Source organism: Microtus oregoni, unplaced genomic scaffold (genome assembly GCF_018167655.1).
Source record: "Microtus oregoni isolate MIOR12 unplaced genomic scaffold, Mior012 000020F_ref0000438, whole genome shotgun sequence".
Taxonomy (NCBI): domain Eukaryota; kingdom Metazoa; phylum Chordata; class Mammalia; order Rodentia; family Cricetidae; genus Microtus; species Microtus oregoni.
In genome coordinates this window covers 2,574,332-2,716,172 of record NW_024543079.1, presented here as the reverse complement: position 1 = coordinate 2,716,172, position 141,841 = coordinate 2,574,332, and the positions used below count along the sequence as shown (strand labels likewise).

The following is a 141,841-nucleotide window of genomic DNA, read 5'->3' as shown; positions in this document are numbered from 1 at the left end:
GATTGACCTGGCATTCCTTGATTAGGCTAAGCTGACTGGGCGGTGAGCTCTCAGGATCTCCTGTCTTTAACTCCCCAGTTCTAGGATGGCAGGTACACACCCAGGCCATGTCTCTTGTGACATTGGTGGTTTTTGAAAAGCACAGACCTGTTACTTCACGCACTGTCTTAGTCAGGGTTTCTTGTTGTTGTTGTTTTTATTGAGCTCTACATTTTTCTCCGTCCCCCTCTCTTCCTTTAGTCAGGGTTGCTATGGATGTGATGAAACACTGTGACTAAAACACCTTGGGGAGGAAAGGGTTAATTTGGGTTACACTTCCAGATCATTGTTTCTCATCAAAGGAAATCAGGACAAGAACTGGAACAGGGCAGGAACCTGGAGGCAGGAACCTGGAGGCGGGAACCTGGAGGCAGGAACCTGGAGGCAGGAGCTGAAGCAGAGGCCATGGATGGTGTTATTTACCGGCCTGCTCCCCATGGCTCGCTCAGCCTGCTTCCTTATAGACCCCAGGATCACCAGCCCAGGGATGGCACCATATTAAACACTAATTAAGAAAATGCCTACAGCCTGATTTTATGGAGGCATTTTCTTAACTGAGGTTTCCTCCTCTCAGGTGACTCTATCTCTTGTCAAGATGACATAAAACTAGCCAGCACATAGACTGTACCTTCTTTGGATTAGTCTAACAGTAACTGTAACTGTAACAACTGCAGTAGAAGATCCTCATCCCCGCAGGACCTGAGTTCAGAGACAGCCTGCCTTGGGAGACAGATGCTCTGAGACTCCTGGCCTGCGTAGACACACTCAAGTTTGATAGAGTCAAACTTCATTCCTTTGGCTGGCAGCAGATGCCAGTTGCTTACAAGGGCCAAGCCAGGTGCCATCTTTGCTCAAGAGCAGCTGCCGTGTCCTTGAGTGTGTGTCAAATTATTTAATGGACAGCCCCTTCTCTGTCTTTGCTCGTGTGCTGGAATAGTTCCCTCCCTCGTCTTCTTCAGCTCTTTAATTTTATGTTACCTGCCCAGGGAAATTTTAACACTAAGATTGGATGTGTAACGGGGATGGTGCACACACCTTTAATCCTAGCATTCAGAAGGCAGAGGCCGCTGGATCTCTGAGTTCAAAGCCAGCTAGTGCAGGTCTCCATAGCAAAATTCAGTCCAGCTAGAGCAATGTAAGAGACCCTGTCTCAAAAAAGAACAAAACTGCAAGCAGGGGTGGGAGCGGTGTAGCCAGTGCAACCACAAGGACCTTGGTTTCACTGAAGAACTTTGCATAAAAAGCCAGACATGGTGGCACTTGCTTGTAAGCCTAGTACTGGGGAGATCAGCATGTCTCTGGGGCTCACTAGCCGGCCTGTGAGTTCCTGATTAGTGAGACACCTTGTCTCAAAAATTAAAAGAAAAATAAGAACTAAAGGTAAATGATGCCTGAGGAATGGCATTCGATATCCTCTGGCTTCTCACGCATGTGCATTAGCGCACACTCTTGATCTAGATGGGCGCAGCTGCTCATCTATGTCAAAATAATCCCGAAACTGAGCTGAGGCAGGGGGATCAATACAGTTCAAGGCCAGTGTAGTCCAGACTGAGACCCTGTCAAAGAGAGAGAGAGAGAGAGAGAGAGAGAGAGAGAGAGAGAGAGAGAGAGAACTGGGCTGGAGAGATATCAGCAGCTAAGAGGGCTTTCTCTCTTCTAGAGGACCCAAGCTCAATTCCCAACACCCACGTAGCAGTTCACAGCTGTCTATAACTCCAGTTCCAGAAGGTCAAATGCTCTTTTCTGACCTCTGAGGGCACCAGGTACACACAGGCACAGACACACCTGCAACAAAAATACCCATGCACAGAAAATAATGCCTTCTTTTTTTTTTTATTTTCAAGACAGGGTTTCTTTGTGTAACTCTGACTGTCCTGGAAGTCAGTCTGTAGTTCATTCTGGCCTTGAACAGAGATCCATCTGCCTCTGCCTCCTGAGTGCTGGGATTAAAAACATACCACCACAGCTCAAACTGATTTTTGTTTGTTTGTTTGTTTTTCATTTTGTTTTTTAATTGGAAGACTCCTAAGCATGGGTCAGGCCCTGTGTCCTTCCCTGGCTCTGCTTTGTTTTTCTTGGTGACAGTCAAACCATCTAACCTGCCTTCCTATTTCTCTCTGTTTTCCACCAGAAGCAAGCCAGAACCAGGAGCGCACACAGACATATCTGGCCCCTGGCACTGTGCACAATGGACGCTCATTAAATACTCCCAGTGCTAAGTGTGGTAGTAAATGCCTACAATCCCAGCACTTGGGATGGGAGGTAAGAGATCAGAAGTTCAATGTCATACTTGGCTAAAAAATGAGGTTGAGGCTAGCCTGAGATAAATGAGAACCTGTCTCCAAAAAGAAAAAGTAAATAAAACAAAATGAATACTCTTAAGGTTAGGGGGGTGTGTTACTAAAAGAGTATTTCTCAGATATATGGGAGACTCTAGATCTGTCAGATAGATAGAAGATAGATAGATAGATAGATAGATAGAGAGATAGAGAGATAGATAGATAACAAATGTTTATTACAAAATGAAAGACTGAGTGAGAGCACCATGGATGCTATGAATGGAGTCTTCCCCACAGCTCTGTCCATGTTAGATGCCCAAAAGTCTGCTGGCACCAGATTGAACCTGGATGTGGTCATCAGGTCACATTAAAGGGGCAGTGGGGAAGCTGTGGCCAGAGACAAGGAAAGCTGGCACCTGTGCTCTGGGAAGGATGTTCCCATTTTGGCCCTCAGTCCCGGCCATAACCAGCTTCAAAGAGACTACAAGTACGTGGTAGGGGAAGCTGAGGCATAAAATGCATTCAGGAAGCACTGGGTTTCAGTGTCCGGGTTCATGAGAAAAAGTACACTCATGACTACTGCCGTGCCACCCTGGGCATGCCTGATCTGGCCAGATCAGTGCACACATGACTTCAGCCACACCACCCCGACCTAGCCCATCATGTCAGAAGAGTTCATACATGAGTGACGCCTCGGTGAACTTTGGCAAGGACAACACCCCTGTATCCAGGAAGAGGGGCCTGCCCACATCCTTATAGTTACTCTGGGTTGTTGTGGAATGTTATTTTAAGATAAGTTACATTTATTTATGCTGTGGAACATTTGTCCTTTCTGCTTCATTTCCTGGCTTCACAAGGAGACACTTTGCGTTCCACGTGCTCCACACCATCTGGGACCCCCGTAGAGACACAGCTCCAAGAGTGTTACTGTCTCCTCTCTGTGAAGTCACTCCGTCATGTGTTTCAGTATAGTGACAGAAAGCTGTTCGAAGTCCACAGAGAAACCCTGTCTGGATAAACATCATATTTATGTGTGTCCCTGGTGCCCTCAGAGGTCACAAGAGGGCATCAGGACTGGGCTGGAATTACAGACAGCTGTGAGCCACTGTGTGGGTGCTGGGAGTTGAGCCCAGGTGTTCTACAAGAGCAACAATTGGGTTTTTTTGTTTTGTTTTGGTTTTTGTTTTTTAGTGTTTTTTTGAGACAGTGTTTCTCTGTGGCTTTGGAGCCTGTCCTGGAACTAGCTCTTGTAGACCAGGCTGGTCTCGAACTCACAGAGATCTGCCTGCCTCTGCCTCCCCAGTGCTGGGATTAAAGGCGTGCACCATCACTGCCCGGACTCAACAGTTGTTCTTAATCACTGAGCCAACCCTCAAAATCTCAACACATGCATATCCTTACATTCATCTACTGAGTGTGTTTGCGTGGTTGTGCATGGTGGCAATGAGCTCAGGCTGTTAGGCTATAAGACGAACGCTCTAACCCCTGAGCAATCTCACTCGCTTTCATTTCTTTTCAAGACAACTCTTACCTAAGTTGCCCATAGTAGTCTTGAACTCTGTGGCCCAGGAAGGCCTTAAATTCACAGTGGTCCTCCTGCCTTAGCCTCCTCGGCTGGCTGATTTTAAGTCAACTTGACACAAGCTATAGAGTTCTCTGAAAGGAAGGAGCCTCAATTGAGAGAACACTTCCATAAGATCCAGCTCTAAGGCCTTTTTAGTTGTGGATGATGTACTCCAGGTGGTCTGGTTCTATGAGAAGAGCAGGCTGAGCAAGTCGTGGGGTACAGCAAGCCAGGAAGCAGCACCCCTCCATGGTCTCTGCTCCTACCTCCAGGTGCCTGCCCTGTTTGAGTTCCTGTCCTGACTTCCCTCAGTGATGGGGTGTGATGTGGAAGTGCAGGTCAAATGAACCCTTTCCTCCTCAGGTTGTTTTGGCCATGGTGTTTTATCAGAGCAGTAGGAACCCTGACCAGGACACCTGAGGGCTGGGATTGCAATGAGCACCAAGCCCTGCTAGTACTAGGTTTGACCAGTCAGTATCAGCTCCCCATCCCCTCACCACAACACCCTGTCACCTGTGAGGTTCCTTTTGACTCCATGCCCACGTGAGGCCTGTGGAGTTTGCTTGAGCCACGGCTCCAAGGAAGACTGAATGCACGGAGCTGGTCAGTCAGCAAATCTCATTGCTCCACCCATAGAATGGATCTAGGGGTGCTCATGTATCCCAAAAGGCCCATCAATCAGACTTTGGAATTTGGGAGGCAGGGGAGTAGTTTGTTTTTCTGGAAACAGGACTCACTTTGTAGTCCAGGCTGGCCTTGAGCTTGTGACCCTTCTGATTCATCTTTCCGGGTGCTGGGATGGTCTGTGTGTACTAACACATCTGCTTCAATCCTTGGGATTTTGCTAGAATTATTGGGTAGGCATTGATTTCTTTCTTCTTCTTCTTCTTCTTCTTCTTCTTCTTCTTCTTCTTCTTCTTCTTCTTCTTCTCTCTCTTTCTCTCTCTCTCTCTCTCTCTCTCTCTCTCTCTCTCTCTTTTGTTTGTTTATTTTTCAAGACATGGTTCCTCTGTATAGCCCTGGCTGTCCTGGAACTAGCTCTGTAGACTGGCGGTGAACTCACAGAGATCCACCTGCCTCTACCTCCCGAGGGCTGGGACTAAAGGCGTGCGCCACCACCACCCGGCTGACTACTTATTTTTTAAATTACATTTAGTTTACTCCTTTTGTGTGTGGCATGGGAGGAGTACATATGCACCTTAGCACGTATGTGAAAGTCGAACGACTACTTGTTGGAAACAGTTCTTGCCTCCCCCTTGGTGGGCCCCAGGGGCCAAACTCAGGTTCTCAGGCTCTGTACCAATCGCTTCTACTCACTGAGCTGTCTCACGAGCTCAGGAAGGCTTTTATTTCTGCTGAGGTGAGCCAGTGAGGCTTAAAGCGCAAAGGTGGCCATGATTGGGTCTCCAGTCACAAAACTCTGAGTCCTGAGAACACGAGGCAGAATCTAGCTGCGCCTGAAGCACAATCATGTCATCTCCACATACCAACCTCTTTCCCCCTTCAGCTGAAGACATTGTAGCGGGTGATGCTGGTTTTCCGCCTCCGCCCCCACTCTCACCACAGATGTGGGATATTTTGATTCCACTCTGACACTCCCCAGATGGACAATAAAGATTACTTTGAGTCAGAGGGCAGAGCTAGCCGACCAGAATTAACCATAGAAGTTTTGAAAGACTAAGGACATAGAGAGGGACTTAAAGAGATGCTCAGTCCTGTTGGACTGAAGAAGGAGAAAAGGAGGTCACTGGTCACTTCACCACTTCTCGGGTCAATCAGGTTCTTACCCTGATATCTGACTCCTGAGATTTTATTGATAAAGAATAGTTAGTTAAAGGCTTCATCTGGTATCCAACTTGGGGCATGAGATCACAAGGCAGCAGCCTACTTTGGAGCCACGAGCGTCACCACCATGGCTGCTCCCCCATCAGTCTTTCTATAGCAGCCTCCAGCTGCCACCTGTGCTCAGCCCCAAATGCCACAAACACCACAGGCAGATGGGCCCCAAACACCTCTATAGTTAGCTGCCCACTGCAGGCCTACTCTGTAATTTCGGTGGCCCCTGTACCCGTGCTTCCTGCCATGCGAGCAGGCAAACGCCCTGTATCTGCTTTACCAGGGGCTTTCTCTCTCTCCCTGTGGGTTGTGGGCTTCTCCTGGACCCCCACCTCTGTGCACTGCCACACCAGTTCGGCTGCCTTGCCACCTGCTTCGGTTCTTACTGCTGCTGCACTCACAGCGACAGGCAAGCAGCTGCAGCTGTCCTTGAGTTCGGGAAATTAAAGTATGTGCACCATACCGTAAATACATACTCAGGATTTCAATGGGCAGCTGCTTAGAGTTCTGAAAATGTTGATTTTGATTATGTAATTATACATTTATTAAAAGTTATGGCCATTGTGGGAATACCTGACAAGGCTCCAGCATATGTCTCTAGAAAAATTAAACCGTCGTTTGCATATTACAACATAAAGCATATTACGGGGATACCACACAATCCTACAGGACAAACAGTTGTAGAAAGATCTAATTACACTTTAAAATAAATGCTTAATAAACAAAAAGAGGTAATAAGGACCCCCTGAGATAGATTGCATAATGCTTTATTAGCTTTAAATCTTTTAAATGTTAATGAGAAAGGAATGCCATGCAGAGAGACATTGGATAATAGAATAAATTGCTGAACTAAATCAGTCTGTATACTTTAAAGAGAAGTGTTGACGTCAGAATGGAAACCAGATATGTGCTACACTGGGGAAGAAGTTTTGCTTTTGTTTCCACAGGAAAAGAAGAGCCATGGATACCATCAAGATTGATAAAGATCTGATTGAACAAGCAAGACCTCTTGATCAGGAGAGGAGACAGCTCATCAAACAGTGTGGTCATTCAGTCCAAACTAACTTAGAAGACTCACAAACATCTTTCATTTGATTAGATACTACCTGTCAAAAAGGGAAACTCCCCAAAGTTAGAGCTGGGGAAGGGTTTTATTTTTGTCTTTCCAGGAGAATACAAACATCCTACTAAGTAAATTAAAGACCACTGGACAAATGAGACTTGAAGAAGAAGGAGAAATCATCCAGAGAAAAGTTCTAGAAAAAAGGAACGAATTTGTCCAGTGGTTTAGCACACCCCAACAAGATAACGTTTCATACATCTTCCCAGTTGTTTGTTTCTGCTCCTCTCTACAAGCACATAAAGCAAGTGGGTTTTTTTGTTTTGTTTTGTTTTTTGTTTTTTGTAGTCCCAATCCAATTAAAAACTAAAGCTGGGTTTGGAGTTGGAGTGTGGTTATCTCCTTCTCTAAACCCAAGCGTGCTTTTTAAAGGAAAATCTAAAATCTCTATCTCATGTCAGAAGAGTCACCTGGCATGGGACAGGAGAAAAGCCAAAATTAGGAATGTATTTGCCTCACGGAGCTAGTAAGATGACTCAGTGAGTAAGAGCCTATACTGCTCTTGCAGAAAACCCAAATTCAGTTCCCAGCACCCACACCACATCGTGGTAGCTCTCAACCATCTGCAACTCCAGCTCCAGGGGAATCTGACATCCTCTGGCATCCTCCAGTACCCACACTCACATGCAAATGCTCACATCTGGACATACACAAAATTAAAAATAAAATAATAGCCAGGTGTGGTGGTATATGCCTTTAGTCCCAGCACTGGGGAAGAAGAGGTAAACGGATCTCTGTGAATTTGAGGCTAGCCTGGTTTACATATTGTGAGCTCCAGAAGAGTCAGGACTACATAGACCCTCTCCCAAAATAATAATAATCATAATCATAAATCTTTAAAAGTATTTGCCTCATAGCTGTATTTTCCCAGCCTGCTTTACACCTGAAGCAGGGCATGTGCTATATTCTATAAGGTAATTTATGGTGTGTGAAGCAGAAAGGCCAGGCAAGAAGGATCCCCCCCACTTCCCAACCCACCCCCACCTCCACCCTCACCTCCCACCCCTGGCTGTTCCTGGGCAGGATCCAGATGCCGCGACCACCCTCCCACTCCTACCTCCTCCCAGTCCATTCATCACCAAGCTTGGACAGCTAGCTCCCGCTCAGCTGGCCCCAAAGAAGTACTTAGTCCTTCCTCCACCCTTTCATCTGCAAGGCCTCCAGGTGATAAGAACTCTGCGTCATCTTCCTGTCCCTGACCTTTGAAAACATCCTGTCCACCAGCGATCTGTGACAAAGACTGTGATGTTCTTTCTTGGGATAGAGACAATGGGAAGAGAGGAGTTCCCAAAATGTATCATTCATTCATTTGTTCATCTGTTCATTCATTCACACAGTCAAGAAATACTGAATGAGCATGTGGGCAGGGGTTCTACGCTGCAGACAACAGAGTCAGCTAGAGGACTAAGGATGTAGCTCAGGTAGTTGAGCACTTGCCCAGCAAGCATGAAACCCTAGGTTCGATTCCCAGCATCACATAAGCTAAGCATGGTGGCACACACCTGTGACCCTAACATTGAGGAGGTGGAGGTAGAGAAGAATCAAGTTCAAGGCCATCCTCAGCTAGTAGGGACTTAGAGGCCAGCTTGGGCTACATGAAACTGCCTTTAAAACTAAGAATCAACTAAAGGAGCTGAGCAGAAACGAATTGATTAAAAGCAGTAGAGGGTCTAGAAAATGACTCAGATTAAGGCCACTGGCTGATCTTGCCAAAGGTTTGATTCCAGCACTCATATGGCGGCTCACACTGTAACCTCAGCCCCAGGGGCTCCAATGCCCTCTTCTGGCCTTTGCAGGCACCAGGCGTGTAAGTGGTGCACAAGCATGCATGCAGGCAAATGCGCCATATACAAAAAATACAATGCAATTTTAAGTTAAAAGCACTGGAGCTGGAAGAGGTGGCACACACCTGTGATCCCAGCACTCTGGAGGCTGTAGATGGAAGTTTCTGTCCCGCCTGGTCCTGCAGCCATTCAGTTGCAACAAAATTATATTAATTATAAACTGGTTGGCCTATTAGTTCAGGCTTATTATTAACTACTCTTACTACTTAAATTAACCCATCATTCTTATCTTTGTTTAGCCACATGGCTTGGTACCTTACTCAGTGAGACATTCTCATTTTGCTTCCTCTACATCTGACTGGTGAATACAGACTGAGCCTTTCCTCTTCCCAGAATTTTCCTATTCTGGTTGCCCTGCCTATACTTCCTGCCTGGTTACTGGCCAATAAGCACTTTGTTAAAACAATACAAGTGACAGATTTTTACAGGGTATGAAAGTACTATCCCACAGCACTTCCCCTTTCTCCTTTAAAAAAAAAAAAAAAACTCTGAATGTAATCTCTTTTGTTTAGCTTTTCTTCCCGACCATTATTCATAACAACTTGTAACCGACACTCTAAACAAAGACAAACATCCATAACCCATTTTTTTTAAGAAGGTGGGCATAGTTTTCTAGGCTACTTCCTATTGATTGAGGGCACTGATAATCTTACGGGGACCCAAAGAAAATTTAGGATTATGGTCAAGTCCTGACTGGAGTATTCTTTGAGGCTGGATCATCTCAGCCAGCCGACTTGAAGCTGTTCTGGATGTAGAACTCAGAGGAAACTGCAGCAGAGGTGCTCTGAAACATTGGCTCATTTGGGTCATCCGATTCTATCAAAGATTTTTCAGGGAGTTCTTCTCAATAAAACCTGATTTTTCATCTGGGCGATGGTGGCGCACACCTTTAATCCCAGCACTCGGGAGGCAGAGGCAGGCGGATCTCTGTGAGTTCAAGACCAGCCTGATCTACAGAGCTAGTTCCAGGACAGGCTCCAAAGCCACAGAGAAACCCTGTCTCGAAAAACCAAAAAAAAAAAAAAAAAAACCTGATTTTTCTTAACCCAGGATGAATCCACAGCCTTTCACTTCCTGAGGAAACAAAAGCAAAAGCTCTCTCCAAAGTGGCATATCTTTTGACTTAAATTTTGAAGTCAAGGCATTTCAAAATATATAGGGTGGGTTAATCCAGCAGCATTTATAATTAAATGTCTTTTAGAAGCACCATGTCTGCCTGCATACCACTGTGTCCCACCATGATGATAATGGACTGAATCTCTGAACTGTGATCAAACCATCCCAATTAAACATTTTCCTTCATAAGAGTTAACAGGGCGTGGTGTCTCTTCACAGAAATAGAAACCTAAGTCATTACTCTTGCAAAGAATTGAGTTCTGTTCCCAGCACCCATGCCAGGATGCTCATGATCTCCTGTAGCTCCAGCTCCAGGGGACCCGATATCTCTGACCTCCAAGGGCACCTGTCCTCATGCATGTACACACAAGCATCCAGGCACACATTCACCCAGAGAACAGGGAGTCAGGACTCAGTCATTGTAAATAAACTTTATAGTCTTGTGTGGGAGAGTCCCGGAAAGTATTTGGGAGAGTGAGACCCCACCACATACATTCAGACCTTAAGCCTGGTTCATTGCTATTTTAACACGAAACAGCCATATGTTAAAGAAAATTTCACTGTGCTAAATCCTTGTTCCTCTGCTAGTGAGGGTTTTTAAACTGCACTCTGGAGGCCCCCACAATCTTACCTCTCTTTCTAACTGGCTTCAGGGATATTTTATTTACTTTTGAGACGTGGTATTAGAATGTAGCCCTGACTGACCTGGAACTCACCACGTAAACCAGGCTGAGCTCAAATTCACAGAGACCTGCCTGCCTCTTCTTTCTGAATGTGGGGTTAAAGGTGTGCCTCACCCTACCTGGCTTTTTAAAAATAACATGAAAATTGCGTTTATGCTGTGTGTGTGTTTGTGTCTTGCGCTGGGGATTGAACCCGAGGTTTCACATATTCAAGACAAGCCCTCTACTACTGACCTATGACCTAAGACTTATTTTTTTTTAATGGGATCTCTCTATATGGCTCTGACTGGCCTCAAGCTCACTGGGTAGAGCAGGATGGTCTCACAAAGATCCGCCTACCTCTGCCTTCCAAATGCTGGGATTATAGGCTGCCAGCTCAAAAGTGCTTTAAATATCACTGTTGTGTTGTTGCTGCTGCTGCTGCTGCTGTTGTTTGGTTTTTATACATTTTTACTTGTATCAGCATGTCACCTCTGTGAGGACACAATTTTTGGTTTTGGTTGATTGTCATCACTAGGTCCATAGGTCCTGGAGCAGCCTGGCTACGTATTCGGTACACATTTGTTGGATGGATACTGCTCTGTATTCATGGACTCAGCAGGCTTGTCTGAGCTGAATGGTGCTGTGGCAGATTCTTTCCAGGATGGCGTGTGAATCCGCCTCAGTTGTTGAGATGGAACAGAACACCCACCACGGAAGCCGTGAAGTCGTCAAGTGGGCACATGAGGCTGAAAGCACTGGAGCTGGTGGGCCAACCCGTGGTCATCATCGTTGGGCAGTGGAGGACGGAGGAGCTGTGGACCAACCCGTGGTCATCATCGTTGGGAAATGGAGGACGGAGGAGCTGTGGGCCAACCCATGGTCATCATCGTTGGGAAGTGGAGGACGGAGGATCAGAGTCCTTGATCTCCTCAGCTACATACGAGTCCCTGTCTCCAAACAAAACAAAATGAAAGTCCCACACCAAACCAAACTGAAAGGACATTAAACAAAGCAGGAGTTGAGTGAGTCAGGACCCTTCCCCCGCTCCACTCACAAATACAAATACAGGATGGGACAGAGGAGGGGACCCAGGGGACCCACCCAGTCTTTAACAGGTTCCTTGTGTTTCAGAGAGCAAGGACTTGAACAAACAAGGGTGACTTCATGTCCAGGCAAGAGCTACCCAGGCGACATAGTCCCCAAACACAAGGACAAAGGCTCACAGGCCACTCGATACTGCCACAACGCTGCAGGGAGGCGGGGTTGGCTCGGCGCCCACTCCCGAGTGCAGCCGACTTGCCTTTCTGAGTCTGAAAATAACACTGGCTCGTAATTATAATAGATGCTTCCTTTTAAATTTTTATTTTATTTATGAATGTGCTGTGTGTCTGTGTATGCTACATGTGGGTGCCTCGGGAGGCCAGAAAAGGGCACTCCATCCCTTTGAGCTTGAGTTAGAGGTGGTTATGATTCACCCATCTGGGAGCTGGGACCCAAAATGGGTCTGCAAGAATAGAAAGTGTTCTAAACCACTGAGCCATCCCTCCAGCCCCTAAAGGTATTTTCAAGGCAGACATGCTCATATACACCTGTAATCCCAGCATCGGAGAGGCAGAAGCGGGATTAATTCTGAATTCTGTGAGTCTGAGGCCAGTCCAGGCTGCATGTTAAGAGCCTGTCTCAAAAAATAACAATAACAAAAAACAGGGGCTGGACTCTGCCTTGGTAGAGTGCTTGCCCAGCATACATGAAGCCCTGGGTTAGGTCCCTAGCCCTGCATAAAACCAGGCTTGTTGGCACATGCCCATAATCCCAATGCTTGAGAGGTAAAGAGGCAGAGGAAAGAGGGTCCCACGGAATTCCAGGCCAGCCTGGGCTGCCCAAAACTCTGTCTCAAAAAACAACAGCAAAAGTAGAGCAACTAAGGAAACTTTTAGACAACATGGGGAATGCTAGGAGGTGAAAGACATGAGTTCAGAGCAGTTTTCAAATCATCCTGGGTATTGTTCAGTGCACAAATGGAATTCAAGCCCTGAGGTGAGTCTGTGCTTTCATTCCATGCTGCCGCTGGTGGTGTCCTGAGCCCTAGCATGTGTTCCTCATTCTCTGTGTATCGTTGGTCCACCTGCAAGTCATGTAGCCCTGTGTGCTGTGATTGGGGAAACCGTGGCACGTAGCCATTGAGTGAGTTGCCCATTGACACAGGTGCAGATGACCATACAGGGGATTCAGGGGTAGATGTTCTGGTCTGTGGTCCCCCGACTCTCATTGCTCCCCCATACCATGCTCTTTCCTGCTCCTCTCCATGGGCAGAAGGCTGCGTTGACTCTGCTATTGATGGGAATTAGGGTTTTCTACTCTTCTCCTGATATGGAAATAGAGAGAAACTTCCTCCTGGGTCTTCAGTGAGGTAAGAAAACTATGGTTAAATGTCACCATAATCTGTGTTTCTAACCAGGAGGGGGCAGTGCCGGGGGCTCAGCCCACCTTGATCAGTTGCCCACCAGACTCACATGCTCACTCACTCCAAAAACAGTATTCTGAACTGCAAATGGGGTAAGTTAAGGCACACAGACATTGACTGTCCCAGGTGGCAGGTACCGGTGGTAGTGCCGGGATACAACCCATCACCTGGTTCTGGCCTCCCATCCTGATTGACAGCTCTGGGATCCAAGGTGGAGTCAAACTTACTGTGTAGCTGACTGTGACCTTGAATTTCTGATCCTCCTGCCTCTACCTCCAAATGCTGGGGTTGCAGATGTGGCCATCACGGCCAGCTTCTTTGGTGCTGGGGGCCGAACCTAGAGCTTCACACCTGCTAGGCAAACTCTTTACTGACAGAGCTACATACATGCCCAGCCTACGTTTTGTTTATTGAGACGGGGTCTCATGTAGCTCAGCTTGGCTTTGAATCTGATCCTATTGCTTTCGCCTCCTAAGTGCAGGAGCTACATATGTGTCCCCAGCTGTTTACACGGGTGCTGGGGATGGGTGGGGCACCGGTCCTCATGCTTGAGAAATCATCTCCCCATCCCCTATGTCCACAGTCACTGCTCGGCCCCCAATTCTGCAGACCAAGGTCATTGAGGCCTGTGTCTTCTATGCTCAGGACACCAAAGGTGGAAACAGACATGGCTGCCTGAGCTGTCCTCTGCAAGAGCCAGCCTGCTTGCTCTCTCAGATGGCTGTTGGGATTCAGTTCTTGTGGCTGTAATTCCTGTTTCCTTATTTGGGGACACGAGGCAATTCTCTCCGTAGTCAGAAATGAGAAGGCACTGAACTGGGCATCTGGAAAATGGTATCTGAAGCTGTGACCGGAGTCTGGATGAGGACTGGGCAGACACGGGAGTGTGTGGATGAGAGGTCCCAGAGAAAATGTTCACTTTGCACTAACCCTTCTGAAAAGCTGATCAACTGACTGGGACTTCAGTGGTGGAGGAAAAGTTGGAATGGTGCAAATTCAGAGTCAAACTATCCTTAGCCACCCTTAGCACCCCAAAACCCATCTGTTGCTTTGGTTCTTGTACTGGGTAAATCTCTAAAATGTACAGGCATCATGTGCACACCAACCAAGAGGTTTGGAGTGTCACCAGATAGCACCTGAGGCCGGGAGCACAGATTACCCATTGGGCTGTGACCTGTCCACCTAACATTGCCACCAATGCATTCCAGAACTGTCTTGATTTGTGGCTTCCTTTGTTCGGTTTCCATAACAACCCCTAATATTGCTCCCACGTTGCAACTGGAATGTGAGGTGATGTAAATATGCGTTTCCAGACCAAAGTTTCTGGTATTTGGCTCCAGGAAGCATTCTGAATGCCTTTGAGGAGAGATCTGTTTTGCACGGACCATGCTCTTTGGTCCAGGAAGAAGAAAGAAGGAAGAAGGCTCTATGACTCACAGGGTAGGGAGGACAGGACCATGAGAAATGTCAACACATGATCCGGGCTTCCTGTGACTAAGCGGGCAAGGCAGGCTAGTGCCTTGTTAGTTTGGGAAAGAAGATGGGCAGTTGGGGAGTGTGCCAGGCATGGGCAAGGGCTTTGCTGACCTCCTCTGTCCCCAACAGGCAACAAAGCAGCCTGGGGATCCTTTTAAAATTAATTAGATAATTGACTTCATTATAGCCCAGGTCAGATATAGACCAGGCTAGCCTCAACTCTCTGTGCACCTGAGAATATCTTACGGTCTCTATTCTCCGAGTGTGGAACACCCCTACTCCCAGCTTCCTACAGTCTCTACTTTCCAAGTGTGGGGCACCCCCACTCCTAGCTCCCTTATAAAATTAAACATTTTTTCACAGTTCAAATCATGTGGTGTTTGCATTAAAAGAAGTCAAATAGAAATAAACAAAAGGAGAGAAATGGAGGAAACCTTCACTGGTCCCCTTAGAGCAGTGGTTCTCAACCTGTGGGTCACAAACCCTTTCGGATCAGGTTTCAGATATTTACACTATGATTCAGAAAAGTAGCAAAACTACAGTTATGAAGTAGCAATGAAATAATTTTATGGTTGGGGGTCACCACCACATGAGGAACTGTATTAAAGGGTTGCAGCATTAGGAAGACTGAGAACCACTGGAACACAGGACTCAAAGGGTTAAAAGGAGGCATTGACTAAGACCTTGGAGAGAGGAGAGCACCCTGGGACTACACTGAGGATGTGGCAGGGACACAGGGTGTGCAAAGGCAGGGACACAGAGTGTGCAATGGCAGGGACACGGAGTGTGCAATGGCAGGGACACGGAGTGTGCAAAGGCAGGGACACGGAGTGTGCAAAGGCAGGGACACGGAGTGTGCAAAGGCAGGGACACAGAGTGTGCAAAGGCAGGGACACAGAGTGTGCAATGGCAGGGACACGAAGTGTGCAATGGCAGGGACACAGAGTGTGCAATGGCAGGGACTTTGCAATGCAAGTGTGCAAAGGCAGGGACACAGAGTGTGCAATGACAGGGACTTTGCAATGCAAGTGTGCAATGGCAGGGACACAGAGTGTGCAATGACAGGGACTTTGCAATGCAAGTGTGCAAAGGCCCTGAGACAGATTGGACCCTCAGTTCACACAGAGCAATAAGGGGACCATGGAGGGGTTGGTGGTGACCACAACCACCAGGGAAAGGGGGGGCTGAAGGCCAGAGTGTGGTGGCAACTGTGAAAGTGGGGGCACAGATGAGTCCTGGATGAATCTGAAGGGTCTCAAATGGCAAGCATCAGACACAGGGCAAGTGAGAATGGGGGCCTTTAACCACAAGGGAGACATGGAGGTTGGGAACTGCCTCCAGGCCGCCCCAGTGGTGGGAAGGACTGTGTTTGGGTGGAAAGAAGCACTAGGAACTCACCTATTTGGATGAGGATAAAAACTACAGCCCCTGCTCAGTCTAGTGCCAGCCCGTGTCACCATGTGACTCCACAGCACCAGTGTTGGTCCCTGAGGCCAGCACCACAGCAGGCCCCTTCTGCAGAGCCTAGGGACAGCCCCCAGGGCCACCTAACAGCAGGAGACATTAAGAAAGCACAGAGTTCTTGGACTAGCCCAGTTGTGCCCCCATAGTAGAGCCCAGGCTTCAAAGTTGCTGCTTCCCAGAGAGCTGCATGGATGGGTCCCAGGCCCCTAGGAAAGGGCCGCTAGTGACAGATAAGAAGCCCTAGTCAGAGGGAGAGAGACTGGGGAGGCTGGCGAGGAATTCTCATTCTCTCTCTCTCTCTCTCTCTCTCTCACACACACACACACACACACACACACACACACATGAAGTCACCCCATCACTCAGGGACAAATACCCAAGGTCCCTAGGATGGGGCAGTAGCAAAGCTACAATTTGAACCTGGGCCTTTGAGACCAAGTCTGGGCCACTAAGCTGTGCTGGGGTACCAGGCTGTTCCTGGGGTGTGGAGGCTGAAGGGGTTCCTGAGCTTCAGGGTCAGTCAGATTCTTGGTCCAACCCCAGAGGGGGACCCCACCAGCCCAGAAGTCCCCAGCCAGGTCTGTGCCTGGTCCCTGTGCATTAGGACAACTACCCAGGAAAGGAAACTGGGGCTGAACTGGGACCAAGGTGCCCCAGGCTCTGACTCCCCACTGTCTCCCAGTCCCCCTCTTCTGGAGGAACTGGATACCCTAGGCTCCAGCTCCCAGCAGATCATTGGTCACCATTAACCCCCTCTCTTGAAATGAATGCACTGTGCTCTCCCATCCCGCCCCATTCCCTGGCCAGCTGGACCCACTCGGATGCAGAGTGCTGTGTGACATCAGAAAGGTGACATTCCCTTTCTGGACCTGGGGCGATATCAGCCTGTGCAGCTATATGAAGCTTGGGTCTGGGCCACCGTCCCTGGGCTGGGAGGGGAGGTCACACTCTGCTCGCAGGCTCACCACCCAGGAGTCGCTCCTTGTTCTTCAGACATTTACAGAGTGCCTGCTGTGCGCAGGTACTGCAGTCAGCTCAGGGGACATTGCAGGGAACAGAGCCAATGAAAGACCAGGCAGCCAGTAAGCAGGTGAGCCACGAAGGAGCAGAAGGGGTGGCCATCGGTCACCGGTACAGACAGGGCAGGTGGCAGAGAAGACGCAGAGGTGAGGCACTTCCTCATGTTGTCACCACCCTTGAAGGCCATGACAGTTCTACCTCAGCCTGCTGATGACGGCGCTCTCGTCACCAGATTTCTCCTGATCTCATTGTTGGGTCTGGGGCCTCTCAAATTATCACACAGAGTCTGCCACAATCTCAGGAGATGGGGCTCCTCCTGTCCCCCAGACAAGGACAGAGAGGCCCAGAGAGATGAGATGAACAGCCAATGGTCACACAGCCAGGAAGTAGCAGTCAGGAATTGGGTGGGAGAAGAAGGGTGACCAATGCCAGGTGGGTGTCCCGAAGCCACTCCTGGAAGGCACCAGGTAGGCACCAGGCAGGGCTTGGATGGGGTCAGCTGGACAGAGCTGGGTGGAGAGCCAACTGGAACCAAAGCCTTAGCAGCCACAGGTTATGGCCCTTGGGCCCCAGATAGGGTGACAGCCACACCCAGGTTCAGAACTGGCCATGCCTCCTGCTGGAATATGAAATACTCAGATTAGAGACTCAAAATAGAACGCACCAAGCCTGGGGTGCCTGGGCTAAGGGAAGGGCCAAGTCAAGTCCTACGAGCCTGGGGCTATGGGCTAGAGGTTCTGGGGTACCCTGAGTCAGAACTGGGTCTCCCTGGTGCCATTCTTCTGATAAGACTCCCAAGATGTCAGCGCCTTTCATGATGAAACCAGCTCCTCAGACATTTATGTGGCCTCTGGTACAACCTCTACGAGACTCAAGAGCCATTATCTGCCATGGTCTTGTCCAGTCCCTCAGTCATCTTACAAGCTTGTCTGGGAGCTGACTAGGAACCTGGACTCATTAGAGAGCAAAACAGACCCCAGACTGTGCCCTGGCAGAGAGGTCAAACCTACAGAGAGGGTACCAGGGATACCGAGCACCTGTGGTGGAGGGGACCAACCAGGAAACAGAACACAGAGACAGCTCCAAAGGGGTTCAGGGAAAGTTTTACCCACAGAGACCAAGACAAGGAGAGGAGAGTGCACCCGAGGGAAGACTGTTCTGTGTGACTGCATCAGCCTTGACTGGAAGTTTTGAAGGACACTGGAGGGGGAAGCACAGGGATGACAGGAGAGGGCTAAGGAAAGATCTAGAGTCATGCATGGTTCAGGGATCTCTAAGATATTGGGAAACGCAGATATTTACATTCTAATTCGTAACAGCAGCAAAATTACGATTATGAAATAGCAACGAAAATAATATTATGGTTGGCGGTCACCACAGCATGAGGAACTGTGTTAAAGGGTCGCAGCACTAGGAAGGTTGAGAACCACTGGCTCATGGCAAGGGTGTCTGTGGGTTGGCAGGGCTCCCTCCCACCCTCAGCTTCCTGGAACTCACAGGAGATCAAGTTAGCAATCCAGACTGGAACCCACAATCCCCCGCCCAGCCAAGAAACCCTTCTGGGAAAGTTGCTACAGGTGTTAGGAAACCATGAGGAATGTAAGCCTCCAGGCCGGGATGGACAGCGCCCAAGGACTCAGGGGGCCAGCACCAGACCACTGCCTGCCCACATGTGGAATCTCTCAACCTGTTGACCAGGGTAAACAGTGTTCCTAGCCCATGGAGTGGGGAGGGGGGACTTCCCGTGCCCCACCCCAGTTCACACTCTTTACGGAGCAGCTACCCTGTGTGCATTGCCAGCACCTCCCCGGGGCCACAGGTACCACACAGCCCCCCACACACATTGCACAAGAGGGGGCTGACTTGTCCCATAGCACATACACACCAGGGGAGGGGAGATGCGCCTGCAAGAGCAGCAGAGAGTGGGCAGACAGCGTGCAGGACTGGCTCAGGGACAAGCAGGCATCCCTCATTCCCATTACTTACAGGGCAACCGGGCCTGTGCTGGGAGGTGGGTGTGCAACCTAGAGCAAAACAGCCAGATCCCCCACCTGTGCCACAGCTGCATTCCAGAGGAGGGAGATGGAGGAGGAACTGGATAAACAAGAGGGTAACTTCTAGAAAGTTCTAGGTAGGAGGCAAGAGGGGTTGGCCAGGAAGGGCCTCTGTGAACTGTGACCTGGAACAGAGAAGACTGTGGATCGAGATGGGGGGAGCAGCACGTGCAAAGGTCCTGGGGTGTTGCAGGGGTGAGGCTAGTGTGATTGTGAGAGGAAAGATAGATGCGAGAGGGGTTGGGGACAGAGCCGGGGTGCACAGCCTTACAGCCTCTGAAGTCGTTCTGCTGAGAGAGTTGGAGCCCTGCAGGGTTCTGTGGAAACCCTGTCCTGGAAGAACAAGAGCAAAGGCAGAAGGACCTGCCGCAGACAGCAGGGGTGGACAGTGTGGACCCAGAGACCCAGGCACTTGGATGAGCCTAGTGGCGGGGCCTGTGGGGAGAAGGAATGGAAACCCAGGTGTGAGGTCCCAGTCCTCCTGTGGCAGGCTGACTCTGTCCCCAGGCGCCTCTGGAAACAGGTCTCAGATGAGGAAGTAGGGTCTTTGCCAAGAACCCCGCTTTTGCCAGTAGGGAGTCTCACAGCCCACACCCTCAGGCAGAAGTATTTGGGACAGAGGCAAACACTGCCCATTGGGCACCCCACCATCCCTGGCTTCTTGGTTTCTAGGGTGCCTTCTGCCTCTCTTCTCCACACTGCTATGTCATCGCCTTGGACCCTCTGACCCCAAAACACAAGCTCCTGCTGGAAACGGAGCAGATGGGGAAACTGAGGCCTTGAGAGGACACTGTACCCCGTGATGGCCCCAGAAAGCATTGAGTCTTCCCTCTGACTTTCCTGATGTCTAGGACAGTGTTCACCCAGAAACACAGTAACTTTCAAGGGGTACAGCCCAACTGTGATTGGTTCACCCTTGGGCAGATTGCTCTACCCTGGGGCCTCAGTTTTCTCATCTGAGAAAAGGGGTCGTGTTGAATGATGCTCCACAGGGCATTTGCAGAGATGGGACACTGGGATTTGTGGTGAGGTTTGACCTGGAACCCAGGAGCTCTTCACTCACGCCATCCGTAAGGCTGCCGTGTGGTTAAGGCTCCCTTGTGGCTGCCTAGCCTTAGACTTCATTTGGGACAGTCTGTGGCAGGAAAGACCCCCCAGACTCTTGTTCACAGCTGCCTAAACCTCAGGGCCATAGAGGAGTAAAAGAAGGGGGAGGTGGCCAAGGCCAGGCCTGTGAGATAACTCCGAGCCTTGAATGTACCCATCCTCCGAGGCCACTGCCTGTCCACAAAAGGGATGCCACATCTTGCACAACACAGGAAGTGGGGCCTGGACCCCATGTCCACCCGGCTGCAGACAGGACAGTCAAGGGAGGCCCCCACCAGGCTTCCTGTGTGCTGAGCACATTGGAGAGAAAGCAGAAGTGGGTCGTAAGGTCACAGGGCAATCCCGGCAGCACCTTCCCCTCCCTGACCAACCGCTCCATCTGCCTGTTCTTGACTCAGGGGTCCTGGGTTCAAATACCAGCTCTGTCACTTACCAGCAGCATGATTCTAAATGCCACAGCTCATACACACACTGTGGCTATAGTCTTCCTTTCAAAGCCTCAGATAATTGTTACCTGTTATGCTTGAAGATGTTAAAGTACCTTAGGAGAGGGTAAACTGAGGCCCTACTGGATGAGTGGACATAAACAGGAGACCCTTGAGACCCCATCCTTGCTCCCAGGCCCACATCAGGCCTTACTAATCAATGAGGATCCAATTTCCCAGGAGTCCTGATGCAGACTCAGTAAGGCTTAACACCACACTCCAGTGCTACCAGCAGGGACAGCATAGCATCTGTAAACCGGATCTGCTTTCTCCAGTGGTGACAAAGTGGATGGAGCCGGACACCGGGCCTCGAGACCCTGGTACAAGCAGCTGCCCGACCCCTTCTGCCTTCACATCTCCCTGGGACCAGGATCCTCAGGGTCACTTCCTTAGGGCAGAAGTGGTTCAGTGGCAGGCAGGGGTTCAGGCCATAGTGGGCTTGGGGTGGGGAGGCAGCAGCTGCTCCAGGGATGGGGTCCAGGGCTGACCCTAGAGATGCTGCAGGCCCCTTGGCAGTGCCAGGGAAAGTCCGCTGACCCACAGCCTCAGCCAGTGGTGCGAGGGGAAAGCAGAGAGGAAGACAGAGCATGGCCCCTCGCCAGCTCTGGCCCTGTGTCTGTGTTGATGGCTGTCTCCCGAGTCCACGCCTGGACATCTGTGCTTATCTCCAGTCTGCCTCCCTGCTGTCCCCTGTCCACACACACTGTCAGGGGGCCATGGGTACAAACTCCTTAACTGCTCCTCCAACCCTCCCCAAGTCTCCTAAGTGTCCCTTCCATGTCCACCGGCTCTCTGCACTGTACCCTTGCTGGTCCCTATCCCTGCAGCACACTGCTTCCTCAGAGTCTCTCCTGAGACACTGGCCGCCACCCTCCCCATGAGCCTCCGTGTCTGAAGTTATCATTGTGTGATGTGGGCCCACTGCAGACAGCAGAGAGCACGGTGTTCAGGTGGTGTGTGGAACAACAGTCCTTAGAAACCATGACTCCATGGTCCCCAAGCCACCCCTGAGGAGGGGACTCAGCATGTTCAGCAGGTGGTGGTGCCAGGTAAAGAAATGCTGTGCCTTCTGGGGAGGGAAGAACACACACACATGCACATGCACACACATGCACACACATGCACACAGCACGCACACACACATGCACACACACTCAAAGCTTCTGTTTGTCTTGTTTGTCTTTTAAATCACAGTTTTATTTATTAGGCGGAGGGTGCATGCACACCACAGCAGGCATGTGGAGTCAGAGGACAACCTGCAAGAGTTGGTTCTCTCCTCCCACCACTTGGGTCCCGGGGATTGAACTCAGGTCCTGAGGTTTGGCAGCTGGCACCTTCCATCCACTGAGTCTTTTTGAGGACTTTGGGTTGGGTTAGTTAGGTCTCAGCCAGGCTGACCTCAAACTCATAATCCTCCTGCCTCAGTCTTTCCAGTATTGGGATTACAGGTCTGTGCTACTACACCTGACTAGACACAATTTATTTTATTTTATTGCTTTATTTTGAGACAGAATCTGACAAGATAGCTGAGACTAAGTTCCAGACACAACTGTGCCAAACCAATTCAAATTTGACCAGATCCAGATGCAATTAAAATATATAAGTAATAATTATTCTTTTATTATACATTATTTATTTTATATAATTTATATATAGTATATACTATATATATAAATATATACACACACACATATATATGACAAGGTCAGCCGACCTTGTCAGATGGAGAAACTGAGTCTGGGATCTTCCCAAGGTACCACCCATTTCCTCGCACCCAGAGAAAAAGGGAAGGAGGCATTGGTCAGCCAGGAAGAGTCTGGGCTGGGAATGGACAGGGTGGGGATGGATAGAGGCCCTGTTTCCATTTAACCACAGCCCTGGGACTGTCCCAAAAGGGAAGCAAAAGCTACTTGTCCTCATGTCCTGAGCTCCGAGTGGGAGGGCTGGGTACCTGGGGTCTGGGGAGGCTGCAGTCACAGGACCTCCTAGCGGCTTTTCCTCTGCTGCGTCCACCACAGAACTCTTGCTATGCTGAGGGCCCTTGTTCCCTCTTTCCCGTCCATCTAGCTCTGCTCACTGATCTGCTCTCAGCTCAGCCCTTTCCTGGCCTCCCTAAACTCCCAGCCTCCTCCCCATCCCTGTGCACCTGTCATCCTGAACTGACCCCCCCCCCCCGGGAAGGAATCATCAGCTGACCAGACTACGTCATGAACACTGGCTGAGTGAGTGAGTGAGTGAGTGAGTGAGTGGAGGAGGAATAGAATGTACAAGTCACCCCACCCTGCCCTGCCCCATAGCCCATTCTGTCCTTCATCTCTGCCCCGCCACCCTGGTGGGTGCCCTGTTTCTACAAGACCACCTCTGTCACTCACTCCTGGTTTCAAATGCCTCCCCCCTCACCTCTCAGCCCATCCTGTTTGGATAGATAGAAGGACAGGTTCCAGTCAGGTATCTGGGAGGTTCCAGGCGTTATTGCCTTTGCAGATTTGGGATTCCCCTGCAACCCACTCGGGACACTCCACCACCCTCAGACAGTGTTCTGATCCCCTGACCCACACATTTGCATTCTGGCAGAAAGCAACACCCAGATCTCTGTAGGAGTTCACTCAGGGTAGACAGGGCCAGGAGCCCACAGGAGCCAACACCTAGATCCTCAGGTCCCAGCACAGCAGTGGTCTTCAGATTCCTTAGCTGGATGCTTTTATTCTCCTGGAAAGAAAAACAACAACAACAAAAACAAAAACAAAAACCCTGCACCAACCTCAGTTTGGGGGAGTTTTCCTTTTCAGCAGGTTATATCTGATCAAATGAAAGTCATTTGTTAGAAAAAAAGTCATCTGATGGAAGAAAAAAGAGAAGGGAGAGGGAGAAAGGAGAGGGAAGAGGGGAGGTGTTCTAACATTATAGAAATAAGGAACTCACTCCCTCAGGTCACTGACCTGCTCACTCTCCCCAAACACTCCAACCTCAGCCTTCCCACCCCACCTTCTCTATATAGCCATGGGATCATTTTGAAGAGATCAGTATTTGCTGCTGACTTTTATTGTGTTGGAGGAGGCCACTTGTTGGTTCCTGGCTGCTCAGCCCCAAAATAATGGCACAGTAACCATATTATTTAAATCACTGCTTTGCCCATCATCTATAGCTTCTTATTGGCTAACTCTCTTTTTTTTAAACATATATTATTTATTTAACTTTATTTTATGTGCATTGGTACAAAGGTGTCAGATCCCCTGGAACTGGAGTTACAGACAGTTGTGAGCTGCCATGTGGGTGCTGGGAATTGAACCTGGGTCCTCTGAAAGAAGCAGTCAGTGCTTTTAACCACTGAGCCATCTCTCCAGCCCCTTGGCTAACTCTTAAATCTTAGTTTAAACCATCTCCACTAATCTGTGCATCACCACGAGGTTGTGGCCTACCAGCAAAGTTTCAGCATGTCTGTCTCCGGCGGCTCCATGGCTTCTCTCTGATTCTGCCCTTCTTCCTCCCAGCATTCAGTTTTCCCTGCCTAGCTCTGATTACCCTATCAGGTCAAGCCAGTTTCTTTATTCATTAACCAATAAAAGCAACACATAGACAGAAGGACCTCCCACACCATTATTGTGACTGTAGAAATGACCACCTCAGCTGAGTCCCAGGGCAAGCCTCTGCTGCATATGCAATTCTGCATATTTCTCTCTGGTCCTTAGTTAACAACTGTTTTACTCCCCTCTAACTTCTCTGCCTTAATCTGCAGTGTTGGTTACCAGTTCAATTCCATACTGTATCAATATCATGCCCTTTAACTGATTTCCAAGGAATTCTCCCATCCGCCATTCTGGGATCTCCCCACACTATCACCTAGGGTCCTGTCAACTTCTCTCTAGTGCTGGCTTTTGTTGCAGAATATTATTTTAACTGTGTAAAGGTGTGTTACATTTGCTTATGGTACATTTGTTTAATTATGTAAAGGTGTGTTGCATTTGTTCCACCTTGCCTGCCTAAGGCACCTGATTGGTCTAATAAAAAGCTGAATGGTCACTAGCTAGGCAATAGAAGGATAGCTGGGCAGACGGCAGAGAGAAGTAGGAGTAGGAGACATCTAGGCTGGGATAATAAGAGAAGAGAGAATGAGGAAGAAAGAGAGGGACACGCCCAGGGCCAGAAGCCAAGCAGCTGCCAGGAAGACATGAGGAAATAGGAAAGTAAGATACACAGAATTGTTGGGCAGTGGTGGCACAGGCCTTTAATCCCAGCACCCGGGAGACAGAGGCAGGGGGATCTCTGTGAGTTAGAGGCCAACAGGGTCTACAGAGCGAGTTCCAGGACAGGCTCCAAAGCTGCAAATAAGCCCTGTCTCAAGGGCTAAATGTAGACAGATAAGAAGAAACAGATTAAAACAAGAGTTAAGAAAGGCTGAATCCATAACTAATAAGTCTCCATGTCATGATTTGGGAGCTGGTTTGGAGACCTAAAAGAAAGCCTACTCCAAGCTTTCCTTTGCATGGTCACGTGTCTCATTCTTCCTTGCTTGATACACCCCCTCTCATGGTAGCACAGCCTCTACCACCCTGAGAAAGAATGTGAATAAGGTAGGCAGTCTGAGATTTTCAGATCTGAGAATGGTTTTAAATTACATCTATTTGTTTATGGATGGGGTTCATGTGTCATGGCACAAGCATGAGGTCAGGGGACAACTGGGTAGAGTGTTCTCTCCTTTCTTTACATGGGTTCAGAATCTGACTCAGGCCTCCAGGCTCCTGCATGAGTCATTTTGGGTCTGGCCTGTGTTTCTCTGCCTCCTGAGTGCTGGCTTCCAGGACTCACCCATCTCTCTCAGTGTGGAGCCTCTATTCTCTGTTCCCTCTAGAAGACCACGGGGTCTTTGTTCTGAGCTCAAGTTTCACAGTGATGCATCTTGGCTAGACCAGAAAACCAGCTTCTTAAATAGACTTATTTCTTTGTTTTATACTTTGTCCCCATAGATCTCCACCCCTCAGCTTTACTCCCAGAGGCCCCTGGTGCATCTCTAAGTCTTTTTAGAACTTTGAGGATTTATGGGCGCTGTTTGTTTTGTTTCATTTGATTTTATTTTTCTGAGACGAGGTTTGTTCGTGCACTAGTCCTGGCTGTCCTGGAACTCACTCTGTAGACAAGGCTGACCTTGAATACACAGACCCACCTGTCTCTGCCTCTCAAGTGCTGAGATTAAAGGCGTGCGTGACCACCACCCAGCTTGTCTGAAATTTTTTTTTAAAGATCTGGGGGACTGAAAGATGGTTCAGTGGTTAAAAGCCCTGGATATTCTTGCAGAGGACCCAGGTTCAATTCCCATGACCTCCATGGGCACCAGATATACAGGTGAAGCATTCATGTACACAAAACAAATAACAACCTTATATTCAGACATTTTTTATAAAAATTATTGACTTGGGGCTGGAGAGATGGCTCAGTGGTTAAGAGCATTGCCTGCTCTTCCAAAGGTCCTGAGTTCAATTCCCAGCAACCACATGGTGGCTCACAACCATCTGTAATGAGGTCTGGTGCCCTCTTCTGGCCTGCAGACATACACACAGACAGAATATTGTATACATAATAAATAAATAAATATTTAAAAAAATTATTGACTTGTGTGGGTGTAATTTACGTGTGTGTGTGTGTGTGTGTGTGTGTGTGTGTGTGAACTATAGCTCATATGTGGATGGTCATGTGTGGATGTCGGAGGACAACTTGAGAGAGTAGGTTCTTGCTTTTCACCATGTGAGTCTCTGGGATTGAATTCAGGTCCTCAGACTTGCTGACAAGCACCTTGACCAACTTATATTATAGTAATGGCACAGTTTAAGTTTTAGACTAGGCAGGCAAGCAGGAAGTACCGTATATACCATAGTAATGGTGCAGCTCAAGTTTTAAGAAGCATTTAGCATTTTAAAAAGCACTCCTGGACAGTAAATAATTACAGATATGCAATAAAGACAAGTTCAGATGAGTCATAGTGATGGATAAGTCTTTAAAGAGAGAGAGAGTACAGATAGTCATAGATTAAAAGAAGTAAAGAAAAATAAGCCATGCAAAAAATGGAAAATTCACAGAGTCTGAATTATGTGTATTGTGTTATCTTTGAATTTTTTGACTGTGAAGGAGCTAAATACAGAGAGACATCATTGTACAGACTGTTAAACTAAACCAGCATATATACTTTAAAGGTATTTTGTCTTCAAAATATGGATCTAAGTATATGTTGCTTTGGAAAAGAGGTTTTTCTTTTGTTTCCACAAAACAAAAGGATGAGACCCTGTGGAATGCTTCCAGATTAATATTGTTTGATGGATCAAGATCCCCTTAAAGGGTGCCCTGAACACCCCTCAAAAAATTACTTCGCCCAATAAACAGCAGGAAGTAGTTTGGACAGAACTACGCCCTTATCCCAAATATTGTCTATAAATGTTTCTTTACATTTAAAGGGGGATATACTATAGAGATTTGAATTGGTATGTATCTTGGTTTATTGATAAAAATTTAAGGTCAATTTTGTTGCATGTATATTTCTGCTTTTGATTAAGGTATCATGTCTATGTAGCTCGTTTAAAAATGTAACATATAATTAAGAAATATAGACTAATAGATAATCATCTATAATAGCCAAAGCTTGTAGTCATATTAATTAAATTTTCTAGATGTACAGAGATGTATTTCAGATAGATAGGTATTCTTCAAACCTTTCAAAGACTACAGAATATGGCATTTAAAATGTTTTAAGAATTTAGGATTTATCATGACAATGAGATACATATGCTCCTGGCAGCACCAATTACTTCAAGAGGAAGATGGGCATCGAAGAGGCTCTTTAAGGTGCTGGTTAACCATTTGGACAAGAAACTGCTCTTGCCTGGATGGCGTGATGAACTAGACATGCAGGACCTGCAGAGAAATGACTGCTGAACTTGCCGAAAAGTGAGGTGATCCTTTGGGGTTCCTGCTTCATAAAAGACTCTGCAAGACATTCTGCAGAACAAGAAGAAAGTGATTGACAAACAGGTGGACCTGTCTTTAAAATTTCCTGCTTCTTGGAAAAGTCTGCTAGATACTATGGGCCTGTAGGCTGAATATGGGTGCCCCAATGGTACAGAAGAACTCTGGGTGACTGTCTAGGTAACAAGATGTCTCTGCCTAGAGTTTTGGAGTTGCTTACAATGTACTTTCTGTTTACTTAGGTAATATAACTTTTTAGAGTCTTTGATGGAGTTGGAGAATTTATGATTATAGTTATAGTTTTCCTTAGTTATGATAAAAGATAAAGTAGATATAAATATTGTAAGTGTAATTCTTGTTTGATACATGTTTAGTTTTGTGTAATTTTATTATGTTAAAGTTAAAACCTTCCTTTTTATTTAAACAGAAAAGAGGAGGTGATGTGGGGGTTCCCTCTGTGTGCTGTGATTACCATTAATGAATAAAGAAACTGCTATGGACCTATAGCAAGGCAGAACTTAGGTAGGTAGGGAAAGCTAGGCTGAATGCTGAAAGAAGAGCAGGGTTAGTGAGAAGCCATGGAGCCGCTGCCAGAGTCAGACATGCCGAAACTTTGCCTGTAAGCCACTGCCACCTGGCCATACACAGATTAATAGAAATGGGTTAAATTAATATGTAAGAATTAGCCAATAAGAACCTAGAGCTAATGGGTCAAGCAGTGATTTAATTAATACAGTTTCTGTGTGATTATTTTGGGGGTCTGTGCAGCTAGGAAACAAACAAGTGGCCAAGTGACCTCCTCCTACACCTACTGAATCATCTAACCAGCCCAAAATACTGGCAGTGCATATATATTTTTGATACCATGTAGCCCTGTTGGGCTTGGCATTTGCTACATAGACTAGGCTGGCCTGGAACACACAAAGATCTGCCTGTGTCTGGTCTCCTAGTGCTGGAGTGGAACATGTGTGCCATCATTTCTTGTGCTGGACTTTCCCCCCTGCTACTAGTGGACTGAGCCTAAGACCTCCTGAGTGCTAGGCAAGAGCTCTACTACAGAGCTATATCCTCCAGTTCAAGCCTTTCAGTGCTTAAAGGTTTTAGCAGAAGCCAGCTGATCCATTGGCATTTGCATATTGTGAAGTTGAGGCTATGTCCCACAGGGTGCCAGGCCCCAAATCCCACAGTACTTCCTGCTAGCTCTTTAGAGACAAGTCTCAGCATGAACAATCAGGGAGGGCTTTCCAGAGGTGGCAACCTTTCAACTGAGACAACAAAGGCTTAATGACAAGGAGGGGAACATTAAAGGCCACGCAGAGAACACGGGCAGGAGCTTGCCTTGTAACCATACAGCACAGACAGCAGCCTTCCAGGGAGGGATGTCAGGGCCGCAGGCTAGTGCTCTGTGGTTGTGCTGTGGCCTCTGCAGCTGAGAAACAGGACCTGGTGCCAGGACTGGCTGTGCTCCTTTTTGGTTTTTCAAGACAGGGTTTCTCTGTGTAACAGTTCTAGCTGTCCTGGAACTAGCATTGTAGACTAGGTTGACTTCGAACTCACAGGGATCCACCTGCCTCTGCCTCCCAAGTGCTGGGATTAAAGACATGCACCACCACTGCACCCGCCCGGCTCCAGCTGTGCTCTTTAACACTAACCTCTCCTTCATCGCTTGCAGTTTGGATGCTCACCTTACTAGACCTGGATGGAGGTGGGGGTTCCTTGGACTGTCCACAGGACAGGGAACCCCGATTGCTTTGCTTTTCGGGCTGGGGGGGGGGACTTAATTGGGGGAGGGAATTGGGAGGCGGTGGCGGGGAAGAGACAGAAATCTTTAATAAATAAATAAATTAAAAAAAAAAACACTAACCTTTCCGCCTGGCACAGCACACGCTCAAGTTCAAAGACTCTATTTGCCTCCCTGGGGCAATAACCCAGGAATAGGTGACAAGAGCCTTGGCATTTACACATGAGCCAGAGGGCAGGTACAGAGCAGCCCCAGGGTTGGCTGAGGTTGGTGTTAGGCCCAGCAGAGGCGTGGCTGGGTGGCCTCTGGCTGCAGGCTCTGTAAGGGCAGTGAGTGGGTAAGGAGGGTAGTGGGTGGGGAGGGAAGGCAGCCCGCAGGGAATTACAGCTAGGTCTCTGCCACTAGAAGAATGACAGCCTCGTGCCCACAGTTGACAAGTGTGACCTGTCAGAGACCCAGTCTCCACCCAGGCAAACTAAGGCAGTCTGGAGCAGCAAAATTCTGTCAAAACCAGACTGTACCAGAATCCCAATCACAACAGTAGCTCGCTGTGTGACAGCAGGTTTGGCTTCTTTGTGACTTTTGGATATTTTACTATCTGCTGGGATGACGCATAAGGAATTAAGGAAACCATAAAGAAGACCACACCTACAGGAAGGACTAGGTGTCAAACTGGCCCATCTTAACCACTGTGTCAGTGTGTTTTTGACCACAGTCCTAAGAGGCCTTGGCGGTTGGAGGGCTGCCTCAGCCACTAGGCCCAAACTAGACTTTAGTATGCACTAGGAGGCCACTCGTTCCTGTCACCTCCACCCTGTCACCCTGCCATCACTAGTTCTGTGTGGGTCACTGCACAAGGCTCCTGGTTCAGGGCTGCCACCCTAAGTCCCACCAACCCCAGTCAACTCTCCCCAAGCAGCTAACATTTTTCTTCTCTTTCAAAGGAAACCCTCTGAGTTCAAGACCAGCCTGGCCTACAAGAGCTAGTTCCAGGACAGGCTCCAAAACCACAGAGAAACTCTGTCTCGAAAAAAAACAAAAACAAAAAAAACCCTCTATGACTTTTTTTTTTTTTTTTGAGACTGAGTCTCTGTCCTGGAACTCACTAGGTAGACCAGGCTGGCCTTGAACTCACAAAGATCTGCTTGCTTCTGCCTTGAAAGCGCTGGGACTAAAAAGCATGTGCCATCACACCTGGCTGACTTATTTTAAATTTTTTATTTACAGTATGCATGTGCATGGGTGCGGGGGTCAGAGGACAACTCTGTGGAGCTGGCTCCCCTTCCACCTTTTCGCTATTGACAATCAAATGCAGGCTGCCATCTTGCTGGGAAGCACCTTTTGCTGCCGAGCCTTCTCCCAGGCAGGCCCCTTGCTTCACTTCCTAACACACTGAGGATGAACTTACTTGCCTTTATTCTGTGGGGCTGGAAAGAAGGCTCAGCAGTTAAGAGCACTTGTTGCTTTCTCAGAGGACCTGGGTTCAATTCCCAGCACCCGAATAGTGGATCACAACCGTCCATTGCTCCAGTTTCAGGGAACCTGAAGTCCTGACTTCTGGAGGGAACAGATTTGGCTACGTAAGCTTGGCTGGCCTGGGACTGGATACTTACGGCAGGTAGACCTTGAATTTATATTGATCTGCCTTCTGAGTAGTAGATCCAGGGCCCAACACCCATGCCCTCCCCCCTTTCTAGACAGGGTCTTGCTATACTGGCCAGATTGGCCTCAAAGTTCAGAGTGCTGGGATTAGAGAGGTAGAGGCTGTCTTACTACTGGTGGCTTTACAGTATACCCGGAGACACAGGCAGTTCTATACTGCCTCCTGCAGTTCTTTCTAGAGATTTCTTATCAGGTAAATCTAGGAAGAATTCCTTTTCTCTTTTGGAGACAGGGTCTCACACAGCCCAGACTGGCCTCCAGCTCACTAACAGTCAGGGAAAGACCTTTGACCCTCTGACCTTTCTGCCTCAGTCTCCCCAGGGCGAGGCCTTGATCAAACCCAGGGTTTCACACACTTCGGCAAACATTCTACCAACTGACCTATAATCTCAGTCCCAAGATTCAGAAGAAAAAAGCAAAACAAAACCACATTTATCTATCTGTCAGAGGTATACAGGCACACACAGCACACGTACAGAGGTTAAAGAACAAATGTTTCTTTCCGTCCACCATGTGGGTCCCAGGGAAGAAACTCAGGTCCTCGGGCTTGGTAGCAGGTGCATTCAACCCACTGAGTCATCCTGCCAGCCTGGCCCCAGGATTTTTGACTCAGCCCCAGAATTTCAAGATGAGTATGATGATGTTTCTTTTGACATTTCTGTGTGTGCACTCTCCCATGTGTAGGTCAGAGGTCAGCTTTCAGGAATCAGTTCTCCTCTGAAGGGCCTGGCATCCAACACTTACCTGCTAAGTCATTTCATTGTCCCCTTAGAGGTTTTTCTTCACACACACACACACACACACACACACACACACACACACACGGGTTTAAGAAAGACATCCAGGAACAAGCAATGTTGGCACATACTTGGGAGGCAGAGGCAAGCAGATATCTGAGCTTGAGGCCAACCTGTTCTACAGAGAAAGTTCCAGAACAGCCAGAACTACACAGAGAAATCATGCTTTGAAAAACCAAAACTAAAAAAAAAAAAAAAAAAATCAAAAAAGAGAAAAGAGCCGGGCGGTGATGGTGCATGCCTTTAATCCCAGCACTCGGGAGGCAGAGGCAGTCGGATCTCTGGGAGTTCGAGGCCAGCCTGGTCTATAAGAGCTAGTTCCAGGACAGGCACCAAAGCTACAGAGAAACCCTGTTTCGAAAAACCAAAAAAAAAAAAAAAAAGGAGAGAGAGAAAAGAGAAAAGAAAGTAAAGTGTCTAGGAAGGGGTAAGGCCCACCTGCAAGTATGTGAAAAGTATGGGTTTGGGCTTCTCCAGAGAGCTGGCTGTCTTTACAAAACGTAGCTACCTGGCTTTGGTGGCTTCTAAAGTCAGGGCTCACAGGGAGGCTAAGGAATTTCTTGGGTGGAGAACATCAATCATAGGGTGGTTGGTTCCTGACGTGCCAAGGATGGGATTGTAGCTGATTAGGTATAACCCTCCTTCCCAAGGGCTGCACAGGAAATTCAAGTGCTTTCAAGGTACTTTTGGGAGAGTCCCAGAAAATGAGTAGGAAGTGAGGCCATGGTTACTGTAGTCTATGCTCAAGCCTTAAGAACGCTTTGCTGCCGTGGGCTGCAGAGGGCTCATGGCTTTAGCTAGCAAGCTAGAACCACTACTGTGCATGCCAAACCTGAAGACTTGAGTTCAGTACCTCGAATCCACATAAAGGTGGGGGAGGAGAGGCTCCATGAAGGTGTCCTCTGCTGGGAATGGAACCTAGGTTCAAGGTGTCCTCTGCTGGGAATGGAACCTAGGTTCTCTGGAACAGGAGTCAATGTTCTCGACCACTGAGCCAACTCTCCAGCCTCCATTATTTATAAATTTTTCTATTTATGTGTATGGGTGTTTTGCCTGCATATATACCTGTACGTTATGTACATGCAGGGCCTGCAGAGGCCAGAAGGCAATGCTGAATCTCCCAGAACTAGAGTTACAGCTCTAAGTGGTGCTAGGATTGGAAGCCAGGTCCTCTGGAAGAGCAGCCAGTGCTCTTATCCACTGAGTAACCTCGAAGCCCTTATTTATTATTATTACTTTTTTCTTTCTTTCTTTCCTTCTTTCTTTCTTTCTTCTTCTTCTCTTTTGGTTTTTCTTTTCTTTTTTTTTAATATTTATTTATTTATTATGTATACAATATTCTTTCTGCGTGTATGCCTGAAGGCCAGAAGAGGGCACCAGACCTCATTTCAGATGATTGTGAGCCACCATGTGGTTGCTGGGAATTGAACTCAGGACCTTTGGAAGAGCAGGCAATGCTCTTAACCGCTGAGCCATCTCTCCAGCCCCGTTTTTTGGTTTTTCAAGACAGGGTTTATCTGTGTAACAGTCCTTGCTGTCCTGGAACTCACTCTGTAGACCAGGCTGGCCTCAAACTCAAAGATCTGCCTGCCACTGTCTCCCAAATGCTGGGATTAACAATGCGTACCAAGCGCAGCTGGCTTACTGTCTTTTTAAATTCCTTGTAAAAATTACATATATTCTTTCTTTTTTCTTTTTAAGATTTATTATGTATAGTGTTCTGCCTGCATGTATGTCTGCGGGCCAGAAGAGGGCACCAAATCTCATGATGGATGGTTGTGAGATACCACGTGGTTGCTGGGAATTGAACTCAGGACCTCTGGAAAAGAAACCAATGCCTTTAACCACTGAGTCATCTCTCCAGCCCTAGTCAGGGTTTCTTTTGTTGGGATGAAACACTATGATCAAAGCAACTTAGGGAGGAAAGGGTTAATTTGGCTTACACTTCCACATTACTGTTCATCATCCAAGGAAGTCAGGGCAGGAGGTGATGTAGAGGCCATGGATGGGTGCTGCTTACCGGCTTGCTGGGCCATCTTACAGAACTCAGGACCACCAGCACAGGGATGGCGTCACCTACAGTGATTTGAAAAACGCCCTACAGCTGGATCTTACTGAGGCATTTTCTCAAATGAGCTTCCCTCCTCTCAGATGCCTCTAGCTTATTTGGTGTAAGACTAGCCAGCCCAGTGTGAGTGCGGACATGTGTCATACCACGCGTGTGGAGGGCAGAGGACAGTTTGCAGGGGTCAGCTCTCTCCTTTACCATGAGTGTCACAGGAACTGAGTTAAGGTCACGAGGCAGTCCTATTTTTAACATTTACCTTTGAAAATGTCTTATGTGGGAGGCCTTCTTGGCAAACATTAATTGTGCTAGAATTCTTAGCATCGGTGGGAGGCTTCAATTACACTCTGCATGGCCTTCCCGGGCCCATTTAATTTTCTTTATTTTGCCTAATATCTGTGTATCTTGATCCTTGAGCCTCGATTTCAGAACACCTAAGGATACAGCAGGTCTCTTCTCAGAACTCAGGCATGTTAGCTCAGCAGAGACCACCTACCCACCTTGCCTTAGGCTCCATCCCTGCACCACAATAGACAGACAGCTGCCTGAGTTGGATGGGGCTCTCACACTCAAATCCCAACTGCTCAGAGGCTGAGGAAGAAGGATCATTTTTGGAGGAGGGGGACAGAGCAATTATTTATTATGGTTCATTAAACTTTATTAAGGGGGAAAGGACTACTACTCAGGGTGGGAGAGGCTCTGGAGACCCAATACTGAGAAGGTCCCTTAAAGACCTCGGCAGTGCCAGGTCAGCTTGGGCAATATAAACGTTGCAGCTCAGATGGAAAGGGATCCTGGCAGTCAGGAGCCAAGGAATACTCAGTGCTATAGCTCAGATGGACAAGTATTCTGGCAGTAGGGGGCCAGGGAATACTGAGTGTTACAGCTTGGGTGGAAGAGTATTCTGGCAGTCAGGGCTCAGTAAGCATAGCCGGTTACAGCCCTGCTCTAGGTAGGGAAAGGCTTCCTCGGTGTAACAGCTCTGCTCTGGCAGGACAGGGGTTCCCCAATGAAGTTGTTACAGCTCGGCTCTGTAGCAACACTGCTCTGCTAGGAGAAGGTCCCCCAGTGAAAGTGTGCAAGAGATTTATTGGGAGGGAAGAACCAGGAGACTGGCTGCCTTTTCCAAGGTAGAAGAGCCGCTGCAAACTGAACAGGCACAGGGCTTATATAGGGCTTCTTAGGAGGAGAGTTTTCCCAGGGAGAAGAGGAATTGGTTAGTTTAGTTGGTCGAGGCAGAGATGGCTGATTTCAGAGCCAAACTGTGTTTCTTTCACCAGACTTTTAAAGCTTTTCGGCTCCAGTTTTGGGGCCAGGGCATATTTCCTTCACTGACTCTGTTTCTAGGGCCAACGTATGTTTCTTTGGCACAGGTTTCAGGGTCAGGGCGTGTTTCTTTGGTTCTGGGTTCAGGACTAAAGCATTTCTTTCACTGGCTTGGGTCTCAGAGCCAGGGTGTGTTTCTTTTACTGGTTCTGGTTTCAGGGCCAGGGTGGGTTTCTTTGGCTAGCCCTTTTCCCCTACAGTCAACAGAGTAAGGCTGTCACAGAAATTAAAGTTACCCCGTGTTTAAAGCCCAGTGGGTAAAGCATTTACTGGGAAAGCATAAACACTGGAGTTCATATCCCAAACGCCCACATAAAAGCCAAGCAGAGCTGCTGTCAATTGTAACCCTAGGGCTAGAGAGACCCAGAATGGAGGGAGGATCAGTAAGTTGCTGACCAGCCAGTATATCAGATCTCCAGCTTCAGTGCAGGTGGAGACTCTGTCTCATAAATTAAGACGGAGCACGAGCAAGGAAGACGTCTGACAACAATCTGGGGCCTCCTAATGCACCCACACACCTCACACACAGGTTAGTAAGAAATATTGGGTGGTGAGATAGATCAATGAGTAAAGGTGCTTGCTGCTAAGCCTCACTACCAGAGTTCATTATCAAGGACCCACATGGTGGAAGGCGAGAATCAAAGCCCTCAAGATGTCCTGGATCTCCCCATTTACACAAAAACCACACAAACCAATGAACCAACGTAGGGGTTGGTGAATGCCCAGCCCGTACATCCCCTGCACTCACTTTTACACTAGGGATGTTCCAAAAGCCCTCTGCTTGTTACTCCCACAGTTGGGGAAACTGAAGTTGACTCAGGACGCGCCCCTTGGCACAGGCTGCCCGGATGCCTACAAAGTCCGTCCCCCTCTATTCTTAGCCCTGTGAATTCCAAGCGGGGAGGACGGTTTTGCTCACAGCTGAGTCACCGGGATCTCAGAAGAGTTTCCCCCACGTCCTTCCCGCCCGGTGACCGGAAAAAGTCGAACAGTTCAGGGGCCAGATCGTCACGTGGCTCGGAAGGAACGGGCGTAGAGAAAACTCCCGAGATCGTCCCACTCTTGGGTCACCGAGACGACGGGGCAGAGGGTCTCCCTGGGCGGCTAAGCCCCGCCTCCGCCCGCAGCGGAAGCCGGAAGCAGCCGCAGGCCCCGCTAGCCCCGCGGCGTGCAACTCGGTAGTCTCGGAGGCTCGCAGGATGGGGGAGAAGATGGCGGAGGAGGAGTGAGTTCGCTGCTCCGGGTGGCGGAGGCGGCAGGGCCGGGCCGGCGGGCGACAACGGGCCTCGGGCGCCCGGGTAGAGTGGCTCTGGCCCAGCCGGCCGGGGTCGGCGGGGGGCGGGATGAGGACTCGGGCCCTGCGGCCTCCCCGAGGTCATACATCGGCCTCCGCGCGCAGGCCTGTAGCGTAGCCGGGCGGAAGCGCGAACACAGATCCCGCTCCCAGTTTCCGGTTATCTGAGGTGCCCCAGGCGCTCCTCCTCCAGGAAGTCCTCCCCCGCCACACAAGCGTCTCGCGTTCTCCTTAACCATCCGCAGGCTCAGTGTTGATGTCTGTCCCCAGACTGTTTCATTCATTCATTAGCTGCTGGTTGTCCGCTCCGCTCGCCTTTGGGCGCCAGGAGCTGCCCGCAGGGAGCGGCCGTTCTGCTGTCGTGGGAGGCTTTGTGTAGGCAGGGTGTGTTCCGACCGTGCCAAATGTTTGGAAGGAAAATGTGTAGTGTGAGGGGCGGGGAGTCTACCCTGGAAGAAAAATATCTTGTGACCCAAACCTTGAGTCCCCAGGAGAGATAGGGAGGGTGACAAGTTCCCAAGCCTGAACCAAGAAAGGGCTGTCGTTCCGTGAGTCCCCAGTCCTCATCCCAGGCAGGAAAGAAAAGGGAGAGGGTGAGTACTTTGGAGTGAGGCGCTGGCCGTTGGTTGACAGTGTAGAGAGCATCTTTCATAACTAGGTGAGCTTCCCCTCTCTGGGCATGTGCCGCTGTTAGTCTGTCTTCCTGCTTGGCAGGCTCTTGCGGTATGTTACAAATTCCGTCTTTGAAATGAGCTCCTGAAAATGAACAAGGAATTCCTCTAATGATACTGAACTTGTACTGGGATCATTAATTTCAGGTATCTCTTGGCCAGTCAGGTACCAAGTCATAAACTCACTTACTGTGTATGCGTGCTGTCCCAGATGCTAAAGTAGGCCTTGGCCGTTCAAGACTAAAGAGATAATGTGGGGTCGAATGGTTCAAAGTGTGTGTTTGAAGTTTGGTCAGTTATGGAGTCTCTAGAGATCTGCTGTGTGACTGGATGCTGGACTGAAGCCATGCTCGGTGGATACCACCTGTTACACTCCCAACTGGGCCACTACTGCTTTCCAAGGAGAGCAAGGACCGAAGCCTTGGGTAGCGTGCAGTGTGCCAGAGCTGGCAACCCGAGCCTTCTGACATTTGAGAAGGGTTTGGCAGGGTAGGTTAGGGCACTCTGAGCACAACAGCTGGGCAAACTCAGGTGACTTTTTCAGTTTATGGACATAATCCCAGAAGGACTGGGATCTAAATTGTAGAGCCTTGCCGGCCACACACAAGGTCCTGGGTTCAAGCCCGAGTGACATACAGAATCCAAGCAGAAATGTGACTAGCACAGGAAAGGTTCCCAGTAAATAGTGTAGAACCTGGGGTGTGGGAGACCCCAGTCCCACTCTGGGAAACTTTTGTTTTTCCTTTTTGAGACTGTCTCATGTAGCCCATAGGGCTGATCCTCAGCTCACTGTGTGTATCATCACTATGTAGCCCAAGGGGCCCTTGGCCTTGAACTCCTAACTTTCCCGCCTGTCTCCCAAGTGCAGGGATTGCAAGCATTGGGTTGCCATACCCTGCTACCCTCACTAAGTTCAAAGGACAGACAGCATTTCTTCTTTTGTGTTGTTATTTTTATTGGAAAGAAAGGGGCCTACTGAGGATTGACCTGTAGGGCCTTGTGCATGCTGAGCGAGCCCTCTACGGCCAAGCTGTTCTTAGTCATGTACTTGAGACGGTTTCGGTACGCAGCAAACTTGTTATCCTCTGCTGGTATTACAGGCGGGTGCCACTGTGCCATTTCCTCCTTTACTTATTTTGAGAAAGGGTCTCACCAAGTTTCTTAGGCTGACATTGAACTCACTACCCCCTGCAGATTTTTAACTTGTGGTCCTCCTGCCTAACTGACTGTTTGGTAACCTTAGGCTCAGCATTTTTGATTTGTTAGACAGGGTTTCATGTTGCCCAAGCTGGTCTTTTAGCTGAAAATGACCTCAAACTCTTGATCTTTCTCCTCTTCCTACTGAGTCTTATTCCTAAAATGATCCCCAGGCGGGCTGGCGGAGCCCGCGCTGCATGGACACATAGACACAAAAATAGGCATAAAGGTAAAATATTTATTACAGAAAGGGAGAGAGGAAGAGAGAGAGAGAGAAAGAGAAAGGGAGAGAAGGAGGGAGAGAGAGAGGAGGAGAGAGGCAAAGCCCCGTGTGTACACCGGGAGAGAACACAGGGAGAGAGAGCAATGGCGGGCAGGTCAGAGGTTAAAAGGAGTGGGCGTGGCCAGGGCAGGGACCAAAAGAATAACACTGAGTACTGGGATTATAGGCCTGTGCCATACACACCTGGTTTGTACAGTACTGGGGATCAAACCCAGGGCCTCATTGCCAGCCCTACCAGCTGATCTTCATCCCTGGCCTTTGCATTTCTTTCTCCACAGGCCTGACCCCCTTCTTCCTGACCTCTGGATGACCAAGGTCAAAGATGCTGGAGGTCACTGGCTGGGGTTTGTAGGCAGGGCATCACTCCCTCTTGAAGACCTGCCTGTTGTTTGTACCCTCAGGGCTTTGCTCTGTCCTCAGTCAGTCAAGGTGTGTTTTGATCCCTTGACCCTCTTCTACCTGACTCCCACTTGTGTGCTTCCAACAGGTTCTCCAACACAACCCATGAAAACTTCAGCTTCACCCTTCACACCACCCTGGGTGTCACCACGAGGCTGGTGCTCCCGACACCTGCCAAACCCATCCTTCCGGTGCAGACAGGGGAGCAGGCCCAACAGGAGGAACAGTCGAGTGGCATGACCATTTTCTTCAGCCTTCTCGTCCTAGGTGAGCATGCCCAGGGCTCTTAGTTACCTGCCACATCAGAGGTCTAGCAGTTCTGAAAACCTTTAGTGCAATGGCTTAGCTTTTGAGAAAAAGAAAAATTTAAGACAGGATCTCTCTATGTAAAGCCCTTGTTGTCCTAGAACTTTCTTTGTAGACCAGGCAAGCCTCAAACTCACAGAGATCCTCCTGCTTCTGCCTCCAGTGTGTTGGGATTACAGGTGTGCGCCACCATCCTGGCCATGAAAGAGCTTTTGATCTGGACAGGGGTGGTGGCTTGCATTTGTAATCCCTTGCTGGGATGGCAAAGACAGGAAGATTCCTTAGGGTTGTTGGCTAGTCAGTCTACTTGAATCAGTAAACGCCAGGCTGGTTGGAGACCCTGTTTCAAAGAAGGTGGGAAGCATTTCTGAAGATAATCCCCAACATCTCTTCTAGCTTCTACCAGAAAAATTTACATTGTGAATCAGAATGTCATGCCCAAGTTTCTGGTTCCCAAATAAATTCACGGAGCCTGATTTCCGATGCAAATTACATGAGGGTTTTTAATAATATTCAAACTTAAATTTGGACCAGTACCTTTCTAGCACCCCAGCGTGGTGGGTGCAGAAAGTGTGGCAGGGAGCCCTGGGAGGGTAGAACTTTTAAAGGGGAAATGTCATAATCAGGGGAGTTCATGTCTTGTTGTCTTGGGACTGGGTAAGGAGTACATAGAATAAGGTAGTTAGTTTCTGAACCCATTGTAGACCAAGGTATCTTCAAGGACAGGATGCCTCCCAAGAACATCTGAACTTTATTAAATTTTATGGCCTGCTCCCTATCTTCTTAATTGGCCATTTTTAGGGTATCTGTTCAAATTTCTGATATGGCAGCACATTTCTGGAACAGATCACCCACCCCCCAGCTCATTATATGGCTTAAGATGAAGCCCCTTCTTTAAAATGGACTTTGCAAACTCAGGTCCTCACAAGAACAGTAACAAAATTACAGTTATGAAATAGCAATGAAAATAATTTTATGGTTGGGGTCAGCACATGAGAAACTGTATTGAAAAGGTCCCAGCGTTAGGAAGGTTGAGAAGCACTGCTTAGATTATCTCAGGGATAAGGAAAAGGCTTAGGAAATGTGACACAAGCCTGTGCTCTGCCAGGCAGTGATGCTGCCGCATTTCCTGCTCTGCCTTTCTTTTTTTCCACATTTTTGGAGACGGTCTCAGGATGCTCAGGCTAGTCAGTCTTTACCTCCCAGTGCTACAATTATGGAGGTGTACCACCACCCCGGCCTTATTTACCATCTGCTCTTTTTTGGTAATACCAGAGTCATCTTTTGGGTTATACATTTCCAGGAGAGCAGAAGGCAGAACTGGGTTTTTAGTATTTCCTGAGACAGGATCTCTGCCAGTTCAGGCTGGCCTCAAACTTTGTACCTTAGAGTAACTGACCTTGAGCTTCTGATCCTCCTGCTTCTGCCTTCCTGTTGCTGGGATCACAGGTTACCATCATACCCCATTTGAGCATTTCTCTGATGCTTGCTAGGACTAGGTCTTGAAGACAAATGCATTTTTTTCTGTATTTACATTCATACTGTAGTAAATAGTCAACTGAACACCATAGTAATGACCGACTGGTCAGTTGACTGATGTTTTGTTTTTGTGAGGCTTAGGCTGGCCTCAAACTCCCCACTGTCCACCTGCCTTTTCCTTCCCAGGGTTGGCTCACAGGTGGGCAGACGCCACCACACCCTGGCTTTTGTGACACTCCTGGAACAGCAAACTTTTTATCAGATTAAGAAATCTTTAATGTCTGAAATTTTCTTTGCAGGTGTTGATCAATGGTCGCAGTTAGAGGCTTTGAGAGACCTGCCAGAAAGGACTTTTGCAGCCCCTTTGTTGTGGAGGGTGCTGCACAGGGATGATGAAGGTCACTTTCAAGGTGTGGAACACTTAAGCTTAGTTTGACTGGAGACCACCTTAGCTTGTAGCTGCTAATCCCCCTGGGGGCAGAAAGGACTGCAAGGTACTCAGAGGCTCCAGGTTCTCTTGGCTTCTTGTTTGTTTGTTTGTTTGAGACTGGGTCTCACTGTATAGCTTTACCTGGCCTGGAACTCCTAGACGTAGCTACCTCTGCCTTCCCAGGTGCTAGGATTAAGTGTCTGCCACCTTGCCAGGCTCCGAGGATGGTTTTGAACTCCTGCTCCTCTTTGCCTTCACCTGTCTGGACCACTGCAGTGTGGCACTGCACCTCACTCAAAGGTATGGGTTTTCCTGTGCCCTGTGTTATCGCCAGCCATTCCTGATTAGCTGTCCGGACAAACAAAGTCGACCCGATAAGGGGAAACTATTAATTAGTGACTGAAGAACTTGCTGACCCTCCTGTAACTGCTGTGCCTAGTGTCCTAGTGTTTTCTAGACCTTGGGAACCCCGTTCTGGCCACACAGCCCCCACTTTTGTTTCTATTTGAGAGAAGTCATTAGAATTGTAACCTGGTGTTCTTTAAGCTTGTCACAGCAGTCCACCATGGCCCCTGAGCTGAGAAGGAAGGCTTTACCTTGAATTTAACCCTGCCTGAGCTTTGGCGACAGGGAACAGTGACTCAGTTAACATTTAACTCTGGCTGGCACAAGTGGTCTAGTTAGTGAGTCCTCAACAAGTATTCTGGGCAGGAAGGTGCAGGAGCTGGTTAGCACCAAATAGATGTGACTGAACACCAATCCCTGAGCTGCCTCAGAATCTTGTCAATCCCAGAACTTGATCAAGATCAGACCACAAAAAGCATACCTGAGTAAATCATTATAACTTTAGGAATTTAGAAACCGTAACGATCAAATAACATGTTAAGTCCTACTTCCCCTAACTTTGTTCATGACTTTATCCTTATCAGTTATTTTTCACTCTCATGGCAAAAATCGTACAAAAATTTATCCTGATCCAAAATATCTTGAAGGTCTGCTGTTGCCTCGTTAATGTAGGGAGAATAAAATTAAATAAATCATCTTGGAGGTCTGATGTTGCTTCCTTAGTCTGAAAAAGGAGACGCAGTGATATCCAGAGGGCTTTATTGGTGTTGCTTTAGTTGGTGTATACCATGCGGTCACCTTAACCAAGATAATAGTGAAGTCCCATAGCATGCCCTCTCTTTAACCTTAGTGATGACAGCTGCTGCACACATGGGTGCTTCCTTCCTGGTGAGGTCATCAGTCAGGATGGCGGTAGGCCATGGTGCTGTTTACTCCATGGTGAGCCCATCAGGAACTGCCTCTTTTTCTTTTTTAAAAACATCTATTTTCCTAAACAAGAATTGAATCCAAGTTCCATAGAAGCATGCTGTAGCAAATTAAGATTACCTATGTATAGTTTTTTTCTTTTAACCATCAACTGTTTCTTTTACAAGTTTGAAGCTAACTTAGTTAAAGAGTTTAGAGATCTTTTAAACCACACCCCAGTGAATTACAAATCCTGGGATATAGAAGTTTATACTTTAGCAAAAGTTTTAGAGATATTGGGAGTGTATTCAGAGTTAAACATCATGATTATACTTTGTCGTTTTTAGAGCTAGGAAACAGAAATGAGAAAAGGGCTGAAACGAGCAGCAGCAGCTCCTGCTGGGAATAGACTACTTCTTACTGTTTCAACATAGGGTGTTTGCCTGTGCTGCTCTGTTTGGCTCTCCTCCCTGTCACAGAGTTAGATGGCCAGCCTGACCAGGACAGAGACTTTGTGTTGGGTCCATGGGAGTTGTGGAAAGATGGGACAGACCACCAAAGTCTAATAATCTATCTGTGTGTATGCCTGCAGGCCAGAAGAGGGCACCAGACCCCATTACAGATGGTTGTGAGCCACCATGTGGTTGCTGGGAATTGAACTCAAGACCTTTGGAAGAGCAGGCAATGTTCTTAACCTCTGAGCCATCTCTCCAGCCCAGTCTAATAATCTAGAAGCAAACTTTATTCCAGGAAAAAAATAATTAAAAAATAAATCTCCATGGGACACAAAAAGCTTATCAGCTAGCTGAGACCACAGCCAGAGATGGACTTGTAAGGCTGTGGCAAGACCAGTTTCTGAACTCCTTTTATAGCAAGCATTAGGCAATAACAAAAGAATTTTTACAATCTCAAGGTAAAACTCAGTTACAAATTGCCCTTCTTTGCATTTTCCATTAACAGAGCTTTTCAGTTAAACTAGTATTTGTACTTAATCTATTATCTTCCCTGGCATTCCTTGATAGTGTTTACCAAGGCTCTACACCTCCCCTGACACTGCCAGTTTCGCAAAGCAGGGAAGGGTATGGGACGATATAAAACCAAAAAGTCAAAAGTCATGTACATCCCATCATTTAAAAGTTAACTCAGCTCACATCAATTTATGGTCATGAGTGGCTGGGGGGCGGGGTATCTAAGGCTGATCCTCAGGTTGCAGAACCAACCTAAGTTTGCAGAGGGCTGCTTCAGCCTTACAAATAGAGCTATGGGTTGTAAAGCAGAGTAATCCACTATTAATAGTTAATCCTTAAGCTGCTGAGAAGGCTGCTGATGCTCTTATTCTCCTAGCTTACAACTTAAGACTTATTTATTTCTACTTATTTTGGGGATCTACATTTTTATATTCTTATTCTTGGACTCTTCACTTTGGAAGAAACTCAAACAAGCATGCTTGGGTCTGGAGAGGGGGGCCAAATCTGAGCTCCAGAGTCAGCCTTTTTAATAAAGTAGAACAGCACGTGGCAATTGTTAATATCATCCATATCCAAAGACATTTGAATCCCTACAAACAGAATTCAGTGATGAGGTAGAGACTAGATCAGAGAGCAGAGAAGGGATTCTTTCTTGTGTGTGGCAGAAGTTGTGAGAATCTGAAATTGAGCGTGCCATATTTTGGCCATTGAGATTGATTATTTAGTTTACACTGAGGCCAGCCTTTCACAATACAACAGCAGGCTGAATTCAAGGAGGGATAGAGAATAGAGGTGGTGAGGAGTCATGAGGCTACTTCTTTTTTTTTTTTTTTTTTTTTTTTTAAGTTTTTCGAGACAGGGTTTCTCTGTGGTTTTGGAGCCTGTCCTGGAACTAGCTCTGTAGACCAGGCTGGTCTCGAACTCACAAAGATCCACCTAACTCTGCCTCCCAAGTGCTGGGATTAAAGGCGTTCGCCACCACTGCCCGGCTTATGAGGCTACTTCTGAATGGGAAGAGCTTGTGGTTAGAGGCAGGAGCAAGCTGAAAAAAAGAGAAGACATCCTTTGGAAGCAGAGTGAGGAGGAGGTGGGAGAGAGTTAGGGGAAGGGTCACAAGCAGGAACTCTGCCAGAGTGGGGAATCCAATATTGTACGGCCCCGGGATGGCAGAGAGAAGCTGCCTGATTACCTGCACAGCTCTATGGGGTAGGCTCCAGGAGCCAACAGAGAGAGACAGCGGGTTCCAGCAAGCCAGGGAGAGGGCCGAGACGGAACAGACTGCTCCTAGTGTGAGGCAAGGAGAGACAGTTAGCCGTGGTATAGAGGTCCCTGGGTCAGTCCTAGGTTTCAGCACCAAATAGAACTGATGGTGCAGAGAAACCACTAGACTGCTCTGCGGGTAGAAAGGGTTATTGGGGATCAAATTGCTAAAACCAGTGGGTGGGGGTGCAGAGAGAAGAGCAAATTGTAGAAAGGCAAACATGTTATATGTCATGTGGGGATCTAGCTAATACAGGGTGTTGGGATTCACTAGAACTAGATGCCTTTGCTAGAGGTCATTGACTTTTTGGGGGAAGATTAAGGGAGCTTCTTGGAGGACTAAGGGTAGTTTCTGACAACCAGGAACCCAGTTTAGGGAGATCTGCTTTTCTGGTAAACAGAAACCTGCTTAAAGGCTTGTTTACCAGATAACAATCCTTCTGTTTACCCAGCCAAAGTCCTTGTATAAACTGACATGACCACTCCTTAGTGTGCTTAAGAAGGGGGTTTATTGTAGATATAAGAGAACAGCCAGAGGCTTCTGGAAGAGTCCAGAGCAGAGGGAAAGTGAAATACAAACATGGCCAGGGCTATCTGAGAGAGGGAGCATAGTGGGGGATAGGAATAGAGAAAACATAGAGAAACATGGGCAGAGCATAAAGAGAACGTAAGCATGGAAGGGTTATAAGGAGAATGAGTAGCTGGGGAGAGGGAAGCCTATGAGCTGGAGAGAGTTTTGGGTATGATGAAAGCCGTGAGAAGGACTAGGGTGCTAGCATGGGTTGAAATGTGTAGCAGGTACTTATGATACTGAGGGAGCATGGGGGCTGTGCACTTTGATATACTAGTAGGTACCACAGGTCCATATGTCCCTTATGCCAGAGGTAAGGGAAGTGACTCCTTTGGTAGATGGGCAAAGTTTAGTTCCTGAGGAATGCTGGTTTTTATCTAACCACCAGAAATGCTCCTGTAGTCCCTGTTGAGCTTACTGGACTGCCTTTTGGAGTTATGGGAATTGGAGTTTCCTTTGGATCTAAAGAACCCCAAATCATTGGTGTTTATCACACCCCTAGTGTTGCTATTCCTTTATCTGTACCATGGCCAGCTCTCAAATAACAATAGGAAATTTAATTATGAATGTTCGACCTTAGCTTAGTTTCTAACTAGGTATTTTTTGTTTGTTTATTTGTTTGTTTGGTTTGGTTTGTTGTTTTGTTTTGCTTTTCAAGACAGGGTTTCTCTGTAGCTTTGGAGCCTGTCCTGGAACTAGCTCTGTAGACCAGGTTGTCCTCAAACTCACAGAGATCCACATGCTTCTGCCTCCTGAGTGCTGGGATTAAAGGCATGCACACCACTGCTTGGCCCTAACCAGTTTTTTTTTTTTTTAAGATTTATTTATTTATTTTGTTTACAATGTTCTGTCTGCATGTGTGCCCGCAGGCCAGAAGAGGGCACCAGATTTCATTACAGATGGTTGTGAGCCACCATGTGGTTGCTGGGTATTGAACTCAGGGCCTCTGGAAGAACTATCAGTGCTCTTAACCTCTGAGCCATCTCTCCAGCCCCCCTAACCAGTTTTTATAATTAAACCATTTATATTAATCTGCGTCCTGCTATGTGGCTCAGTTACCTCATTGCCGCACTACCCACCCTGCTTTCTCTGCATTTGGCTTGTGTGTCTGCCTTTCTCCTCCTAGAGTTCTCTCTGTCCCCAGAAGTCCTGCCTAACCTTTTCTTGCCTAACTGTTGGCCATTTAGCTCTTTATTAAACCAATCAGAAGGCGCTTTAGGCAGAAACACATCATTACAGTGTATACAAATATTCTACAACAATCTCGACCATCTACTTCTACAAAACAGTCATCACCCGAGGAGAAATCTCAGTCCAGGCTATGGCTAGCTATGATGTGATGTTCCCTTTTCTGGCAGCCAGCACATTGATCATGCTGTCTTGGGAGTTGCCAGATGAGTTAGCTCTTATAAGTGGAACTGAACTACATCTTGATCTTCAGGTAACAGGAAGTGAACTGTGACATTGGATGTAGCTTGAGCATAGGATACCTAAAAGCCCACCTCCACCATTGACACACTTCCTCCAACAAGACTATGCCTCCTAATAGTGTCATTCTGTTTGGGGGCCATTTTCTTTCAAACCACAACCACTGTCTGGTTTCCGTGTGTACTCCCTGCATGTTTGCATACAGACAGACAGACAGACAGATTATAAGCAGCAGAGACCTCCATTTTCATGTAGTGTTTTAGTGGTTCCTGTGCTTATTTGGCTCTGGCTCAGCAAGATAGTGCAGGATTTTCTAATTATTCTAATTGTTAATTTGACACTTCTAATTCTAGGTGTCAAACCCAGGACAAACAGGACAAAAACAACATATCTAAGCAGACCTGGCCGGCAGGTTCTCCCAGCATTCTTGCAGCCCTACCTGTTGCAGAGTATGGATAACATACAACTCCCCCTCCTGCCCTGTAGCCCAGAGGCTTTTCCCTCCATAATCCAGACGTTTTGATTACCACCTCTTTTTGTGACTTATAGCCTCCTGGCTGCTACACCTGGTTCTCCTCTCCCCCTCCTTCACCCCTTTCCTCACATGGGCTAGCTCAGTCTACTTATGATCACTTTGGACTCTCCAACTTGGTGTCTGACTGTGGCTATTGTTGTAATCTGCTGGCCTGGTCTGTTACCTGGGTACCCTGTACCTTTAAGAGACAGCTCTGCCCACTTCCAACCTCCCCTACCCTTTGCCAAGGCAAGCCATCTCCCACCTCCTCTCCAGTCCCCATCCTCTCCCTCTCCCTCTCCCTCCCTTCTCTCTCTCTCTTTCTCTCTATCTGCCCTTCTTCTGTAGAGGCAGCTTCTACCTCTCTCCTCCCCCCTTTTCCCCTTACTCTTCCCTTTCCCCTCCATAACCCACTAAATAAACTCTATACCCAAATTCTCTCGGGTTATACACCTCCACCCCTCATGGCACCACTCATGGTCCCACTTCTTTAAAAATGATAACAATGTTCTTCCTTTCATTTGTAATAAACTTTCTCCTCCATGGTACTTAGGAACAGTCATATCCTTTTCTTTCCTTTTTATTTTTCATTCACTAACTGGGTTAAATATTTACAGTGAAACAACATCACAAATTGATAGCTTACAGTGCAGAAGGAAAAGAGGACCAGACTTCTGAATTGACAGTGTTTTCTTTGGCCATCTGGTACTTTTTGATGGGGTGAAGAAACCAAAGTTGTCAGTACAAACTCTGAGGGTGGTCTGTTAGCAGCTCCGCACAGTCAGAGCTTCTCTCTCTCTCTCTCTCTCTCTCTCTCTCTCAATTTGTCTGTGTGTGTATTTTATGTGTGTGTTTGGGGTATGAGTGCATATCTGTATATGCACACATGCCTGTGGAAGATGGAAGTCCATTACAGGTGTCTTCCTCAACTGCTCTCAGTGACAGGTCTCTTGGGGACCCTGGAGCTCACTGACACAGCCAGGCTGGTAGGAGTCCCAGGGACACTTCTGTTTTCACTTCCCCAGTGCTGGGATTGCAGAGATGTGTACCAGCTCGGCTCTGAGCTCAACTCATGCTTATGTAGCAAGCACTTCACCCACTTCCTTACCCCATTTGAACATTTTCTTTTAACAATTATTTTCGCCTGGTGGTAGTAGCACATACTTTTAATCCCAGCACTGGGAGAGATAGGCGAATCACTGTGAGTTCAAGGCCAGCCTGGTCTACAGAGCTAATTCCAGGACAGGCTCCAAAGATACAGAGAAACCCTGTCTCGATCCGCCCCCCCACCCAAAAAAAAAAGTATATTTCTAGGAGCTGGAGAGATGCTTCAGTGGTTAAGAGCGTTGACTGTTCCTTCAGAGGACTTGGGTTCAACTCCCAACACCCACATGGCAGCTTATAACTGTCTATAACTCCAGTTTCAGGTGATCTGACACCTTCACACAGATATACATACAGGCAAATAAGTGCACATAAAATAAAAATAAATTAAAAAAATTATTTCTAGAGGTGAGCATGGTAACAACTCTCTGTAACCCCAATACTTGAGCATCTGCAGCAGGACATTGCTATGAGTTCAAGACCATGGAGGGCTACTAAGTAAACACCAGGCTAGCCTTAGTCATGTCATAAGACCCTGCTGGTGCTATTCTGTGGATAGCGAGCTGAGGTGTGGCCTCGGGGCTGGAGAGCCATGCACACTAGCATCTGAACCATGAAGTGACATTTAGAGTGGTGCAAATACACGAAAGTGGGGTTTGGGGCCAGGAGTTTTTATTATTCTATTAGTGTGTTTGTGCTTATACATATGTGAAAGTTAGAAGATGACTTTCAGGAGTTGGTTTCTCATCAAAAAATGTTGTTGAACAAGTATCCCCGATCCCCCCAACCATCTCTCTGGCTTTTCTCCTGCCCCCTAAGATGAGGTGTTTCATTGTGCAGCCCTGACTGTCCTCACTATGTAAAACAGTCTGGTTTTGAACTCAGAGATCCACTTGCCTCTGTCTCCAGGAGAGCTGGGATTAAAGGTGTGTGTGACCATACCCAGTGTGTGTGTGTGTGTGTGTTTTAAGGCTGGGTCTTGCCATATGACCTGTTGTATTATTTAGTCAGGGAATGTAGATTAGTTGATTAAGATCTTGCCTAGCACACAAAGTCCTGGGTTCAGTCCCTAGCATAAACTGGGCACCTATAATCTCAACACTAAGAAGGTAGAGGCAAAAACATCAGAAATTGGTAGTCCTGTCCAGACACCTAAGAAGCAAGATGTGACCTGTCCTGCTGAAAAAGGAAATAAGATGCTGTGGATTCATTCTGAGTTTAAAAAAAAAAAAAAAAAATCAGGTTTGATGGAGGAAGACCACCTGAGAAATCTCTGATAGGAACAGATGGCCCAGATGTCTGAGTTCTACATCCAGAACAGATTCAAGACTGCTGCCTGAGATGATGAAGACTCACAGGATACTCCAGTCAGGACTTGATCATAATTCTAAATTTTCTTTAGGTCCCCATTAAGATTATCAGCGCAGCCGGGTGGTGGTGGCGCACGCCTTTAATCCCAGCACTCGGGAGGCAGAGGCAGGCGGATCTCTGTGAGTTCGAGACCAGCCTGGTCTACAAGAGCTAGTTCCAGGACAGGCTCCAAAACCACAGAGAAACCCTGTCTCAAAAACAAAAAAAAAAAAAAAACAAACAAACAAAAAAAAAGATTATCAGCGCCCCCAACCAGCAGGAAGTAGCCTGGAAAACTATGCCCACATTCCCAAAAAATGGACTATGGATATTTTCCTTTGTTTGAAAAAAAAAAAAAGAGGGGGAAGTGGTGTAGGACAATTCTGTATTCTGTCAATTATGTTTTGGATGAACGCTGATTGGTCAGTAGCCAGGCAGGAAGTATGGGTGGGACAACTAGACAGAAAGTAGAGGCGGGTCAATGAGAACAGGAGAGTTCTGGGAAGGAGGAGGCCCATTCCTCCGCAGTCCTGTCCAGACACCTAAGAAGCAGGATGTGACCTGCCTCCCTGAAAAAGGTACTGAGCCATGTGGCTAACATAGATAAGAATAATGAGCTGATATAAGTTATAAGAGCTAATACAAATTCTGAGCTAATGGGCCAATCAGTTTATAACTTAAAAAAAACATCAGAAATTGATGGTCATCCTCCCATACTCCTGTACATAACAAATACAGCAGCATAGGCTATCTGAGACCAAGGCTTAAAATACAACAACAAAACTAGGTGGTGGTGGTGCATGCCTTTAATCTCCCAGCAGATGCAGGGATCTCTGAGTTTGAGGCCAGTCTTGTGTATACAGTGAGTTCCAGGATAACCAAGGCTACACAGAGAAAATCTGTCTTGAAAATAAAAAACAAACAAACAAAAAAAAAAACAACTCAGCAACAAAAAGAAGAAAGCAGGACATGTATTATAATCAGAAAAATGTGAACCTTTTTAAGTGGCTGTCAAATGCTGGGTGGTGGTGGCACAGCCTTTAATCCCAGCACTTGGGAGGCAGAGACAGGTGGGTCTCTTGAGTTCGAGGCCAGCAGGTCTACAGAGCTAGTTCCAGGAGAGACTCCAAAGCTACGGAGAAACCCTGTCTCAAAAACACCCCCCCCCCCAAATGGCTGTCAAAGCTATAACTTTCTAAAAATCTGTTATTAGAGGGCCTGCAAGGTAGCTCAGCAGGTAGAGACACTCGCCACACGAGCCTGGTGACCCGAGTTCCATCCTGAGAACCCATGTAAAGCTCCAAGGAGAGGGCTGTAGCCAGAGCTATACCTTCTGTGTTATGCCCCACAGTTATTTTAGAAATAGGTGTTATCCACCTTTAGCCCCAGGAGACAGAGGCAGGCAGAGCTCTATTAGTTTGAGGCCAGCCTGGTCAGACAAATGAGGGCTATATAGTGAGACCCTGTCCCCCCCCAAAAAAATCAAAAACATATATATGTATACACACACACAAACCATTTGTGGGACTGGAGATGGCTCAGTGGTTAAGAGCATTTCTTGTAAAGGACTGAAGTTCAAATTCCCAGCACCCACACAATGGCTCACAGTGGCTTCTAACTTCAGTTCTAGGGGATCTAGTGCCCTCTTCTGGCCTCCATTGGGAATTGCGTTCACATGGTGCACATACATACATGTAGACACTCACATGTATACACAAAATAAAGATCATGCGTGCGTGTGTATATATGCAGCAAATGTACACTCAGAGGTCTAAAAGAAATCTGAGACAGACCTCAGAAGTAGAGAGTCTCTCCTGCGTGTTGGTCATGGTAATCAAACTCTGGTTGTCAGGTTTATCAGAAATGCCTTTGTCTGCTGAGCCATCTCACAGACTCTACAAGTAGTCTATTGTTGTTTAAAAAAAAAAAAAAGACACTAAAAATATGACCACTGGTCATTGTTTGTTTGCCAAATGTCTGTTTGCTGACATTTAGCAAGCCCTGAGCTTGCTGTCTCTTACCTGATGGGGCTTTTACACAGTTCTTGTGCCTCTCACAGCCATCTGCATCATCCTGGTGCACCTGCTGATCCGGTACCGACTGCACTTCCTGCCTGAGAGTGTGGCTGTCGTTTCTCTAGGTAAGTGATACTGGCAGTCCAGAACACTGCACTGGTACACAATAATATTCTTTCTCTTGGGGTCACCTTTCCACAGTTCACCACAGGGCCTTAGAATCCATTTTACAATGTGTGTTGGGGGCGGGGAGGAATCTGAGAGGGGTGCTGACCCCCTAAAGGTGATGGAAAAGCCATCTTTCTGTGGCCTACTGCTTCTCACCTGACAGTGTCCTGCTCCACTAAGTTGGCTGGCATTTAGCTTGCAAAGTCACAGTTAGAGCTAGAAGGACCCCGGCCTTACAGCTGGCTAATGGCTCCTGTAGACCAGAGCCTCCCTCCCTTTCTGGGACATTTCAGAAAGGGGTTAAAAAGCTTCTTCAGGGAATGGACAGTTTCCTGAATAGCTGGGGTGTTTTGTTTTGTTTTGTTTTTTCTTTTTGGTTTTTTGAAACAGGGTTTCTTTGTAGTTTTGGAGGCCTGTTCTTTTAGACCAGGCTGGCCTTGAACTCTCAGAGATTCACTTGCCTGTGCCTCCTGAGTGCTGGGATTAAAGGCATGTGGCGCCACAGCCTGGCTTTTCCTGAATAGTTTTACCAGTTATTAAGAATAAATATTAGTGGACTGGCAAGGTGGCTCAGCAGTTAAGAGCATAGGCTTCTCTTCCGCAGGATCTGGATTCAATTCCCAGTACCCACATGGCAGCTCAGAACTGCCTGTTACTCTAGTTCTAGGAGATTTGCCATCCTCTTCTGGCCTCTCAGAACACTGCACACAGGTGATGCACAGACATATGTGAGGACAAAACACTTGTTTGCCCAATAAAAATAAATAAATGTTCAGCTGGGCGCACACCTTTAATCCTAACACTTAGGAAGCAGAGGCAGGCAGGTCTATATTGGTTCAAGAGCTGCCTGGTCTGTGTATCAAGTTATAGGACAGTTAGGGCTACATAGGGTTACCCTGTCTGGGGGGGAAAAAAGAGCAAAAATTGGTTTAGCAGTTAATAGCATTGGCTGCTTTTACAGAAGGCCTGGATTCAGTTCCCAGCACTTACATGGTAGCTCATAACCATCCAGGGAACCTGATGCCCTTAGACAACAGACATGCTTGTGGTACAGACATATATGCAGACAAAACACACATAAAATTTTAAAAAAAAGAATCTTTTAAAAAATTAAAAATTAGGGACAAGAGAGATGTCTCAGTGGTTAAGAATACTTGCTGCTTTTTCAGGGCACACAGTTGAGTTCCCAACACCCACATCATGTGGTTCAGAGCTGGCTGTGACTTCAGTGGGTCCAGTACCTACTTGTGGGCATATGCACACATAGGTATACAGACAGACTGTTAAGTATGGGTGCTATGACTCCTGACACCGGCACTGGCCCTCAGACTCTTGGCAGACATGGCTGCCTGGCAAGAGCCTTTGCCACTTGTTTTGTTCCTGGAAATAAAACTATCTTGTACGTGGTTTTTGCTGCTGGGAACTGAATCCAGGGCACCACAGGCAGGTGTATGCTCTCCCACTAAGCAGTATTCCCACCCACCTTTGGTTTTTTGAGGTAGGTTTTCTCTGTGTAACCCTGATTGTCTTGGCACTCCCTCTGTAGACCAGGCTGGCTCCAAACTCAGAGATCTGCCAGCCTCTGCCTCCTATGTGCTGGGATTAAAGGTGTGCGCCAATGGAATCCTCATTTTGATCAGGCATCTTGCCGTGGTGCCCAAGGAGGAAGGAGGTGCTCAGATAGTTTTAGTCTTGGCTATCATGATATCACATGTTTCTTTGCTCTGATTGGTTGAGGGGATAAGACAGTCGGGCCAAAGGGACGTGTTCCAGGGTGGTGGGGTTTGGTTCTCCTTCCTGGTAGAAGTGAGAGAAGTTAGCACCCCCTTTCTTTGGGATGTGATGCCTGGAACACTGTAGTCATCTTGCAATTACATGGCGCAAAGACAAAAGCCAGAATACTGAGTCTGTCCAAGGGGACAGATGGGAAGGCCGGAGTCTTGGTTTATTGTTGTCTTGAACTGACAGCCCTCTGTAACCTGGGGCTGGTGAGACGGTTCGGTGGGTAAAAGTGCTTGCTGCTAGGCCTTCAGCCTGAGTTTAATCCCCAGCTTGCACACGGGGTAGAAGGAAACAACTGACTTCTTCAAGTTGTCCTCTGAGCTCCACTATAGCATGGATGCCACTCCTCCATAAAATATATTAACTAATTTTTAAATGATGGGAAATGGACTTCTCCAGCTGGAGCATGGTGTCATATATGTTGAGGTGGCTCCTTCAGGACTGTCTGACTGTTGTGCCAAAAACAACTCCAAGGAGGCTGAGAGGAAGCAGACATGTCCCCTTGGGTCTATGTGGCCTTCAGTCACTTAGCACATATTGGCCTTTTGTGTTGAGGTTAAGAGGACCTCCATCCACACTTAAAAGCACTCCCCTTCCACTTTCCTGTGCTTTGAGCGAAGGCCTAGCTGTCTTTTCACTTGCTCCAGAAAACAGTTCCAGTTGTACGTCCTTAAGAGGGTTCCCTTGGTCCTGGTTCAGAGCTGTCTGGCTGTCCCTGTGTTTAGGATCAGAGCTGACTCAAAGACAGCAGCATCACCAAAGCCTACCCCAGCATGGGCTGCAGCTTAGTAGGTACAGCTGGCATTTTCAGGCAGCTCAGCTGATCTCTGCTCCTTCCAGACAGCTCACAGCTGCTGGAAGAGAGAGGGAAAGGCAGGCTTTTTAAAGGGGAATGGCCCCTGGTAGAAGGCCCCATATCTAAGAGAATATATGGTTAACATATGGACTTGATAATTTTGCCATGTTTGTTTGTTTTTCCAGACAAAATCTCACTTTGTAGCCCAGGCTGTCCTGGAACTCTCTATGTAGACCAGGCTAGCCTCAAATTCACAGAGATACATCTGCTTCTGCCTCCTGAGGTGGGATTAAAGGTGTGCATCACTGTTGCCAGTGTGTTTTTTAAAACATAAGAGGGCACAAAGTTGAATAACATTGCAGAAAATAAAGAAAAACAAACAAACAAAAATCAGAGGTAGAAGGATCAGGAGTTCAAGGCTCTCCTAGCTACAGTTTGAGGCCGGTTTCTAAACCAGCTTGTGCTCACCTCTACCTGCCTTCCACTGTAAACCACACCCAACAGTTGTTTGTGTGCCCTTGCTGCTGTGCCACGTCAGGTCAGAGGACAGCTTCTGGGAGTCGGTGTCTTTGTAGCAGTGAGTCCTGGGTTAGAACTCACATCATCAGGCTTTACCAGCTGAGCCCCTCCACCCCACCCCCATTTGTGAACGACAGGACTAAGAATAAGCAGTGTAGGATGGGCCTGGCCTATAACCTTCTGCTGTTTTCCGTTGAAACTGGATGGTCTAGAGAGGGTGACCAGCTGTGAGCCCTCACACCTGGCATAGCAGTGACAAGAGTTTTCTTCTCCCCACGTATCTTAAATTTTGCCGTGGTGTGTTTGCCTGAGACGTAAGTGGGAAACTCGGTGATTTACCCCACTTCCTGGCAATTCCTGTTCTTATTCTCAGACCCGGACCTGCAGAGCTCTAGGACAGCCTGCTCTAGTGGGTACCACCCAGTCTAGGGCACTGCCCAGTCCAGCCAGGCAACCTTAGGCTGTATTTCTACTCAACTTTGCTTTTCTCCCTTCTAGGTATTCTCATGGGAGCAGTTATAAAAATTATAGAGTTTAAAAAGCTGGCAAATTGGAAGGTAGGTCTGACATAATCACAGCTGTTGTCATTGTGTGTGTGGACCAGAGGCCAACAGTCTTGGGTGTCACATGTTCCTCTGATGCTGTCCACCTTATTTTTGGAGAAAGGTCTCTCCTGGCCTAGAACTCATTATGTAGGCCAGGTGGGAAGGCCATGAAACTAGAAACCATCATGTCTCTGCATCCCTGGTGCTGGGATTCCAAGCATACATCCTATCTTTATTTTGCCTAATTGCCGGGGATAGAGATTCTTCTGTCTCCTGAGTGCTGAGATTAAAGGAGTTGCCACCAGACTTGGCTTGGTTTATTTCTTTCAAAACAGGGTCTCTCTATATCCAGGAATTGTCGATCTTCCTGCCTCAGCCTCCCAAGTAACTGGGACTACAGGTGAATGCCATGGACCCTGCTGGGCGGTCATTTGTTTAATGTGGTGCTGAGGATGGAACTCAGGGCCTTGAGCATGCTAAGCATGGACTTCACCACTAAGCTGTACCCCTATAGCCTATATTTGTTTTTATAAGTTGATTAGATGCAGATGAAGTCGGGTACTCCAGGGGCAGAACCTAGTACTGTAGCCTGAGCTACAGATTAAGGTGCTTGTGAATACTTAGGGTTTGAAAAGACCCAAGGGGTGTGGGTGGAGAGATTACTGTGGTTAAGAATACTTGCTCTGATGGAGGAAGGTCATTGGTTAAATAAAAAGAAACTGCTTGGCCCTCATTGGTTAGAAGATAGGTGGGAGGAGTAAACAGAACAGAACGCTGGGAGGAAGAGGAAGTGAGCTCAGACTCCACGGCTCTCCTCTCGGGAGCAGACACCTCAGAGAGACGCCATGCTCCCAGCTCCCAGGCAGACGCACGCGATGAAGCTCCGACCCAGGATGGACATAGGCTAGAATTTTCCTGGTAAGCGCACCTAGGGGCGCTACACAGATGATTAGAAATGGGCTAAATTAATATGTGAGAATTAGCCTAGAAGAGGCTAGATAGAAATGGGCCAAGCAGTGATGAAATGAATACAGTTTGTGTATTGTTATTTCGGGCATAAGCTAGCCAGGCAGCCGGGGTGCTGGGGACGCAGCCCCGCTGCCCTTATTACTACATTGCTCTATTGTGGGGACTGATAGCTAGGTCTCATGGTTGTGCACTCCCACTCCTGAGTGTCCTCCCTTTTTGACTTCATAGGAAGAAGAAATGTTTCGCCCCAACATGTTTTTCCTTCTCTTGCTCCCACCCATCATCTTTGAGTCAGGATATTCACTGCACAAGGTAAGATTCACCTGGAGCTTAGGTGGGGGTGGGGTGCTCCTTCGAGTTCTGTAACTTTAACAGCAGTGAACCCTCATGCCTGGGGAAGAACTGACTGACATGCTGATCCTTCACACAGTCTGAGCTTCTGGGGCAGCAGTTTGAAGGTTGGTGGCCATGACAGGGTGCAGCAGGCTACACGAGCAGAAGGCCCACCCCCTTTTTTTTTGAGATAAGATCTCACTGTGTGGCCCTGGTTAGCCTGGACCTCACTTTGTCTCTGCTGCCTGGGTGGTAGGATTAAAAGTGTGTACCACCACACCTAGCCACAGTACATCCTCTTAACTTTAAACCATTTCTACCCCCACCCCCACCCCAGAGGCTACTCCTGAAGTAAACCTGACCCTAGTAACAAGGAGCAGAAATCTTGGTCACTGAAACCCTTGATGCCTCCTAAGTGGAGCCTGTTAGGGTCTAATAGCTTCATTTCCTTCTTGTGTGGAAATGTCGGAACTTCCATGCTGCCAGAACTGAAATATTTTCTCTTTTATGGTTTAGGTTCTTTAGAGTTAGGGTCTCACGTAGCCCAGGCAGGCCTGGCACTTTCCACGCGACTGAGAATGACCTTGCACTTCTGATCCTCCTGCTTACACCTCCCAGGTGCTAGGATTACAGGCATATGTCCCAGCACTTGGTGTGTGCAGTGCTGGGGTAACCCAAGGCTTCATGCATGCGAGGCAAGCACTTTACAGTTTAGCCCTGCCCCAGCCGAGACTTCTGCCTATTTCATGCTGCTAATACAGCATAAAGGTCTTTCTGACTGAGTGAAAGTGAGGGCATGGCCCCTCCTAGGTATGGTTAAGGAGAAGGTCTTTAAATATGAGGGAGAGGACAGCCAGAGGCATCAAGAAAGGTCCAGACCGACCATGACTAGCAGAATAGACAGGGTCATGAGAGGAGAGAAAAAGGGGGAGCGAGAGAGGGGAAGAGAGAGAGGGGCAAGCTGATCAAGGGAGATCCAAGAGCAGAGCCCAGAGCCTGTGGCCAAATGGCTGAAGAAAGAGAAGTGGGGGAAGGGAAGGGGAGCTCAGGGACAGGGTGAGAAGTGCTGGGAGGAGCCTGGACTCTGTAACAGGTGTTTGTGATGCTGAAGAGCCTGGCAGTCAGCTTCTGCTTTGATGTGGTAATAGGCACTCAGCCTTTGTCCCAGGTTTCTTTGGTACCTAACACTGACTATTGTTCTGATCTTTGAGTTTAGGTGACTTCAGAATGCACTTTTTAATTGAATAAAAGAAAACTGTGATAGTGTGGATTTATTCTTTCCACACCTGTGAATTGAGCATCATTCATATGACTGATGTCATTGTTCCTCCTGAACCTTCAGCCCTTTGAGAAAGGCACTTGTCAGTCAGCTTTACATAAGTGAGCGCTGCAGTGCAGCTGGCATTGAAAGAACACAGCCAGATCCCTTATGAGAGCCAGGGGGGGGGGGGGGGTAAGCAGGCCCAGGGAAGACCCCTGTGACTGGGACCCAGGCAACAAGGTGGCATGCTGATTCATGAAGGCACAAGCCTTCCCAGGTTCAGCTAGAGTTGGGGCTCACTGGCATCTCAAGTGCAAGTGGCAATCAAGGCAGAGGCAGCACCATCAGACTGAGCTTTTACAGATTACTCTGGAAGCAGTACACAGTAGAGGGAAAGGGACTGGGAACAGATGAGACTGGTTAGCTCTTGCCTTGGGTCAGGATAAGGGACCTGTGAGACAGGGAAGCCGGGAGACGGTGGCAGGAATTCCAGCCAGCAGGGCAGGCAGGGGTGCCCTGACCTTTGTAGGAGAGCCCAGCCTTGGAGAAGGCACAGTTGGGAATAGGCTATTTTGGCTTCCCTGGCTCACCAGTTGGCCTCTTGTCCCTCTGTTCCCCCTTCCCAGGGGAACTTCTTTCAGAACATCGGCTCCATCACCCTCTTTGCTGTCTTTGGAACGGCTATCTCTGCTTTTGTAGTAGGTGGAGGAATTTACTTTCTGGGTCAGGTAAGCAAAGCACCCCGATGACCTTGAAGATCTTCTGTTGGAGGGTAGTGCAGGGTGGGGCAGGAGCTGCCTGGTAGTGTGTGCCCTCCTTGGAAGAAGTCCCCGCTCATGCATGTGTCTAGGGCATCTGGAATTGAGGGGACTGTAATCACCCCCAGATACTTGATTCTACTTGCAAACCAGTCTCTTCCATTGGAATGCCATGAAGCAGAGTAGTGTGCAGTCCTGCACCCTGAAATGGCAGTTGTGTTCTCAGGGCAACTGCAGTAGGGCCGAAAGCTGTTCTTGGGTGAATATTTGCCTTTAAACCAGAGCTGGCTATGAATCTGTTCTCTCAGTTCCCATGATGCTCCTTGCCGTTGTGAGCCCTTCAATGAGGCAGCAGCCCAGGCTTTGGGCTTCACATTAGTTTACTTCAGCTAGAACGAAAGCCTCGGAAGGTGGCACTCAGACCTTCATGGTATGTGCTGTGCAGCACCCGTTCTTGTGTCGTGTACAGAAAGCGGAGCCACCCGGTGCTGAGAACAGACCAAGCTGAGGATACAGCGGATTGCTGTCCATGTGGCTGCTGTTTCTCATGGTAGCCACAGCCTATTCCTGCTGACTGTGTTACCTTCATGGCTGACTCAACAGCCAAGATCAAGTGTGCCGTGCAGCTTTCCTAGATGTTTGCCTTCTCTGTGTTCCCTCGGGGTCAAGGGAAGCCCCCTTTCGAGCAGAGGATCATAGCTGCTAGGCTAGAAGAAGGAGAATTGTGCCCATCTTTGGGTCTAGGTGCCCATGTATGCTCATAGCAGCCCTTTGGGGTTTCCTTTCAGTGGGGACTGAAGATAATGTCCTTATTAGTTGATAAGAAAGCACTGATGGACATTTTCTTGGCTGTTCTCCAGGGAATTTTTTTGTGTGTGTCTGTGTGTTTGTGTGTTTTATTTTACAGGCTGATGTAATCTTTAAACTCAACATGACAGACAGGTAAATCTTTCACACTGTAATTTTTTCATGCAACTGCTGTTCAGGCCTGGGACATTTTTTGCTCGTGGCTTCCTGGGTGTGGTCCTTTCCTCTCTTCCCTCTGCCTGACTTGCCATTGTTTTCAGTATAGAATCTGTTCTGAATTAATTATCTCTGAAATGAATCAAAATTATATTGAGACTTTTGAAGACCCCTGGTCACAACATGGTTGATTGAAATGATTGATCTCTTTGGAGGGAATGACTGGCCAGTTAACTACCCACCCGTATACCAGTCACATCATATACTCTGTCCTTCCATTAGGAATTGTCTTCAGAGCTGGGAATGTATGTATAGCTCAGTGGCAGAGCCCTGGCCTGCCACTTATGAGGCCCTGGGTTTAGTCCCCAACACTGTAAAAGCAAACAAACAAAAACCTCAGTTTTCTTTATAGCCATTGTGGAAGGAGGTTGCCTTCCTAATAAGTATGGAATGGGAGAGAGTGACTCTGGAATTCTCACCAGGACTAGTGGAAGCAGGTAGGACCTGGCCTTGGGATGGACATCTTCTCAATCTGTAGCCACTCCAGAAGACACTGCAGTGACCTTCTGCTCAGGAGGCTCTTAAAATCTTCTTAACCCACTCAGGGAGCAGCAGCTTGAGCAGCTGCATCCCAGAAGGCACCAGATCTAGAGTTCCAAAAGGACCCTAGCTCAGTGCAGTTGAGAAGTCTGGATTGTGCCTTGCTCTGTGTCCCTGTGTCCACTCTTAGCACCTATCAGTGGCCGAGTGGGGAGCTGAGGAAGAAAGCCAAGTAGTCAGTTCTAGATCATTCCTGTGAACTGAGAATGTCAAACTTTAGCTACAGTGTAGCACCCTGGACCAGAGCCTCAGAACCTGTTCATAGAAATGAGCCACTGATAACAAGCTTGGTCCCCAGTGCCCATCCTTCACCCGCCCTAGGCAGGAGAATTGGAGCTTTTGTTGTTTAAAAAAAGAAAAAGTATTCCTTGTTTGTTTGTGACAAGGTCTTATTCTATAGCCCAGGTTGCTCTGGAACTCAATATGTAGTCCAGGCTGGCCCCCAAACTTGAGGCAGTCCTCATGCCTTAGCCTTCCAAGTGTCGGAATTACAGATGTGTGAGCAGCCCAGAAAGTTTGATACATAGCCAAGCAGCCGGAGTCACCTTCCTACAGGAGGAGCCTGAAGTACAATAGAACCAGGCCCTGGTGTTTTCTAGGTGTGCAGGAAAGGAGAAAGGAAAGGAAAGGAAAGAAAAGGAAAGGGAAAAGGGAAAAGGGAAAAGGGAAAAAGGGAAAAAGGAAAAAAGGAAAAAGGACCAGAGCACTCTTGACATTAAGGAAGGTCTGGGCTCTGCCTGCTTTTGGGGATACTTGTGAAGAAGCAGTGTTGATCATTGTCTAGAATGAAGTTAAAGCCAGGAGTTGGACATTTGGGTGGAGAGACAAAAGCAATAGTTCTGGCTGCGTGGGTAGACCTCCAGCCAGCCTCCCCCTGTGCAGATGCGCCCCTTTCTGTTGGACGCTCTGTGCATTGGATAGAGACTGCTGTATAGGACCGTAGAGCTTTAACAGAGGGAAGTGACCAGGGTAATGGAGGTCTGATGGTGGCCACAGCCTACTGCAAGGGACAGCACTCCTCAGCTCCTCCTGATCGCCATGTGGACACATGGCCTGCAGTTACTAAATGTTTAAAAAGTTTTTGGGGGGCTGGAGAGACGGCTCAGAGGTTAAGAGCACTGACTGCTCTTCCAGAGGTCCTGAGTTCAATTCCCAGCAACCATATGGTGGCTCACAGCCATCGGTAGTGAGATCTGATGCCCTCTTCTGGCCTGCAGGCATATATGCCAGAACACTATATACATAATAAATAGATAAATCTTTTTTTTTTTAAATAGTTTTTCTGTGCTGGGGGTGGAACCCAGGACCTCATGTGCTAGGCAGGTGCTACATGTATGTGCTGCTGCTCTGCTTTACAGAACCTTTAGGACGGACATAGTGACCACGCCTTTAATCCCCACTCCAGAGAGGTAGATTTCTGTGAATTTGCAGCCAGTCTAATCAGAGAGTTCCAGGACAGCCAGAGCTGTTATACAGAGAAACCCTGTCTTGGGGAAAAAATAATATAAACAAACAAACAAGCAAATAAATAAATATACTTATTAGCCAAAAGGAAGTCAGTTTCTGTCTGTCTCTCTTTCCCCCCCTCCCCTTCTTCTTCCCCCTCTCTCCTTCCTTTCTTCCTTTCCCTCTCCTTCCCCCCTCCCTCCTTTCCCCTCACACACAGACAAACATACACAGAGTGTGGATTTTAGAAAGCCAAGTTATAGGTGTTTCCCGGGACTTTTCCAATTTTGTTTTTGTTGGCTTATTTTTTTAGGTGGTTTTTGATGTTGTCATGTAGAGCATCATGTAGCCCAGACTGACTTCAAACCTTCTGTGTAGCTAAGGATTACCTTGAATTTCTGATCAAGTGCTGGGATTATAAATGTATGCCACCATACCTTGCTGTTTGCTTTTTGAGACAGGACACCCCACTCTGTAGCCCTGGCTGACCTAGAAGTCACTTTATACTTCAGGCTGGCCTTGAACTGGAACTTATGGAGGAGGTTCGCTGCCTCTGTCTGGCATTAATGTTGTGCCACGCCCAGCCCATTGCTCCAGTTTTTGAGTGTTGACAACACCACAGACCCACAGGCTGCCTGTCTCGCCTCTGCTATTCTGAGAATACAGCCATGGCTCGTGGTATGGGCCTGGCCACAGATATCTCTGCTGGCGAGAGTTTGCCGTTAGTAGATGGCAACAGCTCTCCAGCTTGTCCCCGCTCCTCCCCAAGTCTCACCCTGTCCATCTTTCCATGTTTTGTTGGTGTCACTAACTCTGAGGGAGAGAATAAAAGAGCATGTTTTTAGCTTGAGCCAGTTGCTTGAAGCCTTTCGAGGACTGGGTCCTAACGGTGGATGTGGAACCACTGCTGGCCAGACCCAGGCCTTTTGAGGCCTCGGGGCTCATGGTCAACCCTTACCAACTGAGTTCCCTGTGATCACCACTGTCCTGTGCTGGCTTTTCCACAAGGCATGGCCCCAGTATTCTGAAGAATATGACTCAAACATCGAGACCCTGTGTAGTGAGCACCTGCATCTACAGCTCCTCCTGGCCTGCATCTCCAGGATCTGTGTTAGCGCTCCCTCTGTCCATCCCTCCCCAGGCATGCCTGTGGGCCCTGATCCCAGAGTTCTGGTTAAGAGGCTGCAGTAACTAACAAAGTACCTTGGGCAGGCATCTCTCTGTGTACCTACAACCCAGTAGGAATGAAGTTCACATCAAAAATGGTTGTTGGCTCATAGGGCTGAAGTGTCTCAAGCATGATGGCCCTAACCCAGCACCCTCCAGGACACTCTCCTCTCAGGGGTCTCAGACCAGCTCTCCACTCACTGGTGTCCACCTCACGTGGAGCACAGGCAGCTCTAGGCACTCTTCACTTAGGGTCAGTCCGCTCCTAGTGACCTGGAAAAACTGGTCCAACCTTGTGCACTGTACCCACTCCCTAGAAAGTGGGAAGACAGCACCCAGAGGCTGTGGGTGTTGGGCAGTGAGACCAGAGACTGTGTCTAATGCACTCCATACAAGACCCCTGCAGAGCACAGCCCACTGTGGCCTCCTTTGACACAGTTGAGCTATTCATCTTCCTTGATGTCCCTGTGGGTGATGTCTCCCAATGCTGGGGTTACAGTGTGTACTCTCAGCTGTTTTGTGATGCTTGGGATAAAACCGAGGGCCTCCAGCATGCTTAGCAAGCACTGTAACCCAGTCCACATTGTGCTTCCTAAGTTGACCTGGGTGGGCCTTGCTTATTGCTACACCCTCCCTCAAGGCCAGAGGCACTGGCTCTGAGCTAGACAGTCAGTGGTGAGGGCTTGGGGCCAGATCCCACATGCTAAGGAGATGTTAACTGGTGAGCCCTAAGGGCTGAAAACCTGGTCGGCGGATGACCAGTATTTGGGCATTGGACCTTATAATCAAGCGCTACCTGTGAAACCTGAGGGCCCAACTTCCAGTCAGCAGCCCGGGCTGCATCCTCTGGTGGCTGCTTGCTTTTGGCACCTTCTTGGATATTGCAAATCTAAGTGGAGGCTGATCTTGGGCACAATAGGCACAGTTGACCTGGTGGTAGAACAGAGGTCAAAGCCTACTGTTTATATGATTTTCTGGCTGAGAAAGCTGGGCAGTGTGTGCTAGGGTAAGCAGTCTTCTGGACAGCGTTGGCCAGAACAGAGTGCAGTGCTGCTGCTGGGATGCAGGCACTCTCAGCAGGTGTCTAAGCCTCTCCGCGCCTGTGCTAGGCAGGGGTCGGTGGGAAAGCCCACCCTCTCCTGGCCCGCCCTTCAGCTGTCGTCTCAGCATCACGTCCAGAGCGTGTGTGTGGACCCAGCACCATGCTTTACAGAATCTGCCTTGCTTTTCTCCTTGCAGTTTTGCATTTGGCTCCCTGATATCTGCGGTTGACCCAGTAGCCACTATCGCAATTTTCAATGCACTGCACGTGGACCCTGTGCTCAACATGCTGGTGTTTGGAGAAAGCATTCTCAACGATGCAGTCTCCATTGTCCTAACCAAGTAAGTAGGAGAGAGTGGAAGGTCCCAGCACCACTCTGACGCCAGTACAGAGGTTAGTCCCATGTGATCGGCTCTCTACTGCCTCTGCATCGACTGTGTCTCAGCCAGGCTGCTGAAGGGAGGTGTGTCTGTGTTTCTCAGCATCCTGGAAGGGCTTCTCAGAGGTGACATCCCAGGTTGTACCTCATAGCCTCTTTTGCAGTAGGTCTGTAGTATGCTCCCTTGATGACCAGTAGCAGCCAAGTGAGGGATTACTGTTCAGGCAGCATTGCTGAAGTAGTGAATGCCGTGTGGGCCAATGTTGCGGGCTTGCTCAACCCTGTAAGAGGCCGTGTGCCATGTCCAGCTTCATAGAGACCAACAGCTTACAGAGGGCAGAAGTGGAGTTCCAAGTGATTGTGAACTGCAGTGTGGGTGCTGAGAATCAAACCAGAATCCTCTAACTGCTGAGCCATCTGTTCAGCTTCCTCCAGCTGTGAGATAAAGTCTCATGTAGCTCAGGCTAGCCTCAGATTGACTATGTAGCCAAGGATGACTGTGACCTGCTGTTCCTCCTGCCTCCACCTCTCATGTGCCAGGGTAAGAGTCCTGCTCCACCACATGAGGTTGAAAAATGAAAGTTTTCATTTTCCCGGGGTTGCTGCCTTTGATGGAATCTGAGATCTGACATGTTGCAAGGCAAAGCACAGGTTTTCCTGTTGACCCCACCCAGCCATGTGACTCTCTGCCTCTCTGAGCTCCCCAACAGATTATCCCTCGTTATGATGTGATGGCAATATGGCCTTGGCCTCACCTTGAACTGAAGGACTGACTAGGTGGGTAAATGCAATGCCCACCATTTGAGAGGCAGCCAGCTCCTCTAGCCCTGCCCTGTTCTTATGAAGTCACCTCTTCACCAGTTGCTGCAGGCAGGACTTGCCAAGCAGTGCTCAGGTACAAGAAGTCCTCCTCCGACCTTAAAACAGAGCCAGACGTCAGAATGTTCTGTTATTCTAAGGCTAATACATATTCCTCATAAAAAGGTAGAAAATGTTGGCACACAGTTGTTATCCTTAAAGTGGAGGTAAGAGGGTAGAGAGCTCAAAGTCACAGGGCTTAGTGGCTCACACCTCTAGTCTCAGCACTCGGGGGCAGAGGCAGACAGATCTCTGAGTTCGAGGCCAGCCTGATCTACTGAGTGAGTTCCAGGACAGCCAGGCTATACAGAGAAACCCTGTCTCAAAATAAAATAAAATAAAACAAAAACTGTCTAGGGTATTATCATTTCCTGTACTGTCATGTCACCACTGCCCTCTCACTGTCCTCTCACTGTCCTCTCACTGTCCTCTCACTGTCCTCTCACTGCCTTCTCACTGTCCTCTCACTGCCTTCTCACTGTCCTGTCCTCTCACTGCCTTCTCACTGTCCTGTCCTCTCACTGCCTTCTCACTGTCCTGTCCTCTCACTGCCTTCTCACTGTCCTCTCACTGTCCTCTCACTGTCCTCTCACTGTCCTCTCACTGTCCTCTCACTGCCTTCTCACTGTCCTCTCACTGTCCTGTCCTCTCACTGTCCTCTCACTGTCCTCTCACTGCCTTCTCACTGTCCTCTCACTGTCCTCTCACTGTCTTCTCACTGTCCTCTCACTGTCCTCTCACTGTCTTCTCACTGTCCTCTCACTGTCTTCTCACTGTCCTCTCACTGTCCTCTCACTGTCCTCTCACTGCCTTCTCACTGTCCTCTCACTGTCCTCTCACTGCCCTCTCACTGTCCTCTCACTGCCCTCTCACTGTCCTCTCACTGCCCTCTCACTGCCTTCTCACACCCTCTTGATAGAAATGATGAGCACCATGCATATGGCCTTTAGAGCTGGTTTTATTCTCTAACATATTTCCTAAAAGTTTAACTTAGTTGGTACAGTGCTTACCCAACATGTACAAAACCTTGGGTTCGTTCAGAGCAGCACATACAACGTGCGTGGCAGTACATACCTATAATCCCAGAATTTGGGAAATAGATGCCAGAGGACCAAAAAGTTAAAGGTTATCCTCTACTACATAAGGAGTTTGAGGCTAGCCTGGGCTACATGAGACCCTGTGTCCAAAATAGATTCTTTTCTAAAAGCTTCTTAGGTCTTTGCCCACATCCCATCTCCTGGTGCACACACTAAGTGATATGGTAAGGAATTGCCTGCTTGTAGGTGATGGCATGAGCTGTTTCTATGGTTAGGAGCAGAACTCAAATGCTTTGCCTCTGATTTCTTTGAAAACAAGTCTGTCAGTAGGAAAATAACAGTTTTCTCAGGCCTCTGTTGCACAACTGCCAAGTTGAAGAGATATTTTTAAAACAAATGGAAAAGGTTGTCATCATTACACATCTTACTGGAAGAGTGGCTTCAACGGCCACCCACATTAGTTCCTGCAGGTGGCTCTGGATTATGTATATCTAGAATGGGCAACTTCCTTTTTCATTGTCAGGGCCACCTCCGTTACAGTCAGATTCTCTGGACAGCAAATGCTCTAAAGGTTGTCTACCTTCTGCCTATATGGTTTAGATTTTAGTTGGATGTGACTTACTTGGTCCATGGTGGGCCAAAGAGAAGTGGCACGCAAGAGAGGGGCAGAGGCAGGAATGCCATGGAGGATTCCAGAAAGGGTGTCTTCTGCTCCAGGCCAGTGAGCATTTTCAGACAGAAGCAGGAAGAATGGAGATAGAAGGCTTGTCCCCTTTTCATTGGCCTCTGAACTTCCAAAACCCAGCTGCTGTCCCTCCTGGTTCCGAGGGGGTGCTTGTGAACAACAGTTCTTTCCAAAGTGCTCAGGCCTCTCACCTACATACGCAAGTGCAGGGCCTCCTTTCAGTGTTGCCAGAAAGCAAAGCCCTTCTGGTTCTTCTTTAACTCCTGGGTTGTTTTTAGCTTTATTTATTTACTTGGTGGTTTGGGGTTTTTTTGTTTGTTTGTTTGTTTTTGTTTTTTTGAGACACAGTCTCCTGACACAAGCTGGTCTTGAACTCCTGATCTTTCTACCTCAACCTCCTAGTAGCTACTTTCTAGCTTTAATTTGCTGTTATCACAGTTTTTCCTTTTGTCAGTTGCTGGGAAGGAAACCCCATCTTATACCCTGAGGGTGTCAGTCTGTTTTAATTTCTTTGGTGTTCCTGTAGGCAGAGGAATGTTTGTTTGTTTCCCGACTGCCCACACCTGAAATAATCACACAGAAACTATATTAACTACAACACTGCTTGGCTAATCGCTTAATCATATCGCTAGCTAGCTCTTATATCTTAAATTAACCCATTTTCATTATTTTATATTTTACTATGAGGCTCAAGGTTTACCAGTAAGGTTCCTGAGATCAGTCTGCTTCAGTGGCTATATGGCATCTCTCCAACTCCACTTTCTTTTTTCCTCAATCTCTGGTTAGAATTCCTGCCTTGCTCTATTCTGCACTGTAATAGGCCCACAACAGCTTCTTTATTAACCAATGGTAATAAAACATATTCACAGTATACAGAGGGGAATCCCACATCATGATCCCAAGCCACTTGCTGGTCCTTGGCTATGACAGCCAGTTATTCTGTGGAACTCCGCTCCCTGTTCTAGTAAGCAGGCAGCAGATTAGTGTGTTCCAACCAGAAATACAGAATGCTGAGCTGCACAGGGAGATTTGAGATGGAGTGTGTTCATGAGGGACACTGAGATGGATCACTAGGGCGATAAGTAGTTTATTGGGAAAGTTGCTAACACTGTGGATACCAAAGGCCATGGTGGGGGCTCCAAGAACCTTTCAGGCTTTAGCATCAGAGATACCATACAGGGTCTGGAGGAATCAACCCATGAGGCAGAAGTAGGAGTTTAATTTTTACACTGTTCTAAGTATGGAAATGTTTCACAACATAAGCCTGGGTGGAGGCTCTCTGATTCCCAGGTAGGAGGCAGGGGAGGGAGTGGGAGCAGCATGTATGGCCACCAATAGGTCCTGGTTCAGGGAAGTCTGTTATCCAGGGACTCCCAGTGTCTCCACAGGATGTCTGTAGGTAAAGGTGGAGGGGAGGGGCTGCTACAGGTAAGTCCTGAGCAGCAGCTGGGCTCTCCCACTGCATTCTTACACACAGGTGTGGGTGTGGTCCAGTGGGGATTTGGTCAACCAAATCAGCTTCCAGCGAGAGCCCTTGTTGCTCCCACATTCCCTACTTGATCTGCTGGGAAAGGAGAAGTCGGGGAGATGACACAGGAGCTCAGGAAACTTAGGTGATGAGTTCTTTTCAGTTAATACTTTTATTTAGGGCTGGAGAGATGGCTCAGTGGTTAAGAGCATTGCCTGCTCTTCCAAAGGTCCTGAGTTCAATTCCCAGCAACCACATGGTGGCTCACAACCATCTGTAATGAGGTCTGGTGCCCTCTTCTGGCCTGGAGGCATACACGCAGACAGAATATGTATACATAATAAATAAATTAAAAAAAATAAAAAAAATACTTTTATTTATTTTATATGTATGTGTGCACTTATATGCACACAGTCCAAAATTGGAACTCAGAGCACATCCTTCAGCAGTTGATGTTCAGGTTTTGCCGCAGGCACCTCTGTCTTCTGGGCCATCTGACTGCCCTCTGAGGGCAGACTTTATTTGTGAGACCTCTCAGAACTGCTTCATGTTCCTCCAGCCTGTGCATCTGTCACCAGGGATCTGAGGTCACCTGACCAATTTATCTCTTCATCAGAGGTCGGTCTCCTGTCAGATAGAATACCAGTTAGTGAAGCTGAATGGCTCTTAGTTTGTTGCCTGATTCCACAGACACGCATGAGTACCTCTGATAGGCTGCACTGTGCTTTGGCCTGGGACAGAACAGGATGGAGAGAGTCCCACTGTAGTTGCCACACGCTCAGAAGGAAGAGCTGGCTCAGAGGGACCTGGAAATGAGTTGACCTGCTCAGGAAAGGTGTTTCAGGGAAGGAGGGGACTGTCCAAAAGGACAGGTAAGTTAGTTAGCAGAGCCAGGGACAGTGAAGAATGCCCTGTAGAAAAAGGCCAGTGCCCATGTAGGACACCACAGAGGAGAAAGAACTGGACAGAGCTGTCAGGGATCGGCCATGCTGAAGCTTTGGAGCAGCTGTTCCTTGGCAAGTGTGTGTTAAGGGGATCACTTCAGCTGCTGATGCAGACCTGACTTGAAGACAGATGTGGCTCAGAGAAGGGTGGAGGTGTGACCTGTGAACAGATAGACCCAGGACGGAGAGCAGAGGACCCTGTGTGATGTTATCAAGAACAGCTCTCTATTAGTGGTGCTCTTCCTTTTGGGAACAAAGCCACTTTGACTGGCTTCCCACAGCTGCTTTGGCACAGTGAAAGGGAGGACCTTCCAGCTCATCTCTGGGCCCCCTGAGTTCTCCTCTCAGCCCGAAGCCCTGTCTGGGGCTTTATGGTAGGATTCCTATACTCAGAATGGTTGAGAGGATGAGGCCTTCAGGGTGAACCGCTGGCCCTCCCACTGTCCATGGGCCCTGCACTGGCTGCTGCTCTGCTATGTCCACCCCTGGGCAGTTTCCTCAGCCTGAGAACCCTTTCTCTTAAGTGGAAACCCAGTCTACATTGCGTCAGGAACCTTCCTCAGTCACCCTCTCCCCAGTCTGAGTTAGATGGCCACCCTGTTTTCACAGCCCTTGGCCCTTCCCCCTCATTTCCAGGGCAGCTCCTGAGGACATCACCTTTGCCCTCACCTCTGAGCCCCAGAAACCACCTGGACAAGTAGGTGACCATAGAACATGGAATGATGAACAGAATGTAGGAAAGAAGGGGGATCTGGAAGGAAGAGTTATGCTCAGAGCTGAGACTGAGGACTCCGTCTACAGCACTTTAACTTTCTCTGTTTCCTTCTTTCCTAGCACGGCTGAAGGTCTAACAAGAAAACATATGTCGGATGTCAGTGGGTGGCAAACGTTCTCACAGGCCCTCGGCTACTTCCTCAAAATGTTCTTTGGCTCTGCAGCACTTGGCACTCTGACGGGCTTGATTTCTGCATTGATATCCTTTTAGCATGGGAGCACGAGGTACAGGGATCACATGGATGGCGTCCACTCTCACTATTTTCTCCTCTTCCTCAAGGGTCCAATTTTAATCTAAAGCTTTTTAAAGGAAGGTTTTGTGCTAAACTGTGGTTTGAGAAAGACTCTAAACTCAAGGACTCTTAAATTCAACCTCTGAAGTGTTGGGAGGACACTTTCTCTTCTAGACATCAGCTGGCCTTAAGCTTTGTGTCCTGCTGAAATGACAGATCTTACCGCCATTGTTCAAGGATGCCAGTTTCTTTAATTCATTTGGTTCTTTTTTTTTTTTTTTTTTTTTGAGACAGGGTGTCCACATAGCCCTAGCTGTCCTGGAACTCAGTATGTCTGACTAGGCTGGCCTTAAACTCACAAAAATCCATCTGCCTCTGCCTCCCAAGAGCTGGGATTAGAGGTGTGTACTACCACTCCTGGCACGGATGGCATTCTCAAAGCCTTGCTATTAGGGTGGCGGATTTGATCTGACCTGCTGCTGCTGCAGGCTGAGAACCACAGACAAATGACGTCATTCTATCACTGCTATGGTTCTCACACCCAGAAAACTGGAAATTTTCTTAGCAACTGTAGGTTGTATGTGGATTTTGTTTGTTTTTATTTAAGATTTATTTTTAGCCAGGTGGTGGTAGTGCATGCCTTTAATCCCAGCACTTGGGAGGGAGAGGCAGGTGGATCTCAGAGTTCAAGGCCAACCTGGTTTACAGAGTCCCAAGACAGCCAGAGCTGTGTAGAGACTGTCTCAGAGAGAGAAAGAGAACAGTTGTGAGCTGCTGATAAGGATGCTAGGAACTGAACTCAGTGAGGTGGCTCTTCACCACAGAGCGTCTCCCTAGCCTAGAAGTGTGGTGCTCCGACCATCCTCCCTGGATGAGAGTTTATCTAGAAGGATGGCAAGGGCTTTCAGGAAGTACCACCCACATGGGCTTTCAGGAAGTACTGCCCACATGGTTTGCACTGTGAATTGCTTCCCAGATGAGGACTGTCAGCCAGAGAACAGGACTCTAATGGCAATGAGACATTATTGCTGGTGACAGTTTATCTGCAGAAATAGGACAGGATCCAGAGAGGTTCGGCAACTGGCCCATGTCCCCAGAATGGCCAGATGGCCCTCCTGAAGCAGTTTGTCTCTCAGCTAGCTGGAACACTCTTGCCTGGTTCTGAGTATGTTTCTTATCGCACTGGCTATATTCTGGTCTGTTCCTCTGTCCAGAAGTTGAAGGCTGATTGAGTTGATGAACAGCTGTCAATAAGCAGAATGAGGATGTAGCGTTTCCTCCACACTTAGAGCTCAGCAATTAAGAGCACTTGCTGCTCCTACAGAGGATCCACGTTTAGTTCCCAGCACCCATGTGACAGCTCACAACTACCTGAAACTCCAGTTCCAGGGGATCAGACACCATCTTCTGACCTCTGTGGACACTGTACATATGTGGTACACAGGCATACAGGCAAAACACTCATACACATAAAATGTAAAAAAAAAATTAAAAACATGCCAGAAATAGTGATACATGCCTATAATCCTAGCAATCAGGAGACTGAGGCAGATGGATTCCCACAAGTTTGAGGCCAGCAATGCTGCATAATAAGATCCTGTCTGAAAGAGAGGCAAAAGGAAGAGGAAGGGGCAGAGAAGGACAGAAAGAAAACAGCAGTGAATGTGGTTGCCTTCAAGGAGCACATATTAATGAGGCAAGAACATGGGAACTCTGCTTCAGTCAGGGCCTGGGAACATGGGCCCTCTGCTCCTAGGGGCATGAGTGGTATTCTGCAGGGACAGGAAGGACAGGCCTTTCAGCAGGGCGATGAGTCCTTGGAGAGTAAGCAGTTGAGTGAGCTGTCTGCAGCCACAGATAAGACAGTGTCTCTGAATGTCTGTCAGGTTCTTGTTCCTACAAAGAAAAACAATTCTATAGTGAGAAATTCCCCACTGTAACTGCCGATCAGTGTCTTTCTCACTGCTCCTCTGCTTTATATGTCTGTGCTTTGCCTTGCGTTCCTCCAGTGCCCTGAGCCTTTCTCCTTGACACCTGTGCCACGTGCTGAAGCACATTGACCTGAGGAGAACACCTTCCCTGGAGTTTGGCATGATGATCATTTTTGCTTACCTGCCATATGGGCTGGCAGAGGGAATCTCACTCTCAGGTAAGGTATAGTAACCAGCACACTGTGACCGAAGCTAGAGACAGTAACCAGCACACTGTGACCGTGGCTAGAGACAATAACCAGCACACTGTGACCATGGCTCAGTGTTTTACCTGGTGATAGAGGTTTTGTCAGGTGAGTTGCTTTCTCTTGGCAGAGGTAACGGTGCTGTGATGGCCCCAGTTTTATCACAAGAAAACCTGAGGTTGAAGTGTAGTACACTGGGGTGGGGCAAAAGGGTCCGGAGTTCAAGGTCGTCTTCCACCACACAGCACGCTTAGCCTGGGCTTCATGAGATTCTGCCTCAGAAACACTCAAACTCTGAGATGGCTCAGCAAGTGCAGGCAGCTGCCACCAAAACTGATGGCCTTAATAATTCCCATAGTGGAAGGTTCAGAACCGACTCCAGCATTTGTCCTCTGCCCTCCGCGTGTGCACACCCTCCCGAAAACATAGACAGGGCAGACAGACAAAGTAGCTAAATCAGTGTACTCTATTTAAAACGTCAAGGGCTGGGGCTGGAGAGATGGCTCAGAGGTTAAGAGCATTGCCTGGTCTTCCAAAATCCTGAGTTCAATTCCCGGCAACCACATGGTGGCTCACAACCATCTGTAATGGGGTCTGGTGCCCTCTTCTGGCCTGCAGATATACACACAGATAGAACATTGTATACATAATAAATAAATAAATATTTTTAAAAAAACGTCAGGGGCTAGAGAGATGGGTCAGTTGGTAAAGTGATCGCTGTGGAACATGAGGATGTGCGTTTGAACCCACCTTGCTCAAGTGAAAGCTAGGTGTACAACGTGTGTCTGTAGCCCCAGCACTGGGGCGCTGAGACGTAGAGATTCTCAGAGCTTGCTGGCCAGTCAGTCTAGCAGAATTGATGAACTCCAGGTTCAATGAGAAGCCCTACATTAAAAATGAGATCAATAGCGGAAGACACCTGAAGTCAAACTCCAACCTCCACATGCACATACATACAAACAGACGTGCAGATGCCCATACGGAGCGTGTATACACGTGTACACAGCACAAAAGCAAAGCAAAACACTTGCTGCTGTCGCAGCTGGAATTAGAGCTTAGAGCAGTGATGTCTGGACCCCTGAACTGAGGCTCAGATCCGGCTTATCCAGCTCCCTCCAGCAAGCTTCTCATGAAACCACACGCTGCAACAGGATAACAGTGGGGCTGACACGCAGTAAAATGTTTTGTTTTTTTGGGGTTTTTCTTGTTTGTTTGTTTGTTTTGAGACAGGGTTTTCTGTAGCTTTGGACCCTGTCCTGGAACTAGCTCTTATAGACCAGGCTGGCCTCATATTTGTTTTGATTTTTGAAGTGAAAATTTAGCCCAGGCTAGCTTTGAACTCAAAATCTTCCTGCCTCAGCCTCCTTCATAGATGTGTGTTCCCTCGCTGGCTGGCACTTAGTTTTAACCTTGCCACCCCTGGAGTGGGTATCCAGTTGACTCCTTACTCAAGGTTGTGAGGTTATGAGACTTAAACACTGGCTCCCTGAACCCCATACATCCCAGGTGCATATTTCCTTGCTGTAGGAGGAGGGGCTGTCCACTGAGCACTGGTTCCTGAAGCCTTCCATGCTGTGGGATCAGTCAGCAGCCTGTCAGCTTTCTGCCCCAAGTGGTGTAGATCCTGTGTCCACTATTTGTCAAATTGTAAGAGCACCAGCCTTACAGGTCCAGCACAAGCTCCATGCCTTGTTCCCAGGTGCAGGTACAGCTGAATGAGGAGGGCTCCTTGACACCAGGACTCCACCCTTAGGTAAGGGCTGTATGAGGAAGAGAAGCAGCACACAGACCAGACTGACCTCTGCTGTGGGAAGGCCTCTCCTTTAAACTGTAGTGGGTTGTTCTCTACAGTAGTAAACAGCAGCCATCCATGTTGGTGTTCTGTTGAATTTAAACTACAGTGGGGTTGATCGGGTTGATCACAACAATAACAGCAGCCATTGATGTATGGTGTTCTGTTGAGTTTTGATGGATGTGTGTAGTCACAGGGCCCTGGTCAGATCCGTGTCTTCTGCGGTCACCATGAACTGCATTGTTAATAGTTCTTTCCCAGATGTCACTAGGTGACGTTATGCAACATCTAGTCGTTGGTACCTGACTCTGTCTATGACAGAGGTGGCAGGAAGCACTAGCGCACGACCATCTCATTCAAGGGGTGATCATGGTCTCCACTTTGGCTGTGAATATTCTCAAATGTTTTGATTATGTGATGTTGCTAGGTGATGTGATGCATATCAGTTTTACTTTTTTGTTGTTATTGTTTGTTTTGAGACAGGGTTTCTCTGTCACTGTAGAACCTGTCCTGAAACTCGCTCTGTAGACCAGGCTGGCCTTGAACTCACAGAGATCTGCCTGCCTTTGCCTCCTGAGTGCTGGCAGTAAAGGCAGGCACCACCACTGCCCAGCCTCAGTTTTACTTTGTTAAGAACTGTTGAATGTTTGACAGTCAGGCCTACAGAGAGAAACCCTGTCTTGTAAACCAAACAAACAAACAAACAAACAAAAACCCACTTCCTTGTGTTTTTCCAGCAGATCATGGGCATATAAAATTTTTTAAAAAGGTTTTTTTGAATGTAGCTAATTCACGTATTTTCCCAAAAGTGAGCCTCAGTGGCACCATCCCCGACCTCTGATTCTTTGGGCCTGTATAGGTGACGATTTAAGTAGGTAAGATCATCTAAGGGTCAGGGTGGTGGGTTGTGGAGAGGCTTCATGGGCAGACTCCCGAGCTGTCCCTTGGAGTGCCCATCTGCACTCTCTTCGGTCAGACTCAGCATCCATGTGGTAAGAAACTCCATCTCAGAAGTGAAGATGCTGCCCAGCAGGGCTGCAGCTCCCTATTTAAGAGAGAGAGCTGTGCATTCGTCCTGGTGGCCGCTGCTCTGGTACTCTCCCATACCAAGTATTTTTGGTGTACTTAACCCTGGTCCAGTGCAACATGGCCACCTGCAGCCCTTTGCCTAGACTGCCCCCTACTGGAACTGAGAAACACTGTTCTAGACAGATCCTGGGAAATTTCCACACAGGCTGCTCTCTGAGCCTTCGCTCTCTGGAGCAAGTATTTATAGCCCCTTCTGCCAATCACAACAGCCTCTCTTTGTAGCATGACGGAGCTGTGGTTCAGCTGATGGGGGCATTGTAGCTTGGGTTAACATTATATTGAGATGAAAAGCATGTTGATGGCCTTTGTCTAAGGCAGCCCTGTGAGCACTGGACTTAAGAGGGCCAGAGAGCTTGAGACCACTCCCTGTTATATATGGCCTCTCTCCTAGTGCATGGGTGCTTCTTGGTACTGGTTGCTGCTATAGTGCTGGACAGAGGGGCCCAAGGCCAGGACCTCACATGTGCTGAACATGACTTTCCAAACCTGCATCCCTGCCTGCTGTCACATTTTTGTAAATTTTTATTTATTTATTAATTTTTAGATTATTTTTGCATGTTTTGTTTTTTGATAAGATGGGCTTTCTATTGTGTAGCTCTGAGTTTTCTGAAACTCATTACAGATCCGCCTGCCTCTTTCTCTTGAGTACTGGGATTAAAGGTTTGCCTTTAATTAAAGGCTTGCCACCATGCCTGGCTAATGGGGAAATTCTGTCAACCAATCACATCTAGTTAAGGCATAGCTACCAGGGCCCAGGAAGAAAAACTGGGAGGACCTAGGTGCTCGCTCTCTCTGAGCGGCGCCTACCGGGCAGATAGGAAGTCAGACTTCCCTCTCTTATAGCTTGAGTTTCCCCATTAAACCATTAAAATGTAATTGTTATTCTTGAGCTGGCCTGGTTATTTAATGGACCGACCTAATTCGCAACACTTGGCTAGATTTATTGTTGTGTATGATTGTGCACCACATAAATGCCTAGGAATTGTGGGTGATTGTTAGCTACCACATGGGTGCTAGGGCTCACACCCAGGTCCTTTGCAAGAGCAACAAGTACCCTTAACCACCAAGCCATCTTGCCAGCCTCTGGTGTCATGTTTGATGGCTGTGGTAATGCTGCAGGATGAGGGAGGGCCAGCTTTCCTAGAAAACACCTGCAGGGACACAATGAGAGCAGGCAAAGATGGGGAGTGCTGGGGATTCTTTGTCCACTGCAGCTCTAGGAAAAGCCCACTTTGTACTCACTGCCCCTTCCCTTTGTTCGTCTGCTCAGGATTATCTCCTTGTCTGTCCCCTTTTGCAGACAAAATGGGAGCATAAAGGAAAGGGCTGCTTCCTGGGAGTTTGGGGATACAACATTCCAGTCCTTCTGTCATGTACACAGCACAGCCCTGTGGGGATTTCCAAGAGCAGGTGCTCTGTGGGGATTTCCAAGAGCAGGTAACCTGTTTTGCAGGGCCTAGTGTGTGGTCAGTTCAGTGGCTAGTGTGTAACAAAGCTTGTGATCTTTGTCTTGCACAAGTGTAGTTGGCCAGTTTTAACTGCTTCTCCAAAATGGTGGAGGCAAATTAAAATTTGGCTTATTAAGTTTGATTTGTAGTTTCTGTATTTTGGCATCTTCAGTGGCTTTTAAAAAAAAAAAAAAACACCTCAGTTTCCTTCTGCTCAGATGGGACTGAGAGTATCTTAAAGGTCCATGAGGCCACCCTTTATATCCTGGTTCTTAGGTGACAGTACCAGCCACACAGCCATGGAGCCTGGTACTGTGTGTGGCAAGTCTTCCTCTGTCCTGGCAGCCAGCTCCCAAATCACGATAAGGATACTTCTTATTAATTATGAAAGCTCAGTCGATAGCTTGGACTTGTTTCTAACCAGCTCTTACAACTTAACCCATTTCTGTTAATCTGTGCGCTGCCCCAGGCTCGTTTACCTCATCCACATTCTGTCCTTCTTGCTTTCCTGCTTCCTCCATGTCTGTCTTCTTCCCAGCATCTTCTCTGCCCTGGAAATCCTGTCTAGCTATTAGCTTTTTATTAAACCAGTTACAGTGACACATTTTCACACAGTGTAAAGGAATATTCCACAACTGATGTTCAGTTCGTATCTCTCTCTTTTTTTTTAAAGATTTATTTATTTATTATGTATACAACATTCTGCCTCGATGTATGCCTGCACACCAGAGGAGGGCGCCAGATCTCAGTACAGATGGTTTTGAGCCACCATGTGGTTGCTGGGAATTGAACTCAGGACCTCTGGAAGAGCAGCCAGTGCTCTTAACATCTGAGCCATCTCTCCAGCCCCCTCAGTTCGTATCTCTCACTCATCCCTGACTGTTGTGGGAGCAGGGACTGCACCACCGAGGGAACTACAGCGTGGAGATGGGGAGCCACTTGACCAATGTCACCAGCTGGCAGAGAGAGGCAAGACCCTGGCCATTTCTCTGTAGCTTCTGAAAGGCCTCAGGATTGTGTGTCTGCAGCCCCCCTTCTCTCCCTGCCTCTGTCTCTCCCCACACCTTGTTCCTCACTTTCTTTCTGTCTCCTCCTCATTTTTGAGTTTCATGTAGCCCAGGCTGCCCTCAAACTTGCTATTTAGCCAATGATGACCTTGAATTTCTGACCTGCTGCCTACTTCCCAGTTGGTGAGATTGCCGGTGTGTGCCATCACATCTGGTTATGTACCACTAGGGATGGGACCCAGGACTTCTTGCATGCTAGGCAAGACAGTCTACCAACTGAAACTGCATCCCAGTTTCTGTGGTCTTTTCTTTCCTTTTTGTGCACCTGGGTGCTTTGCCTGAGTGTGTGTCTTTGTACCGCTTGCAAAGCTGGTGTTCATGGAAGCCAGAAGAGGGTGTAGGGTCCTCTGGAACTGGAGTCACGCATAGTTATAAGCTGCCTTGTAGGTGTTGGAAACCAAATGTGGGTCCTGTGGAAGAGTAGCCACTGCTTTTTACCTCTGAGTCATCTTTCCAGACCCTCCTTTTCTTAAATCCCTAATATTTGGGGTTCTGGGATCCAGGGAAGAGTCCCTGTGCTGTGTGTCATGTCTTCCCTCTGCCCTCTCTCCAGGCATCATGGCTATCCTGTTCTCTGGCATTGTGATGTCACATTACACACACCACAACCTCTCCCCAGTCACCCAGATCCTCATGCAGCAGACCCTCCGGACAGTGGCCTTCCTATGTGGTGAGTCCCACCTCTGAGTGTCCACACAAACTGGGATTCCTGTCTTGATGGGGTATAAGCTAGGATTTTTCCTTGGCAGCCCAGAATCCTTCCAAGCCCAAGCAAGTACCATGCTCCTAACTCCTGGGTTGGCTCCTGTGGTTTTGTGATTCTATAGAAAATGTATAATACTTAAGAAATGGACGTTTGGTGCCTGCAGTTTATGGCCAAAAATGGAACTGCTGCTGAACATTCCGGATGTTAATGTGGAGATCTCCACAGATGTTCCTTAGAGATGATGCTGAGGGTGGTCAAATGGCCCCACTCTTGAGTGGTGGGGTCTTAGGCTTTCCATCTAGGGGCACTATGAGCATCTAAACGAGAGCATCCTAGCCCTGGGGGAAATTCCAGAGCTGTGTTCCCCTGGGATGAATATGAGGCCTGTCAAGCAGTGACAGTTGGAGCTTCTTCCCCCTCCATGTACCACATACCCACTCCTGTTCATACCTGGAGTAAAGATGCTATCTTTAACCATCCCTCTAAACTGCTCAGGCGTGCATATGCGCTGGGGCTAGACCTCAGCTGCAATTTTAGCATTCCCTGGTGTTGAGGGGCCTTGTTTCACTTTGGAGCCGGGGATGGCAGGGTTGTCTACAAGGTAGGGAAGCTGGGTAAGGAGAGGCCAGATAGCCCATTGCCAAGGTACAAGCTAGAAGACAGCCCTCTAGTGCCCCAATGGCTGTTTGATCCACAGCTCCACCCTCCCCCCCCAAGACAGGGTTTCTCTGTGGCTTTGGACCCTGTCCTGGAACTAGCTCTTGTAGACCAGGCTGGCCTCGAACTCACAGAGATCCACCTGCCTCTGCCTCCTGAATGCTGGGATTAAAGGCATGCGTCACCACCACCTGGCTGATCTGCAGCTCTTACCAGAAAGCCTTGGCCAAAGGCTCTGACCTGGTCCTCACAGGGTGGAGCAGAGAACAGCACACCTCTTGGCTTCTGTTTTGTGCCCCTGACCAGCTCTAGTTAGTACTCAGTTCTGAGACTGTACATGCATACCATCTCCTCTGAAACTCCATCACAGCATTCATGGGAATTCACCAGGCATGTGCTTTCTCCTGACCTGCTCTCCATGAGGAGGTTAGCCAGCGCACTAGGCTGCCTTCATGTAGCTTGCATTGCCAGAAGCAGCTTATGTGGCCACTCTGAAAGGATGGCTTAAGTCCACCACACTTCCCGCTGCTAGGGAGAAGTGGAGTAGGCCTGAATGCACTGGCTTGAAGGATCGCACATTATTATTTAAGGTGTCTCAGGGAGGGGAGGGACAAGCACCCTGCTAGTGCTGTGTTGAAGAATACACAAGCCACTGCAAACGCCACTGAAGTGATTTAAATAGCCTCAGCAGCTGATGTGCACATTTTAAAATGCAATCCCTATCTCCTTAGGTGTTGGGCTCTTCTTTTGGGCCCTGTAGTTTAATCAGGAGCCTGGAAATTTATGAGGTGCTCTTTTTAGCACACACAAGTTTTTGCACCAAGTGTGACTAAGCCTGCAAATGGGTCCTTCCCACAAGCTAACCCTGTGGATTTGCTGCCTCTTGAACCTCCAGCCAACACCAGTACATTCTGTCCACCAGTGGGTGCTGTTGGCACGATGAACTGGGAGGGAGTTAACTAAAGCCCCCTTTCTCACTTGTCATATGCACCTACATTCAAATGCTTGGAATTCTTGCCACTTTGAGCCATGTAGGACCCTGACTGATTCAGTGTTCAGCAGATACACGGGTGGGAGCTTGTTTATTTGCATACAATACCTGACAGCTTACTCATTATGTTGGGAAATTGTCAATAGCAGAGACACAGTAAAGGGGGAAGCTGGTCATGGTGGTTCACACCTGCAATCCCAGCACTCAGATTGCATCTAGGCCAGCCTGGGCCAGATAGCAAGACCTTATCTCATTCCATCTACCCCGCCCCCCCAAAAAATACTAAGTACAAAGTCTAACCACAGTATCTAGTGCAAGAAAATAAGATGGCTGTTGGTGTGGCTTTGGGAATGCCTGCTTTAAGTTACTACTGGGTTGTAAGAAAGGAACTGGGGTGAATAATCCATTCTTTGATTTCTTTCAGAAACATGTGTGTTTGCATTTCTTGGCCTGTCCATTTTTAGTTTCCCTCACAAGTTTGAAATTTCCTTTGTCATTTGGTGCATAGTAAGTATTTTCTTGTTTTTATTGAATGTTTATTGTTAGAATATCAACTACATGGTCTGGAACCATCTATATAACTGTGACCAGTTCAGAGCTGACAACTACAGAGAAATGATTCTGTTGAAAATGTCTTTTCTTTAAAAAATCCCAGACATAAGCATCTGGACGTTTTACATTTTCAGTGTCCTTGAATGGTGTGGTCGCCTTCAAACAGTACAGTCTTAGCCAGAGCATGTCAGTGGGTGCCCATAACCCCAGCACTTGGGAAATGGAGGCAGGAGGATTAAGAGTTTAAGGCCAGCTGGGTGTGATGCTGCATGCCCTTAATCCCAACACTTGGGAAGCAGAAGCAGGCAGATCTCTGTGAGTTTAAGGCCACCCTGGTCTGTGTAGCAAGTTCCAGACTACATACTCAATGAGACCCTGTCTCAAGAAAAGACAATAAAAATGTTTCTTAATGATTTATTTATTTTTATTTTATGTGCACTGATGTTCTCTCCAGGCCCCCAGGAAGAAGTCTTTTTTTTTTTTTTTTTTTGTTTTGTTTTGTTTTGTTTTTCGAGACAGGGTTTCTCTGTGGCTTTGGAGCCTATCCTGGAACTAGCTCTATAGACCAGTGCTGGGATTAAAGGCGTGCGCCACCACCGCCCGGCCCCAGGAAGAAGTCTTAAAGGCAGTTTTTTTTTGTTTTGTTTTTTTTTTTATTTATTTTTCGAGACAGGGTTTCTCTGTGGCTTTGGAGCCTATCCTGGAACTAGCTCTATAGACCAGGCTGGTCTTGAACTCCCAGAGATCTGCCTGCCTCTGCCTCCTGAGTGCTGGGATTAAAGGCGTGTGCCACCATCACCCGGCCTTAAGGGCAGTTTTAACTACATGGCACGTTCAAGAACAGCCTAGGCTCACAGGCAGAACCTGCCTCAAAGGAAAGGAGAAATGTGTTCAACTGAATGAGACCCCAGTTTTCTTGGGTCCTTTTGACTCTTTCCCGTTCCCATGTGACCTCCATTTAGAGTGGCTGCCTGCCTATGTCAGTCTGTCCTGTGAGCACAGGTCTGGGGGAAAGCCTTGGGGAAGGCCTTTCACAGAAACTCTGACAGTTTCTGAGTTGCTGGGATCTAACCCAGGGCCTTGTGCAGAAGCAAATGCTTGGAGCACAGCCCTTACCCCAGCCCCTTGGTGCTGTGGTTGGTTAAAGTAGGAGGCTTTACCCCACAATAGGCCCAGGACTTGAGCCACCTTTGTGCTCCCAGGTAGGCCTCACTCAGCCCGTCCTCCTTGCTCTGAGGAGCCAGACCCCAGAGCAAAGGCAGAAGTACCTGCATCCCCTTCCCCACAGTGCCACAGTGGGGAGGATTAGCAGAAGCCCACCCCATTATGGATTCCTTTTTGTCTCTAGGCCCCACTGGGAGCCTGGTGGTGCTGCCTTTGTTCTGAGGCTGTGTGACTAAAACCTAGGATGATGCTTCTAGCGTCGTTTAGCATCTGAGACAAAAGGTCAGACTGAAAAGCTCCACCCTGGCCGAGCCAGGGCAGCAGCACTGTGTGAGGCTCTGACTGTTGGAGCCTCTCTAGCTGAAGGCAGGACTACCTTAGACAGGTGTGTTACACTGATGTTGGGGTCTCTGTAGCTGAAGACAGGACTACCTTAGACAGGTGTGTTACACTGATGTTGGTCTCTAGATGAAGACAGGACTACCTTAGACAGGTGTGTTACACTGATGTTGGGGTCTCTGTAGCTGAAGACAGGACTACCTTAGACAGGTGTGTTACACTGATGTTGGTCTCTAGATGAAGACAGGACTACCTTAGACAGGTGTGTTACACTGATGTTGGGGTCTCTGTAGCTGAAGACAGGACTACCTTAGACAGGTGTGTTACACTGATGTTGGTCTCTAGCTGAAGACAGGACTACCTTAGACAGGTATGTTACACTGATGTTGGTCTCTAGCTGAAGACAGGACTTCCTTAGGACAGGTATGTTACCCTGATGTTGGGGTCTCTAGCTGAAGGCAGGACTACCTTAGACAGGTGTGTTACACTGATGTTGGCCTGAAGGTGCAGTGGATTCCACCTGCATTGAGCACATTGATACATTGATATCAACAGGTACTGGTACTGTTCGGCAGAGCTGTCAACATCTTCCCTCTGTCCTACCTGCTGAACTTCTTCCGAGATCACAAAATCACCCCCAAGATGATGTTCATCATGTGGTTCAGTGGTGAGTGGCAGCCAGGGTGGGCGGGCCTAAACCTGGGCTGCATACATGGGCCCCTGACAAGCCAGGCTCCAACAGGTGTTACCAGATGGCACCTTGTCACAGCACCATGAAGTGGTTGGCCCTTTTCCAACTCTGGAATGAGGATGCTCAGGTTCCAGGAGGGCAAAGATGATGCTTAGCATCCAGGAACCCTTGGAGGCAAAGCAAGAACCTGTCCAGCCCCATGCACACAGCCTTGGCAGGCCTGTGTAGCATGGTGTGTGGGGTGGGGTGGTGCTGATCATGGGGATTCGACCCACAGCCTCCTGATGCTATCCAGTTACTACTTCTGCTGCTGCAGGGCCCATAGCTGAATCTTGAGCCTTGCAGCTTCCTGTCAATCACACTTCTCTACTTTCTCAAGATTAGAGTGACTTTGTCAATATTCAGCTCTAAAGTACCAGTCCCTTAGGAACTTTAACTCTCTGGACTCTTCCTATTTAAGTCATTAGTCAGGTGTGGAGGCACAGGACATGATCCCGGCAGGGACAGGCAGATCTCTGTGAGTTCCAGGCCAGCCAGGGCTACAGAGTGAGACTATCTCAAAAAATAAAATAAGTAAATATAACTGAATATTTCCATGTGGGTTGAAGTGCTTCATAATGTTTACTACAATTTGCCTCATAATTCTTTTTCTTCAAAAAGGCCTTATTATAAAAACTGAGCTAAGTACACTGGCACTTAACTGTAATGCCAGCTACTTGGAAGAACAGGGCAGATGGATTTCTAGCTTGAGTCCAACCTGAACCCGTCTCACATAAACATGTAGAGGTCTAGCTGACCTGAAACTTGCAATGGAGTCTAGGTTTGAACTTGCAGCCATTCTCCTTGCCTCTGCCTTCCAAGTGCTGGAATTATCATTTAAACAGTTAATGTCTCCTCCCAGTCAAAACCAAGGCTACTCTCCCAGCCCCAGCTCCTCACTCTGTCCTCATTTTCTCCACCTCTGTTCCCGTCTGCTGTGCTGGCCTTGGCCCTAAGCAGCTCTCCAGTGGCTTCTGCAGAATCAACCCATGACCTAGTGTATCTGCTGGGCTTCAGGCTCCCTCTTCCCACTACTGTTGCCAGTATACCAAAGACACCTCCCCAGCCTCCCACTCAGCCCTTCCCACACCGATCCCAGACAGGGGCATCCTGGGTCCTGGCCCCACCTCTTTCTGAACCTGTGTTCTGACAGTATTGGACTTCCTGATCTGGCCTTTCCATCTGTCCAGCTCTCCAAACCAGCCCTTCCTTTGGAACCCAGTTCCTACTCCTTTCTACTTCTGGGTGTCATGGGCCACAGTGAGTTCCTTGAGCCAGAGCCCACTGCCTGCCTGCTGCTTAGCCTGCCCTCCCTTCCATGGGAAGCAGCACGGTGGATTGGTATATATCGCTCCCTCCCTAGCCCTGCTAGACATATGTGCACACTGAGCCTGTCACATGTGTCGGTCCCCTCATCCTGTGACCCTTGTAGGTTTGGAGAAGAGTAGCTCGCCCTGCTTATATCTCTGAATCCTGGCCTCCTGGCCATCTCAGGTCTGGACTCCTGCAGCAGCCAAGCTTCTCAGAGCCCCCCCCCCCCCTTACATGTCTGAGCTGCCCCACTGTGGTCTCTTTTCCCAGTGACTCTTCTGAATTTAGTGTTGTGTTTACTGACCTAGCTGCTCTGGGAGCTTCTGGAGGCTCAGGAGCCTCTGCTCTGTGTGTATGGTACAGAGCAACTGGCTCCAGCTCTGCCCACACCCTAGTCCTGTCATCATTGCCAGTAAGCTCTACCGATAGGAGAGTCACTAGGCAAATCATACTCTCACTGCTGCCTGGGTCTGCTGCACATACTCTAGGCTGGTCCCCGCCTGGGTTCTGTGGAGAGTGGCAGCACCTGCTAGGCAGGTTTCTGTGGCAGACAGCCCTGTCTGTGCACAGAACACCTAGTTGGGGGTCTGGGACACCCAGGTAGGACTCAGCTACCATCTCTGTCATATGACAGATCTGATGAGTCCCCAAGTACGCCTGCTACACAGTGCCATGGCTGTGGTCACCTTGTCTGGAACCAGCCATGCAGAACATACAAGGGACTTGAACCTGTCTGCCCTGCTATCTCACATCCTAGGCCATTTCTGCAGGTCCTGCTGTTAGTGGTGCTAAGCTAGAGCCACTTTCTTCTCTCTTCTCTCCCTGCTTCTGGCTTGGCCCTGAATCTCCATTTACCGTTCCAGGCCTTCGAGGGGCCATCCCCTATGCCCTGAGCTTGCATCTGGGCCTGGAGCCCATGGAGAAGCGACAGCTCATCGGCACAACCACCATTGTCATTGTGCTCTTCACCATCTTGCTCCTGGGAGGCAGCACCATGCCTCTCATCCGCCTTGTGGACATTGAGGATGCCCGGGCACGCCGCAGGAACAAGAAGGACGTCAACCTCAGCAAGACTGAGAAGATGGTTAGTGCAGCTGTGGGCCCTGTGGCCTGTCTGCCAGGGAGAGCAAGTCAGGCTCTTGCATATGCATTTACTTACCCCAGGGTCAGCAGTGCAGGCCTGAGAACAGGTGCGGCAACTTGGCTTCTGAAGCATAACTCTCTGGGGTAGGGTGTGTACCAGCCTTGTGACCTGCTGAAGCCATAGCAGCTGAGAACTGATGCCATCTGTAGCTCAGGACATTTGAAGTAGAGCCTGGTCCTATGCCAGAGTCCTGGGAGAGTGCCTCAGCCGCCAGGAGCTGAGCCAGAAGCCCAGGTCAGGGACCAGATGGTTTCAAAATTAGGTATTCTTCAGTGTGCATTTATACCTCTCGATAGGGACCAAGAGGATGATGGCTTATAGCTGAGGGATCAGCTCAAGGTGGCATCCTCAAGGACACAGGGGTCATGGTTTAGGGATAGAGGGGTTCACGGCCCAGACATTGGAAACTGAGGCTTCTGTGTCCCCTTGCACATCTCTGCTTCCTGAGAGTCACCTCCTGCTGCCTACTCTCAGGCTGGGACCACCTTGCATTGGCTCCCTGCCCTTCCTTCCTCACGGCAGCAACCCTGACTCCTGACCCACCCTTCCACCCATCCTCTGCATTCTGAGGTGCATTTCCTTCTAGTCTCCCTCTTTGAGGAAGATGTCAGTAACTTGGGTCAGTCATCAAAGTGCTATCTGGAATGGGACAGTCAGGGCCATTGGTCCAGGGCCTTTCCTCTAGGTAGCCAGCCTTGGACTCTGCAGGTCCTTCTCATGCCCAGAGCCCTTTCTTTCCATCTTCTGGCTAACCAGTTTACTTGGGGTTGTGTTGTGATTTTTACTTTTTTGTTCTTGTTGTTTTTGTTTCCTTATTTTCAACTTTTTAAAAGTCTGTATCTGTCTGTGTATGTGTAAGAGCTGTGTGTGTGCTCACCTGTGCACGCACGTGTACATGTACTCATGCCCATGAATGCATTAAGAAAGCATTAGATCCTCCAGAACTGGAGCTACAAGCAATGATGAGCCTAACATGGGTACTGGGAACTGAACTGCAGTCCTCTGGAAAAGCAGCAATAATTCAGAATGACTGAGCCATCTTTCCAGCCCATTTTTGTGTTTTGATATGGGCTCACTGTAGATTAAGCTGGGCTTGGCTGTGTTGTGGCTACAGCTGCCTTGCAATGTTTTTGCCTCTACCTCCCAAGTACTGGGAATTACAGATGGGATCCTTGTGTAGGTTGACATTTCTGCCAAGGCTATAGTCCCTCTTGGACAACCATAACAGTGTTGTGGCTAAGGCACTTGGACTCTACAGGAAGCAGGGACTTTCTTTTTTTTTTTTTTTTTTTTTTTTTTTTTTTTAAATTTATTTATTTATTAAGGATTTCTGCCTCGTCCCCACAAGCAGGGACTTTCATAGTCCCCAATCTGCAGGTGAGAAGGACACCGAGGCATGAAAAAGGTTCCAGTCAGAGCCTGTTCTAACTAGGTTTTGAGTGGAGAGTCGCCAAACCAGCAGCAGTATAGGAAGTTAGTAAGTGTGCAGATGTGGTAGCCTTCCCGCTAACCTGCTGTCACAGGAATTACAGCTGGGGCTGAAATGTGTAGCCCTGAAGATGCTCTCAGACCCCAGAGATTGACCATGCACTCCTCCACTGTCCTCTGCACTGTAGGCCCAGGCAAGCAGGGCTTTACAACTTTGGAGACTCCTATGCTCCAAACTTGTCATTGGACCTCCCTGCAGAGAGTAAGCTTTGCGAGCCCTTTGGTGATCACCTATACTAGGGTAGTATGTGTTAGGGTTGACATTCTGGAAGGAAGGCAGAGTGGGGGCTCCCAGGGAAGTGCCTGCTCACACTGCCAGCTCTGTCACACAGGGCAATGCCATTGAGTCAGAGCACCTGTCTGAGCTCACCGAGGAGGAATATGAAGCCCACTACATCAGACAGCAGGACCTCAAAGGCTTCATGTGGCTGGACGCCAAGTACCTGAACCCCTTCTTCACACGGCGGCTGACACAGGAGGTGGGCATATCAGGAATCCCTTGTCTCCCGTCAGGCCTGCAGTGGCCAGGGGTGGGGAGGGAAGTCGCTGCTGGAGGCTAGTAAGCAGCCTAGCTCTGACCCTGCTGCCTTTCCTTCGCTGCACGCCTTGGAAGATGGCTAACAACAGTTTAGATTTCCCTGCTGCCCTCAGGGACATGAATCAGCTTCTGATGCTGAGCCAAGAAGTCTTAGATCAGCCTGTGACCCTGGCCCTCCAGGCACTGCAGCTGCCTCCTCCAGGAGTGGCGGGCTCTCCTGGCTGCTCTCCCTCTCTCCACAGCAGCCCCTCACACCCCCAAGACCATGTCCTCCAACAGCTAAGCAGCAAAGCATGTTATCTCACTTGACAGCATGGGAAAGTGAGGCCCAGGGAAAGCTCACATGCACAGGGCAACATGTTCCAAAGCTGGCAGACGAGGCTTACCTAATTCCTAAGGTTGAGTTTCTAAAATGCCATTTCCCCTCCATCCCTCAGTTCTCAGCAGGCCCTCCTGTTACCTCCAACCTTCACAGCAGCCTCTTGTCACTGACGCTTACCTGTCTTGCTCCAGGACCTCCACCATGGGCGCATCCAGATGAAAAGCCTCACCAACAAGTGGTATGAGGAGGTCCGCCAGGGCCCGTCGGGCTCTGAGGATGATGAGCAGGAGCTATTCTGAGCCCACGGTGCTCTATGCCCAGAAGATGATGCCTCGTGCAGCCTTCTCAGAACACGGGATGGTAGGTTGAGGGCTAGTCTTAGCTAGGAAGCCTCAGGCCCTTGGAGAGTGCTGACTTTGGGAATGTGACTGGCCTCCATGGCTCATGAGCCAGACCTGCCCTGGTGTATCTGGGCTTGCAGAGCAGAGGAGGGCAGCAGCCAGCCTCCTTCCTGCTTCTGTGCCAGGCCCAGAGAAAACTTGGGAGGCTGGCTTGCTCAGCTCACACCGTGCCAGGGCCACACCTTCCTTACACCTCTGGAGCAGCTGTTGGCAGGCACATCTGCTGTTTGTCTCTGCATTGTCAAGGTGCCTTGGTGGTGGTGGCAGCGGCGGCAGCAGCAGTCTCAGGCCTGGTGCCAAGGCTGAGAGACTTTAAAAGCCCCACAGTCCCTGTCCTGTGTCCCCCAAAAGAAAGGCTGAAGGACCTTTTTCTTGCCATGGAACTGGCACCTCTCAGGCCTGCCTTTGGGCAGACAGTTGCAGCCCTCTTGTGGGCATACTGCAAATGTTTACACTGGTGCCTGGTAGGGATCAGCCTGCAGGCTTCTAGGAAAGGTGTTGTTGGCCTATCCCCCGGGTTTGGATGGACTACTCTCCAAAGAGACAAAGGGGGTCTTTTGACCCTGGAAGCACAGAATCCTTGGGGGCACCTTTCCCAAGTGTCGGAGCTACTTCCATATCCTCTCTCCTCTTCACCACTGCCTCCTCCCTCACCTTGTCCTCTGCCCTCCGTGCCAGGACCCCAGATCTCCAAGACACTGGGGCAGGGGCCAGAGCACAGCCGCTGAGACCAGGGCTCCCTACTTCAGCCAATTGCCTCTTGGGATGCCAGTGACTTTGGGTCACACAAACACACTCCCATGCATGTGTCAGTGTAAGGCGTGCTGGATCACACCACAGGCAATGGTTACTGCCTCATGTCCTCACCTGCTCTTTTATAGCTGCTGCAGTCTCCCCTTCCATGGCCCTTCAGCAACTACTCATGTGGCCATAGTTCCTTGCACCCCAGGTGGCTTAGTTGTTGTGTATGGCCTTGTCCTCACAATGGGGACACAGTGGGCCTGAGTGGGCTAGTTGCAGGTGTTTCCCACCTCAGGTGCTGTGGTTCTGCTGTTAGAAGACAGCTCTCCACCTCACTTGCTGCAGAAGGTGGCAGAGTTGGAAGCGTGTAGTTTGTTTCTGTACATAAGGTCACTTATCCTTGGCATAGCCAAGATATGGTCCTCTCCCCTGTCTCTCACTTTAACCCTGGAGCTGGAGCCACCCGTGGCCTTGTGTAATTGGGGGTGGGACTGAGGTCAAGCTGGATTCTTCTCTTTCCAGAACTCAGGCTCTGTCTCTAAGATGGAAGTTGCTTTCCAAGCTCAGTGCTTTCCTTGAGCAGTGAGGCACTGGGGTGTCACTTACTCAGCCCTTGTCACCAGGTCTCTGACACGGCACTCTTGGCCAAGACATGAAGTGATCTTCTGGGAACTTGGTGGGAGGACTGTTGCACCAGCCCTGAACACCAGCAGGCACCTCTGCCCCTTCCTGGGGAATGTGGGCTTAGCAGCTGGGAGAGTGCCCAGCCCTCAAGGGCCCATGGCCAGGGAGCATAGCTCTAGAGGGGATTTCTCAGAAGAGAAACAAATGGTTACTACCACCTTCTCAGACCTGCCCATCCTGTTGTGTGCAGCAGTGGATGTGTATGGTAGAAGGGGACCCAGTTGTACTGCAGATTTCAGGTCTAGGCCAAGGGACAGGCCAGCTGAGCACACAGAAGGTAATACTTCAGAGTGAGGGGCATGGCTGCCCTTGGAGATCTGGCACTTTAGCCAGTGGGCAGGCCCCACCCTGAAGTTCCTGGTGGCGCATCCCTGCAGTGTGTTGGAGCCAATTCTTGGGATCAGTGACCTTTCTGCAGTGTTAAGGTCACAGGGTTCCTCCGAACAGCTTCCAGCACTTTGGGGTGAAACCTGACAGGCTGACGGCCTGATGTGCAGATTCGTTTCTGTGCAGTAGAATGCCAAGACTGAGCAGAGAAGCCTTCTTAAAACCCACCCTAAGGACTACTAGGTCTACATGTCCACGGTAGGTTCTGAGCTGGATGGCTGCTGCCCAGACCCCTCCCCCTTAGCTGTGGAGGTACATATGATAGAGATCAGCTGTTCCTGGCTCCCATGTGAGGAGGAATTCAGTAGTGTCTGCCATCCATGAGGTTTCTAAGATGCCACATGGAGACAGGAGCCCTTCCCATTCTCTCAGAAATAGCAGCTTGATTTCTCTGCTGGCTGGTGCCCAGGAAACCAGGTCCAAGCGGTAGCAGCAGCAAGTCACTGGGTTCTCTCAGGGTCCCAGAACCAGGCTGTGTTACCTAAAACTGAATGGTAGGAGGGAAGGAGGGCCTTGTGGTGCCCCTGCTTCTTCACCTAGCCCTCCCACCTGTCCACCCAGTTTCAGACGAGGGAGGTGCTGTGGCCTCCTCACCGAGGCATGATCATGTGCAGTCATGGTGGGACAGGCCACTGTTGATAGCTGTAGCCCTGATCTCCAGCCATGGTACTGGGTGGGGACTGGTGGAATCTCCTACCTCACCAGAGAGAGGTTAAAGGCTCTCTTCACAAGCCTGGGTTCCTTTATTCTCTGACAGTGGAAGGCTTTGGAGGAGCAACGTTTCTGTTGTTTGGGGAGGCAGGTGGGAGCCATGTGTGTGAAGTCCCTGGGACCTGAGGGACCCTTTGCTGCTTTCTGGAAGGGGCCTGGGCCTGAGCAGTGCGAATTGTGTCACTCTGCTGGAGTCCCCCCTCACCTGCCTGCCTCCCTCCCCTCACCACGTCCCTGAATAGTTAGAAATAAAAGGCTGTGGAACCAGAGCTGCTCAGTTGTGTCAGTGACTTTGCAAAAGCTGGGTTTGCACACTCCTGGATGTGGCTTTGGGTCCCCACAGCTCTCCAGGACAGCATTAGGCATGTTCCAAGAAGTGCAATGTTTAAGAGTACATCTCTGGTCCTCAATGAGCCACATGCGAGGCAGAATGCTCCTATCAACCATGGCTTCCTCCCAGAGCTCCAGGCCTCTCAGTGCCTACTGCTACTTGGTTGCCCATTGATTTTACAGCTGTCTACCTGCAGAAAAATGGAAAACTTCTCCATTAAATCCACATGACTGAGGAGCCAGAGCCTCTCTGGTCCTCAGCTCACGAAGGGAGGCCTTATGTAAGGTCCTGTGCATGCACACACAGGGCAAAAACCAATTTCCTGGTTTCTAGCTCTGAGATTTCCCCCACCCCCACCTGCAGCTGAGAGACTGAGGGGGCACCCATATCTACCTGGCGCCAGCTGCAGGCTGACGATGCACCAAGGATGCAGGACACGAGCCTCTCTGTAGCCTGGCCCTGTCAGGGAAAGCTGCCCTAGCCCTAGTGTGCCATCTCCCAGCGCAGTAACTTAATTAGCTTAAGTCAGGGAACACACAGGTGAGCAACAGACCAACGTCTCAGGGTGCCTTGGCCTTGAAGATGACTAGGAGTTTCTCTGAGTAGTGCCAGCCTGGAGGAGAGGGCTCAGTCCCACTGAAAGATAACCTGGGCAACTCCAGAGAAAGCCCTCAAGGTAGAGGGGAGAAACAGGAAGAAATAACTTCCTCTGAGACCAGAAGCGGTGGAGAAAAGAGTCCCAGAGCCTCCAAACCATCCCATGAAGGAACTTAGTCTGAGGAAGAGTATGCACACTTAGTGCACGCTAAAAACATGCTGTATTGGGTGTGGTGGTGCATGCCTTCAATCCCAGCACTTGGGAGACAGGCAGAAATCTGAGTTGGAAGCCAGCTTGGCCTACATTGCAAATTCCAGGCTAACCAGGGCTACACACTATGCTGCCATACATACTGTATAATCAACACTAAAGAGGCTGAGACAGAAAGATGGCCTCAATTTTGAGCCATCCTTGATTAGACAAAATTAGTCCGAAAAACGGCAAAGCAGAAAAGACACACATACTCCTACAAACTACACTTGAGTTCTCCGTGGTGTCTCTGGGCCTTTGGCTTTGATGGGTCTCTGAAAAGCTAGGCACAGTCCCAGGCCAGCACTCCTGTCAGTCCCTTTGTTGAGGAAGGCCTCAGACCCAGCGTAGCAAGAGAGAGCAGCACTCATGGTTCCTCCCCTTATATGCAGGTGTAAAACTTGGACTTAACGGCAGCCATTCTGAAGCCCAGAAGGGAGGGTTCATGAGGATGGCAGAGCATTTTTTTGGTTTGTGCTTTGAGACAGAATTTCTCTGTGTATTCCTATCTGTCCTCAAATCCAGAGATCCACCTGTCTCCTGAGTGCTGGGCTTACAGGCGTGTGCCACTATGAGCTGGAATTACAGGTAGCCACACAAGAGTGGCAAGCAGTCTCCAAGACATCTCTAGTCCCACATCTGGCATTCTAATGTGTCTTTGGGGGAACAAATCGGGTTTTTATAATCGAGGCACACATTTAACCAGATCAGTTTGTTTCACATGCAGCTATGGTATGGTGGTAGGTATTTAAAATTCAAGCATTTGCTTCAAGTTTGAGACCAGCCTGGGCTCCATGAACACCAGCTAACAATGATTAGAGAGACATTCTTGCAAAAACCAGAAAATGTTTATGTGGTTTGTGTGTTCCTTCAGTTCAGCGTGGTTTTTCACGTCTAGATTCACACCACCACAGGGACAGCAATGATCCAGTTGCTAACAGAACTGGAGTACCCACATGTTAGCATTGAGTGAAATGACAGCTAAGTAGGGAATAGTGGCCTCAATGGGCTCACCATGCCTCCTGCTGAAGCAGTCTGTCTGTCTCTCTGAACACTGGCTGTTCTCACAGAGGACTGGGCTCCAGTCCCAGCAGATCTGGCTCTCAGCCAGCTACCTTAACTCCAATTCCAAGGGATTCCATGCCCTCTTCTGGCCTCAGGGGGCACTGCATGCATATAATACACAAACATACAGACAAAAATACCCATACATTAAAAAAATATATATATTTGGGGCGGGGAGGTAGCTATAGAGATGGCTCAGGTTATTAAGTCCTGAGTTCAGTTCTCAGCAACCAAATGGCTCACAACCGTCTACAATGAGATCTGGTGCGCTCTTCCGGCATGTAGGCAGAACACTATATACAGAAAAAAATAAGATTTTAAGCCAGGCAGTGGTGGTACACGCCTGTGATCCCAGCACTCGGGAGGTGGATCTTTGTGAGTTCAAGGCCAGCCTGGTCTACAGAGCAAGTTCCAGGACAGCCAGGCTACACAGAGAAACCCTGTCTCAAAATAAATAAATAGATTTAAAAAAAATTCTTTTAGAAACAAACAAGCCTTACACACATAAATTAGAACTGGACCCCTGCATGACCCACTATCCCACATCACCCTCCTCCACCTGTCCACACAGACCCTGAAATGTTGCCAGTGAAGACTGGAGTGTCAGAACCAGGCTACGCTTCACTTATGCGCTAAACTGGCCCACTGTAAGGAAGGGCTTGTCCTCAGCTGTTGTGGGAGCTGCGGGCTGTGTTCCTGCCGCCCCAGCTCCTGGTCGCCCGGCTAGCTCAGTCAGTAGAGCATGAGACTCTTAATCTCAGGGTCGTGGATTCGGGCCCCACGTTGGGCGCCAGATGAAGGCGTAAATCATAAACAATCCCACACCAGTTTGGAATTATGATTAATAGGGTGGTATTTATTTAAAGGGGAAAAAACTTACAGATCACCGTCCCAGACAACAGCCCTCTGCGCAATCAGGAAGAAGTCGCGGGTACCGGAGCAGGAAGTAAAGAGAGCGAAAAGGGAAATAGCCGCTGAAGTCGCGGGTACCGGAGCAGGAAGTAAAGAGAGCGAAAAGGGAAATAGCCGCTTTTTTAAAGGGAGAGAGACCACGCCCCAATGGGCTGGTGTCTCAGCGGCTATTGGCTAGAGGAGTGGAAGGACCCCCGCAACACCTCAGCCTTGGTAGCACCTGGGAACGATGCATGACTATAGGAAGGAATCGGGGAGGGTCTAGAACATGTGACAGCAGGATTGGACTAAGCAAAGCTCAGACACTGGTAATCCTGTCAAACTAGCTTCTGTGAGACTCACTATATCCATGGGCTCTGGGTTTAACCGATACCACACCTCAATGGTGGAGAGCTATCACACCAAGGGCTTGCACATATGCACGTGCACGTGCAAACATGCATACATACATACCTCTCTCGCACAACAGAAAAGGCCCTGCAGGGCAGCCTCGGTAGCAAAGGCATCTTAGAGACACATCAGTCTGGGCTGGCACAGACTAGTTGAGCAGCACATCACTTGTCTAACATACCATAGGCCCTGACTTCAACACCCCCCCCCCCACAACCCAGAATGTGACAGACTTGAGCTTGATGGAAACAAAAACACACATGAAACAATTTTTAAAATTTTGTGTGTGGGTGTTTTGCCTGCATATATGTATGTATGTATGCACCAGAGGCCCGAAGAGGGTGTTGAGAATTGAACCTGGGTCCTTGGAAGAGCAGCCAGTATTCTTAACCTTTTTTTTTTTTTTTTTTTTTTTTTTTTTTTTGGTTTTTCAAGATAGGGTTTCTCTGTGGCTTTGGAGCCTGTCCTGGAACTAGCTCTGTAGACCAGGCTGGTCTCGAACTCACAGAGATCCGCCTGCCTCTGCCTCCCGAGTGCTGGGATTAAAGGCGTGCGCCACCAACGCCCGGCTTTTTTTTTTTTTTTTTTTTTTTTGGTTTTTTGAGACAGGGTTTCTCTGGTTTTGGAGCCTGTCCTGGAACTAGCTCTTGTAGACCAGGCTGGTCTCGAACTCACAGAGATCTGCCTGCCTCTGCCTCCCAATTCTTAACCATTGTTAACCTTTTTTTTTTTTAAGTTAAAAAAGAAAAAGGAAGCTGGGCAGTGGTGGTGCACAGGGCTTTAATCCCAGGCAGAGGCAAGTGGATCTCTGTGAGTTCAAGGCCAGCCTGGTCTACAAGAGCTAGTTCCAGGACAGACTCCAAAGCTACAGAGAAGCCGACTCGAAAAACCAAAAAAAGAAAGGAGTCACTGACCGGGTGTGGTGTGGTAGATCATGCCTTTAATTAGAGAAATCTGGAGGGAGGGATCTTAATAATGTCTGTAGCCACCAACAACGATTACTCCCAGAGAACACAACCCCCACTTTGGGGAAATGGGCAGCTTGACCCTTGAGCCTGGTTTCCATCTCCCCCAGATGACCAGACAGTTTCTGAGTCCTGTCACTTGAATGGACAATGGCTTGGAGGGCCAGTGTTGCTGCAAATGAGGGAAGCCACAAAAGGGAGCTGTAACACCATCAACACTTTGTTTAACAATGGAAGACACTTTATTTAGTTTTTTTTAAAATCTCTGAACATTTCAACTCTGTAGAAATCAAACACAAAATAATGTGCATTTTAAATTAGCATATACTTAACTCTCCGGATCACAGCAATCTCCTATGGTGAGACACACCTAGGAGGGTGAGGCCATGCCAGTCTGTACACACAATATTTCCTGGGACAAAGTACACTGGACTAACCTGGGCAACCTGGCCTCCATCTTAGAGTCCCTGCAATGCTGGAGCAAACTGGAATGGAAAACTAGAGCTCTCAGGAGTGTGCCAGGCATCGCCAGTTCCAAAGCATGGAGGGAACTTCAAAGACCGATGCCCAGGGAGGCTAGTCTCAGTAATAAAATTGCTCAAATTTAGCTGTATATACACCTATCTACATGTAATCTATCGGCTAGAGATTTAAAAAAAGAGCCATATAAGATTTGAAAACCTTAAAATCACTCCAGTAAATCGGAAGAACACCAGCAAATTCACAGTGGCTCAGGGTTTGGCCAGAGTCAAGCCTGCTCTAGAGCTGAACGCCTTCTTTCTTTGGGAAAACCCCACTAGCATATATGTCCCACACAGCATACGTCACAGCTGCCTATGGCTAAAGTGTGCTACCAGTTCACAAGAAAGTGACAGTTTCAAATTCCTGCCCTACTCCTGTCTCTGCTCCCCAAAAAAGGAAAATTGAGAGGTGGGTAATTTATACAAGGAGTCGTGGACACTCAGCTGCGTACTGGAGAAGCATTTATCCGATGGGCACATACCACCTCTGCCCACCCTAGTGCAAAAAGACTGAGAGCTACTGCTGAGAGCCCCGCAAACCAGTGAGGAAGGCTTAGATGGGGGTGGAGGGAACCCCACCTGAATTTCCTTCTGAAATGAACTTGAGGTTTGGGGTGCGAGATCATGCTCAGCAGGCACCAAGACCAGAGCTGTAGATGTGAGGGCTGAGGTCTCCACCTTGTCACTGGGGTCATTGCAGCCCTCGGCACCGTGCTAACCCCACGTGCACACTGGAGGTAGGTGTATAATATTAACTGTAGGGAAGGGCAGCCGCCCTCTACCCATACAAGAAGGACCATGGGCTTTGTCAGTCCTCTACCCCGAGGCTCTTGGTTCCACCCGAAGTGGAGACCACCCCCCTTGGAAGACTAAAGGTCCCAGGGCACCTTTATAAATACCGTTATCATTAATTTCTTTCACCATGTTGAAATACACATCAAGTTGAATACTCACTTAAAAATAACCTTAAACTCTGTATATACAGTACAGTGGGGGGGGTGCAAACAGGAAGGAACATCAGTCCTGCTGTGGAGTCCACTTTCCAGTCGCTGAGCAGAGCTCGCCAACACTGTGGGCTGATTGAGTGGAGCTGGCAAGATGGCATTCAGCTAATACTGAACTTGCTCCCCTTTGATACCAGTTGGAGGGAGGTAGGGGACGGGGACATCTGCCTAGGGATCCTTGTATCAGGGGAGCAGGAAAAGAGGCGAGCCATCAGAGAGGCCCAGTATGGCAGGAGGGCTCATTTCACAAGCCAGCAGGCCTCTAGCTCGCCACTCCTGGTGGGCATTTAAAGGTGGCCCAAAGGATCCTTCCCAGTCCAAGCTGGCTTTGCGGTGGGAGGGGTAGATGTGGCAAGAGTCCCAGAGACAGAGACCTTCTTTCAAAGGAACCAGAACCCAAACCCAAACCAGCTGAGCAGGGAGTGGAGAGGTCAGCGGAATGACTGAATGGAAGTGCCACCCTGTCCCTCAGACCGAGAGTGTGAAGGAGCAGTGACCCTGGCTGCTTCCGTGGTCAAGCTCAGATCCCAGATTCTGATGCTGCTCTGCTACCTCTGGACGGGACCAAGCCAGGTCAGCGGTGTAGCCCTTGTAGCGGAAGATGGGGGTGGGGCCTATCTGTACACGAGATGGGAGAACTGAGTGGATTTGTAGTTTAGCTGGTTGTTGGGCATGAACTTGTGCAGCTCACTCTTTCTGCAGCACGGGTCGTAGTGGTAGGCGCCGAGGCAGGCGTCACAGGAGACTTTTGAACACTGGGTGCAGGTATTGGTGGCACCCACACGGTTACAAAAGCCACAGCGGGAGGTGGCTGTGGTGGAGGGCTTGGGCTTTGAGTGGACAGGTGGCAGCCGGTCAAGGCCCTGAGTCTGACCCACATACTTCTCCCGCATAGGTGCCCCATGGACCAGGCTGTCGTGACTAGATGCCTTGCTGGGAAAAGCGCTGGGCTTGGAGGCCAGTAGACTGTCACAGCGCTGGCAGAGGGCAGAGCTGCAGGACAGGCCGCAGTTTTGGCACTTGGATAGGGCAGACTCTTTGGTGGGGGGTGAACGCTTGTGGTAGATGGGGTGGGCATCATTTTTGAGCAGCCATATGTCCGGCCGCAGAGCATCCTGCCTCCGATAGGTGGCCCTGGGTTCTGAGTCCGTATACAGGTCCACGTCATCCTGAGTGGAAAAGTACGGACTGCGCAGCAGGCCAAGTCCGTTGGTGGGGGAGATGGATGGAAGGTCATCAGGGCTGCCATGGGGGGAGCTGGACATGGTCAGCAAGGAGGGGGATGGGCGGATGATCTCATCCTTCAGGTCATCCCCTACATCCATGGCCAGGGGCTCCTTTCGCAGACTCAGTGAGGCCTTTGAGGGGAGCTTCCGGCTCTCCCAGTAGCTGTCATAGGCATCCACCGACCTGGAGGGTTTGGTCACTCGAGGCTTGTAGTAGTCCTTGGCTGCCCGCTCACTGGCTGACTTCTGCAGTGCCACACGAGCCATGGATGTGGTCAGGTGTTCCCTGCTCTCAGCCCGTCGCCGCAGAGCATCTGAGCACCCGTGCGCATCCTCTGTACTGCTCTTGCGTTCAGTCACCACATCCAGCTCTGAGTAGCCCTTGTCCTTCACCTGCGAGTGGATCCCCAGCATCTGCTCACACTCGACCTTGGCCAGGAAGAGCTCAAAGGAGACCATCTTCACCTGGAGGGACTCCACAAGCTCCCTGAGTTTGTATGCAGTTCCCAACTCAGGCTCGTAGCCCATGAACCTCAGAATGGCTCGGATGTCCTCCTCCAGCAAAGTGGACTTGACATAGTAAACAAAAGGGCCTGTGTAGGTCTAGGGAGAAAGTGGGCAAAAAAAAACAAAAAAACAAAAACAAAAAAGAGGCATGCTACAGAGAGGCCTGTTCAAACCAAGTGCAGAGCAGGACCAGCAGGGAGAGAGACGGGAAGATCCTGCCTGCAGACCACAGAGGCAAGAGCATGCTAAATGATCACCACCAAGCAAGGGACACACATGGCCCCTATGAGCCCAACAAGGTCATCAGCTCTTTGTGTAGGCATGAAGGCTCTGCTCCACGAGGAAGCACAGGGGATGGGTCTATAGGGAGTGGGATACTAAACCCAGAGAACGTCCCTTTCGGGCCCTCGCCAAAGTTTGAAGAACACACGGAGCCTGGGGATATGGTTTGGGATACAGCATGCACTACAGGTTTAATCCCACCACAATAAACACACACAGAACATGCCACGGTTCCAGCCTGGCCTGGGGCAGTCTCTACTCACCTCCATTCCCCTGCTATGGAATCTTCTCTCAACCCCCCCCCCTCCCCCGCCACCTTCCCCAACTGGAGCTTTGGTCCACACCAGCTCCCAGCTGCTTGGAGCCCATGGAATGAGAACAGGGTATGTGCACTCAGGAGGGAACAGCAGGCAGAGGCGGCCACCCCACCTCACCTTGATGCTGCGGAATTCCTTCTTCCAGGGGAACAGGAAGAGGTTGATGGCCACCATCTCTAGCATGCTGAAGGCGCAGTGCAGAGCACTCAGGCTGGAGCTGCTCAGTGAACGCAGGGAGCTCTCTACCACTTCATAAAACCGGATCAGCCGAAATCGGTGCAAGGGGTCCACCTTGTGCAGGCTGAGCAGGGTGGCGGCTGCCACTCGCAGGTACTCATCGCTGCCAGGCTGCAGCTTGCTGGGGGTGGTGTCCACTTTGCCCTCATGGAACTGCACGTACTTCCGAAATAAATCATCCTTGTACTTCGTATCCATTGAACTGGGCTTCCCCAATCAAACCCAAGGGCTACCTCATCTCCCCCATGGCCCTGGAACTGGAGGCTGGCACATCACATGAAGAACTGGCATGGTGCCCATGGACCAGCGCATGCTCTGAAAAGGAAGGAACAAGAAGCCATTATCCATCTGACTGGTCCCTACCCGAGCTTCAGAATGCTGAGGACAGCAAAGCCCAGAGCTGGCCTAGGCTATGCTGGCTCTTTAGCCCAGATGGTCACCATATGCTCTTCCACCTGGCACAGATACGGTACACATACGTGGTGCAAGGAAGAGAAAACACACCAGGTCCTGGGTCCAGCAGCTCACAGGAGTGACTAATGCCTTGGAGGCAGGGTCAGGGAGCTGGTGCAAGTTTTGGCCTTGGTGTCACAGAGGAGGAGTTTGGGAAAGCCCCGAGGCAGAGTTAAACCTGAAGCACTGCCAGGCCAGGGTGTGACACTCACTGGAGGAGGCAGGAGGGAGGTGCTGAGCTGGCTTTGTAGAGCATGTCCCAGGCACTTAACTCCCTTACTCCTAAGCAAGGGGAGCACAGGGAGCTACTGTGGGTCCTGAAGACAGGCAGCTATTGAGAAAACTACCCAGGGTCACAAAGCTCCCAAGGCAAAGCTAAGGTCAGAGACCAGGCAGGCTCCAGAGTCCAGGCACAGACCACCACACCCAGCTTTCCTGGAGCAGGAAGTAGCTTGGCACCAACAGAAAGGAGGCTGCTAAAGACCAGGCAGCAAGAGGAGATGGGGGAAGGTTGGAGAAGGCTGACTACTCACGGGGCACACCAACCCCTGTCCTGGTGGTGGGGGCTGGGACTGTAGTGATCTATGTGGAGAGACCCTGGGTCCCACTTCCAGCAGGGTTTCAGTGAATGGCCACTGGGGAGTTTAGCTCAAGGGTCTGAAGCGGGACCTCAGAGAATAGACAGACTGCTGTCCCTTCACCTTAGATGGGGCCAGAATGCACATCAGCCCAGCAGCTCACAGGCAACCTTGGGTAAAAAGAGCAGCATTCACACTGCCACACATGGCTCAAAAGGGTACACCAGGACCAATGAGGCAGCAATGCAGGGGCTCCCAAGCCTGAGTTCAGAGCCCTGGTCCACGTCACTGGGACAATCCCTCAACCCCTGGGCTCCTTTTTCATGAACCCTGATCAGCACACATAGCTCTGCAAACGTGGCCAAGTAAGGACTTATACTTGTTTAGCGAGATGGTGACAGGACCTTCTCCACCCTGGCAAGGTGCCCACTCGCAAGACACCAGGCTCTCAAGAAGGCTCCAGCAGAGTGGATGTGAACCACACCTGACACTTTCCTGGCCTGAACCCCAGAGTATGGGTGGTGACCACCTTACTCTAAGCGAGACCCTGCACCTGCCCAGGTGGGAAAAGAGTTCATCAGCATCACTGAGACTGTGGGAGGAAAAAGGGCAGGGGGGAGGTAGGAAGGCTGGCCTGTGGGGTCCTCTAGCAAATATGTGCTCTGACAAAAACCACAAGGTCCATAGAACCACCCTGGCCTCAGTAAGCCACAGCTCAGGAGCTCTGGTTTGGAGAGATGTCTGGCAGCATTAACAGTAGGGTAAGTGGTAGAACACACAGCAAAACTGGGGGCACACAATGGATGTGGGGGCACACTCTGGAGGTAAGGCATGATAGCCTTAGTTACAGAGTGAGGTTGGAACAAAACAACAGACACTTAAGGACCTGAAAGACCCCCTTCTTCTACCCACTGTCCTTGAGGGCACCCAGCACTTTAGAAACAAATGTACTGAGTGCCCAAAAGGCAAACACAGGGCTCCAATGGTGAGTGCTAACTCCAGACCAAGGCCAGAGGCCCTCTGGGGTCCCACTCGAACTCACAGCGGTCTAACACCCTCGCAGCAACAGCCATACAGTCCCTTGCTCCTCAGCTGTCAGGATGGCTCTACAGCAGAACGCTTGCACATGCATGGTTTTTCTGTTCTTTCTGACTCTTGGGTGACTGGCTCACTGCATCAAGCAGGCCTCAGCTCCAACATAGAGCTGCTGCTGCATCACACCGAGTAAATCCCACCTCAATGCCATGTAACACTACGAGAGCCACAATATGAAAATATCAACCTTATTCTTTTACTTGCTTCCTCTCAGTTCCTCCCTCATAACCTGTAACTCCCACCGAGTCAGAGGTCACCACAGCACTTAGTGTTGATGCAGTTCAAAGTAGGCACCTAATACATGGAGCAATGCATGATGTAAGGAATTCACGCACACACACAGTGACCTTCACCTCTCAGCAGGGTCATGAGAACAGCTGGAGGAGAAGTTGCAAATATGGCATGCCATGCAGCCTGAAGCTCAGGGTGAGCCTGTGCCTGGACAACCATGAAGTCCATGTCACACCAATGTTTTACAAAGCACCTACCTTCTGCCTGGCCTGGTTATGGGTGGGGGACAGGAATTGTAGAAGCCATCGGTGAGGAAGACAGTGTGGACCAGTTCTACCTAGAACAGCTCAGCAGCCACCCGAGCATGCACATCCTCTCAATATAAACTCACATTTGCAGCTGCTCTAGATAATAAATATGGGGTTTAGCTATGAGACGCTCCCTCCCGCTTACGAAGCTCAACTGGTTTTGTTAAGTTTGAAAACCAAAAAGAATATCAAGTGGATGGGGGTGACTCAGTGGTGGAGCACCTGCCTACATGCATGAGACCCTGAATCCCATCATAAGCTCTAGACAGGGTCTCATGCAGCTTACATGTCTCATGTAAAGCAAGCTATACTGCTATACTGCTGAGGATGACTTTGAACTTCTGATCCTCCTGCCTCAGCCTTCCAGGTCCTGAGATAAATATTAGTGAGAAGGGCTGAAGGCTGGAGCCATGGTTCAGCAGTTTAAGTACTCTGGCAGCTCTTACAAAGGACCCAAGCTTTGATTCCCAGCACCCACATGGCAACACTGCCTATAACTCCAATCCCAGGGGATCTGATGGCCTCTTCTGACCTTTGAGAGCCCTGCATGCAAACGATGTACAAGCCTATATACAGGCAAATCACCCATACACATAAGACAGGCATGGGCCACACACACCTTTAATCCCAGCACTCAGGAAGCAGGCAGGTGGATCTCTGTGAGTTCCAGGCCAGCCAGGGCTACATAGAAACAGTCTTGTTGAGGAGGAGGGCAGCAGTGGGGTGGCTACCATGCGTCTCCCTAAACATTGCTATTTTCTTCTCTCCATAGAAGCCAGCCCTGAGCTCCAAACAGGTGATATTTTCAAAGTGAGCCACCTTCCTGCCCTGATCAGTTTGGCAATGGCTCCTCACGCCACACTCTTGTTTTTTTGGTGGCAAACAACAAACGAGGAAAGGAGACCAACAACTTCAGTGGGTGCTCACAGTCCTAAAATAAGGGTGAATAACACACGTAGGAAGAATCCTGAAGCTGAGCTTAGCAGCAGACACACCTAGAAACCCAGCCCTAGAGAGGCTGAGGCAGGAGGATTGCTATGCACATAAGCACAGTATGGATTACTCTCAAGAAAATCTCAAATAGGCATAGTAGGGGAGGAGAAAGGCAAAGAAAATGAATGCCTGTAATCCCAGCACTCAGGAGGTTAGAACAGGAAGATCTCTTAAGAGTCCAAAGCCAGCCTAGGTACAGAGTAAGACGCTGCACAAAAAAGGACAGAAGGACAGGGAGATGGCTCAGCAGTGCTTTCCATGCAAGCGAGAGGGACTGAGTTCAGCACTCAGCAGGGCACTGTGCACACTGTATAGAGGCAGGAGGATCTCTGTGAGTTCGAGGCCAGCCTAGTCTACAGGAGCTAGTTCCAGGACAGGTTCCAAAACTACAGAGAAACCCTGCCTCAAAAAACCAAATAAATAAATAAATAGAAGAATGGGAGCCGGGCGGTGGTGGCGCATGCCTTTAATCCCAGCACTCGGGAGGCAGAGGCAGGCGGATCTCTGTGAGTTCGAGACTAGCCTGGTCTACAGAGCTAGTTCCAGGACAGGCTCCAAAGCCACAGAAAAACCGTGTCTTGAAAAAAAAAAACAAAAAACAAAAAAAAGAAGGAGGAGGAGGAGGAGAAGGAGGAGGGGAGCTGCACACTCAGTGAGAGGCTCTCCCTCTCTCTCTTAAGTAAAATTAAAAGATGGGCATGGTGGCACATACCTTTGATCCCAGTGCCAGGAGGAAGAGGCAGGTGGATCTCTGAGTTTGAGGCCAGCCTGGTCTACAGAGAGAGTTCCAGGGCAGCCAAGGCTACAGAGAGACACCCTATCTTGAAAATAAAATAAAATAAAGAGAGCCTAGTTCCAGGGCTACACAGCAATACCCAATCTCATTAAAAAAAAAAAAAAAGAAAGAAAGAAAGAAAAAGAGGTGGCGGCAGCTAGAGGGGCTCAGTGGTTAAAAACACCTGTTCTTGCAGGCATCTGTGTTTGATTCCCAGCACCCATATGTCAGCTAACAATTGTCTATAACTCCAGTTCCAGGGGATCTGACACCCTCTTCTGACCTCCGTGGGCATCTGGCATGCCTAGAATGTGGACTGACATACAAACAAAATATCCACACACATTAAAACAAACAAACTTTTTTTAAGTGGGGGAAGGGGCTGGAGAGATAGCTCAGTGGCTAAGAGCCCTGGCTGAGGACCTGGATTTAATTGCCAGAACCTACATAGGGGCTTACCACAGTCTGTAACACCAACCCCAGGGGATCTGACATCCCCTTCGGGCCTCTAAGGCACACACATGGTCCATAGACATGCGTGAAGGCAAAACACCCAACCATATAAATAAAAATAAATAGAAAAAAATTTTTAAAATGCAGAGATAAGAGAAAGTCATGCAGTCTCTGGCTTCCTCTATAGATACATGCGCAGGTGTGAAGACCGGATGACCACACATGGCAGGGTAAGAGAATGGAACAGTGAATAGTGGGCCTACTAAGTCCCAAGTGACATGGCAGGCTCCCCACTTTATTCACATCTCCCATTTCATCCTGACAGCAGCTGGGGAAACCGATACCCTCAACATCTCCAGCAGGGCCAAAAGGGCCAACAAGTTGTGAGGACTGGCTCGCTTCCATTCAGCTCACTCGTTTTGGGCTGTAATTGGTACCAAGATATGCAGGTCCCTGTGCCGGCTGTTCAAAAACCAGAAAGATCACAGGACGGCCCCAACATTCAAGACAAAACTGAGCACAGAGAGGTAACTCACTTGTCCTAAGTCACAGAGCCAAGAAGACATGGATATGAGACCTGAACTTGAATCTAACCCTAGGCAAAAGCCATCTTGTTCATCTTCAGGAGTGGGCCCCTTGAAGGGCTTAATCAGTCAAAATGCCCTGCAGCCCGGGAATCCAAATCTGACAGTAGCAAAACTGCCTTCTTCCCACACTGAATGGGCTGGGAGAGCCACCAGCCTCTTTATGATGTAAGCTCAAGGGCCCAGGAGAGAGGTTGTTGGCCAGAGACCAGCCAGCAGTGAGGCAGTTACATCATCCCTGCTGAACACATTCCCTAAGAATACAAGGCTGCCTTGTGGCTGGCCCTAACTGGTGTCTTTTCTGAGCACAGAGCCAGCAATTTATTCCCAACACTCTGGAAAGCACAACAAAAAAACACGCTCTCTGCAAAACACAGCCTGGTTACGGGAGAGCAAGACAGCCAAGCGACAGAAGCTGCTAATTTCTCCAAGCAACCCAAAGACTGGAATGCCAGCCATACTAGGCTGGCAGGGGGAAAATACAGCTCTGAGAATATCCGGAACACAGAAGCAGAAGGATGGATGCCTAGTGTCGTCGGCTCTGGGTGGCACCTCCTGCACCCACAATCTGGGCCCCTTTGTAGAGCAGTGCACAGGGAGGGAGGGGCCTTAACCAACAATTATTCTTTAAACATCCAACGGGGAAAGCCGAACGCGTTTAAAGTTCGCCCGAATAAAACCCAAATAATTTGGGAAATGGAACATCGGTTCGGCTTTATCTCTGCTGGCCCTTTTGAGCAGAATGTGTCCCGTGGCAGCACTGAAAGGCACTCCCTCCCTACACTGGCAGATGCTATTTGGGTCCCAGTACTCCAATCTACATGTTTACACACCCCTGGTTCAGCTTCGACCTCCAAATAGGATCAGAGCGACGCGGCTCCACCTCTCTTCTCTCTACCCAGCCTCTATGCACTCATTCTAAGCCAGAGGTTCCCAGACCTCTCGGCGGCATCTCCTGCTGACTGTAGAACACTACAGGAACTCCCCACCGCTTCTAGCCTCCAGAAACACTATCACCCGGCCTTCCAAAGCTCTGAAAACAACTTGGGCTGTACTGGAACATGGCTTCTCTGCCCACGGCTGCTTCTCCTAAGGGTTCTGAAGGGAGCTACGTCCCTTCTCTGCAGGGGACGCAAACCTGCGGCGGCTTCTCCCGACTGGGTGAGTCGCCTGCTTCTGACCGCCATAGCGGCGCGGAAAACGCCCCAGGCTCAGAGGCAGGCGCGTACGGTCTTTTGTCGGTGGTGCTGGGAACTGGAGGCAGAAACCAGAGCACCGCACACGATGGGCAAGCTCTCGCTAACGCCCTTCCCTCTGCCAATGAAGTACCGGGACCTGTCACTGGACACTTGCACACCCCGGCACCGCGCAACGCCTGCGTCCTCTCATTCCACGCCCACCGCAGCCCCGGAAGGCCGCCGCGTCCCTCCTCACAGACCCGGAGACTGAGACTCCTGAGGCGGAGCGACTCAGGCAAGGTCACTACTCCGTGAGTCCAAAGCCAGGTCCGCCTCCCCTCCCAGCCGCGGGTCGCGCGCGGTACCGGGGGCGCGTGTGCAGTCTCACCCGGGAACGAGTGCTGGGGCCGGCCGCAAATAGCAGCTGCGGCCGCGGGGACGGAGCCGAGGGCCTGGCCAGCGACAACGCCCACAGGGACCTGTCCTCCCGCCTGCCCCGCACTCACCCGCCGCTGCCCGCCAGAGAAGCGAACGCCGCCGGAGCACGGCCCCCGTACGGCCCCGCCGCTCCCGCCGGCTCCGGGGACCGAGACCAGGACCCGAGCCAGCGGCGACCCGGAAGCACTCAGCCCGGAGGTGACGCCACGGAGGCGGGCTCTGCGAGAGGCTGGGTCGCGGCTGCGCGCTGAGCCTAGGAAAGACCGGCGGAAACCTGTGGCCAGCAGATGAACGCGAGGAACGGAGGCGGCGGGAGACGGGGTGGGGAGCACTTCTCCGCGGAACCCGACTTCGCCCCTTCGGGACCGTCGAGGAGGCACAAGCGGAATCCGGAAGCAAATGAGCTGGAAGTGACGCGCAGCGCTTTGCCCGCAGACGCTGGTTAACCGGGTTGTCATGGAAACGGGTACTAGCGCGGGGAGATTGGTTTTTCCACCTGGCCGGCTTTCCCCTGGTCAGGACAGTGCTTGAGAGCCCGGACTGACGTCGAGACCCGCAATCGCGACAAAACCGCTGGGGATAGCGACAAAACGTAGGCGGAGGTCATGTGAGACTGGAGAGCAGACCTTGAGTGTTAACTACGGGCGACCGAAGTTAATGATGCAGATGGGGGGGGGGGGGGTATAGGGGACTCAGGAGAAGGCTTCGCGTTTAGGAACACTTGTCACTTTCAGAGGACCCAGGTTCGATTCTCAGAACCGCGTGGAGGCTCACAACCATCGATAACAGTTCTAGGGAATCTGATGCCCTCTCTGACCTTCACGGGTACCAGTCACGCACGTGGTGCACATACATAAATGCAGGCAACACATAACGTAAAATAAAAATAAGTCACTACATAGCAAAACTCTGTCTCAAGTGATAATAATCCATTATTCCCATTAGTCCATAGATTGAACCTCACTAATCCCAACTATTCTGAAGGCTGAGTCAGGAGGAGTGTGAGTTTAAGGCTAACATGAATAGTTTAGCGAGCTCCTGTCTAAAATAATAATAATAATAATAATAGGCTGGGGCTGTAGCAGGCCTAGAACCCTTGCCTAGCCTTGAACAAGCCACTTAACCTCTCTGAGCCTCATCATAATACCTTTTAAAAGCAGTAATAATAACAATATCAGCTGCCTAGTGAGCTGTAGTCAGAATGAACTACTACATAGAAACTACTTAGTACATAGCATAGACTAAAAACCTAAAGGAGTTGTTTTTGAGACAGGTAGCCCTGGCTAGTCTAGAGCTTACTATGTATTCTGGCCTGGAACTCACTTGTAACCTGTGGAAAGCTTTCCTAAGGACACTGGCTACCTCGTGGAGCTCAGCCTGCCTCTGTCTCGTGAATGAAGCTGGCTTCTGTTCTGTAACCATGGAAACCAGAGGGGCAAAAGCAGTCCACCCAATTCCCTTTGAGACCTGCTGTCTACACTGGCTTATGTCCTAACAGCTTGCCACTTGACTTTTCATAGGTTTCTCTAACTCCTGTTTGTCACATTGACCAGGAGCTCCCTGAGAGATAACTTCGGGGGGCTGTGCTGGAGAAATGGCTCAGCCTTTAAGGGATGCTGCTCAAGGACCTGGTTCAGTTCCCCAGAACCACATGCCAGTCACAGGAAATTAGACGCCCTCTTCTGGCCTCCGAGAGGGGACTGCACACATGTGGTGAACAGCCATACATTCAGGCAAAAAGAAAAAATGATCATACACATGAAATATTTTTTTAAGCCAGGCAGTGGTGGCGCATGCCTTTAATTCCAGCACTTGGGAGGCAGAGGCAGGCGGATCTCTCTGAGTTCGAGACCAGCCTGGTCTACAAGAGCTAGTTTCAGGACAGGTTCCAAAGCCACCGAGAAACCCTGTCTCAGAAATATATATATTTTAACTTATGAGAGAGAGATGATTTGCTGCAGAATCCCTAGAGTTTGTATACATGAATTAGGCATAGAGCATCATTTTTGACTGGCTGGAATTTTTGTTTTCTCAAGACAGTCTCAATGTGTAACCTTGACTATGTAACCTGGAACTATGTAGACCAGGCTGGCCTCGAACTAACAGATCCACCTGCCTCTGCCTCTTGAGTGCTGAGATTAAAGGTGTGTGCCCCTATACCTTGTTTGTTCACCGCTCTGGCCTCTCCACACCCTGCTGCCTGGTAATGGATAATGAATGCCCTTCCCTGTCTTGCTTTCTTCCTGGCTTCTTCTGATTTCTCCAGCTAAAAGATCCAGAGCACTTCTCTTCTGGCTTCCTACAACACTCTTTCGGAATTGTATCTCAGCACTCCAGCCACATATGTATCCAGCCTGCTATCTGCACCAGGACCCACATCCCTTTTCACCTGTGTTCCCAGGAGCTCTGTGCATGTCTGATCAGGAGCCATCCAACTGGTGTTCCCTGGTTGTACGAGTCACTCTTAGAACCAGGGTGACACCAAGAAAATAAAGCCAGTAAGGTTTGTCAGAAAGCTTGATGTAACTCCACGCGTAAGTTTAGGTTAGAAGTGTGCACTGCTTTTTCAGATGATCCAAGTTCAGTTTGTAGCTCCCACATCAGGCTCTTCACAACCATAACTCCAACTCCAGGGGATCCGACTCTTTCTTCTGGCTTTACCTCTGAGAGCACCTGCAGACACAGACATATAATTAAAAAATAAATCTTTTCCAGCCAGGAGTGGTGGTGCATGCCTATAGTCTCTCAGAACTCAGGAGATAGAGGCAGGAGAATCAGGAGCTCAAGGCTGTCCTTGCCTAATAGTAGGTTGGGACCAGCCTGAGCTACATGAGACTCTGTCTCAATTCCCCAAACAAAGAAAAGAAATAAAAGCTCTCTCGGCAAGTGTGACGAGCTTGCCTTTTCACATGAGGCTTCGAGAAAGTCCCTTCCACCTCTGTGGTTCTGTAACAGCCAAGAGGGAAGCCCTGGTGATGGAAACATGTGACATTTCCTGTTAGAAAAGACCCAAGGTCTCAAGAGAGGCACATTTCTCATCCTTGACACAAATGAAGACTTGGGACTTCTGTGCTTAGTATCCAGACTTCATTACATAATGATTAGCAGGTTACATAATGATCATGTGACAACCGTCAGGCACCCTCACTTTTTAGGAGCCAACACTCTACCTACCTCTTTCTATTTTTTATGATTTTTTTTTCTGTAAATCACAAAAGTAGCAGGAGTCCAACAATACAGAAGCACACATAATGAAAACCAAAAGAGGAGCTACCCTGTGACCCAGGAGTGGGCTTTCTTGGCCTCTGAGAGAGAAACCCAAGAGCAGGAAGCTGTATGATTACAGTGGCAGACAAAGGAGGTGGGTTCTACACAGCAGCAGGTGAGTGGTGCATCTGCCTAACCAACCGGCACCTGCGGAGGATGATGGACCTCTACGATGCCTCAAAACGCAGTGCAAGGAAAAGGCACCGTGCAGTAAAAACACAAGCATCAGCCAGCTTTACTGAGTTTAGGTTCATGTAAATAGCAAAGCCAGCCAGAGACAGGAATATGGACCAGATGCCTGTTTTCCCTGTCGTTCCAGTCCCCGCACTGAGGCCAAGGCAGAGGAATGAATGTGAGTTCAATACCAACCTGAGACCTAAGCAGTGAAAAGTGGTCTGGTTGGGGGTAGAGGAGGCGCTCCACAGTTAAGAACCCTTGCTGTTCTTCCAGAGGGTCAAAGTACAATTCTCAGCACCCACATTACGAAGTCCACAATCACTTATAACTCCAGCTCTGGGGGATCTGACGCCCAGTTGCACATAAAGAATCTCGGACAAGCCGGGCGGTGGTGGCGCACGCCTTTAATCCCAGCACTGGGGAGGCAGAGGCGGGTGATCTCTGTGAGTTTGAGCCCAGCCTGGTCTACAGAGGGAGTTCCAGAACAACCAGGGCTACACAGAGAAACCCTGTCTCAAAAAACAAGCAAAGACAATTTGTTTTAAGTTATTTTATGTGCATGGGTATTTTGCCTGCATGTTTATCTGTGTACCACGTGGATGCCTGGTGCCCACAGAAGCCAGAGAGGTCAGGGCGATCAGATCATCTAGAACTAGAGTTACAGACGGTTGTGAACTTCCATGCGGGTGCTGGGAGTTGAACCTGAGTCCTCTGGAAGGGCAAACAGCGTACTTCATGTGGTTGCAGAGCACTTGCCTCACAGCACGAGGCTTTAGGTTCAGCCCCTGGGACTCAAGTAATAAGTTCCATAGTTTTTTGTTGGGTTTTGAGCTTATGCACAGGTCTGGCCTTCCTTTCAGCTGGAGGGAAGAAAGCAGTCAGGCAAGAAAGATCCAGGAGATGAGACCCCAGCTGCTGGCAACCACAGAACAAGGTACTAAAGTACTAGAACCTGGAACGCACTGTGCTGGGCGTAGTAGGGATGGTGTCTTCCAGAGTGCTAGCTCACAGTGTCTGATGAGCACTAGGGAGCCTGAAGCCTCTGCCTCAGGCTCCTGGCTGTCAGCTTCCGGATGACCACAGCACCCACAGCATGCAGCTGACGGCAGGTGGTCCACACAAGCACTAAGCACTCAGCAACATCTGCCATTACTGGGGGTTGGATGGTAGCAGCTCTTACTCACCTAAAACATGCTATGTTGCCTAGGCTGGCCTAGGATTCTGCCTCCACTTCCTAGGTGCAGGGGTAACAGGTGTGTGCAACCACCTTCCAGCTTGACCTTTTTGTTTGTTTTTACATTTAGTTATTGTGTTTGTGGGTGCTGGGTGGAGGGGGGGTGTCGCTGCATACCACAGCATGTGTGGAGGTCAGAGGACAGCTTGAGGGAGTCAGTTCTCACCTTCTGCCACCAAGACCCTGGGGATCCAACTGAGGTCATCAAGCACCTAACGCACCTTGCCAACCTTCCATCTGTCTTTATCCCCACTTTATCCCCATCCCTACAAAAGAGCTGAGAGCCACAACACTACACCCAATTCTTCTCCTTACAGTCTTTTTTTTTTCCTTCAGAAGTTTTTTGTTTGGTTGGTTTTGGTTTTTCAAGACGGGGTTTCTTTGTGTAACAGCTCTAACTCTCCAGAACTCACTCTGTAGACCAGGCTGGCCTTGAACTTTCAGAGCTGTGCCTGCCTCTGCCTCCCGAGTGCTAGGATTAAAGGCAAGGTGTGTGCCACTGCCTAGCTCCTTGAGAGTTTTGCACTGTAACCCAGGCTGAGTACTATGTAGCACCATGCCGTCCCTGAACTCAAGGCAATTCTACTGCCTCAGCCTGCCTGCATTGTAGATGTGGGTCCTGAAAGCTGACTGTTCCTTTTGATTGAATGAAACATCTCTGGATCATCTTTCAAGGACCCTCCCTCTGGATGATAAGCCTTTTGTTGCTGTTGTTTTTTGAAGATTTATTTTTTTAAGAATTTTAATTTATTCATTTTGTGTTTGCAAGTGTGTATGTGTACTATGTATGTGCTTGATGCCCCTGAAAGTCAGAGGGAGCATTGGATCTCTTGGAACTGGAGTTATGGACAGTTGTAAGCCAAATGTGGGTGTTGGGAATTGAAGTTGGATCCTTTGCAAGAGCAATAAGTTCTCTTCTAAGTCATCTCTCCAGCCCCTAATTTTTAAAGATTTATTTATTTTAATTTATATGGGTAGGTGTTTTGCCCGCATGTATTCTGTGTGCCTCATTTGTGTCTGGTGCCCACAAAGGACAGAAGAGGGGGTCCGGTTCCTTGGGGCTGGAGTTGCAGTTGGTTGTGAGCTGCCCGATGTGTCAGGTCCTCTGAAAGAGCAGTAGATGCTGAGCTCTCTGCTCAGAATGTTGCGCCTACTTCTGCCTGCCTGATCGTAGGCTGTCTCTGACTGTGAGTGCAGTGGCATTTCGTCTCTATTTTAATAAATAAAGCATGTCTGAGGATCAGAAAAGTAACACAGCCACACTGGCCAGCCTTTCGGATCAGACAGCAACAACACACGCCTTTAATCCCAGTAGCCACACTAGCTTGCCATAGTAACCAGGTGGTAGTGGTGCATGCCCTTAATCCCAGAACTAGAGAGAATTATAAAACAGGAGGAGACAGCTCTCAGGCTCAGGCTCATTCTGAGATTCCTGGAGGCAGGAACACCATTTCGGACTGAGGTTGAGGTAAAAGCCAGTGGCTGACTGTTTTGCTTTTCTGACCTTCAGGCTGAACCCCGATTTCTGTCTCTTGAGTTTTTATTAGTTGTGCTTCCTGTGAGTATATGCTTCAACTTGGATTTCTTAATCCTGGATTCACAGTCCCTTCCTCAAGGTTATCTTTTTTTTTAATATTTATTTATTTATTATGGATACACTATTCTGTTTTGTATATATGCCTGCAGGATAGAAGAGGACACCAGACCTCATTACAGATGGTTGTGAGCCTCCATGTGGTTGCTGGGAACCGAACTCGGGTCCTTTGGAAGAGCATGCTATGCTCTTAACCACTGAGCCATCTCTCCAGCCCCCTCAAGGTTATCTTGATTTGGTTTATTTTGTCTTTGTCTTCATTTTTGGAGACAGGCGTCACACACAGCCCAGGCTGGCCTAGAGCTGCTCTTCGGACAAGGTTGACCTTGAACTCCTAACCCAACCTTTCCCTCTGGACAACTGGGATTAGAGGAGTGCCCCACCTTGGTTGTGATGGGTCACTTAAGCAGGGCAGGCAAGTGCTCCACCAACTGAGCCACTTCTCCAGCCCTCAGAAGGTTATCTTGCCCACTGGATAAGATACCAGGAGGAAAGAACTTCACCTGAGCCTGGCAGGGAATGAGTCCACAATAGGTGTTAACCTGTGAGGCGTACTGTCCTCGCACAAGCTGAATTTGCTGGAGGCTGAGGAAGCCACCTAGTTCCTCAGTTGACTTGGGGGAGGCTATCACCCCAAAGCAAGCACGTGTGTTCTCTGGTTCTTTCACAACACTTTCTTCCCCTTTTCTCCCTAAATATAACCCTAACTGCCAAGGCTTCAAAGCCTTCATGCCACCCCCAAGTCCAAAGGTAACTAGTGGCTAAGAGCTGTTATTACTGGGGACCCGCCCTTCCCAATCCACCTCCAAGGAGACAGAGCTCACACACAAGGTTGGATCTTGATCTCAACTGGGTGCTGCCTAATTGCTCTGAAAGCAGTGCCCAGAGGTCAAGTCTTCTACTGTGTACAGTGCAGCTCTTCAAGCGCCAGGCTTCAAAGAGCTGTCTGCAGAACGTAAGAATCTTTGCCCTCGTTATATATCAGTATCATCCCTTGGTAGGAAGAAAGGGGAAGCAGGGAGCTGGAGTCAGCAGTCAGGAGCTGAACCAGAGTTCAGATCCCTGCACCCTCACGGTGTGTGTGTGTGTGTGTGGGGGGGGGGATGACTCAAAACAGCCAGGAACTCCGGCTCCAGGTAACAGAACACCTCTTGGTCTCTGCTGGCACCTGCACACACAGGTGCATAAATACACATATATGAATAAAACCTTTTTTAAAAAGGAAGGCAATCAGGCTGGCATAAGTACAGTAAGCTCTGGGCCCAAGGGCCTAAATTCAGAGGGCCACTCAGCCACTCTTCATCTGTGTGACCTTGGACAAGCTATATAGCCACTCTGGGCCTCCATTTCCCTGTCAGTAAAGTGGGACTGACTGTATCCCAAGACTAGAGATCTAGTTTGTGGTTCTTCATGAGCCAGGTGCCTTTTTTTCCCCCAAAGTTGGGGCTCAAGCCCAGGGCCTCATGCATGCTGAACTACACACATCCCAGGGCCTCATGCATGCTCAACTACACACATCCCAGGGCCTCATGCATGCTCAACTACACACATCCTGTCACACCCAGGGCCTCATGCATGGTAAACTATAGTCTCACAGTGAAGCCCAACTTTCTAGAACCTTTTTTATTGATTTTGCTTTTGAGTCAGGGTACCTCTAAGGAATCCAGGCTGCCTAAATCCTAAAGCTCCTCCTGCCTCAGCCTCCCAGAAAGTTTTGAGATTTATAGGTGAGTACTATCATATATCCTAGGCCGGTATCAAGCTTACTGTCAAGTCCAGGACGACCTTCACCTGGTCCTCCTGCCTTCCCCTCACAAGTGCTAGAGATTATGAGTGTGAGCTATCACACCTGGCGTATTCAGGGATGGAACGCAGGGCCCAGGGTGCATGCAAGAACTATACCTACTTGGCCACGCCCCAGCCCTAGACACAGTTGTTGGAAATTAATCACTGCCAGTACCCTATACCTGCCAGAACTCTTTTTAAATATTTATTTATTTATTCATTATGTATACAGTGTTCTGTTTCCATGTATGCCCATATGCCAGAAGAGGACACCAGATCTCATTATAGATGGTTATGAACCACCATGTGATTGCTGGGAATTGAACTCAGGACCTCTGGAAGAGCAGCCAGTGCTCTTAACCTCTGAGCCATCTCTCCAGCCCCTTGCCAGAACTCTTGGCACCTGGAAGTTACTGGCTGGTTGTACACAGTCCAGGGCCTTCCTGTTATACTTCCTTCCAGTCCAAGCCTCTGTCTTTATTTTCCCGGGATGTACAAACCATAGAGAAAGGGAGACCTGGAAAGACTGAAGGGAAGTAGTGTCCAGCTATAGGCCAGGTGAGTATGTGACATACCCGTGTACCTCCTTAGAAGAAATCCTGTCTCCTCGTTTCCAGTCATGAAAAATCTTAAGAAATCTGATAAAAATCATCTGGCTACTCCTGGTGGTGCCGTCTATATCTCCAACTACTTGGTAGGTTGAGGCAGGAGGTTGGAAAGTTCAAAGCTCGCCTGGGAAAGTTGGTGAGTTGGTTAAGGTCAAGGGTAATCATACACATTCCTGGTGCGAGTTCTTGTGGGCTTGGAGAGACTGGGTGGCCGCCAGGGCAGAACCTACCTTCACCGGGCGGCCACAGCACACGTGCACGACTGCGGCTTCCAACCCCGCCCACCTCCCCGGGCCCGCCCCTTGCGCGTGCGCAGACGCCGACAGCCCCGCCCCCCGGCGTTTCTTTCTCTCGCCGAGCGGTGCTGGTGCTCCACAGCGGCAAGATGGCGGCGGCGCAGCAGGGAGCCAGCGGTGTAGCCGCGCAGTTGGCAACGCCCGCGTCCGATACTGACCCCCTCAGCCGCTTCACGTGTCCGGTGTGCCTGGAAGTGTTCGAGAAGCCGATGCAGGTGCCCTGCGGTCACGTGTAAGTGGCGGGCGCCGGGCGGGACGGGACGGGGCGGCCGGTCGGTGCCCTCGAGCCTCGGCGTCACGCCCCACCCGCCGCGGACCGTGCCGCCGAAGTGTGCGCGTGACTGCCGGGCGGTCAAGCGGGGCCCCCGCCGGGCGGCTAGAATCGATAGCGGGCACCGGGCGAGCCCCGAACGGAGGGGAAGCGTCGGGGGGCTTGGCCTTAGCCGCTGCCCGGAGGCGGGACACTCACGGGGGCGCACTTCGTTCCGGCCGTAGCAAAGCCCGCGTGGCCCGGAGCCCCGTGTCACTGTCCGGGCTGTGTCAGCCGGTTCCGGAGCTGAGCGCGGGCGGCCTGGGCTGTCCTCGGGGCTGGGACCGTACAGCGGGGTTTCAGTTCCACCCTGGCACATTGACACTCCCCTCAACTGCAGGGACTGGGGACACGCCACCACCTGCTTCATTTTCTCCGTGGCCCCGCTCACCGATTATTACCTAGGCTTGGTCCTGACGATCTCCCCAACACCGGCACCCTCTGGGCCCTGCAGGCGTTCCCACTGCCGTCCTGTGCGGGCCAGCCTTTCCCAGGTGAATAAACTTTGAAGGTTGGCTTGGAGCCGCCTCACCTGCCCGGCTGTCCCCAGGTGGCTCTCCAGGTCTGGTTTAGCCCAGACCCTCTGCCCGCGCGGGGCCAGGCCAGCCTTCCCAGGAGCTCCGAGCTCCATCCCAGCCGTAGTTGAGGTGTAGGTGACCTGGCCCCATCTCCTCCCCACCAGTGTTCATGCTTCGACCTGGCATAGTCTCTCCCTGCTCTCCTGTGGAGGCTTTGCTTGCTTTTCAGTACCCGGAGCACCATGTAGGGACCACAAGAACAGGGGTGCCATGCCTCCTCCCCCTTAATGTAATCCTTTGCTCAGCGCTGTAGGTGTCCCCTAGACCCCTCGCAGTCAACTGGAGTGTCTGTCTGCATGCCCTCTGTGTGCTGGCTTCGGGGTACAGTAAGAAGGCGATTTGACGCTAAGGTTGACAGCCCAGGAAGATGATAGTAGGTAGTGGCCGGTGAGATGGCTGACCAAACCTGATGACAGTTCACTCCTGGGGAGCCACGTGGTAGAATTGACTCCTAAAAGTGGCATACACATTTGCCCTCGCGCGCATTCGTGATACACACACATCATAGTTTTTAAAAAATTGCTAATGATGAAGCTGTGGTGTCGGTCGCATGCAGTAGGAAAGCATTGCAAGAGTGGTGTGCAGCTGTTAACTTTGCGAACAAACTTAACCAGATTGAAAAGCAGCCAAATTTGAGGCTTCCTTGACTTTTTCCTAGGTCAGAGGTCAGTTTGGTGTTGCCCGAAGTCAGACACACCTTGAGAGAGCCTTCTCCACGTGCCCTCTGCTCTACCTAGTTGATTGTTCACAGCTGTGGTCGGAACCTTTGCTTTTTATGAAACTCGGATCCAGGCCCGAGTGGCTACATCCTCTGTGGTCTGGGTGGAGTGCAGATAGCTAGGAGCTAAAGAAACAGCCCCATTTCTAGGAAGTAGAAACTGAAAGCTCAGGGCACAGGCAGTTTAGAAGCTGCTTCCTTGTCAGGATATAACTCAGGCATACCCAAGGCTGGTGAGCTTGTGATAGGCCATTAAATAAGCTGCTTTATCTGCATGCTGGATGGGCTTCCTCTGTTGTCTGGAGTTACTCTTTGGGTGGGCTTTTGCAAAGGCCCTGCCTTCCTTGCCTTTTCTCTGTGTGATCTGTCACATCATTGTCCCAAAGGTCTTCTTGTCTACTCTTGACACTTTCCATCATGTTTGGTGTCATCTCTGTGACACTCTTTGTCCAGGTCTTTGTGACCTGCAGTTCAGTGTCACCTCTTCAGAGGCACTTCCTGTGGTGTTATCCTTATTCTCCATCACCGTAAGAAGTGACTGTGGTTTCTTCAATTTAAAAATATAACATTGTTCAAAAAAAAAAAAAAAGCCGGGCAGTGGTGGCACGCATCTTTAATCCCAGCACTCGGGAGGCAGAGGCAGGCGGATCTCTGTGAGTTCAAGGCCAGCCTGGTCTACAAGAGCTAGTTCTAGGACAGGAACCAAAAGCTACGGAGAAACCCTGTCTCAAAAAATCCAAAAATAGGGGGCTGGAGAGATGGCTCAGCGGTTAAGAGCATTGCCTGCTCTTCCAAAGGTCCTGAGTTCAATTCCCGGCAACCACATGGTGGCTTACAACCATCTGTAATGAGGTCTGGTGCCCTCTTCTGGCCTGCAGGCATACACACAGACAGAACATTGTATACATAATAAATAAATAAATATTAAAAAAAAAATCCAAAAATAAAATAAAGTAACATTGTGGTCAGTGTCTTTAATCCCAGCATTCAGGAGGCAGAGACAGGCAGCACTCTGTGAGTTCAAGGCCAGCCTAGTCTACAAATCAAGTTCCAAGACAGCCAGGATTGTTACACAGAGAAACCCTGTCTCAAAACAAAATTTATGTGTACATGTGTATATCATCATACAGACTCACCACTCTGCCCTCAGGTAAATGACTAGGACTCCCAGGCTATACTAGAATTTTGCCTAACAAATGATAAAGTTTTTTTTTTGTTTTTTTTTTTTTGTTTGTTTGTTTTTTGTTTTTTCAAGACAGGGTTTCTCTGTGATTTTTGGAGCCTGTCCTGGAACTAGCTCTTGTAGACCAGGTTGGTCTCGAACTCACAGAGATCCGCCTGCCTCTGCCTCCCGAGTGTAAAGATTTCTTTTTTTTTTTTAAATATTTATTTATTATGTACACAATATTCTGTCTGTGTGTATGTCTGCAGGCCAGAAGAGGGCACCAGACCTCATTACAGATGGTTGTGAGCCACCATGTGGTTGCCGGGAATTGAACTCAGGACCTTTGGAAGAGCAGGCAATGCTCCTAACCACTGAGCCATCTCTCCAGCCCCTAAAGATTTCTTAAAAGAAAGTAAAAAACAGATCAGCTGTGCTTTAAACGCATATCCTGGGCTCTTCATCAGATTTTGTCAATGGAACTGTACAATGTGTCAGTGGCTGAGTAGTGTGGTGCCCTGGCCTTCATAGCCATTCTTCCTGTGTTTCTCCTCAGCATCACCACCTTGCTCTTCTCTTCTTCCAACTCAGTGAGCCAGCAGGTGCTGCCTCTGGCTCTGGCTCACAGTGTGCTTCTGTGACTGCCCGAGTCACTCATTAGGGTTGCACTGTCTTCCTCGTCAGTCTTCACATTCACAAAGTGTGCTGTTGTCTGCAGTGCACCAGAACCGATTTCCTGAAACTTGGATTTGATGTTAGTATCTTGCTTTAAACCTTTGACCTGCTTTTGAGAAAAACTTTTGCCTCCCAAGTATTGGAATTGAAGGTATGCACTACCACCACCTTTCAAGAAACACTTTAGAGGGGGCTGGAGAGATGGCTCAGAGGATAAGAGCACTGGCTGCTCTTCCAGAGGTCCTGAGTTCAATTCCCAGCAACCACATGGTGGCTCACAACCATCTGTACTGAGATCTGGCACCCTCCTCTGGCGTGCGGGCAGAATGTTGTATACATAATAAATAAATAAATCTTTAAAAAAAAAAAAAAAAGAAACACTTTAGAATTTGGTTTCCTGAGTACTTAGAGAATTTTCAGCCTGAACGCCCCCTCCCCCCAATATCCTCTTTTCACTGTTTAGTTTGCATCCCTGGGAGTAAAGTTCCCTTGACACTTTTGAATTTAGAATTGATATTTGTTTGCTTTGTTTTTTTTGAGGCAGGGTCCCTCCCTCTGTGTAGCCCTGGCAGTCCTGGAACTTGCTATATAAACCAGGTTGGCCTCGAACTCAGAGCCTCCTACCTCTGCTGCCCGAGTGCTAGGACTGAAAAAAATTTTTTTTCTTTTTTTTCCCCCACACCATGCTTGACTGAAAAACAATTTTTGGCTTGAGGTCATAGAGTATTCTTCCTTTGTCTATTGCAGGTTTTTTTTTTTGTTGTTGTTGTTTGTTTTTTCAGTTTTTTGAGATGGTTTCTCTGTAGCTTTGGAGCCTGTCCTGGAACTAGCTCTTGTAGACCAGACTGGTCTCGAACTCACAGAGATCTGCCTGCCTCTGCCTCCTGAGTTCTGGGATTAAAGGCATGCACCACCACCACCCAGCGGTCTATTGCAATTTTTTAAAGGCTGATCCAGAGGCTGCCTCTGAGGTCTGATGGGCCCCAAGAAGTTATAATTAGCTCCCCTGGGTTTGTGTGTACCCGTGCTTTTCGTTCACCTCTGAGAGTTAGCAGTTCCACATACTGTATCACACATGCATGACACCCAGCTAAGTGTTTGCTATTCATGGGCTGTTCTCCAGCAATACTCCAGGTGGGTATGATGTCTTCAATTTCACACAGAAGCAAATGGGGTCAGGAAACCCCACCAAGACTCCCTATCCCTAGTGACAGGAACTAAGCTTTGAAGGCTCAAGCATAATAAGCATAATTCCTTTTTCTACATAGTGTAGAGTGTGTGTGCAGTTTTTTTTCTGTCCTGAAAGCACTTAGTGTTTTATTTTTTTTTTTTTTTTTTGTTTTTTTTTTTTTGTTTTGTTTTTCGAGACAGGGTTTCTCTGTGGTTTTGGAGCCTGTCCTGGAACTAGCTCTTGTAGACCAGGCTGGCCTCGAACTCACAGAGATCCGCCTGCCTCTGCCTCCCGAGTGCTGGGATTAAAGGCGTGCGCCACCACCGCCCGGCTAGTGTTTTATTTGAATGAGTAGGAAGTAGGCTGTTCAAATCCATTATTCATTGGTGTCTTTTAAAGAGTTGATCCACTTTTGTTGTCTTGTCTCTTTGCATGACAGGTTCTCTGTATGTCTTGTTCTAGCTTTTGCTCTGCATGCCTGCAGGAATGTCTGAAGCCGAAGAAACCTGTCTGTGGGGTGTGTCGCAGCGCTCTGGCACCTGGCGTCCGAGCTGTGGAGCTCGAGCGACAGATCGAGAGCACAGAGACTTCTTGCCATGGCTGCCGTAAGAATGTATGTGGACATACGTGGAGAGTCCTTGTCTTTCAGTGATGAGATGGTAAAACAGTACAAATGTCTAAAGTTAGAGCCGAGGAGTGACTAACAGCGCAAATGCATGCCTGCTGTTTGTGGTGGTCGCTGTGCTGCTGGGTTGGGGTTTTTTTCCCCCCATAACCTTGCTGGGTTTTTTCCACCCATGACCTTGCTGGGTGGTTTTTTTCCCCATGAGTTGATTTAGTTTAGTGATTTATACATTTTACCTTTGAAATTTATAGAAATAAACCCCCACCCTCATAAAAGACCCATCTTCAGCTGGGGAGTGGTAAACACTTCTACTCTAAGGACTTGGGGACAGAAGCAGCAAAGCCAGGAGTCCTAAATCAGCTTGGGTTACCGAAGACCTACGTGAGAAAGTGTTAACTCTCTTGTTTGCATTCTATTTTAATAGGATATAAGGGTATTTCATTATTTTTAAAAAATATAAAATGAAATTAGTGGCTCAAAACATCTGGTGCTGTGGATATAATTCAGTAGAGTACTTACTAGCGTGCAAGAAGCCCTAGGTTCCATCCCAGCACCCTATGTGTAATAGGAGGATCTGAAATTCAGAGCCAACCTGGTATACATGAGACTGCTTCAAAAAAAGAAAAAAAATCATCACTAGAGTTATAAATGTACTGGATCTGTTTTAGCCCTCAAAAGACTCCTGAGTAGATGTGAGGTGGAGCACGTACCACCGGTGTCTACCTACCAGTGAAATGTGGTTGTGCTGTGCATTTTCTCAGGGACACATCACTGTGCCCTGTGCTTGCGCTAATCACTACTGCTGGGAGCACAGATAACTTGTACTTTATCTTCCTTGTTGGTTTTTAAGTCATACAATTTTTTATTCTAGACAGTAAAATAAATAAATAAAACACCACTGTGTGTTCCATCATAGATCCCCTCTTGAAAGGGATTCAGTTTGCTATGTGGTGGTGTACACTTGTGATCCTGGTACCCAGGCTGAGGCTGGAGAAGAGTTTTACATTTAAAAAGCTGCTCAGCACTTTGTACCCTTTAGGCAGACATCAGTGTAAATGTGTACAAACACACAGTGAGGGTACACCCTTGCTTCTTTCATCTTTTTATATTTGAAATTCTTGTTTTACTTACTAGATAGCTTTGTATGTCATCTTGTTATTTTTAGTTTTGCTTTTTTAGGCAAGGTCTCACCATGTAATCCTGGCTAGCTCAGAACTTACTAAACTCAGAGTTCCACCTGCCTCTGCCTCTTAAGTGCTGCAAAATTAATAGGCACAAGTCACCACAACCATCTGAATCTCATTATCTTTTGTTTACTCTGACAATCTCAATGCTAATCCCTGGTTGGCTTATTTGGTTTGTTGGCTTTATTTTTGTTCTTTTTTATTTTGTTTTTGTTTTCGAGACAGGGTTTCTCTGTGTTGCTTTGGAGCCAGTCCTGGAACTAGCTCTTGTAGACCAGGCTGACCTCGAACTCACAGAGATCCATCTGCCTCTGCCTCCCAAGTGTGCTGCCACCACCACCAACTGGTTTTGGTTTTTGGTTTGTTTTTGTTTTTGTCTTTGTTTTAAGATAAGGTTACTCTGTATAGTCCTGATTGTTCTGGAGCTCTTTGTGTCGTAGACAAGGCTGGCCTGAGATTCATGGAGATTCACCTGCCTTTGCCTCCTGAGTGCTGGGATTAAATGTTTACACCACTATGCACAGGATGGTGGTTTATTGTTTTGTTTTTTTTGTTTGTTTTTTGTTTTTTATGTATACAATATTCTGTTTACATGTATCCCTACAGGCCAGAAGAGGGCACCAGACCTCATTACAGATGGTTGTGAGCCACCATGTGGGTTGCTGGGAATTGAACTCAGGACCTTTGGAAGAGCAGGCAATGCTCTTAACCACTGAGCCATATCTCCAGCCCTTTATTGTTTTTTAAAAAGTAAAAACAAAATAAAATAGTCTCATATGACCAAGGTTGGCTTTAAGCTGATCTTCTGCCTCTACTTCTGAAGTGCTGGGATTACGAATGTGAGTGATCATACTTAGCAAGTTTCAGTCCCGCCTCCCTTTTATTTGAAGATTTATTTTATGTGTATTGGTGTTTTGCCTTCGTGTATGTCTGCATGAAGATGCCAGATGTCCTGAAATTGTAACTATAGACAGCTGCCCATTGGGTGCTGGGAATTGAACCTGGGTCCTCTAGAAGAGCTGACCTAGCTCTCAACCACTGAGCCTTCTCTCCAGCTCTTCTCTTCGTTCTTTTATGCAGGATCTCGTACAGCCTTGGCTGGTCTCAGACTCAGTATATAGGGGAATAACCTTGAATTCTGAACTTTGAGTGTTGTAGTGTAGATGGCTATAGAATGGATACAGCTTTCTCCTCCATCTATTCAGAGGGCTTTAGTTTTGGGTGTACAGTGAGACTCTTATAGGCTCGTTCCCACATTTATTCTCAAGCTCCTGGGTGGACAGCTGAGTGAGTGCTCTGGGCCAGCTCCAAGGTTGGCATCTGAGTCAGTGCGCTCTGGCCAGTGCCTGTAGATCTGGAATCGGAACCCTGTATCCTCACAGTTTCATTTTGAATCTCAACAAACTGACTTCAATCTTTCTTTTCTCATGCACACTCTTCTCCCCTGTGTGCTTTAATTTTTCTCTGTTTGTAAGGTTTGTAAAGCAGTATGTTATTGGCACGTGCCTGCAATACCAACCAACACTGGGAAGGTAGAGGCAGGAGTATGGCAAGTTCCGGGTCAGCCTGAACTACATGAGACCCTGTCACAAAGCAAAATAAAAATAGATGGTTGTATGTTAGATGTGCCCCCCAAATCTTTCTCTCTTCCTTTCTCATTTTGCATATTTAAGAGTTCTCACACAAGTGTGTTAGCATGTGTCTATATTCTTTCCTGGGGAGGCTGAGACAAGAGGATTTCTTCAGGCCAACTTGGGTAATAAATGCAAAACAACAAAGGTACAGTTGGAAGCAGACCAAAATACGATTCATCTCTGTGTAGGTTAAACTAGCCTGGAACTCTTGGTAGTCTTCCTGTCTTACCCTCCCAGAGTCCTTGAGATCACAGATGTGCACCACCATGCCTAGGTAAGAGAAATTCAAATGTGTGAGTGTAGGGCCAGTGAGATGACTTAGCAGTTAATGGTGCTTGGTGCCTAATTCTGACACCTGAGGCCTGAGTTCAGAGAGATGGCAATAGCAGAATCTGTAATTCCACAGGAGAATCAGCAGAAGCTTGTGGGACATCCAGCCTGGCTTACATAGTCATGAAAGTCCTTGTTTCAAGGTAAAGGACCAGCACCTTGTGTGTCCTCCACACAGATCACACACACGCACAAAATAGAGTTTAGAATACTTTTTAAAGCATCACTGGATTTGGAAAATGTCAGTAAGCCAAGAGCAGATGGAGAGAGTGACCTCATAGTGGAAGCAGATATAAGCAAGGTGAAACAGCCATCCCGCTATAGAGAAAGGCCGTAGCTGTTTGGTTTCTGCCCACTGGCATAGTCAGGAGTTCTCTGATTCTTAACCCATCATGTGATCTAGTTATCCTACCCCTAGTTTGGGATCATTTCTTAATAGTTCCTCACTAACTCTTGGTCCCGCTCTTTATATTCAAGTTCATCCTATCTAAGATCCGAGCCCACGTGGCTTCATGTTCCAAATACCAGAATTACATCATGGAAGGTGTGAAGGCTACCACCAAGGATGCGTCCCTTCAGCCAAGGTAATGAATGACTTACTCGCCCCAGAAAGATGTGAGATGCTTGTGTTGGAGGAGGATTTAGGTGTGAAGATATGGGGAATTGGAGAGATGTGATCACTGGTGCTGGCTAAGGATGAGAGGTTCTGGGGTGGGGGAATGTCTTCATGTGTTAACTGTGCTGATATCAAAACACTCACCTCTGGCGCGTGATGGTCTTGGTTCTGAAAGGTAGTCCATGCCCCTATATTAAATCTTTCCACTGATGCAATAAATCATATCAGGCCGAACTAATAAAACCAAGTTTAATTTGAGCAAAGCAACTCCCAGTGTGTGGGAAGGGTGGGTGGGGAGGGTTGGGGGAGAACAGGACTGCTTCTTAAATACCCTGTGGGCATGGTCTTGAGCATCTCAGGGGGAGGAGCCACCTGTGGCAGGCTTTCTGAGGGTAGGGTTTGGAGAGGGAGGAGGGGGAACTGAGGTGGAACTTCCACTCAAACAGGATCATTGGATTGGGCAATGGTTGAGATTGTATGGAATGGTTCTCAGGGTGCTCTTTTGTATCTCACCTCCCAGAAATATCCCAAACCGGTACACCTTTCCTTGTCCTTACTGTCCTGAGAAGAACTTTGATCAGGAAGGACTTGTGGAGCACTGCAAACTGTCACACAGCACGGATACCAAGTCTGTGGTAAGAATTACCTTTTCTTTGAGTAGGTAAAAAATCAGACATGCAGAAAATTACTAGATTGTACAATGAAGTCTTAGCCTTCACCTCACAGCAGTTTGCTAAAATGTGCTTAACTGTGTTTGTGTTCTATACATATATGTATGATTTTGATGAGCCATTTAGGAAGTTACAGATACTATGACCTTTTCCCTTTTAAGTTCTTCAGCATATATCTTAATGTTTTCTTTAAAAATCGCTTAAACAACAACAAAGAGTCTCGAGTAGGTTATGCTGGCTTCAAACTCATCTTGTAGCCAGGGGTGATTTTGAATTTTTGATCCTCCTGCTTCACCTTCCAAGTGTCAGGATTGCACTGAGCCACCATGCCCAGCTCTGGATATTTTGTTTTTATTTCTTTGTTGTCCTGGTGGTTGAACCCTGCCTTACCTATTATAGGCAAGTGTTTTGCCATTAAGCCATGTCACCAGCTCAGAAGCTGTCAAGATAAGTGTGGTGCTGTCATAATTGGTAGAGGTGATGCAAGCTCTTAGCCCTATTCAAGATTGGGTGCTCTTATTCATAGACAGTCAGAGGGGAAGTGAGAAAGCAAGTTCTGCCTCCTGATCTAGCTAGGCTCACAGCTATTGGCTCCAGACTTGACTGTCCCAGCACCTACCAGGGGTCTGCAATCAGCTCAAGAAGGGGAGGCCAGCTCCAGCTAAGGATGGTCTTCCAGGTTCCAAAGTGAAAGGTGACCTCTGAAAGGCCTGAAAGTAGGGTGACCAAGCTTAGTTAAGGCAGGGGTATGTTGAACTTGGAGAGCTGAAATGGAGTTGGTGGCTTGGATTCAAGGAGGCAAACATGAGCTTTTTTGAGTTTAAGGAAACCGTGTTTGCCTCTTGGACTAAGGAGGAAGCTGGGATGGTGTGCAGGTGAGGAAGTCTGCTGCCTGTTGAGTTCAGTGAACAGAGCTGGGAAATCAAGGGGAGAGTCAGGAGCTGGCCACGTGCAATGTCCGTCCCAGTGCTTCTCCACTCTCATCTGAGCCAGGGCAGCATGCTCTGTCATTGCCCCCAAATCACTTCTTTTTTTTTTTTCTTTTTTTATTTATTTATTTAACTTTATTATGTTCATTGGTATGAAGGTGTCAGATCTCATGGAACTGCATTTTCAGACAGTTGTGAGCTGCCATGTGGGTGCTGGGAATCGAACCCTGGTCCTCTGGAAGAGCAGTCAGTGCTCTTAACCACTGAGCCATCTCTCCAGCCCCCCCCCCCCCCCAAATCACTTCTATAGCCCAGGCTGGTCTTGAACTCCCTGATCCTCTTTCCTCTCCCTCTTTGGTGCTGGGGTTAGAGGTATATTCTATGTGCCTGCTCAGATTGGCTTTTCGTGTGCATACTTTAGGCCTTATCTTTGTCATTCGGGCCTTTACTTTGTTAGCATTAGTGTAAAGCTGAATTTTACTTTGTGGGGATCAGTCATTCATCATTTTACGAGCCCGTACCCATTCCCACATCTTGTTTGAATTGAATAGACAGTATTTTCTGGGTTGCTTCATGTTTATGGGGTAGAGTGACCAGGCCTTGTACCTGGACTTGTCAGTAAAGCTGTCCTAGAAGAAAGGGGGCTGAGCAGAGGTCACAGAGGGCCAGGTTTAGCTCAGGCGTCAGGTCACAGCACCTTGCTTCCTCCTGGCAGGTTTGTCCCATATGTGCCTCTATGCCTTGGGGAGACCCCAGCTACCGCAGCGCCAACTTCATGGAACATATCCAACGCCGCCACCGCTTTTCCTATGATACTTTTGTGGTGAGTCTTTACCCACCCCAGGGGACAACACTGTTGCTTAATTTTCTGGAAGGAGCAGCAGCCTGGGGCACTATTCAGGCTTAAAGAACTCTCGGTCCCAGAGGGAAGTTGCACAATGTCTCTTCACGGGTGTCAGAGTAGGATTTAGGATGTCCTGGCAGTTTTCCAGCTGTGAGACTTCCTCTTTTCTTTTCCCTACTCTGCCTCCCAATTTTGCCCACTTTTGCTGTGTTTGATTTCCTTAGAGAACTTAGTTGGTTTACACTCAGGTTGACTGTCCAAGGACAAGGCAGTGAATAGAAATGGCCCACAAACTGACAGGGATTGCAACTCCAACTACCTGGAAGTGTAAATGTGTCCTTGGAATATGGCTTAGTGGTAGAGCCTTTGCCATGCAAGACATCCTGGGTTTTGTCCCCAGCGATGTAAGACAGTAACACAAAACGGCCCTGCTAGAGCAGCAGCATTGAAGAGCACATGCTGCTCTTGAAGAGGGCCCAGCACACCTCTAACTCCAGCTCTAGAGATCTAGCACCCTCTTCTGGATTCTGCTGATACCTGCACACGTGACATTCTCCCCTCTATCCTCCACACACGTATACTCATAAATACATTAATGAAAATAAATCTAACCAGGGATGGCAGTACACACCTTTAATCCCAGCACTTGGGAGGCAGAGGCTGGTGGATCTCTTGAGTTTGAGGCCAGCCTCATCTACACTTTGTATGTGTTTTGGATATTTTTTTTTTTTTTTGAGACAGTGTTTCTCTGTAGCTTTGGAGCCTGTCCTGGAAGTAGCTCTTGTAAACCAGGCTGGCCTCAAACTCACAGAGATCCACCTGCCTCTGCCTCCCCAGTGCTGGGATTAAAGGTGTATACCATCACCTGGCAAAAGGCAGTTACAACTTAACTTACTGGCACACTCTTGTTTTCCTAGCACTTGGTAACTGGGGGCAGAAGGATCAGGAATTCAAGACCAGCCCAGACTACATGAGACTTGTTTCAGAGGGGAAAGGAAAGCCAGATGTAGTGGCGCACTCCTTTAATCACAACACTTGGGAGGCAGAGGCCTCTCTGATTTCGAGGCCAGCCTGGTCTACAAAGAGAGTTCCAGGACAGCTAGGACTGTTACATGGAGACACCTTGTCTCAAAAACAAAGAACAAAACGTATTCTCAGTATAATATTTGGTACAAACTTGAAGGCTCTCCTTACTGTCCCTGTAGAGATGATTGTTTTACTGCTCAGGTAGGCTTCTGCCTCACCCAGATGGCTGTTTAACTGTAGTGCCCACTGTGCCTCTGAAGCCTCTTGGGAATGGCACCTCAGTTGAGTGTATGTGTGTTTGTCTTATTTCTGCATGAACTGAATTCGGCATTTGAGTACTTAGTTTGTGTTAGGTGTGTGTACTCTCTGGGACACTGAGTTCTCATTGGGGAAGGAATGGAATTTTGTTTTTGTTTTGTTGTTTGCTGGAGAGTGTTCATGTGCACTCGTGATCTGTGCATGCATGAACAGAGGCCAGGTATCAACATCAGATGCCTTTTATCAGTCTCCACCCTATTCTTGAAACAGGGTATCTCCACTTGGACTAGTCTGTTAAGTGAGGCAAGTCTTTGTGATCCCTGTCTCCTTAGTAGAGCACTGGATTAATGGTGTGCACCTCAACACCCTCAGCCTCCTTTTACATGGGTGGTGGAGATCTGAACTTGGTTTTTGTGCTTGACACAGCAGGCACTTTGCCAACTGAGTCATCTCTGCAGCCCCAGAAATTACTTTTTATTTTTTAGACTATATGTATGTCTGTATACCACATATGTGCAGTGCCTGCAGAGACGAGAAGTGCCCAATCCTCTGGGACTGGAGTTAATAGGGGTTGTTGTAATCCACTATGAGTGATGGGAATTGAACCTGGGTCCCCTGGAAAAGCAACCAGTGCTCTTAACCACCAAGCTGTCTCTCCAGCCCCAAGCTGTTAACTTTTGTTTAATGATGAAACAGCAGAGACGCTGAGAAATGAAGTAATTTTCCCGGTTTCACAGCATCTAAACAGTAGCCTGGGATCCTTAGCAGACTGTCTTGCTAGGTTCCTGGTGAAGTTGAATCTTCTGAGTGTGAACAGTTACTTAGACTGCTGTCTTCTGCCCTCAGGATTATGATGTTGATGAAGATGACATGATGAACCAGGTGTTGCAACGATCTATCATTGACCAGTGAGCAGGGTCCTCACTGTCCACCTCATTCTAGAGCTTCCAATACGCATTAGGTTGTGAGCCCTTGACTCTTACACCTCACATGTAATGCAGATCTGGAAATGAGCCATGGCACTGGACAGGGTCACTTCTCCCAGAGTGACAAGGTCCTAGGGCAGAGCCCTGTTTTCTTTGGGCTCTTAATGACTTTGTCTTCCCCACTGGTAACCTTGTTTGTCCCATGGTCTTCTCTCACACACCTCAGAGCTTCTGTCCCTACATTCATCCTACTGCCCTGTGTTCGTCTCCTAGGTCCTCCTAGCCAGCCAGGCCCTTCCCTGGGCCGTGAATAGCACAATAAAATAGGGACTCCTTTCCTTGGCCCTTGAGGTATCTGGGTTCTGCTGTGTACCAGGACAGGGCTGTGCTCATCTTTTCCTCTTGGGTGACCTTGGGCTTTCACAAACTGATGCTGGAAGTTTTGGTTACTGCTGTGTCCCTACACCTGTACATCCATAGAACTGATGGCTTCTGTCTTAAATGCCTGACAGTGCCTTTATAGGATAAGGTATCACCATAGAAATGTAGTGGGAATGCTGGGTAGCAAAGCTGGGGTGCATTTATCTGTAATTGGGGAGAAAGTGGAGTGGTGTGGCTTTTGGTTCTCTGTCACTCTGAGTGTTCCAGGTGGCTGGGTCCTGGGCCCCTCTGTTGGGTATCTGCTAATAGTCTTGCTCTGAAGAATGAGAGCCCTTGGGTAATGGGAGGAGGGAAGGCACTGACTATTGTATGTGCTGCTTGGTAACTTGATGAACCTGAGCATTCCTGCTGTCCTACAGCCCTTCTTGCTCAAGTGTGTGTTTTAAAACCCTGCCTTTCAGTGCACAGGCTATGGCAAAACCAGGGTCCTACCCACTTGTCTCTTCAAAGCCCCTGCTGGGAAGTTAAGGAAGCTAGGCCCCTGCCAAAGTTGAGAAAGGCAGTCTGCTGGAGGCTCTGTCGAGCAGCTGCTCTGCTCTAAATGCTGGAAGTCCAGCACATTTACAGAGTACAGTATGGGCACCACCAGGCCAATCTGCAGAACAGACCCTCTGACAGACCTAGGGCTTGGGGGGTAAGTCATCTTTCCTGTCCTGTAGCTCTGGTGTAGCTGAGACCTCTGCCTGCCAGAAAGAGCTAGCTCAGATCCTCCTAACCTGCAGAGTCGGGCAGAATCACTTTCCCAGGGTTACTGTTGGAAGAGCCCAGACATAACCACCTCTTCACTGTACCCTCTGGAAAGATTTGCTCAGGAGACACCTGGAGGGAAGTCTGACTCAACCTTGACCTGAGGAACTGAGAAGAGCACAGCCATACCACAGTGCAACATGAACCTCTTGTCCTGTATCACGTTCACTAACTATTTCTAATACAGCAACTTTCTGGAAAGTGTCGTGTTATGTTCTGGCTTTTAAAAAGTGAAATATAAATAAATTTATAATTTATCCAACCAGCAGGCTGTAATGTGTTTTCATTAAATAGCTTTTTCTGGAGTCTGGACTTGGCAGCCTCCAGAAAGTTGTTACTCCAAGGGAGCATTCTTGTCTGTCCCCAAGTCAGCCTGGCTTCTAGTCAATTCTGAGGCTTCATCAGCTGGGCCTGTCTTCTCTGAAAAATAGCAAAAATTGTCACCCTCTCCTTTCTGAGTGGGGAGTTCACAGAAACAGGTCAGACTCTAGACCCATCCCTTCAGTGACTTAAGTGAGACAGACAGTTAAGGGGTTCCAAGGGCTCAGACGTGGGGTCCTTGTAAGTATGCATATATGCCAGTTTCTGACCCCTTATGAACTAGGGTCGTGGTATGCAATGAGCCATCTAAAGGAGTGTGCAGAACAGTGCCCTGGATGCTGCCTGGGATCTGTGGGGCTGGCTTTCTGGGCTTTGATCCTATCCTGGTTCTATAGAGACTTGAATATGGCCCAGAGGTCTCAGTGCATCCTGTCTTTACTGTACCCTTGGAGGAGAAACACCTAGCGACTGAGAATGGCTCATTGCGACATCTCCAAGTTGAGCCTTGGACTCTGGTCAGTTTTCATTTATGTCCATTTGTTTCCTTGAGGTCTGTTGACAGTGGAAGTAAAATCCCTTGTAATACTAGAACAGATCCAAAAGTGACATTTGTCCAGGCGTGATGGCACACACTCTTAATCCCAACACTGAGGAGGTCGAGACAAGCATGAGTCTGAGTTTGAGCTAGCCTGGGTTACATAGTAAGACTGTCTCAAAGGGGGAAAAAAATTGAACTGAGTCCTGGATATAGCTGAGTTCAGAGGCCTATGATGACAAATGTTATTTGCCCATGAAGCACTGCTAAGGTTCGAGGGTGGGAAGGTTAGTAGAAGAGACTGAGCATGGGTAGGAGTCAGGTTGGAAGGTCCATTGACTGAGACCAGGCATTGGGGGTTCTGAGGGACATGGCCCAGCTTAGATGCAAGTAAGGCTCCTTGGACATATGGAGCAGACAAAGAGGCAACCACAGAAGTAGTCAGTGTGGTGGTTGCACCTGAGGTAGTCTCAGGTGTGTTTGGAAGGTGCAGTGTGAAGGCAAGAACCAGAAAGTGAACCCATAGTTGTCCCTGAGGGTCAGGTAAGCAGAGGTTTGAGAATTGAGCTCCAGGGTAACTTGGAAGGAGTCAGTTCTGTTTGTTACTGCTGTTGTAGGTTTTGTTTCGTGTGCCCCTCGTCACCCCACTTTCTGCCCGAGTGCCACACATCACAGCCCAACTTGCCAGCCTCAAGATAAGGACATCTACCACTGTGACAATGTTCTGTTCTTGCATCTGCTAGCTAGTTGCTCAGGAATTAACCTGAATATCAACTTCAACTCTTGTACCTCAGTTCCCTGTTATTCCCAAATCTAGCTTTAGTTCCTGAGCAGAATATCTTTCTCCCATGCAGCCGTCTTCCAGCATCTTAAAAAGCCCGATCTCTAGCTGGGTGCAGGCAGAGATCTTTCATCCCGATCCCAGCACTCTGGAGGCAGAGGCTAGGCAGATCTCTGAGTTCAAGGCCAGCCTGGTCTACAGATCAAGTTCCAGGACAGCCAGGCTACACAAAGAAACTGTCTCATAAAAACAAAACAAAAAATCTTGGAGTTGAAACTAACTAGGTGGTATCTTTCTGATACAGCAACTTTCTGGAAAGTGTCTTGTTATGTCCTGGCTTTTAAAAGGTGAAATATAAATAAATTTATAATTTATCCAACCAGCAGGCTGTAACTCCAGCTCCATGGGATCCAACCCCTCCACACAGACATACATGCAGGCAAAACATCAATGTATATCAAATACAAAAAAAATATTTTTTTAAAAAATTTATGTGTGGGGGCTGGAGAGATGGCTCAGAGGTTAAGAGCACTGACTGTTCTTCCAGAGGTCCTGAGTTCAATTCCCAGCAACCACATGGTGGCTCACAGTCACCTGTAATGAGATCTGGTGCCTTCTTCTGGCCTGCAGACATACACACACACACAGACAAAATATTGTATGCATAATAAATAAATAATTAAACAAAAAAAAAAAACCCAAAGTAAGCCTAGCCTAGGACGGCAGGTGGTGAGGCAGTAAGGAGGGTGGGCAGGGAGAGAGGAGGGCGAAGGAGTGGCACCAGGCACACTTGTTGCAGAGGGAGCTGGTGAGCCCCTTAGGAACTTCTGGGAAGAACACTGTACAGAAGGGAGCCCTAGATGTAGGGTCCCTGAGGCTGGAACGTGCCTGGTGACAGGGACGCCAATGGAGGAGTGTGTCTGTGTATGCGTGTCTGTATGTAGTGTGTGTATTATGTGTGTGTGTGTGTGTCTGTGTGTGCGTGTCTGTGTATCCTGTATCCTGGGGGCCTTTTGAGCCCTATCAGCTCTCCTAGGAGATGGGAGTGGGTAGTTTATGCACACAAGGGCAGTGTCCAAGGTTCAGCAGCAGAGTCCATCAACTGCTGCTTATTTTAATGAATATTTAAAATGTATTTAATATGATCATATTTGTGTGCAGTGTGTGTGTCGGTGTGCACTTGTCACAGTACTGTGGAGATCACTGGACAGCTCTGGGGACTCAGTTCTCTCCTTCCACTTTTACCTGGGTTCCAGGGATCAAATTCAGGTCAGCAGGCAGCAAGCGCCTTCACCTGCTTAGCATTTCCTGGTCCTGCACTTTCACTTGGTTAACAACCCTCTGTGGTCAGCACCAGGAAGGGCTCTGGTTTGAGAGCGTGTGCTGCTCTGGCAGAGGATCCCAGTTTGGCTCCCAGCACCCACACGGGGTGGCTCACTACCACCTTAACTCCAGTTCAAGGGTTGCTGGTGCCTCTGGCCTGCACTGGTCCCTCATATCTCTCTCTCTCTCTCTCTCTCTCTCTCTCTCTCTCTCTCACACACACACACACACACACACACACAATTAAAAATAAATCTTTTGAAAAGCGCAAGAGAAGTCTCAGTGGTTAAGAGCGCTCGCTGCTTTTGTAAAAGACATGGGTTCAATTCCCAGCACCACATGGAGGTTCACAACCATCCCTAACTCCAGTTTTAGGGGATCTGACACCCTCTTTTGAACTCTGATAGTAGCAGGTGCACATGTGATCTATATAAAATGCATATGCAAATTATAACACAATGCCAGCCAAAGCACCAAACTAGGCGGCTGAGCTGGAGCTGGGAGGTAGAACTCTCGCCCAGCAGGTAGAAAGCTCCAGGTTCAACCTCCGGTGCCACAGAAAAATAAACAATATAACTTAAGAATGGGAAAGATGTGTAATGTAGCAAAGGGCTTCCCCTCCACCCTGCTTCCCCTCCCTAGAAACGTCCTCCCCAGATTCTAGTCCCCTTGAAAGCCTTTTAGGTCCCTAACAACCCTACAATTTCTCCTCATATGCAAACGAGCCCACTGTGCTGCAATTACCTATGCTGCTGTCTCCACCTCCATTACCTTCCTTCTGCCAGGCAATAGGGCCTTGGAGGCGCTGGCTGGCCCTCACTTGGGCCAGTTTGGAATGCTATAGGGACCCAGCTGGGATTGTACCTCCTCCACAGAGCCTGGTCTGTTCCTAGCGGATGCCCCACTGTTGGTAACAAGAAGCTGGTAGGAGGCCCACGACCCAGAAGCCAGCCTCCAAAGCAGTCTGTATCTACCGGCCAGTGAGGAGGGTCTGTTCTCTAAAGATGGAGGCAGGAGCTGAGGCTGAACTTTGTTCTCTCACCGTCCCCATTGTCCTTCCAGTCAAGGTCAGCTCTGGCCCCCCCAATCCCTTCCTCTGATCAGCAGCCCAGTGAAAATCAGCCAGCAGCACTCTGGGAAACTGGAAATCCCTGGCCAGGCCTGTGGTAGGACAAGACCCCAAGGATTCTGGAAGGCTGAGGCAGGTCAATGGTCAGGGTCAGCCTGAGCAACTTTCCCAGGGCTCTGGGAGAAGGACAGGTGGTTGAAGGAGCTTGCTGTCAGAGCCACAGTGACACGTGGGGTGTGCCTGCTTCAGGGAAAAGGGCTGGGGATGGAAATCAGAGGTGACTGACTTTAATCTTAACCCAGTTCTTCTGGAAAAAAAAAAATTAATGCAGAGTCAGGTTGAACTCTCGTGAGTTCTAAGCCAGCCTGATCTATATACCAAGTTCCAGGCCAGCCAGGGCTACATCGTGAGACTTTATCTATAAAGAAGAAGAAAAAGAAGTCGTCAACTTGCTGACCGAAAGGACTTGAAAAGTACTTTAGAATACAAGGAAATATAAACAGCTCTGGGTACTGGAGAGGTGTCTCCATTACTCTTCTGTCCTGTGGTGGCATGGGCTGATACAAGAAGCCATGCCCCTCCCCCACCAATACCTGAGGCAGGTGGGAGAGGTGGCCCTGCCCCCATCTGCTGCAGCACTGCAGAGAGTCCCCTTCACACCGCGACTGGACAACGGGAAAGCAGAACCGGCCCTGCCCCCTGCTCTTCTCGGTAGAAAGTGAACTAGCCTAGTCAATGCGGGAGAGCGCACCCTGGTGGTGAGGACAAGGGAGAGCTGCCGGGCTGACCAATCCTGTAACTACCCAGAACCAGGGTTATGTGTTGGTCTACCCCGACACCCTCTCCATCTGTGATCTGCCGGAGCACATGAAGAGACGGGTTCTGCAGACCCAAAGCTGAGGATCTCCACAACCCAGGGCAGCAGCAGGACAACCAAGAGGAGTTCCCGTGAGGGCCCAGCATCAATAGTGCAGCAGAAACCAGGCCTCGAACCAGACCACTGACTCCTTGGACATACAGATACATGGGTAGAAGTGCTTACTGCGTGGCTCACTGTCAACTACAGCTTCCATGGTGAGATCCCTCCCCCCCAATTTTTTTTCTTAAATTTTATGGGGGAGGGTACTGCCAGGGCAGGAAGCAGAAAATGAAAAGGGTTGAGATCCTGATGTGAATGACACAAAGAATGGAAAGCCAAAACAAACAAACCCGCTCTGGATGTAAATGCCCAGGGTGCCGCAGACAAACCCCAAAAGAAGCAAAAGCTGGCTGTGTGAAGTGCAAATCCCAGCCGGAGGCCCCATCTCAGAAGGTAGAGATAAAAAGGAAGAGACCACAGCCAGTGTGGGCCCAGGAATCCTCCACTCCCTGCTGAAGGGGATTCAGGTTAACCTTTCTGGAGGACATTCAGCCATCAAGTTTTTTGTTTGTTATTTTTTTCAAGACAAGGATTCTCTGTGGCTTTGGAGCCTGTCCTGGAACTAGCTCTAGTAGACCAGGCTGGCCTTGAACTCACAGAGATCCACCTGCCTCTGCCTCCGAAGTGCTGGGATTAAAGGCGTGTGTCACCACCACCTGGCCCTAAAACGGGAAATTTTTATAGTGGGGCGTCGTCTAGCATCGAGATGGCATCTGTGGTGACAGAGGATGCTGTATTGATAAACAAGTGTGTATGTAACCATCTCCTTGTCTATTACAAAGGTGGAGATCTAGGGTGGAAGGAGACTTTGGTTGGTTGTAAATGACGGGTTTAGTGAAGAGACACCTGAAGAGATGCAGTCATGCATTTAAATTATTCTGCCTTTCCTATTTACATTAAATGGTCCCAGGTTGCTCTCCTAGGAAGGGGAGACGCAGGGAGACACTTCGGCCAGCAGAGGGCGCAGGAGGACTGCGCCCCAGGCTAGGGGCACAGTCGGCGTGGGGAGCCTTCTGAGAACTTGTGGGAGAATCAAAAAGGTCACTTGCAATTCCTGTACCCAGGAGGCTGAGGCAGAAGAACAGCGATCAGGAGACTAGCCTGCTAGTAAGACCTTGTCTTAAAAATAGATGAAGTTACTGGGCGTGGCGACACAGGCCTTTTAATTCCAGCACTCAGGAGGCTGAGGGCAACCTGGTCTACAGAGTGAGTTCCAGGCCAGCCAGGGGTAAACAGAGAAACCCTGTCTCAGAAACTCCCCTCCCGACAACAAACAAAACAAATCACGAAGTCACTTGGACTTGTTATGCACCTCAGAGCCTGCCCCTTCATTCGTTCCCTGGGCCTGGCCTTAGAGTGCTCAGTCTCACCTTGTGGGGTGGGGGTGGGGGTCTACCTCAGCCTCCAGCAGGGACATTCAGGATAGCTCACTCAGACCTATGCCTGGTGGGGAAGATCTGCTCCAACTTCCTTTGCAGCCTCTCCTGGGTAGGGTACCCCAAGACCTGCTAGGTCTCCTTAGCAGGTGCCTCAGCAAGTGGGGCCTCTAGTCTGACTCAGCTGTTCTGACATCTTCAGGAGATAGCAGCCACCAGGGTCTCTTGTAGCCCAGGTTGGCCTTGGACTCTTTTTTTTAAATAAATAATTTATTTACTTTTATTTCATTTGCATTAGTATTTGCCTCAATGTATGTCTGTGAGGGTGTCAGATCTTGGCATTAAAGACAGCTACCATGTGGGTGCTGGGAATTGAACCCAAGTCCTCTGGTAGAGCAGCCAGTGCTCTTAACTGTTGAGCCATCTCTCCAGGCCCCAGCCTTGGACCCTTATTGGTGAGGATGACTTCAGTGCTCTGCCTCTACCTTAGTGCAGGGATTAGAGGCATGCACCGCCACTCCAGGCTAGCCACCTAGATTTTGGCTTTGTTTGTTTGCAAGACTCTGTGTAACAGCCCTGGCTGTCCTGGAACTCGCTCTGTAGACCAGGCTGGCCTCAAACTCACAGAGATCCACCTGCCTCTGCCTCCCAAGTGCTGGGATTAAAGATGTGTGCCACCACTGCCCAGCTGCCACCTAGTTTTACAGTCATGGCTGATAAAGGCTAGGTAGCTTCCACCTGGAGAAACCTACCTCAGTTGGAGTCCGTCACCCAGCGCTGGCCAGGGGTCCTGCACCCAGCTCCGACCACAGAGTGGAGCCTAATGGACATGAGCAAGCTCTGAGGGGGGCGTCGGCTCTGTGAAGGTTTCCTGGAGGTGATGAGAAAGTTTTGGGAGTGGGAACACAAAAGATTTAACCCAACGCCTCCTGAATATTAAGATTTTTTTTTTGTTTGTTTCTCAAGATAGGGTTTCTCTGTGGTTTTGGAGCCTGTCCTGGAACTAGCTCTGTAGACCAGGCTGGTCTCAAACTCACTGAGATCCGCTTGCCTCTGCCTCGCGAGTGCTGGGATTAAAGGCGTGCGCCACGACTGCCCGGCTTTTTTTTTTAATCTTTTTTTTTTTTTTTGGTTTTTTTGAGACAGGGTTTCTCTGTGGTTTTGGAACTAGACAGAAGATTTTTTTTTTAAAGATTTTCTTGTTTGGCTGGGCAGTGGTGGCGCATGCCTTTAATCCCAGCACTCAGGAGGCAGAGACAAGTGGATCTCTGGGTTTGAGGCCAGACTGGTCTACAGAGTGAGTTCCAGGACAGGCTCCAAAGCTACAGAGAAACCTTGTCTCAAAAAAACAAAAATAAAATAAAATAAAATAAAGAAAAGAAAAAAGAAGATTTTCTTGTTTAGGCTGGGAGTGTGGTAGCAGAGAGGCAGGTGTATCTCTGTGAGTTCAAAGTTAGTCTGGTCTATATAGCAAGTTCTAGGACAGCCACGACTACATAGAGAGTCTCTTTGTGTGTGTATGTGTGTATATGTATGTATATAAACATATGTATGTATAAATACATATATGTACACACTCATGTGTATGGGTGTTTTACTGGCATGCATGTCTGTGCACCATGCACATGTAGTGCCTATGGACGCTGGAGAAGGCACTAGATCGCCTGGAATCAGGGTTACAGATGCTTGGAAACTGTCACGTGTGTGTTGGGAACTGAACCCAGTGCTCTTGGCAACTAAGCCACCTCTCCTGAATATTATATTTTTTGTGCTAAATATGCCATCCTCAGGCTATTTAGATGGCTACTCATTTGACAGGAGTGTTTGCCTGCTAGCAAACAGGAAGCCCTGGGTTTGATTCCCAACACAATATAAAACTGGGCGTTGTGATACACACCTGTAATCCCAGCACATAGGAGACAGAGGCAGGAGGATCAAGGCTATTGTAGACTACAGAACAAGTTTGGAGGCCAGCCTGGGCTATATGATACCTGTCAGTTACCAATCTATCATATCAAAAGGCTTTGAACGGTCTATTTCAAGTTCAAAGGCTAATTATAAAAAACTTCCCTCTCGGGGGCTGGAGAGATGGCTCAGCGGTTAAGAGCATTGCCTGCTCTTCCAAAGGTCCTGAGTTCAATTCCCAGCAACCACATGGTGGCTCACAACCATCTGTATGTAATGAGGTCTGGTGCCCTCTTCTGGCCTGCAGGCATACACACAGACAGAACACTGTATACATAATAAGTAAATAAATAAATATTTAAAAAAAAAACCTTCCCTCTTCTGGGAAACAAACCTCTCTTTTCCTCCTTCCCAACCTAACACCCTTCCTTCCATTATCTCCCAAAGCCTAGGAGAGGGACAGGAAGGATCAGGTGTCTAAGGTCATCCTTGATTATCTAGTTTGAGACTAGCCTGGGCTACAGACCCTGTTTAAAAAAATATCAAAAAATAACAGTAGAAGAATTAGGGGCTCTGGGTGTAGCTCCCACCGCACTGGCTTTGCTCCCCGGCACTGCATACTCTGGGTTGGTGGTCCATACATATGATCTCAGCACTGGGGAGATGGAGACAGGTGGGCCTGGAATTCAAGGAAACCCTATGTCAAAAATAGAAAAAAAAAATTGGGCTGGAGAGATGGCTCAATGGTTAAGAGCACCGGCTGCTCTTCCAGTAGGACCTGGCTTCAGCTTCCAGCACCCACATGGCAGCTCACAATGGTCTGTAACTCCAGTTCCCTGGGAGCTAACACCTTCACACCAATGCACATTAAAAAAAAAAGTTAAAATAGCTTATTTTAAAAAGATAGAAAAAAGCATTGGTAGTGGCAGCACACACCTTTAATCCCAACACTCAGGAAGAAGAAGCAGGTGGATCTCTGTGAATTCCAGGCTACCTGGTCTACAGTTCCATGACAACCAAGGTTACACAAAGAAGCCCTATCCTGAAAAAAACAAAATAAATAAATAAATAAATAGGAAAAAAAGCTGAAGCGATGACTCAGCAGTTAAGAGCACTAGCTTTTTTTTGTTTGTTTGGTTGGTTGGGTTTTTTTTTTTTTTTTTTTTGAGACAGGGTTTCTCTGTATAGCTTTGGTGCCTGTCCTGGAACTGGCTCTTGTCAGTCTGGAAAGACAAGGCTGGCCTCGAACTCACAGAGATCCACCTGCCTCTGCCTCTGTCTGGAGTGCTGGGATTAAAGGCTTGTGCACCACTGCCCTGATACACTGGCTCTTTCTTACAAAGGACCTGGCTGGGTTTGGTTCCCAGACCAACACAGTGGCTCATAACCACCTGTCACTCAAATGCCAGGGGAATCTGGCTTCTAAGGACATCTGCATAGGTGGCATTCATTTCATAGGCACAGACACATAAATAAAAAATATAAAAACATAGTCAGGTAATGGTGGCATAAATCTTTAACCCCAGAACTCGAGAAGCAGAAACAGGCCGATCTCTGAGTTTGAGGCCAGCCTGGTATACAGAGAGAGTTCCAGGACAGCCAAGACTACTCAGAGAAACCCTGGCTCAAAAAACAAAACAAAACAAACAAACAAAAACCCAAAACAAAACAAAAAAGCCAAAGAAGTATAAATACACACACCTTTAATTCTAGCACTCAGGAGGCAGAGGCAGATAGATCTCTTCAAGTTTGAGCTCAGCCTAGTCTTAACCACTGAGCCATCTCTCTAGGCCCTAAAGATTTGTTTATTTTATGTGCATTGGTTTTTTGCCTGTGTGTACATCTGTGTGAAGGTGTTGGATCCTTTGGAACTGGAATTACAGACAGTTGTAAACTGCCATGCTGGGGAGGCCAGCCTAATTTACACAATGAATTCCAGGAAAGTCAGAACTACACAGTGATACTATGCCTCAAAAAACGACAACAATAAACAAAATTTAAAAAAGAAGCCCAGCAGTGGTATCACACGCCTTTAATCCCAGCACTCCGGAGACAGAGGCAGGTGGATCTCTGCGAATTCAAGACCAGCCTTCTCTACAAGAGCTAGCTCCAGGACAGGCTCCAAAGCCAAGAGAAACCCTATCTCAAAAAGCCAAAAAAGAAGATTCTGCATTAAACATTTTCTTCACTTTCATTCTGTAAGTGGGTGTATCCCTGAATTATATACCATTCGGTTTGCCTACTCTGACCACCTCTAAATCCAGCTGCTGGACACCTGTTTCTGACTTTTGCTCATCACTGTGACTTGAGACTCATTCATTGGTCATGGAACTGCTCATACTGTACCCTTCCTTTCTTTTCTTGGCAGGCTTTCACTATTCAGCCAAAGCTAGCTTTAAACCTCTGCGCTTCCTGCCCCTGCCTCCAACGTGAGATAAATACAGGTGTGTTCCCCAATCGGCTATGGTTATTTTTTGTTGCAGACTGGTCAGTTCATGTTATTAATCCAGTCTATTGATAGACATCTGAATGACTTGGGATCTTTTTGTTTTATTTCTTCTTTCTCTCTTTCTGATGCTACTATGAAAGCACAGGTGTCAGCTGGGTGGTGCTGGCACACACCTTTAATCCCAACACTGGGGAGGCAGAAGCAGGTGGATCTGAGTTCAAGGCTAACTGGTCTAGAGAGCGAGTTCCAGGACAGCCAGGGCTACACAGAGAAACCCTGTCTCCAAAAACAAAGAGAGAGAGAGAGAGAGAGAGAATGAGAGAAAGAGAGAATGAGAGAGGGAATGAGAGAGAGAGAATGAGAGAGAGAGAATGAGAGAGGGAATGAGAGAGAGAGAATGAGAGAGGGAATGAGAGAGAGAGAGAATGAGAGAGGGAATGAGAGAGAGAGAGAAAGAGAGAGAGAGAATGAGAGAGAGGGAGAATGAGAGAGAGAGAGAATGAGAGAGGGAATGAGAGAGAGACAGAGAGAGAGAGAGAGAGAGAAAGAGAGAACCCATGTTAGGCTGTCCTTTGTCCTTTCTGGTCTGGGTTTGAGGCCAGTCATGTATTCTTAGCTTTGGTAACTTTTTAAGTTAAGAGGCATCCAGTCGTTTTGTCGTTTTGTCGGTTTAAAAGCAGACGCCAGCAACCCCGCCCTAGATAATTAAATTAGGATGTGTCTGCAGGTGAAGGCGGGCAGGGCTTAGGTGTTTTTAGATACCCTTGAGGAAAAGCGCCTGCAAAGCCCTGGGTGGCAGTCTGCCTAGGAAGGCTTCCTGGGAGTGGGGATTCACCTGTCACCTGTTGGGGCTGAGTCACACCTTCTCTAAGTGGCTGCCAGCATTCATCAACACTTGACCAAGGGG

General features: G+C 48.6%; 3 protein-coding genes across 9 annotated transcripts; 2 read left to right on the top strand and 1 right to left on the bottom strand.

The window, feature by feature from the left end:
- The first annotated feature begins 35,556 nt into the window (after positions 1-35,556).
- Positions 35,557-91,029, top strand: Slc9a8 (solute carrier family 9 member A8). 4 transcript variants are annotated; one of them, XM_041670364.1, is made up of 17 exons: positions 35,559-36,300; positions 39,008-39,186; positions 41,318-41,434; positions 51,640-51,720; positions 55,359-55,417; positions 56,603-56,686; positions 58,595-58,696; positions 59,634-59,668; positions 64,142-64,285; positions 70,150-70,288; positions 72,366-72,471; positions 78,448-78,564; positions 80,673-80,755; positions 82,859-82,970; positions 85,208-85,428; positions 87,309-87,455; positions 88,028-91,029. In XM_041670364.1, the coding sequence occupies exons 1-17, from the start codon at positions 36,275-36,277 to the stop codon at positions 88,133-88,135; spliced, it is 1,860 nt and encodes a 619-aa protein (XP_041526298.1). In that variant the 5' UTR covers positions 35,559-36,274; the 3' UTR covers positions 88,136-91,029. The 4 variants fall into 4 exon arrangements, with proteins under 4 accessions (XP_041526301.1, XP_041526298.1, XP_041526300.1 ...); XM_041670367.1 differs by lacking the exon at positions 64,142-64,285 and having other exon boundaries at positions 35,557-36,300; XM_041670366.1 differs by lacking the exon at positions 41,318-41,434 and having other exon boundaries at positions 35,781-36,300.
- A 4,460-nt stretch (positions 91,030-95,489) lies between these two features.
- On the bottom strand, positions 95,490-106,732 carry Spata2 (spermatogenesis associated 2). 4 transcript variants are annotated; one of them, XM_041670395.1, is made up of 3 exons: positions 106,519-106,732; positions 99,245-99,679; positions 95,490-98,591 (listed from the first exon to the last, which is right to left on the bottom strand). In XM_041670395.1, the coding sequence occupies exons 2-3, from the start codon at positions 99,560-99,562 to the stop codon at positions 97,410-97,412; spliced, it is 1,500 nt and encodes a 499-aa protein (XP_041526329.1). In that variant the 5' UTR covers positions 99,563-99,679; positions 106,519-106,732; the 3' UTR covers positions 95,490-97,409. The 4 variants fall into 4 exon arrangements, with proteins under 4 accessions (XP_041526329.1, XP_041526326.1, XP_041526327.1 ...); XM_041670392.1 differs by having other exon boundaries at positions 95,490-98,624; positions 106,519-106,731; XM_041670393.1 differs by lacking the exon at positions 106,519-106,732 and adding an exon at positions 105,973-106,187 and having other exon boundaries at positions 95,490-98,624.
- Positions 106,733-115,465: 8,733 nt separating this feature from the next.
- Rnf114 (ring finger protein 114) lies at positions 115,466-130,518 on the top strand. The gene is made up of 6 exons (XM_041670972.1): positions 115,466-115,643; positions 120,488-120,638; positions 124,276-124,382; positions 124,935-125,049; positions 126,730-126,837; positions 128,989-130,518. The coding sequence occupies exons 1-6, from the start codon at positions 115,501-115,503 to the stop codon at positions 129,052-129,054; spliced, it is 690 nt and encodes a 229-aa protein (XP_041526906.1). The 5' UTR covers positions 115,466-115,500; the 3' UTR covers positions 129,055-130,518.
- The last annotated feature ends 11,323 nt before the right edge of the window (positions 130,519-141,841 follow it).

Coding starts and splice junctions, on each gene's coding strand:
- Slc9a8 (XM_041670364.1), top strand. CDS start 36,275: ATGGGGGAGAAGATGGCGGAGGAGGA. Junction 72,472..78,447: donor AGAGGGAATCTCACTCTCAG/GTAAGGTATAGT, acceptor CCCTCTCTCCAG/GCATCATGGCTATCCTGTTC. Junction 87,456..88,027: donor CACGGCGGCTGACACAGGAG/GTGGGCATATCA, acceptor GTCTTGCTCCAG/GACCTCCACCATGGGCGCAT.
- Spata2 (XM_041670392.1), bottom strand. CDS start 99,562: ATGGATACGAAGTACAAGGATGATTTATTTCGGAAGTACGTGCAGTTC. Junction 98,625..99,244: donor AGGAATTCCGCAGCATCAAG/GTGAGGTGGGGT, acceptor CTTTCTCCCTAG/ACCTACACAGGCCCTTTTGT.
- Rnf114 (XM_041670972.1), top strand. CDS start 115,501: ATGGCGGCGGCGCAGCAGGGAGCCAGCGGTGTAGCCGCGCAGTTGGCA. Junction 124,383..124,934: donor GATGCGTCCCTTCAGCCAAG/GTAATGAATGAC, acceptor CTCACCTCCCAG/AAATATCCCAAACCGGTACA. Junction 126,838..128,988: donor TTTCCTATGATACTTTTGTG/GTGAGTCTTTAC, acceptor TTCTGCCCTCAG/GATTATGATGTTGATGAAGA.